Source organism: Cotesia glomerata, linkage group LG1, assembly GCF_020080835.1.
Source record: "Cotesia glomerata isolate CgM1 linkage group LG1, MPM_Cglom_v2.3, whole genome shotgun sequence".
Lineage (NCBI taxonomy): Eukaryota > Metazoa > Arthropoda > Insecta > Hymenoptera > Braconidae > Cotesia > Cotesia glomerata.
Window position 1 is genome coordinate 2,997,977 of NC_058158.1, and position 143,103 is coordinate 3,141,079.

General features: G+C 29.2%; 16 protein-coding genes across 29 annotated transcripts; 10 read left to right on the forward strand and 6 right to left on the reverse strand.

Annotated features, from left to right (window-relative positions):
• Window positions 1–17,793: 17,793 nt before the first annotated feature.
• On the reverse strand, window positions 17,794–19,416 carry LOC123261574 (splicing factor U2af 38 kDa subunit-like). Its single transcript, XM_044723241.1, has 5 exons — window positions 19,230–19,416; window positions 19,052–19,139; window positions 18,867–18,933; window positions 18,302–18,590; window positions 17,794–18,180 (listed from the first exon to the last, which is right to left on the reverse strand). The coding sequence occupies exons 1-5, from the start codon at window positions 19,271–19,273 to the stop codon at window positions 17,940–17,942; spliced, it is 729 nt and encodes a 242-aa protein (XP_044579176.1). The 5' UTR covers window positions 19,274–19,416; the 3' UTR covers window positions 17,794–17,939.
• Window positions 19,417–22,749: 3,333 nt separating this feature from the next.
• On the forward strand, window positions 22,750–34,279 carry LOC123261586 (EF-hand domain-containing protein D2 homolog). The gene is made up of 4 exons (XM_044723268.1): window positions 22,750–23,409; window positions 33,491–33,638; window positions 33,925–34,059; window positions 34,136–34,279. The coding sequence occupies exons 1-4, from the start codon at window positions 23,240–23,242 to the stop codon at window positions 34,268–34,270; spliced, it is 588 nt and encodes a 195-aa protein (XP_044579203.1). The 5' UTR covers window positions 22,750–23,239; the 3' UTR covers window positions 34,271–34,279.
• A 4,042-nt stretch (window positions 34,280–38,321) lies between these two features.
• LOC123261510 (arginyl-tRNA--protein transferase 1) lies at window positions 38,322–42,212 on the forward strand. The gene is made up of 8 exons (XM_044723133.1): window positions 38,322–38,646; window positions 38,744–38,870; window positions 39,487–39,638; window positions 39,775–40,262; window positions 40,339–40,494; window positions 40,627–40,799; window positions 41,641–41,911; window positions 42,005–42,212. Exons 1-8 carry the CDS (start codon window positions 38,544–38,546, stop codon window positions 42,158–42,160), a joined length of 1,626 nt encoding a protein of 541 aa, XP_044579068.1. The 5' UTR covers window positions 38,322–38,543; the 3' UTR covers window positions 42,161–42,212.
• A 315-nt stretch (window positions 42,213–42,527) lies between these two features.
• On the reverse strand, window positions 42,528–46,377 carry LOC123261497 (sialin-like). Of its 2 annotated transcripts, none has more exons than XM_044723111.1 (5): window positions 46,207–46,377; window positions 44,496–45,381; window positions 43,477–43,796; window positions 43,135–43,379; window positions 42,528–42,862 (listed from the first exon to the last, which is right to left on the reverse strand). In XM_044723111.1, exons 1-5 carry the CDS (start codon window positions 46,238–46,240, stop codon window positions 42,674–42,676), a joined length of 1,674 nt encoding a protein of 557 aa, XP_044579046.1. In that variant the 5' UTR covers window positions 46,241–46,377; the 3' UTR covers window positions 42,528–42,673. The 2 variants fall into 2 exon arrangements, with proteins under 2 accessions (XP_044579046.1, XP_044579053.1); XM_044723118.1 differs by lacking the exon at window positions 46,207–46,377 and adding an exon at window positions 45,552–45,585.
• An 11,926-nt stretch (window positions 46,378–58,303) lies between these two features.
• On the forward strand, window positions 58,304–61,902 carry LOC123261539 (26S proteasome regulatory subunit 8). Its single transcript, XM_044723193.1, has 4 exons — window positions 58,304–58,450; window positions 58,597–58,741; window positions 60,600–61,513; window positions 61,637–61,902. The coding sequence occupies exons 1-4, from the start codon at window positions 58,433–58,435 to the stop codon at window positions 61,775–61,777; spliced, it is 1,218 nt and encodes a 405-aa protein (XP_044579128.1). The 5' UTR covers window positions 58,304–58,432; the 3' UTR covers window positions 61,778–61,902.
• Window positions 61,903–62,928: 1,026 nt separating this feature from the next.
• Window positions 62,929–65,857, forward strand: LOC123261580 (YEATS domain-containing protein 4). Its single transcript, XM_044723255.1, has 4 exons — window positions 62,929–63,163; window positions 63,634–63,915; window positions 65,142–65,322; window positions 65,407–65,857. The coding sequence occupies exons 1-4, from the start codon at window positions 63,098–63,100 to the stop codon at window positions 65,574–65,576; spliced, it is 699 nt and encodes a 232-aa protein (XP_044579190.1). The 5' UTR covers window positions 62,929–63,097; the 3' UTR covers window positions 65,577–65,857.
• A 52-nt stretch (window positions 65,858–65,909) lies between these two features.
• LOC123261547 (solute carrier family 25 member 35-like) lies at window positions 65,910–68,741 on the forward strand. Of its 3 annotated transcripts, XM_044723209.1 has the most exons (6): window positions 65,910–66,098; window positions 66,690–67,071; window positions 67,141–67,362; window positions 67,483–67,597; window positions 67,676–67,873; window positions 68,614–68,741. In XM_044723209.1, exons 1-6 carry the CDS (start codon window positions 66,073–66,075, stop codon window positions 68,619–68,621), a joined length of 951 nt encoding a protein of 316 aa, XP_044579144.1. In that variant the 5' UTR covers window positions 65,910–66,072; the 3' UTR covers window positions 68,622–68,741. The 3 variants fall into 3 exon arrangements, with proteins under 3 accessions (XP_044579144.1, XP_044579140.1, XP_044579152.1); XM_044723205.1 differs by lacking the exon at window positions 68,614–68,741 and having other exon boundaries at window positions 67,676–68,019; XM_044723217.1 differs by lacking the exons at window positions 65,910–66,098; window positions 68,614–68,741 and adding an exon at window positions 66,196–66,311 and having other exon boundaries at window positions 67,676–68,019.
• Window positions 68,418–70,824, forward strand: LOC123261566 (solute carrier family 25 member 35-like). Its single transcript, XM_044723231.1, has 4 exons — window positions 68,418–68,995; window positions 70,085–70,306; window positions 70,384–70,498; window positions 70,580–70,824. Exons 1-4 carry the CDS (start codon window positions 68,651–68,653, stop codon window positions 70,771–70,773), a joined length of 876 nt encoding a protein of 291 aa, XP_044579166.1. The 5' UTR covers window positions 68,418–68,650; the 3' UTR covers window positions 70,774–70,824.
• On the reverse strand, window positions 70,527–94,562 carry LOC123261515 (solute carrier family 2, facilitated glucose transporter member 3-like). 5 transcript variants are annotated; one of them, XM_044723155.1, is made up of 9 exons: window positions 94,484–94,562; window positions 76,070–76,178; window positions 75,929–76,005; window positions 74,873–74,998; window positions 74,526–74,799; window positions 72,703–72,993; window positions 72,218–72,624; window positions 71,014–71,285; window positions 70,527–70,939 (listed from the first exon to the last, which is right to left on the reverse strand). In XM_044723155.1, exons 2-9 carry the CDS (start codon window positions 76,074–76,076, stop codon window positions 70,846–70,848), a joined length of 1,548 nt encoding a protein of 515 aa, XP_044579090.1. In that variant the 5' UTR covers window positions 76,077–76,178; window positions 94,484–94,562; the 3' UTR covers window positions 70,527–70,845. The 5 variants fall into 5 exon arrangements, with proteins under 5 accessions (XP_044579090.1, XP_044579117.1, XP_044579108.1 ...); XM_044723182.1 differs by lacking the exon at window positions 94,484–94,562 and adding an exon at window positions 76,245–76,647 and having other exon boundaries at window positions 75,929–75,999; XM_044723173.1 differs by lacking the exon at window positions 94,484–94,562 and adding an exon at window positions 76,272–76,645.
• LOC123261603 (acyl-CoA-binding protein homolog) lies at window positions 78,238–98,323 on the reverse strand. 3 transcript variants are annotated; one of them, XM_044723306.1, is made up of 4 exons: window positions 79,907–80,174; window positions 79,655–79,679; window positions 79,258–79,372; window positions 78,238–78,546 (listed from the first exon to the last, which is right to left on the reverse strand). In XM_044723306.1, the coding sequence occupies exons 2-4, from the start codon at window positions 79,667–79,669 to the stop codon at window positions 78,413–78,415; spliced, it is 264 nt and encodes an 87-aa protein (XP_044579241.1). In that variant the 5' UTR covers window positions 79,670–79,679; window positions 79,907–80,174; the 3' UTR covers window positions 78,238–78,412. The 3 variants fall into 3 exon arrangements, with proteins under 3 accessions (XP_044579241.1, XP_044579234.1, XP_044579228.1); XM_044723299.1 differs by lacking the exons at window positions 79,655–79,679; window positions 79,907–80,174 and adding an exon at window positions 98,205–98,323; XM_044723293.1 differs by having other exon boundaries at window positions 79,258–79,384; window positions 79,655–80,179.
• On the forward strand, window positions 83,547–86,930 carry LOC123261625 (acyl-CoA-binding protein homolog). Its single transcript, XM_044723325.1, has 3 exons — window positions 83,547–83,710; window positions 83,993–84,107; window positions 86,741–86,930. The coding sequence occupies exons 1-3, from the start codon at window positions 83,696–83,698 to the stop codon at window positions 86,872–86,874; spliced, it is 264 nt and encodes an 87-aa protein (XP_044579260.1). The 5' UTR covers window positions 83,547–83,695; the 3' UTR covers window positions 86,875–86,930.
• Window positions 96,941–98,580, reverse strand: LOC123261618 (acyl-CoA-binding protein homolog). The gene is made up of 3 exons (XM_044723318.1): window positions 98,205–98,580; window positions 97,806–97,920; window positions 96,941–97,094 (listed from the first exon to the last, which is right to left on the reverse strand). The coding sequence occupies exons 1-3, from the start codon at window positions 98,217–98,219 to the stop codon at window positions 96,961–96,963; spliced, it is 264 nt and encodes an 87-aa protein (XP_044579253.1). The 5' UTR covers window positions 98,220–98,580; the 3' UTR covers window positions 96,941–96,960.
• A 1,639-nt stretch (window positions 98,581–100,219) lies between these two features.
• Window positions 100,220–111,841, forward strand: LOC123261466. 3 transcript variants are annotated; one of them, XM_044723063.1, is made up of 11 exons: window positions 100,220–100,360; window positions 100,452–100,598; window positions 100,802–101,224; window positions 102,313–103,254; window positions 103,484–103,986; window positions 105,015–105,169; window positions 107,347–107,913; window positions 108,192–108,389; window positions 109,329–110,151; window positions 111,073–111,389; window positions 111,501–111,841. In XM_044723063.1, exons 3-11 carry the CDS (start codon window positions 100,877–100,879, stop codon window positions 111,716–111,718), a joined length of 4,071 nt encoding a protein of 1,356 aa, XP_044578998.1. In that variant the 5' UTR covers window positions 100,220–100,360; window positions 100,452–100,598; window positions 100,802–100,876; the 3' UTR covers window positions 111,719–111,841. The 3 variants fall into 3 exon arrangements, with proteins under 3 accessions (XP_044578998.1, XP_044579005.1, XP_044579012.1); XM_044723070.1 differs by having other exon boundaries at window positions 100,452–101,224; XM_044723077.1 differs by lacking the exon at window positions 107,347–107,913 and having other exon boundaries at window positions 100,452–101,224.
• On the forward strand, window positions 106,064–107,178 carry LOC123261593. Its single transcript, XM_044723280.1, has 2 exons — window positions 106,064–106,449; window positions 106,667–107,178. The coding sequence occupies exons 1-2, from the start codon at window positions 106,404–106,406 to the stop codon at window positions 107,017–107,019; spliced, it is 399 nt and encodes a 132-aa protein (XP_044579215.1). The 5' UTR covers window positions 106,064–106,403; the 3' UTR covers window positions 107,020–107,178.
• A 294-nt stretch (window positions 111,842–112,135) lies between the features above and the next one.
• On the reverse strand, window positions 112,136–114,379 carry LOC123275417 (transmembrane emp24 domain-containing protein 5). Of its 3 annotated transcripts, none has more exons than XM_044743524.1 (5): window positions 114,228–114,379; window positions 113,657–114,135; window positions 112,982–113,178; window positions 112,829–112,895; window positions 112,136–112,543 (listed from the first exon to the last, which is right to left on the reverse strand). In XM_044743524.1, exons 2-5 carry the CDS (start codon window positions 113,843–113,845, stop codon window positions 112,313–112,315), a joined length of 684 nt encoding a protein of 227 aa, XP_044599459.1. In that variant the 5' UTR covers window positions 113,846–114,135; window positions 114,228–114,379; the 3' UTR covers window positions 112,136–112,312. The 3 variants fall into 3 exon arrangements, with proteins under 3 accessions (XP_044599459.1, XP_044599461.1, XP_044599460.1); XM_044743526.1 differs by having other exon boundaries at window positions 114,219–114,365; XM_044743525.1 differs by lacking the exon at window positions 114,228–114,379 and having other exon boundaries at window positions 113,657–114,212.
• A 19,240-nt stretch (window positions 114,380–133,619) lies between these two features.
• LOC123275416 (transcription factor Sp5-like) lies at window positions 133,620–135,640 on the forward strand. Its single transcript, XM_044743523.1, has 2 exons — window positions 133,620–134,069; window positions 134,570–135,640. The coding sequence occupies exons 1-2, from the start codon at window positions 133,977–133,979 to the stop codon at window positions 135,473–135,475; spliced, it is 999 nt and encodes a 332-aa protein (XP_044599458.1). The 5' UTR covers window positions 133,620–133,976; the 3' UTR covers window positions 135,476–135,640.
• Window positions 135,641–143,103: the final 7,463 nt, after the last annotated feature.

A 143,103-nucleotide genomic window follows, 5' to 3' on the forward strand; every position in this document is an offset into this window, starting at 1 on the left:
TGTGATCTCATGCTGCAGTAATGGAAGCGAAGGTAGTGCCGGCATGAAGTGTCGCACTGAGATGATATTACTAATTTTGCGAGCTAGTTTCGGATATACCTCCGAGGTATGTCCACAGCTAATCTCGCTTGGGGTCATGGGAACGTGAGCAGACTCTGGATAATCCTGTTCATGCGATAATATGTGAAGCGAGTATGAATATCGAATACGTGGGTTACGAAGCAACTTACAAATATAGTGATACTTGTGCCAGTTCAAAAACTCTACAGTGTATATTTGTCTATATAAATGTATTTTTACCACAGAACTCCCGATCGTTTTTTATCCAGTTAAACAACAAAGTTCCAATAATCATCTGTTTTTCATGCTCTGGCAAATAGAATAATGCTTAATCGATAAAAAAAATTACCCATCACAGAATTTGTTCATTTATTTACTGGCGCAGATTCTATTCTGGTGATGTCCAAAAAAGTTTACTGTGAATTTAAATAAACGGAATAATTAAATAAACTTTTACTCATGCAAGAACTTTAATAAATACTATTGACATCATATGAAAAAGCATGTGAAAAGTACAAAACTCGAGAAATTCAAAATGATATTCTCTTTTTCAGTTCATATTTAAAAAAATATAATAAATTTATAAATTTTTAAAATGAAATTGTAAATTCACGTCTTTTCGGATGAAAATAAAATTTCAAATTGGTTAAAAAATATCTACAAGCTCAGATAAATAAATCTGTAAATGTAAAAAATTTTCTTTTAAATTTTTCTATCACGAGTGTTTTTCTGAGCTGATTAAAATTTAGCGTCTCAGATTATTCTGAGTGAAAAATATATTTTTAAAAATGAAAAACTTGAGATTTTCATATCCACTTAGAAGCTTTGCTAACACCTTGCAGCAAAGCAATATATGTTGCCTTATAAAAGGTTTCGACACTCTTACCTTCTACAAAGTAAGAGTATAAGGAACCACTTGGTTTTTTTGCTTGTCCGGAAAACTGACATTACCGTATACTCGGTTATGCTCCACTTTACTGTGAACCTATTTCTTAAAAAGGAGAGATTATATATATATTACATATACATATATAGAGAGGATTTACTAGAAAATGCACCAGGTGTAACAGTAGTATATAATAGTAAGGGTAAAGCACGTGCTTTAAAAGCTTGTCGTTTATAATAATATCCTCGCGAAATTAAAAACAATCATTTTATTAATTTTACAAGATTGCAACTAAATGCTCATTAACGAATGCTTTTAATTTAATCAACATAATAATACTTTTTACATTAACTTGAATTAAAAATAAATGAATATAATTCTTGGAGAAATTCCCTGAGAAAATTCCTTGAACTGAAGAAGCTGTCACAAGAAAAGTACATTATAACGCTGCGATTTTGTCATTACCTTCAAAGTACTTTCATTAAAAGACCGAAGCGGCGAAAAGATGTAAGCACATTTGTTGTTTTATCCTAGTGATACTTTATCAGAGGAAAAGAACGAGTGGTTGAGTCGATATGAGTAAAAAGACGGTATGGAGTGGAGGCGGTAGATAGATGGATACACACCGACGAGTATCACACAAAAGTACATAATAGCTCACAGACACTCGTTCCTAAAAAGAAACCGCAGGACAATGACGAAGAAACAAGTGGCTGGAGAAAAGCGGATGCGTCGCCTCAGGAGTCTATGGACCAAAGTTCAACGAACTTACATATGAGTAGCAATGGATCTAATGAGTTTCGCGTGCACCTCTCTCATTCCTTTTCTTTCATCTTTTCCTCTTCTCGACTCCTCGATTTTTTTCGAGTCCTTTTATTCCTACAACATAGATAAAGCTAACGCTGTATAGAGACTAGACCATACTGTAATATTGTTCCCCTTCATGTGTGCCTATGTATGTGTATGAGCTTGCATTTTCTTCTTCTGTTCCTGCGACCAACGTACCAATGTGTCCAACTACTTTCAATGGAAGAACAAAATAAAAAGTAAAAAAATTCATGAAGTGAAAGAAACAGTAACCAGAGTACTTTGTTACAATAGTGAACATATAAAACATAGCCATAAAAATTTTACAATGCTTTAATACACGAATTGTTTAAAGTATCGTTTTTTTTAACCATATCTACCAGTTAAATATATATTAATTATTTTATTTCAACATATTTTACCAAAGACAGATATTAAATATATTTTTATATTATCTCTCACGTAGAATTCATGAAAAAAAATTCTTTCATGCGTAATACTGAAATAAAATATAGTCGTTTTTATTTTTTGCAATTAAATTTAAAAAGTCGGCAAAGATTTTCTCCCACAGTGCGACTAGTGATCACAGTCATGACCTCTCGACCGCGGTCAAACGCAAACATCGCAATGAGTTTTTTCATTAAACTTTCTGCAATCCTTCTGTTATATTTGTATGGTTGTATAAATGTATAGTGTCTGAGTGTGTATATATGTATGTGCGTGTGTGTTTTGATGGGTAAGTAAATGTACGTGTACACGTAATAAGTACGTATAGTAGATACAGCAGTCGTATTTATAGTTGGCGTAATGTGTTTCGTAAGAAGGACTAGTACAGGCAACACTAGGATGTGTTTTGCTGCGTCAACAGCCCGCTGGCAAAACTGAGGTCAGGATGAAGCGGACAAAGACCCAACGATGAATAAGACAGAGGATATAATATGAGACAGACTAAGAGATCAAAAGACAGCAAGATGTTACCTCGCGAGTCAAGTTTAAGCGCGAGAGGGATGACAACTGCAACATACCTCGAGCACGTTCATGACCACAAGAAACCTGCTGGTACCGTATAGACGATATAGTACAGAGTATAGTGCATTGTAGTGAAGCTGGAACTAGAGAGTTAGTAAGCTCTTCTATCTCGCTACGACCGAGCTTCATGTTGCCTAAACACACTCGAATCCGCATATGTGCGATGCTTACGACTTACGGCTTACAACTTACGACGCTACGGTACCTGATGCAACATGTATTTGCTTTTGCGGCACACGTGTGCTTCTCTTATGTATATACGCCGTAAAGAACTCGCGAGTATCGTCTGGCGGGATATGCGCACGTAATTACTTTTAATTAGACTTTTATGATGAAAATGGGTTTGTTTACAAAAGTTTTGAATTCTTGGTGTGATGTTTTGTTTTTTAAGAAAGATGATAGATGGAAGTTTATTTTTGACAATATATTTTAATCAATGTTCAGTATGGGATAGATTATTTATTTTAATTGTTTACCCGAGTTGAAAAAATTAACTTAAATGAACTAAAACAATTTATTTAAGCTCATCTAAGTTCATTTTTTCGACTCTGATAATTTTCCAGAAAAATAATAATTAGCAAAAAATTATTTTCAATTTTTTTTTATTGGTAATTGCCAATTACTAATTGGTAAAATCGAATTTATAATTTTTCAAAAAAAAACTTTTGAATGAACCTGAACTGATACGGTAAAAAGTGTGAATTTACTATATTAGGTCATTAAATAACACGAATTCTTTTTTATTTAATATTGAATCTAAGTCTTTCGAAAGTTTTTGAATCTTTTTTTCCAAACCACATTAAATAATATGAGAAAATGATTCATTTTCACTGGAAATTTGATTTATGAGTTTACCCATCATGGAAATCTGTTTCTTTCGATCCGAAAAAGTCAAATAAATAAATATTAAATCGTTAAAGTAAGCCATTTCTTTTCGCCTTTTTTTGATTAATTAAAATTTTATTTTAATTAATAAGATGAAGGATAAAAAAATTATTGCTATTGAAATTAAACAATAGAATATTTTACAACTTTAAAAAAAATGATAGCAAGTCGGAGCTTTAAAAGTTTTATCATGAATAGATAAAAAATTTTAATGAACATCCCATTCATTAATAATCAACAGTATATCTCTATATCTGCAATTATATTTTATTACTTTAATTTGAAATTATCTCAATGAAAAGGGTATAAAATCAATGAAGGATGAAGAATATAATTTTGATGCAATTACGAGGAAAAAAAAGAGAAAAAAATCAATTAATATAAAAGCTATCGATTGAAACACGATACTAATACATTCGAGTCTCGTACAAAAGAAATAGCTGCCCTAGGCAATGGACCGAAGGGATGAGCAATCCCGAGATGTTTCCAGTCATGAATAACACACTAGCAGTTGAATTTTGTCCACTTGTTCGAGTTCGAGTGTATTGTTTTTTTGCTCGGTTTTATTCACGCGGTCAAACAGTTACATATATTGTGTTCATTGTTTCGTTTTAGTTTTATCTATATTTTTATCTATATCGCGGCACTTGTGCGTAGGCACGTGCGCATATTGATTGAAAAGACCACCGGACGTTGGTTAACCAAGCTTCCGCACCGAATCCAGATTCTGCATCCACTAGTACCCGTTATTCGCAGCTGCACTACCAGTTAGCTTTATTCTCTCGTCGACAAAAAAAAAAGAACTAAATTCAAACGATATAAAAACATTTATCTAAGAATTAAAAAAATTTAGAGCCTGTGAAACACAGGGTGTAGTTTACACACATTTATGTGTTTGCATGGATTACGCCGATAGGAGGCGTGTTTTAAAACGACAGGTGAATTTCCGAACGGATAATACCCTACAATAGCTGTAACCTGGCGTTAAGTACCCAGGCCCAGGTGCATACAAGAAATACATCTAAGCAAAAGAAAATAAAAGAAAATTTAATCAACTAGAATATAATATATTCCAACTATTAAAATGAGATTTATTTACTAAATTGTTATTTTTTTTTTTTAATTTTCTAAAGATACACATCCCTCAAAAAATTATTGCGAGGATAATGCTTTTAAATATTTTTAGTTAAAATTTTTTATTAAATTTTCATTTGTATAAATGATAGTAATTTTTATATTCTCAATATTTCAAATTTTAGCTTCAAACAATTTTTCATAATCTAAAAAAGTGACTTTTATATATCAACAGGTATTATCTACACAATTAATATCTTTATACCTAAATGCTTTTTACCCATTAAGACTTGTCATTACTCATGCTCACGACCCCTTAATATTGTCACATTAATCAATAATAAAACAGAAGAATAGATCCCGCATAATACTTTATTTATCCGTCGTAATTCAATTAAATTCCCAATAAAAAAGTTTGTCAATTGAAATCCATTTTATAACCGGGTTTTATGAAGAATATTTCAATCGAGAAATAGCTCTTGAGTTGTTAAATCTCTTTAGGAGTTACGTCTGCATCTCTACATCTATAAATCTACTAGAGAAGAGTGTGCATAGCCCTCGATCTTAACGGTTAAATAATAATTCAAAAAGCTGAACGTCAATCGCCGACGTTTTAACGTTTAACTACTCTAGTAGACACGCAACGCGATGTGATAAAACCCCTCGTAGACTTGCACCCCGATTCGCCGAGCATATCACAGCGGCTGGGAGCGACAGTGATATCGCATCGGAAAATCACCAGCACAGAGAGCCGAGAAGAGTAAGAGACAGAGACAGAAGTTATAATAGGAGCAGAGGAGAAAACAGCCAGTAGGGTTTCAAAAGATCGCACTGGCAATTGAGTTAGAAACGTTGTTATACTACCGGCGTTTCATCTCTCAAGGGAGCACAATGAAGCTCTGTGCTACATACACAATACACCAGCACAGGAGATAGGAAAGCCTACCCCTGCCAATTCTCGCTGGTAACTCAGCTCAGTGCGTAATTTCGCACGAGAATAACGTTACACACCAACTGCCTATCGATATATAATACATAACGCCAGTACAAGTAAATGCTGGATGCTGGATGGGAGGCAAAACTACTCCAACTCATCTTTTTTCCCTCCTTTTAACCCGCATTCTCTGCTCCACACTTCAGTTATGTACCATGTACTCTACATATACATCACTACTCAAACTCAAGGCCTTTGTATGCCTCTTTATTGCTTGTTCCTTCTGACTACCGGCATTTCAAACTCCCGGAAATTCTATATAACAGAACGTTAATGACTCTTGTAAGAAATAAAACCCAACGAGTTTTTTGTTTATTAAAAATTGATTGCGTGTAACTGAAATTTATAATTGCTCTTTTCTGTTACTTTTTATTGACTCTTCAAAATTGGTGAGATAATAGTTCTTTTCAACTTTAAATAATTAATTCAGTATGAAGTAATATTGAATTGCAAAATTTTTGTTTTATTTAATTTGTAATTAAATTTTTATGCTTTAAAAACACGCAATCGCTAATGTAAATTAAAACTTAATGGTTTAGATCATAATTATAAAAGTTCATATACGCTGATAAAAAAATTGATTCAAGGAGAAAAATTTTAGATCAAGAGCATAATTTTGAGGGGTTTAATCATCTTGATTTAGGCATAAAAATTCTTAAATTAAGAAATTAAGTGTTTGATTCTAATAAATTTTACTTTATTCAAAAATTTTTCGGCTCAACCTAAGGTGATCAAACTCGTCAACGATAAATAAAAAATCAAATTTTCTACAAAAAGGATATCCTATTCTACACAGTAAAAAATTTTTCGTCAAATTCAACACAAAAATTTGTGTTGATAACTTTTTTTACACAATCTGTGTTGAATCAACACTCTATTGTGTTGATTTAACATACTAAAATGTTAAATTCTATACAAACATTTTTACACTTTACACAATGACGAAAAATTTTTTACTGTGTATTTTATCTAAAATTTAAATTATAAAAATCCTTAAATTTATTAAAAATTCCACACCAAATTATGTGAACAGTAAATGTAAAAAAATGTAATGTAATGTAAAAAATTTTTCCCATTAATTAAATTTTATTCCATAAAAAATTCTATGAATTTTACTTCATCCCACACATCCCGGATCTTTCAATCAAATATTCATTTAAAAATTTTTTGTCACATTGAATATTAACGAACAAATAATGGAAGTAAATAATATAAGAATAGCCACGAAATTATAATGACAAACGGTCCAGTGATATTTGTTCTGGTTGTAGGGCATAGTACGTCATCCAAACAGTGGTAACAACAAAACAACATCAACAACAAAGAAAACAACAAGGAGACAGAAACACCAGCAGCATTACAACAATGTTTGGTAGTACATCTAGCCAATGACTTGGACGATAGTCGTTGAATACCCGCAGGCCAATGTCGGTGGATTTTGGCCAAAGTTTCCGGCACTTAGGCACCACGTATAACGCTACCAGGCGCATCACTGGGGAGCAACACGTTGCACCAAACTTCCTCTATTTATCAAGGTTTACTAAAACGCGAGCATGAGTCTACATCGTTATAGTTCTATACAACTCTGTGTATATTTGAATGTAGGACGGTACATAGAAATACACATCAGTAGTTTGTTTAGAGAATAGTATAAATATCTATATTTAATAGTAAGCAGACGTTTAATTAGCCGACACATTTGGTAAAAAAATTACGCAGAATATATTGTAAGTTTTTTCTGAGTAATTTTTGACTCGCGTTCGAATAAATCGGGTGGTTTTTGATCCACATTATTTGTTTGTTCGGTTTTGTTGGACCTTTTAGTATAAATTCACAAATAACCAAAGGACAATAATGAATCTAAATAAATCGTAGATAAGCGGATTAGCAGACACGTGAGAAGAGAAAAAGGATGAATAGTCGACTGGCAAATAGGAACACGTGACGGTAGCATATTCTTCCCCTGACCTCTGCTCGCTTGACTCAATATTTTTATTTTAGATTCACTTTTTATTTTACATCCACTACACACACGCTTCCCTGTTGTCGTATGTAGATATAGGGAACAGACATAGAAAGTATTACGTGTTTTATTTTCCCGAACTTTCTATGTGCTATGCACAAATAGTCCCGAGCAATTCAGTGACTTCTGTTGGCGACACTGCTGCAAGCGTTCAACCGTGTGCTAAAAAACTTATGGATTGTTTTTTTTTCCAATAAAACCCTTAAAAAGTTAAATTAAATACAACAAAAGAATCACGATAGACTTTTTATGGATCACAAATTTCATTTAAATTTACAGAGTACAAATATAAATGTCGATAAAATCAATTATACGGAGTATGCTCCCTAAAAATGTTCCGAATAGGGGAACGAATTATTTTAATTAAGTAATTCTTAATTAAATTCGCATAAACTTGATGATTTAAAAAAATTTTTTTTAATCGAAATACTATAAAATTAAAATTCGTGTTTATTGATAAAAAATGCGTTATTATTTTTAGTGTTGTTATGTTATAAATAAATTTCGACAGCATATAACACAATAATTTGCCTTTTCGACAGACCTCCGTAAATCAGAATTTTGTTTTCCCCAAGGATACATCGTCATATCATCAAGGGAATAAATTTATTTTTTGCTCAATTCGAAACAATGAATTCGTCGCAGTTGGAAAAATTAAATTAAATTCTCATCACTGGCAAAAGCATCAGATTTTATTTATTCCACAATAGTATAGTACTTATATAAAATAACTTTGTTTCACTTATCAAGACAAAGGGATTAGGATTTCCAAATCACTGATCAGGACGTCAGTTAGGGGATATACTTGTTTATGATGAGACGAGGGATATAATTCCTTACGGGAGGACGGTTTCAAATAAGCTTCATTTCATCCCAATGACGGCTTAATGTCTGTTTGTTTCGTACTTTATAACTCGTAAGCTTTCTGGGAATGTTATTTCATTTTTTTAGGGTTCAATTCTTCCTCACACCCTCACTCATAATCATAATCATGATATAACAATGTTTTGTTTCACTTTACCATTGTCGACATTGTTGATAAAATTTATACAGCATACATGTATAATTTTGTTAATATTGTTGGTTTAACTTTTCTGACCACGGAATAAATCCAACTTTATGTGTCACAAACAAAACATTAATTTATTCGTAAAATTCTGGTGAGAATAATTCAAAATAAAATATACTACAAAATCACTGTGAAAGTATGTGTAAGTAATAATAGTAACCACAACAATTTAATAATTCCTTAACAAAACTAACAGTAAAACTAACAATGGAATTGTAAACGGTGAATTATAATTCGAGCTAGCAGACACATGCGTACATTAGCGAGTGAAATCATTTAATTAAACGGTATTTCATTTTACCAAGACTGAATTATTTTCAACAATTCGTAACTGTATAAATTTAAATATATTTTACAAGGATATATTTATATTTTGTAATATAAATTACAAGGATTTATTTAAGTTTAAAAAATTTTTTTAAATTTAATCATCTTAAAAATGGTTTGTCAAATGATATGAACAAGTAAATATTTACAAGCACTTGTATCAATAAGTCATTGAATAGAGATTTTTTTTTCCACAGGAATTATTTTAAAACTATAATTTAAAATTTAACAAATCATAAAACTTTATAAATTGCATTTCTATGTCGATAAAATGTCTCACAATAGTTTTAATAAATCTGATTTATAAATTATAGATAAATCCTTCTATTGATTCGATCGTTAATTTTTCTATCAATTGAATGCACTTAATACAAAAATATACGAATAATTCCTTGTAAGGTGGTCTATGTCGAAGAATGAGTCGAATGGAATTTTATTAAAAAAGTTGCTTAAAAAAAGTAAAATTTCATAATTGAAAAAAGGAGACGGAAAAGGAGTAGAGAGAAGAGAGAATAATGGAGAAGCGTAGGTTGGAGGAAAATGAAAAATAAAAGAAAAAGAATGTAAAGGAAGAATAGAGATTTTCAAAAAGTACAGCGACATTTCAATAAACCGCGAGACTCATGGCCCACTTTCTTCTTCTATTCTCGTTTCTACCAACCTCATTATTCTCCTTTAACAATCCCACTCTCAATTTTCCTATTCCATTTTCTATTTCAGTCTGAACGTCAGGATTATCAACGTTAAAGTTGGAATGCACAAGGATATCGGGCCGATGCCTCGGGTTATAAAACACACTTTTCGACTTTTGAACAAAGCTCTTTCGTATTATATCTGTACTATGCAATATAATTTTATATATAGCTATATAATTATAATACCGAGTTTTTCGTTTCGAATTAAATGAATTGGACAGTAGTACGGAGAGTGAATAATGAAAGAAAATAATAAAAAAGTTTAGGCGATAGTTATAGCTTTAAGCAATGGGCCTTAGAGAAAAGATTCACCGCGTATGACACGAACCAGCCCTACCCCTCGAGATTTATATTATAATTTCCAATGACGACAATAGACTTTCTGAGAAAAGGCATTAAGAGTTATAACGCTATACAGGAGCTATTTAAATGAAATATGATGAAAAAGTACCGCCTTAAATATACCACTTACCCACCACTACATTTTTTACATCTTTATTATTATTTTCAATGACGCTCTGATAAATATATTTTCTCAGGCATTTTTAATTCTTTTAAAGATTATTCTTCTTTACTTTTTAAATATTTTCAATAAGTTTACTTTCCGTTGTTTTATTTCATCTTTACTTTTTAAATTCGTTTAATTTTTAGACTATTTCATTGTTTTTTTAAGGAAGTCGTATAAAACACATTTAATACTACCTGTCTCATCATTCGACTGGCCAATTACAAAACTCAGTAAAAACCGTTAAATTTCTGGGTATTTTTACATTTTATGATGTCTTTTTTATACTCGTTTTACAATGCCTTTACCTCTCTTTATAGAGGGATTAATATGGAGCAATAAAAAAATTTTTTTCATTCAAGTTATACGGAGCAGATGATCAAAAGAAAATTTCTGATTGACAAATTGTTTTCGTGTTTTTTCATTATAAATTTAATGATTTTTTTCAATTATTACTTCTATATTTTTTTACAAAGGAACTTGAAATTGAAAGAAAAAAAAAAAACAATTTTTTAGTAGAAAGTTTCAGATACACAGAAAAAAATATATTTGACCCAAGAAAATTTTAAGGAAGACCGAAATTGTTTTGGAGCAGGAAGAAATTTTTTTTGACTTTAGAAAATTTTACTTCATCCGAGATAAATTTTTTTCTTTCCAAATATTTTCTTGTCATTCAGCGTCTTTAAGCTTTTCAAATACGTAAAAAATAAGTTTTAAGTTATAAACAATAAAGTTCTTTTTTGATTTAAAACTCGACTATAAAATAAACTAAGATTTCAAAAGCAAAAATTGTAAAAGATAACATAAAATTTAAATGTCTCATATGTTAGAATTGATATAAATAGCGTAGTTATATAACGTTAAAAGTTTTGTGACCAACAAAGGTCATTGACTTTAGAAAATTTACGACATAAAAAATTCTTTTCATATAAAAATAAATTTTTATGTAAAAGAGTGAAGTTCTCTTTTATACAAACTAAGCCCTCCATTAATACCACCACCAATACATATAAATATACTGTATACACCTATATATATGTCCAGAGTAGAAAAGTAGCCTTTGTTGGGTTATTTGTGCAGAGTGCGTGTATCTGTGGTTCATAAAAAGGGTTTCAAAGTCACAACTCTTCTTTTTCTCTTCTCGAGCTTTTGTCCAAACTTTTTATCTATTATCATTGCAACAAAAAATAATCCTCACTCTTAGATACAGGGAGTATATTATTATGATTATTATTATTATTTATATACATACAGGTGATAAATAACTATTTACAGAATTAGTCATTGTGAAGAGCACAAAGGAAAATTATTTAACGACATAACACACGGTAAACAAACAATTCAATTTCTATTCATGAAAGAAGAAGAAGAAGAAGAAGACGGATAATTAAAATTGAACGATGATAACACGTATAACAGCCGTAAACTTCCATTGATTTCGTTAATAATACACGTCTGAGGTAATCAGTCTAATAGCTATTACGTATACGTGTCTAGTACAGAGAATTAATTACATATCAAGTCAGAGTGGCAGTGTGAAACGTCAAAGGCATAGAATTTGAAAGATAATCCTTTCTATAGACGTAGACCGTGATGACAGTCTATGATCACAGTGATTCACCTGTGCTGTGTAGTGCCAAGTAGGAAGTCACTCTCCGCCGCCTTCGTCATGCTTCCTTGGATGAGGGGTTACACGATATTCTAAACATACTAAAATGTATAAGGTTCATACAAAACAGTTGAACAACGTTAACCTCCCAGTAAATAGCTTTAATGTGAGTTGAATTAAATAAAGGATGTGCTGAAGCACCTGCCAACGGTCGTGTAAGACTTTTTGGTACCAACATATCCGTTTGACCGTTGACGACACGCTCTTATGCACTTGAAAACCGTTCCCTTTATATTTTAAAGAACCTCGAGGACTTATTCTTGGAAATAACTTATACTTTTCAAATGTTAATTCATTTTTTTTTTTTTTTTTATATCTGTGCCAGACAGTTGATCCAATATTTTGGATATTTTAAATGACATGTATTCGCGATAAATATAAGTCTCGACATTTGACACTTCGATATCCAAGTTTTAAGATGCCGTAACCCACATTCATAAATTTTACAGTGGACGGTAAAAACGGTTCATTTTTTAACATTATTTAAATAGGATTTAACGGATGAAAATATTTATTTAAGAATAGTTAATAAACTATTTGACCTCTAAATTTTTTATATAAAGTACATCATATTGTTATAATTCCCTTTTTCAAAAAAAAAAATCAAATTTTATGGATTATGACTTATGACACTTTAGAACGTGGATATTAACTTGCTACATATTTAGTTTACATTTCGCGGGTTCGAATCATAAATTTTTTATTTCTAACTAACTAAATAGTGTGAATAATTTAAAATGCATTTTTTTTCATTCAGTGAAATTGATAAAAAACAATAACCTTTTTGAAAATGTTTGCATTCGAGTCAATTGTTAATATAAATGCTGAAACCAGCAAAGTCCTGAATATTTTTTGGCTTTATTTAACAAATCAATGAGTACTAAAAAATTCAAACGTATATTTTTTTTTATTTTAAATTAATAAGAATACAAGGTACGCATAAAAAAAAGGAAAATTTCAAATTATTGTTGATTTCAGTATCATAACAATAAATATTATATTATCAGTTGATTTATTGATTGCAATGACTAACTTTTTGAAAATTGAATTTACATTGAATTATATTAATATAAATATAAATAGTAATAAAATTATTAATAAAATACTTTTCTCGTACAGTTAAGAAACGTTATTTGTAATTTAATAACATTATGCAACTTATATAATTGAATTATCTTTTAGTAGATTTTGCAAGTAAATCGTCAGAGTGTTAGTTATAAATAAGTAATGTGTTAGTGCGAGAAAATCTCAGTAGCTTTTCGAGAATTATCTCTAATGGATAATTACCGAGCAATAAACGAACATTGAACCGACCATCAATTAAATAATTTAGAACGTTTAATTGGTTTTGGTTATAAATATCTTCACACTAAAATTCAGGAGTTCAAGTAAATCTGTGATGAATCTCTTGTTTCAGGAATAAAACCTGACGAATAATTTATAGCGAAAATTGGTGTATGCGAATTTCGAGAGAATACCAATGCAGCGTATATTAAGTATGATTGCAGTGTAGGTGCAGTATAATGCAAAGTTAAGTGATAAGCACGAATATAAAGTGAAATAGTAAGACGAAGTAGGTTGAAAGAAGCACTTGAGTCGAGTCAGCATCACCTGTGGCCCTTTGCTGTTGTTTAGCTAATGCTTGACTTCCGCCTCGCTACATCATTTACCACCTAACAAGACTTGAACTCGTCTTAAAAGTTACTTACTCATATCATTAAGATCTTCAGTGCATCAGCGTTTTCAGGTCAATTATCTCTAATTTTACTTCTCTATTTTAAATATTACTTGAAATTTTCTACAAAATTTTTTTTCGCAGTGACTTGAAAAATTTATAAAAAACTTTGTCAAGAAGAAAATTTTCCTTGTTAATTCCTTATAATTTTAATTTGAAACTAAAATGATTTTAATCACATAATAGAAGATGAAGTCTTCAGCAAATACATGTCCAAAATTTTTTTACAATGAATTAAAATATGTCAAGTACAATTTCATTGCTGTGAATGAAAATCTATGTTTCAATTAAAACTGCTATTTTTCCCGACATATGATCGACTGAAGAAATATAGATATCAAAATTATCCTTGCAATTCATCGTAGTTTTTCATTATATGCTAGAAAAGAATCGATTTGTAACATGAAGTATTTGACGTACACTCCAATTGCCTTGGGACTCGTGTTCGTTTCATTTTAAAGCATTTGATTCTAGAAATGTTGAATTGCATAGCATGCATGCAACCTTCATTGTGAGTGAATTGAAAATAATGATAAAAAATATCTACTTGATTTCTCAACAACGATATACACAACGAGTATAAAGAAAAAATAAATTAAACAAACGAAAAAATATAAAAAAAAAACATTCACCATGTCTACTCGGTAATACGTCAGTATTTTAAATTGAAATAAGCGATAGCTTTCAATGAAAAAGGTAAACAACAAAACAAAATCACGAACACAAAAAAAACGCTGTTTTTTATTGCAAATTTACATCTAAATTAAAATTTTTCATTTTAATTTAAAATCCGTGGGAATCCGCATGAAGGTTAAACAAAAACTAGCGAGTAGAATAAAAACCTATTTTAATAAAAACATGAAAAATTATTTCTTAAGAAGATTATTATTAATTGCACGAGACTGTAGAGTGTAAGTTTTAATAAAAAGTAAAAAGATAAAAAGTATCATCATAATCGTTGAATTAAAAGTTTAAATTTTAAATAATAGTCGATCCTCTCGAGAACTTTATAAGAGACTCTCGACGAGGTGAGAAGCTGACGGTTTAATTTCTGAAAAAAAGTAGACCTTAGATTCCTGATTAAATGATTAAATACGCCCTAAAGCTACGGCATTAAATTCTTCGTTATTCATTCGCAAAGTCCATTGTTCACTTGGCGATACTCTGCCGTCATAGTTTATCGTTAATTTTATTTTCTTTATGACCTATTTTTCCACGCCCTTCTTTCCCCAATAAACCCAAGTGCTTTTTTCTTCCATTATAATACAATACAAAGCTATCAAATATTTTCAACTCATTATACTGCCTCCTCAACTTTGCATTTCATTTCGATTAAATTATCAAACTTTTTCCATTGATACAACAGATTAAAAAAATCACATCTTATTTATAATTTAATAAATATGAATGTTAAAATTAAAATCAGGTCGTTATTATTCATTTAACATCATCTGGTCTAAAACTTAATGCTTTATTTCTGGCTGAATTTGAAATGCACTTAAAAATACACCGATAAAAACTTTAATTTATCGAAGTAAAATTTTACCATTATTCAAAAATAATTTTCGCTTCAAAATGAACATCCGTTAAATTAAATCAGTCCTAAAATTAAAATTTTTCAATATTTCAACTCGTAGCTTGAGAAAATGAGACTGTAACATATTAAATTGAATGACGTAAAACGGATGATTTATTCAATATTAATAAGCTTTTTATAATATATCAGTAAAAATACCTTCAGTGCAAGAGAACTGTTTCTAATAAATAATTCAACATGACATTACGGTTAATTAATATTCATTTCTATAAATTTATTTTTTAAATATTTTCAAAAATATTAATGAATTTTATTAAATCAAACTGAATCCTATCAGCGTACATGCGTGACCTCAAAAAATATTTTGATTGAGCTATAAAACAATAAAATTGAATAATTAAAAAAAAAACATTCTCGATCCCTCGCGCTCGTTAATTAATTAAATTTGATGCAATTGTGGAATGTCGATTTATAACTACCACTCCACCTGTCAATGAGGGTTGTGGTTTTGGAAGCAAGTCGTGCGAGACAGCGGTCAGTCAGTTTGGATTTTTTACGTCTCACTGCACTAATAAACAACGAATTTGTATATAAACTGTCAATTAAACATTTACTTACTGGATACAATCTCGCATCAAGATTAAAAGATAATTAGATATTTGATTGAATAAAACCGTTTTTCTAAATATAATAAAATAAAAATAAGTAGCCTACAGACTAAGCTCTATCGGCCGACATCTATGTATACATCATCGACCAGTACAATTTTGTAGATGATAGATAAGACAAAAAGTAAAAGATTCAGTTTGAATTTGACAAACAAAGTTATTTTCAAAAGGTGAAAAAACATCTGGATTTATGACAACCTGGACTTGTTTTCTTCGCACGTAATCTGGCAAAGTACCGAAGTATATATATATCAGCATCGCTTTTGGGTGGGGAAAAAAGGCGAGAGATAATTTAACAGTGATTCGCGGTATCGCCATGCACTCGACGAAAAAGTAACGGCAGGTGTTTTAGTCCAGTAGCAGCTGCAATCACGGCCACCATCTGCTGCTGAAAGATACTCTAATGTTCCATTGGCGAATCTTATATATACTATATGCACTAGTAGTATTTTACTGTCATGGAAGTCCTCAATTATATATAATTTGAAAACACGTGCTCATTTTTTCTTTAAATTTTTATTTACGATTGTTATTATCGCAAATTATTCATTGGTAATAAGGCGCCTTTATTTATGTAATGTCTTTTTTAATAATAGAGAAGGTAAGTAAATAATTATGTTATGTAAGTTTAAATTTTAAAAGAACAATTAAGTCTTAATTTCAGTAAAAATAAAGAATCAATAATTTGAATTGTTTAAATGCTTCATGAAAAATACAAAGTAAACTTTATTTAACCGAAAACCAGAGCAAAAAAAAATGGAGATTAAATAATCATTTATTTTTAAAGTATTTTCTTGAAACTAAAAAAATTATTGCAACCTTGAGACAATGATCGATATCGAAATAAACTTTGATGAAATAAAAAAAATTAGGACAGCCTTTAATACTAATTACAAATTCATCAAATATAAATGATATATAATCCTCTGATGTTTCTGCACATCGGCAGTTTTAATAGCTTGGAAATTAAATATTCAAATGATAATTCTGAATTTCTAAAATTTGATAACATTACTGCTATCAATACAAAATTGAATGCGATGCTAACCTACATTTGAAAATGAATCCGGGGGAATAAATAATGAAACTTTGAAATAATGAGCTTTGTTCAGAATATTTTATGTGCACAGAAAAAAAATTTTTTTTGAATCAAGTATATAATTTTGAAGAACTTAATATTTTTGATTTGAGAAGAAAAATTCTTGATTTGAGGAAATTTTCCTTAATTCAAGAATTTTTCGTCTTGATTCAAGACAATTACCCTCTTCAAAATTATATTCTTGGTTAAAGAATTTTTCTCTTGAATCAAGTTAATTTTTTTTTTCAGTGTGGGTGATATTTGACTAATTATTGTTTTCTAGTGTAATGGTAGACAATTAATAATTAAGCGTCATAATAATTCTACGGAAAGTTTAGTCAACTTTTTTGTTTTTTTTACTGAAAAAATAAAAAATTACAGAGACGTTTGAAAAGTCACGATGCGGCTACAAGTTTGGTGAACCTTTCAAAAGACCAAGGGGCGCCACCGTGTGTTCACATAATTTATTATGCACGTTTACGTCACGCTTTATTACCAACAGAAGTGAAATGTTTCGTCTTATCGATGAAGGGTCTAACAAGACTTCTCGAAAAAATGTCTACATTATCTATGCTTGTGGCCATGAATTTAGAGATTTCTGTAAAATAATGAATACCTACGATGAAAATTTACGAAAAATTTTTGATTTTGGAAAGTAAATAATTAAAAATATTGCACCGAGCTTCTTCAATCAATAATAAACTATTATTTTATTAAATAAGTATGTGTTTCTAATATTTTTATTAATATAATTATTAATAATCAGGTATTACAATAATTATGATATAATCCATCACAATAAAAAGAAAAAAAATATTTTTATCAGTACACAATTAATCCCAATTATAAATCTATGCATCTATACAATTGAAAAAAATCATCAAACCAATTATTGAGCTTAATATCTCCCAGAACGTCCATCTCTGCTCTTTTCATCCCTGCCTCCTTTGCGTCTTTCCTTCGATCGTGATCGTCGCTCTCGCGATCGTGACCTCCGTTTTCGCTCCCGACCTCGCGATTTTGAACGTGATCGCGATCGACCTTTTCCACCTTTCCTGCGACTGTATAAGTATCGTCTCAGTTCTCGTGAAATCGGTTTCAAGTGCATGAAATTGCAGAACCCTGACCTGGTGCATTCGCTAAAATGAGAACAATTATCTTAAAAATCCATAACAAAATTTGATTTAATTTTGTTTACAGGTATAAAATATTTATAACGCTATTTTTACAAATTTATAAACAAAGGAAATAGTATAATACCCCATTTCATATTGACGGCAGCAGGCCTCTCGAAAATCAGTAACTGGAGATAATTCTGCGTAAACGGGTCGGCCTCCAAACCACCGGTTGTTTAAATTACTTACAGCTTTTTCAGCATCCTCTTCACGCCGGAATTTAATATAAACATTACCAACCAAATGATCACCCAGATTATCACATACATTCATTTCTTCGATTTCTCCATACTTATCTTCGCACTCGACAAATACATCCTCGAAAAAATTATCATAATGCTCTTGCATTTCTTCATCACTCACGTTGGCAACCACTAAAATGATTATTATGGATGATTATAAACTTTTCTTTGAATTTTTTATACTCAAATCTTCAATCAAATTTTTTAATGATGAATTGTTATTTTAATTAAGTTATTTAAATTTAATTCATCAATTTTTTAATTTTCAAACATTTAATGAATATTTACTCAAAATAGAAGAATTTGATTTTTTCAATCAAAGTGTTCATTAAATCAATTGTTAATTTAAGATATTTTCAAAAATCAGAAGTAAATTTGTACCTTACTCGAAAATATTAAAATACTTACAATGAGATCCATCGGCACTTTTTGCTGAATTTTGTGGATTAACATAAAGATTTTGGAGCAAACATGTCTAAATAAAAAAAAAAAAATTTCTTTTAAATGGATTTCAGCTGAAATGATCAAAATCTAAATGATCTAGATCATAATAAGTAAAAAATTGTTAAAAATTTTCTAATTTTCAATTTTACCTGACTGAATGTCGGCTTATTGTGAATACGTGAACACCTATCGCCGTGACGGCAAGCTCCGATTTTGAAGTAAAAGGAACAGTTAACTCTGAAATATTAAGAGAGTTATTAAAAAAAAAATACACACACCCTCATCAATTAGTATAAAAAATAGAATTCATAACAAATGTACACTTACTTATCTTTTTCGGTACCGAAAATTGAGGCGAGATACTCAGCCATAATTAAAGGCCTTCTCCCACACTCACACTCGTTTGGATTTAGAGAACTTATAAATAAACATTAAAAAACGTCCAAGAATAATGCATACAAATAAATTAGCACTGCGCCGAGACGCCAAAATGTCTATTCCAACGTACTGATGTTTTTTTTTTTCAACCAGAAATGACAATAATACGCCGAAAAATACCCTAGATTCCGAGAAATCGCTTCCAGGAGCTGAAACAGACTCTCAGATGGCGCTGGCAACTCAAAACAAGCCATCGACAAACTTCTTTATCAACCAACTTGGTATCGAGCGCAATATGAGACAATTTCAAATGAAAAATGTAATGCAGGTAAATACGTATGTGTAATGTGTACATATGTTATCTTGCACTGAGTACATTGATTTACACTTTAACTTGCAGCACGTTGTGATGACTCATCACTAAAGCGAATCTGTATTATGACAGCGTGTACACGCTACTGCATGATGTAACTCACAATTTTCATTTAGCGGGCTTATAAGTGGGGTTGCTCACGAGAAAAACGTTTGAATCATGATTACGGACGATTGTTATTGATAAAAATTGTATCTAGGGTGGTCGTATATGCTCTACATGACTCATTTAATCGATTTTTTTTATTTGCATACTAAATATTTTATTTTCTAGCCAGTTGTATATTCTTCTGATCAATAAAACAAAAAATTGACCCTAATTAAATTTTTATAGAAAAAAATTATAAGGAACTTGGATTTATTTTTTTATTCATTCTAATAAAAAAATCGATAAAAAATATTTACAATATGATTAAATAATTTAGAACCACATAAAAAAATCACATATGCGTAAAAAATTAATTTATAATAATTTTGTACGGTAAAAAATGATTTTTTTAATATTTTATGAAAGTTCAATCTTTAAAAATGATCAATTAATTTTTGAGAGCTGTTATTAATACTAAAAAAAAATTCAAATTAAGTGAATAATATAAATTTTCCTCTCAAAGAATGAAAAGACTGTATAAAAAATTATTTAGTAAAACACAGTTGATAAAACAAGAACATTGGCCGATAAAATGTAAATTTATCGTTCGTCAAAAGCTGACTAATATAAACCTCATGTGTCAAGAGTAATAGAGATTTTTTTATCAATTATCGCACTTTCGTCCTCTGTATCATACGTGCGTATATAATGCTTGAAGTTATATTTAGAGAATAAAAACACAAAGTAATATAAGAGTAAACACAATTATACATTTGCATAGTAACAGAATGATTCAACACGCTTGGTATTGTGACGAGAGTAACTAATTACCACTACAGTTAAGTGTAACTAATTATTTCGACTGCTCACGAGCGTACAATTTTCCACGCATACTCCGCGTAGTGTGCATTTATGGTTATTTATATTTACAATTGCATTCATGAATCAAATTGCCAAGAGATTTGTTTTAGAATAACAACGCAACTGTTAAGGATGGTCGCGTGGCCCGATTTGTCATTTAACGAAACAAACTAAACCGCGGAAATGTAATTATTTAAAGTTGAGACATAAATGTAAACGTTGTTTTCGCAAATGTATAATGAAAAGTAATTGTAGTTACAATAACAATAGTATTGGATAGTCGTAAAGAGAAACGTCGTGTGCCGGAAGATAATAAAAAGTTTGTTTTCACACGATAATACTTCAATTAGAAAATTTATCATTTTTTATTTCTTCGAAATTTAGTTATATTAATTAAATAATTTGATTAAGGTCAGAATACAAAATTCTAGTGATTTTTTTCTTGTCAAAGTCCGGCGTGATTATTTTTATAAAATAAAGTGACTCACTTAATATAATTTATTGTTATGTATAAGTTGATTTTAACAAATATTATTTTTTTAGGTCAAATTTTCTAATAACAGATATTTAATTTTTGAGATGAATGTAAATATAAAAATCGACGATGAATATACGGGCAAGATAAAAATAACGCTACCAAATTTTGTAATTGAATCAGTGGGTTCTTTAATTGATTACATCGTATAAATTTAGACTTTATTCAGAGATTCAAAAGCGTCAGTAAATAATACAAATGTATCGTTATAATTTATAATAGTAATTTAAATAAATACGAGTTGAATAACTTTAACCTCCTAAGTCAACATATAAGTTTTGAGAAGATTCCAAATTCATAAATAAAAAAAATAAAAAAAATTTTTAAGTCTTAAATTATCAAATTTAATTGAAAAAGTTCAAATTTCTTAAAACTGAATTATTATTACTATTCGAATATTTAGTCACACGAATAATCCAGCACACTTATTGTGTCACGATTATCGTAACATACGGTTACTTTATACTTGGTTACTACTATTCCACGAACATTTTGTCGCGGTAATTTTGACCGCATATGACTAATCGCGGCACCGTTTCATTTTAACTATAACAATGGTTCTTTAAAATTTAATTTTTTAATTTTTTTCATAGCTTTTTATAACCTGTAATATATTATCTAAGGTATAATGTATAATCATAAGACATTAGCAGTACAAATAAAAATCAAGAACAAAGCGTATAATTTCAGCTGATGTTTTTTGATAAGAGCATCATTAATGCACTGATAAAAAAATTAAGTTAATTCAAAGGCTATATTCTTGAACTAAAAACACAATTTGAAATAGTTTGATAATATTTAATCAAGTATACTTGATTTTTACTATAGTAAAAATCTTACATCAAGTGAAATTTATTTGAATTAAGAACAATTTCGTAGTTTAAGAATTTTTTCACTTGATTCAAGATAATCAAACTCTTCAAAATTATGTTTTTAGTTCAAGAATTCAGTCCTTGAATTAACTTAATTTTTTATCAACCTAACAATTCAAAATTTATGTATTAATATTTAAATTGTTTTAAAAATTTGATAAATAAAATCCTTTTTTAAGGCAAAAAAAAAAATTTTTTATTTTTGCCTGACTACTGCACAGTAAAAAATTTTTCGTCATTGCGTAAAGTGTAAAAATGTTTGTGTAGAATTTAACATTTAAGTGTGTAGAATTTAATATTTTAGTATGTTGATTCAACACAAATTGTGTAAAAAAAGTCATCAATACAAATTTTTGTGTTAAATTTGACGAAAAATTTTTGAATGTGTGACTTCCATAAATCTTTTTTTTTATCTCAATTTCCAAACCATTTTTTCATCAATTTTAACTCTATATTATAAATGTTCATAGCAACGTCTTGATTAACATTACAATTTTGTGCAATTGTGCACCATATATTATAACAAATATGAGTTGAAACCTTTTGAAAGAAAAAGAATAATTATTTTTCCCAAATATTGTTATTAAAATAAATCACAATAGAGATGAGAAAAAAATTAATAATAATAAACAACAATAAAGTATGATAAATAAATAAATAGGCAGCTGATCCCGAAGAAGGCGCAGGCGCTCCCTTGGGCCGGGAAATTGCGAGCTGGGGAGGTCAGCGTTCAAGCGCCAGCTGAGAGCTGAGCAGTCTATTAGTCCACGCGCGATCGTTGCAGTGTGAGCACGTAAACTTGTGTCAACAGACTGCACACACAAACCATAAATCACAACAAACAAACAAAAATAAAGCTTATCAGTACCTAAAAATAATTGAAGCAAACAAGCACCAAGAAAAAATAAATCGCAGTCAATAAATTATTTAAACAAAAATAAATTTATTTCGCTGATTAAAGTTCTCACCGCACAGAGATTGCGGTTGTAAAAAATTGCAGGAGGTCAAGAGGAGTGACAATCGATATAAAGGTCCCCTGACTCGTTTGAAGGTCACGGATTTATTAGAATCTGCGCTCCAGACTGCTGAGAATTCACGGGCGACCTTGAGAGCCTGGCCCAGGACCAGGACGAGAGGAGGAGAGGGTGTCAGCCGAGATTAAGATAAAGGAGCTGGACTCTTGAATTCGGTAGAGCCGAATCGCGATAAAAGGGACGATTAAATTATTATAATGCCGGCAGACGCGGAGCTCAGCAATATCCTTAGCAGAAGGCAAAGAATTAACGAGGACTTAGAAGAAGGAAAAGAAGTTAAAAAACAGTACAAATTTGTCAACGTATACACCGAATTCCATGAGTTATCACGCCGAGAGATAAAGCAGTACGAGCAGACCTTCAATAGGTATGTTTACATTTTATAATATTTTGTTAACTGTTGCCTAATACTAGATATTTTGTTGATAAAAAACACCCATTGTGTGAACCAATGTCAGGTAAATCAAACATAAAAAAAACTACGTAATAAACATTCATGGAATTTGAGAGAAAAAAATCTTGAATCAAAAAAATAATTTTTTAAGAGTTTTTTACAGTCTTCAATTAAATAGTAAAAATTTACTGAAATTATTAAAAATTTTTTTAGTTCAAGATTTTCTCATGAAATTTGTTATCAGCGTTGTGTCATTAATTTTTTAAAATTTGTGTTCGAGCAAAGTGAAATTTTTGATAGTATATTTAATGGAGATTTATCATTGTATACATATGCAGTGTTAATGTTTTGAAACAACTTGTCACAACACTGATTAAAAACGATTCAGAAGATTAAATTTCCATCTAAAAAATATTCCATAATAATTTTTTTCCCTAATAGTTTAACTAGTAATTTTCAATTTAAGTAACAAGTAAAGAAAAACACTTAATTTTTTACTGGGAAATTTTCTTCAACTATTATTTATTATGGTCAGTAATTTATTATTAAATAATAAATTACTTGAAATAGTAGAGTAGTATTTATTCCATCTTGAGCCAACAATTGTGAACACGAAATTAGTAGTTGAATTTTTTTTTGTATGTATTACGGTTGAAATATCTATCGATAGCTTCCGTACAGTACAAAGATCTGTGCAGGTGTTGTAGATCGAAGGTCGACTATTGCTTTGTATACTGTTCCATTTAACCCGCTGACTTATTATTGTCTTGGAATTGTTGTAGGTATACTTTATTCTTAGCAATTTCTTTGAAACATTCAATTATTGTTCAGCTTCCGGACACGTTTCTGCAGATGTAATGCATTACGCTCTCTCTTTCTTTCCCGCACTACCTCAATAATAAAATTCAATTTTTTTTTATAATTTATAAATGTGCCTCGACAGATATAATGAACCAAAAGCCTCTAATGCTTACAAATAGGTGATTATAAATTCTCGAATTAGTTAATCCACGTTAATATTTGTACAGCACATTCCCAGCTTTACCAAGTGTCGGATTAATTTGTTTGCGGTCTATATTTAAATTAACTTACATATACCGAACATCAAAATTAATAAAACTGCTTACAAAAATTTAAAACCCGCTTATAAAATAAATTTAATTTAAATAAAATATTAAATGTTAATTTTTTTTTAAGAATATTATTATTATTGTAGTTTAAATTATTGATTTAAGAATGAAAGCAAATAAATTTAATTGAATAAGGATAAAAGATGAGAAGAAACATGTCACGCGAGTTTTTCGTATACTTTCTCTCAATTTGACAAGATAAAAGACACTTAAATATACATGACAGTGTGTAGTGTATCTGTTACCGGACCCAATTCAACCGATACAATTATTTATAAATAAATCCTGATCCCCTCGTAACTTTTATTTAGCATTTGCTCTTTACTCTGCTGTCTGCCTTGCCTACTGTACTCCAATTCGTCGAAAGCTCGTTTACGAAAAATGATATGTTTATAGCTTCATTCCAACGCATGAATATATACGTTCAAGTCTATAAACTCTTGTCTATTCAGTTCTTTTGCTAATTAAAGTTTACATTTAATATCACCCTAAACTTTCTACAATAACTAACCGCTCTTGTAATGTATACACGATTGTTCCCCGGATAGTTATTGCTATTATGTTTATACTACATGCAGTTATATTTATTCAAATTGCTAGCCTTATAATAAAACCATAACTCTTTTATTGTAACCGTTATAAAATTTATTAGATTTGAATTATTTTTACAAAGCATTCCATTTTATTTAAGTTATTCAATTGGAACATCTCGATTTATATAATACGTATTATCTGTGGATTAACTGTCAGATCTTTTATCTTTTATTTATTTTTTTATTCAACTATATCAGATTTACTGTTGTGCCCGATAACTTTGCTTAAAATTGGCTGATTTAATTATAGAGATTCCATCAATATCGATTAGTTGTTCGTGTTAATAAAATATCTTTCATAATTAATATTTCTCCCTGAAGATAAAGCGCGATGGTATCTTTCAAGATTTATAAAATTTTATCTCTCACGTCGCAATGATCAGTCACTTTAAATCTAAAAAAAATACGAATTTCAGATGTCAAATTTATGTCAAACGGTATTAATAAAAAAGTAAATCCAATTTCAAATATTCTCAACATAAAATCTGCATACTAAATTCCCTGGGCGGTCAATAACCTGGACTTCTAGAAATACTTTACCCCGATGACTCAGAAATATTTATATAATTCATCTAATTTTCATTTCATTTCATAACAGTGCCAGTAACTTTAATCAATACTGCAAAATAGTCCAAACTGTGTCCGTTCAAATGTTTAGTAACTAAAAATAACTACGTTAGAAAGATTGTAAACGTCATCTTATAATTCTGAAAAATCGCAGGAAACACCTGGCTAAAAATTTAGTATTGTGCTCCCAAATTCCTAAAAATATACCTGACCGACAAAAATCTTGTGGATCATTGTTGTCTGCGTCAAATGAAAGTTTTACTTCTGAAGATTGAAGATTTTAAAATGTCCTTGGTAAAAATAATCACCAAAGAAATTTTTAGTGTTTTCTCCTCAACTTCAACTTCAAAAGGCATAGTATGGATGTATTCTGTACTCGTACAAAACTCAAAATAATTTTATTATCTCCAATAAACGTGAGTGCGTGACATTTGATATCGCAATACAAGTTGAGTAGCTGCATTAGCATTTATAAGTTGCGTACAATAAAAATTATTATAGATCATTATTACTCTTGGAAATGTGACACATTTAAGATTCATAACATAAAACTATCATATGACAGATTAACACCGTCATAGTTGTCTTTCTGCACTCACATAGTAATCTACAACCAAACACTCTGTTCGTATCTGAACATCCGAAGACTCGGTTGTGTCTTGCGTCAAGCTTGCATACAATAATAGCGCTAAAACTTAGTACGCATGTGGGTACTCAGTCCGCTCAGCTCTACTCATCTAGACAACTAAGCGCACATTATTATTATTTCCACTTATTCTTATAAGTAAAAACCTGTTGTCGTTAATCCTTTCTCAAGTACACCCACACGGAAAAAAAACTTTCCGTATATCTTATATCGCGTTAATTTTCGCTATTCTTGTTTTCACGGTCGCTAATCAATGGCTAGTTAACATCAATTATCATTTTATTTTAATTAAAATCGTCATCCATAACAATTATTATTATACTGTAAAAAATCGAAAATGAACTAGGCGTAATTTTTTACTCCGCTCACTCGGAGTCTCGGAGTAAAGAAATAAAACTCTCCACATACAGAGTATAGCTGGAGTTCTTTTTTTAGCGTAGTAATTTCGAAGTAAATATGGAATTTTTACATTAAAATAAATTTTGATTAGTTGAAACAAATTTCATATACCAAATTACTAATATATACTACAAACATTTTATCTGAAGTTGGAGTTTGTAAATATTATTTTTCCAAAAAATTTAATTTTTGGAAAATTGAACCAAATTTTTATAAAAATTATTTTTTAAGTCTTGTTGATAAATTCTAACGTAAAAAGTAAAAAAAAAAAAATTATTATTATTATTATTATTATAAAGAGAATTTTTTACTTATAAAAATTTTTTCATTTTTATTTAATGAAAAAAGAGAACTAACTCCGCAGAATTTATTTTATCAATAATATAAATAAATGCCTACTCTGAGTTCATTTCACTCCAGACGAATTGAATCAATTAAAAATTATCCACTTCGAAAATTTTTTATCGTGAATTATTATTATTGTCATCAATAAAAATTTTTAGTATTTTTTTCGCCAGCAAAGAATTTAATCAAGTGAATCAACAAACCCGGACGATGTTAAACCGCGACAAACTAGATAACGATTAGTGACAACTGTTTGTGTTAACAAGATCTATAACTCGACTGACTGGCTCCCTGACCTCGGAGACCCACGAACCGGGCGCTTAACTTCCTGGTCCCGTTTAATTAAAACGCTGCAATCAGGTTGTTCCCCTTGTTTGCCCTGATTTTTCGACATGACGTCTGACTTCCCTTCTCATCGAATCACACCTAAATAGTGTATTAAACAATAACTATCATTGTCATTGATACGGGTAATAAAAAAATTATCCTTCTCACTTTAAACAATCAAACTATGTATATCACATTATACTTGTAATACCCAGAACGATAGTGATATCAATCTCAATTTCGATGTTAATTAATTATTCTCAGCGTGAGTCTACTCCGTTATAAGACCGATTTATGCACTTTGAATTGTAAATAGCATTTAAAAATTTAATTTAGTGCTGATCTATTTTTGAGCTACGAATAAATAGAGTAAAGTTTCAAATACAAGACATAAGTAAACAAATAAAAATGATTAAAAATTGCGTAATTAATTTACAAATTAAAAATTTTTATAAACATATTTATTTATTTTTTGTTGTCAAAATAGAACTGTCATAACTGATCTGCTCTCTCGTAAATATTTTCGATGCAAGAAAGTATTAAAATAATTCCGGTTATTTTGGAAGTGCATTAAAATTAAAATAGTATCATATTTACCTACGCGAAGCTCTCCTGCCGTGAGCTCACGGAAATTTTAAACCACGTAAATAGCACATACATCTCTTCCTACTGTATGTAATAATACCCGCTCTAAATTTGGTCATCTAGAATAAACTCGGTCGCAATTAATAAATAAAAAAGCTCTATATTATTTTTACACCGGCGATAATGTGTAATGTGTGACAATCAATTTTAATCGATGTAATGAATTTACTCGTCATATTCATATGACACTACCGATAATGGTTTTAATAACTAATGGCATCGCAACATCAAGAAAAAGAAAAACAATTAAAACCCATTATACCAGGTGTTAATGAATAATTCCTATAAGTACACTGAAGTAATTAAATTAAAAAATGATAAATTGTTGCAATGACTTTCCTCGCATTCATAAACATGAAGTAACTCTCGTTTTTGCTTTCTATTCATGAGTTTTGTCGGATACAGAACAGAGTAACGTGAATTAAATGCTAACGACAAATAAAATGAAAGTACACCCGTATGGATTTAAAATATATTATCTCGTCATGTCGACGGAAATCGGGAATATACATAGACGTCCATCGCATGTACTCACTTAATCAATCGAGAAATTGACGAGAGATAACGTTGAAATTAAGAAACCGGAAAAAATCCAAACTTACACATTATTTCCATTTACACTAACGGGATAAATAAAACCTGTAATGTGAGATTGCATCCACTTTTGCCTACTATTTGCTGTCATTTTTGAGAAATCCAATAAGTAGTACACTTTAACGGAGAGAATTTATTTGGGAGCGATAAGTCGGATTTATTAAAACTTTATTTACTAAGGAATAAAATATTCACTGTTATTTTTTCTAATAAACAATTTCTTAACTATTAAAAAATCCTATTAGTCGAAGTAAGATCTGTCAGTGAAAACAAAACATTTAAAATAATGATAAAATAATTATAGTAATAAAACTAAGTGCCCCAATTTGCATAAAAAATTTTTAAAATAAAAATATCATTTAAGGGCTTTGTGGTCTTCGTAGTGATGAGTTAGAGCCATAAATTCGACAATAAATATGACTTTATACCTTTATATAATGGACTTTTTACGATTGTATGACCATAATTGTCAATCCGAAGGACAAAATGTAATTGCCAATAAAAGAAAAATTCCATCGTTTTATTATTAAAACTTTTTTCTTGAGATTTTCTCTTCCCACTGTTGTAATTGCCCTCATGTTTATGTACACTAATATATGTAGATAATATATAATTTGCATTGAGTTTGTGTCTGTATGTAAAAAATAAAAACAACTTGATTCTTTCTCTACTTTCTTGGGTGTAGGTGAGATCACATTCGCTTAATATGTGTATACATTTTATGTCTATTGTCTTCCGGGGATATCACGTACTCATATTTCCATTTTTAGACACTCGATTCTTATTCTGTACGCTCTAGCCATTAGCGATTTATAGACTCGCGTGCTCCATAAACTAATTAAAAACTCCGGGCAATGGTTTCATTCAAAAGTTGGAAAAGTAAAAAAAACTACAGTAAACTATTGTTCAATTTTAATGAAATATCCGAAATCAATGATTCAATTTATTTATATTTATATTTTGCAGTAAAACAAAAAGTATAGAGTAGATTCGCAGTTTACGTTCTTTTATATAGTACGGAAATAGCTAACTGATTAAATGAAACACTTGAGTGCAATATTGAATAATTTATACTCTAAATAATATATATTACAACCCATAGTAGAGTGTTTGCATTATTAAACCAACACGTTAGATGATTATAAATTAGTCAGCACTCGAGTGATAAATTTGTAATTTTAAATAAACGGCAGTTTTTTTTTTTTTTTTTTTTTTCAAATTGCCACATAATAATAACGGAAGTAATTGAATGTTTTCACTTTTATTGTAGTGAAATTTTTATACTCAACAATATGATGATGTTGATCATCTTATTACACGCAATTGATAATCGAAAGTTTAATTATGAAAGTCATCTAATAAGATCTTGCATCTTGATCTGATTTTTTATTATATAGATCCTTTAATTATATTGTGATGCATAGAACTGTGTTCAATTTTTGGAAATCATACCGGAAAAATTTAATTCAATTACCAAAATTGGAAGTCAGTTTTCATTTTTAATCATTTATTTCTTGGAAAATTAAAATATAGAAAAAGGCAAATGATAAATCTTCTCAGAGAAGATAGATTAATAATTTTGAGGATATGTAGGCAATAGAAAATACTCAACTGGTTGTCGAGAAAAATTATAAAAATTTTTTCAGAGTTTGCTTAACCAATTTATCGGGAAATTTAGTTTTTTTTTTCAAAACTTAAGGTGAAATTTTTTTTTTATATAACTTGAAATTCAACGCTTAATTTTTTAAACTTTAAATAATTTCTTCCTTTTTCGTCCTTGTAAATTTTATAAATATAATGAGAATATTGTCTAAATAATTAAAAATTATAATGTAAAAAATTAAAATTAGTGATAATTGACAAATTTTTTATTCTTTTCAATTATAAAAAAAAAGTTAGCTAAATTGTTTATAAGTTATTAGATTTTTTTTCAAAAAAAAAAACGTCTGCATTAGAATCTTACGATACATAAGAAGTTTACCAACAAACCAACGTCACCGAGAGTTCACCTTGACCGAGTTCTGAGAGCATCAACATTAAATCTATATAATCTGCTCGGGATTCTCTCTCATTGCAGATCTTTCTTTGCGATCAATACAAAATACTCCGTATTCACGCAAGCGTGATTAGCAATTCCAATAAACAATAAAAGCGTATTTTTGTTACAATCGAAAATAAAAATATTTACATTTTACCAGATAAAATCAGCCCACATTTACTGTAATATAAAACTAGTCCAGACGACAAAGTCAATATTGCGTGATTGTTTATCAGTATTAATACAAGCGTATCTGTAATTATTGCTCTACTTTACATATTCAGATAAAAACATGCAACAAATTATTTATGGAAAAATAAACATACTGTTTAAAGGACATTAACGAAATAATTTTAGGATAAGGTTAATTAAAAAACAGTTCCCGTTAAATTATTTCCTGTGTATGCAATGCAAGAAGAAAAATTAAAGGAAAATCAATGCACGCGATGGTATTTCAAGGCTTCCAAGGCTTATCGATTCCCTTCTCGCCATTCAGCTAATATGTGTGCCGAGACCTTTTATTTACCACGTTCACCGTGATGCACTTTGTTTATTATTATCTTAATAACCTTTCGAATTAAATTCCTTTTTACGTTCGAACAAAAAAACTGAATGAATAAAAAGAGGATCATCGTAAAATTTATACTATTATATGTTATCTCAGTGTTTAACACAACTGAGCATGATAAGATAAATAAATATTTTACCTATCTATACAATGATTGTAGATTTTCTACCGATATATACCTCGCTAGATTCTCGTAAAGTTGTAATAAAAAATTTAATATTTTCTTGATGGAAAGATCTGGTACAAAACTTAATGCACTTGAATAAACAGAACAAATGCTAAAAAAGTTTAAAAATCTTTAAAATAAAAGATCGAAATAAATTGAAAAAATTACTCAAGACACTATTAAAAAAAATTGACTAATATGATCGAACGGATATTCAATAGGGTCTTACTTTTCATAGATAAGAATGTAATGAAAAGAAATAGGTCGATCAATACACTTGTTCAAATTTAATTGTGATTACATCTCTACAGAACAATTAACGTTAAAATTTTTTCAATTAAATTTTTTCTGTGATTTTCTTCAAGTCTGCGGTGACGAAATATTAGAAAGAAAAAAATCTCTAGGTCAATTTTATCAAATAATATGCAATGAGTAATTTATTTATAAAAACAAAAATTGTTTGATGCTATCAACATCATCGGGAAGTTGAATGAAATAAAAGATTTCTACTAATAAAAATATTTACTCAGTAGGTGTCGAGTCCGGAAAAAAAACATATAACTCAACAGCTGCACTCGCGCTACATAACACGTGGGACCAACTTTTCCTGCAGTATTATTGATCACTTACAAATTATATGTATATATTTATATACACGTTACTTATAGCTGATATGACTGCCTACGTTTTACGTACCCATTACATCGGCTGGTTCTGTTCCTCGGTCAAGTTTATTCTAAATTCATTTAAAATGCAACTTTACTTAATTGATGTCATTTCATCACAAATAAAATTTTTTTTGAATTTTCAAATTTTTGAATTAAATTTAAAAATTTTAGAATAATAATAATGAAAGACTAGCATTGCAAAAATGCATTAGATAATAACTACATCGCATACTAAAGTTATAGAAGGCGTGGGTTAAGAGATGATGTGAGAAAAACAAAAAATTTGTCTACGTCTGCAAACAGGATTTATGATGCAGCGCATGTTTTAAATTTTTTACATACTCGCGAGGAATAATAAGACGTAATAAAAAGCGGTATACAAATATATCATTAATCGCGAGTGGTACCAGGAATTGATCCTCGAGGCAGTTGTCGTAAAACTCGTAATTAAATTTCAATTATACATGTTAATCAGAACAAGAATATGTATGTTTAAATAAATGTATTAAATTAATATTTGATTGTAGAAATTAAAAAAAAGCTAAAAAAGTAAATGAAGGAATTTATAAATAAATAAATGCTGCATGTATTTATATTATTTATATAAATCCAGCAAGATAAAGTGGCTTTAAAATTGCTGGCGAAGGTAACTGGTTTTGTGCAAAACACGTAAGCGGAATATTAAACAGTTCAAGTACTTGGCTATTACTGATGTAGCGTGAGTTACCTCAAAAGCAGTACAATTATTTTCGCGAGCTATCGGTGTCCCGCAGGTCATGGATAAATATTCTAAAATACCCTCTATTATTTTCATTATCGTAATGTTTGTTGGTTTAATTTTAAAATTCTTGAAGATCTAATCCATTTTAAAGATTTCATCCTTTATCTGAATCTTATTATGTCTCTCAATGATTAATTTTTTTCTTTAAAAATAAAACCTAATCAATTTTAACTTCGCGTTATTATGTAATTAAACAGTACGATTATGGATAAAAAAATATAGATCACATTTCTAGTGACAACTACGTAACATTTTTTGCAAGTACGCGAAACGTTTCGAAACTTGAGACCTGGAACCTTTTACAGAAATCACTGGTCTGAGATATATTTACTTTGTACTCTGTACTTCGCATTATTGAACTCTTTCGTCATTACATTACATTAACTATCGGTTTATTTCACGTGTGATTGCTTCGGACTACTTTACAATAAAATTGTCAATCAATTTCTTTCACGACAATCTGTTACGTCATTTATCATTATTGTTTAATTTACTCCGTGTATTATACTGAGACTTTCTAATCTATAATAGGAGATTCGTTTTTGTAGTTTTTTTGTTACTAATAGAATTTTTATTTTTTTTTCTAGATTTGACGATGGACGTGATGGATTTCTGGATTTATCTGAGCTGAAAAGAATGATGGAGGTGTTGGGAGCACCTCAAACTCATCTGGGACTTAAAGCGATGATCAAAGAAGTTGATGAAGACGATGATGGTCGTATTTCTTTCCGCGAAGTAAGTGTTAATTTTTTTTAACTTTTATTTTAAAAATTTCTAATTATTAATTTAATGTTTATTTTTTTATAATAATATTTAATATTTTGATAAATATTTAATAATTTAATTTAAATACAAAAAAATTATTACAATCGAAATTTTTATGTTTTTCATTTAAATTTACGAAATTTTATCAATAAGGAAATAAATTCTGCAATTTAATCACCGGTATTTTTTATAATTTCTGAATCATTTTTAAAGTGGAAAAAAATTATTTTTAAATTAACCAATATTTTTTTTTTAGTTTTTACTGATCTATCGCAAAGCACGTGCCGGAGAATTGGAACAAGATTCTGGACTTGGTCAATTAGCTCGACTTACTGAAGTAAATGTCGATGAAGTCGGAGTAACTGGTGCTAAAAATTTCTTCGAAGCAAAGGTAATATTTCGCTATTGAAATAATGAAACTTAATAACAAATTCACTCTTGAGTGATTAATTTTTTATTTTTTATAGATCGAGGAATTGCGAAAGTCAAGCAAGTTCGAAAACGAAATACGAATGGAGCAAGAGGAAAGAAAACGCGAAGAAGAAGATAAAGCAATGAGACGTGCGCAATTTCGTCAGAAGGCTGCTATTTTTAATAACTAATTTTTTAGTTTAAAAACTACCATAATTTACGATAATATATCAATTTACATGGTAAATATTTAAATCCTCGTTGAATTATTTGGAGAATTTAATCATCGTTATCGTAAATTTACTCGCAAGAAATATAAAAATGTATTATATTGGTCTTTATAGCTTTTAAGATAAATTTTTAATGTATTTTTATAGTAGCGTTTAATTTGTAAATTTTCTCAATGCTACAAGATTTATTAACGCATGTCTATTATATGATTAATTTTTTACTTGTATTATTTATATTATTTTTTCTTTTAAGGCAATTTTAAGATTTTTAGTTACTTTAAAGGAAATTTTTTCAGTTAAGTTTTGTATTTAAAGGTTGTACGCTTTGTGTAATTAATTTGCAATCTCATTTCATTAATGTACCTAATAAGAGTAATAAGTGTTCGAATCATATATTTTATTGTAAATGTCTAAGCATCGTGATAAGAAATATACAAATATATATTAACACATAATGTGTAAAATTGTTGTTCTAATAAAAAAAATATATTTGAAAACATAATATTAGTTTCTTACTTACCAGTGATGATCATCGGTTTGCTGTAGCGCTGCTGTAGAGCATCAAGTAGTTGATGACTTATTATTTTATTATTAATATCACTAATCACTATTTTGACACTAATTACTAATCAATAAGCACTATAACAATACTCACTATTAAAACTTACTACTTATTAATTGTTACTACTGTTATTAAAACTTCATCTTAACTTTTATCACGGCTATCATGATTCAGTTTTAGTTTTTAATTTTTTTTGTTCAAAATTATAAAATAAATTTCTATCTGTCACTGATGTATTTTAAATGTTTACAATGCATAATAATAATTAAGAGTGCCGAAAACACCATGATCGTAAAAATAGATGTGATAATTTTATTATGATTTTTTACTATTAAATTATATAAAATAAAAAAATATTATTCATTTAGAAAAAAAAAGAATATATGAAAAAATGTTCTTAATATTCATCACAAAATTATGTTAAAGTAAATTACGATACAAGTAATTCATGATTTTTTATTTTTATGAGTAACTATTTATACTTTAAACAATTTTGATTAATCCATCGATTTAAAAAAAGGGCCTTAATGAAATAAGCCTTATATTCACGAGGAATGAATTGAAAGATCTAATATTCACGTGACGAGGATTTTTTTTAAGTATCCGTTATTTTTTATGATTGAAAATCTAATATTGTTAAATTTCTCCGAATGAAAATTTTGATTTTTAATAAACAATAAATATTTAGTATGAAAAAACTAAAACCATCATTATTTAATTGCAAGTTCTATATAACATATGATCATATTTTTCCTGATATTTATTTACAAACAAAACGAAAAGACTTTCAGATTTACGCTGAGTTTTATATCAAAAAATTATTTTTATCATTAAAAAATGAAAATTATTTTAGCATATATTTAATCATTTTCAGAATTTTATAACAAATAAATTATGGCAAAAAAAAATTGACATGTAGAAATCTTAAAAAATAAAAAATGCTATTTTTTAAAAATAATTTTTTGTTAAATACAATTCAAAAATTGTTAAGTGATAACTTTAATGTCATGATTAAAAATATGAAGTCTGTTAAATGAATCGATATCTGACTTTTGAATCATAATAAACAATGACTAATACTGTACGATAAATATATATTTATACTATACATACATATAGGTCATGTTAATCAGCAATTTATACTCGAAATATCTAATTAATTACTGACTACTTGAATAGTCATCCGATTAATCGAAATAATAAAGAATTTCATTAATATTGACAATAAAATCAAGAATTAAATATAATACTAAAGTTAGCCTAGAGGTTGGTAATAGCCTAGTCGGCACGGTGCTTCTAATAACGTAAGCCTTTTTTATGAAAATCAAGTTTCTTTTTTAGGCTAACTAGTATAAATCATGTATTAACACTTTATGTATTTAACACAATAAGAATAAGAAAAACTATATTATTTACTTCACTATGTACAGCCCCTGAGGCTTATCAGGTATTAAGAAATATCATTTATGTTATCCTCTATGAGAGCCCGTATGGGCCAGGTAGACAATTTATTTTAAGTAACAGGTCTTACGTTTATACCTGTGAATTATGTTTATATCTATGTATCAATGATTTAAATAAATAAACGCTTGAATAAAAAAAAAAAAATAAAAAAAAAAAGTCGGCTCGGTGCCCGCTTTTCGAAAGAGTGGGACCCGGGTTCGATCCCGGCATGCACCAATATTTTTCAGTAATTATATTTAAAAACATGTGCGTTACATTGCCAGCCTCTGGAAGTGGCAGAGATACCCGGGCGGCACACGCCTGACTTGGGCGATCACCCATTTAAGCAACAACTTGAATGGGTGACCACTCTAGTCGGCGTTGGCTATCGCGAGGGATCTCTGCACACTAGGAGAAGGGCCTAGTGCTCCAGTGGTCGATAAAGAAGAGTTTCTTATCAATCACTGTAGACTTAACCCAACTCCGACTGTACTAACATGGGTTTTCTCGGTTTTCTCTGTGGTTTTCCCATGTTACTGTTCCAATAGCCGAGTGGTGAGGATCAGGGTGAATACGGTACAGAAGGCACAAATCGGTCCACAGCCGCAATGATAAGGCAGTAACCCTGTTTAAAATTTCCAATAGGATCCCATCAAAAGCGACAAAAGCCACTTAGAAACCCATAAATTTTATTGGTTTTTAAGTGGCTTTTGTCGCTTTTGATGGGATCTTACTGGAGATTTTCAACAGGGAACTAAGCAAACGATAAGGCTTAGGAGTGTAAAGGGGCGTTATCACGCCTATACACTAGAAAATCTGTAACTAACTACTAGAGTTAGCCGACGATTTTAATTTTTTGATTTTTTTTTTGATAATTAAATTAGAATAAAAAAATATTTTTTTAAAATTGCACTTACAGTTTTTAAAGTTTTTTACACGTGAAATTTTTGTTCTATTTTTTTTAATCATTTTTTCAATAAAAAAAAATTCTAAAAAATTTTTAAATGTCGGCTAACTTAACTTTCATAAATTAAATACATATTTACCAACTAGTCTAGAATTTTCGCAAGCTGAAAATAAAAATTTTTTATTGAAGACATCGGACATTTTTTACGGATAAAAATATATAATTTATACATCAAAATGATACTCGACTGCTAAAGATTGCTTTTAAATATATATTTTCATTAATTATGACAATTTAATAATGAAAATCATTTAAAATACATCTGTGACACCCGCGCAGCTTGGTACTATCGACTCCACTGACGCCATTTTATGCGCCGACTCCCGCTTGAATTTCGGCAAACTTCGAACTTTAACGGAACAAGATCTGAAGATATCCCGCGTAGTTTAAATAAATAATTTTTTTTCTTAAGTTAAAAATTTATTTTTTGCTTAAAAATAATTGAATTTTTAATTGCAATTACTAATTTTGTTGTAAAAATAAGAAAATTAAAAAGTTATTCTTGTAATTAGAATAAACTTACTGCGCCATATTTTACTTTGAATGATTGAGGGTCATTTTTTATGTTTTTATGAACTTAATGCGTGTTATTGATGAAAAATATAAAAAATAATGTACTCATAATTGTAAAAATTTCTGTTTTCCAATTTTATAGCTACTTATTAATTATTTAAAAACACATAAATTATGTAATAAAATAAGTCAAAGGCATTTACAATCAGCGTCGTCATTAACCAGACACGCGCTTACAAAAATTTTTTACCGATAGTTGGTAAGACTGTTATCTAAAATAATTTTTATTTATTCCACATAAATATGTAGTTAACTGATTACAATTATTAATGAAATTCTCAGTGAACAACTAAATTGTTATTGTTTCTAAAAAAATTTAGACAAAAAAAAAGTTTGGTTAAAAAACGTAAAATAGAAAGTTTAAAGTTAAAATCTAGTAATTAAATTTTTCCCTAGGGAAAATGGCGTCATTGTGTCTTTTTTTATAATAATAACAATAACAACCGTAATAAATAAAGAAAAAAAATAAAATAAGAAATTCTACTGTTTCATATTGTCTGCAGTGTGCGATATAAACGTGTGTGTGTATTAATTAATTGTTTTCCATGATTAGACCGTTTTTTAAATGACAAATACAATAATATATTGATGTTGTACGTCTGGTCATTCTATTTTAAAAAATTATAAGAAATATTTATTTAAGTTAATAATTATACTGATAAATAAAAAAAAATTATTCTATAAATACTATGGCAGTAAATATGTTTAGCGTTGTTGATTATTATTTTACTGATGTATCTCGTAAATATTCATGTGGTTATTGTAAAAAACGCAATTCTTATAAACGACATGGTAATTAACCAATTATGAATTTTATATTCTTAAAAGAATTATTATTTATTTATTTATTTTTTTTTTTTTTATTAAAATATGTTACTTTCATTTTTAGGTATGTGGGCACATTCACTGACAGTTCAAGATTATCAATCGTTAATAGACAGAGGCTGGAGAAGAAGTGGTTGTTATTGTTACAAGCCACTAAACGATGAAACATGCTGTCCTATGTATACTATTAAGTAATTATTTCAGATTTTAATTAATTATATTAATAAGACATCTAACGATTTTTTTTATGATACTGAAATTAGCAGACATTTGAAAATTTTTTGAATTTTTATAATCAATCAATTATTAAAAAAAACATATTTTTTAAAATTCGCACTAATAATTTTTTGAAGTTTCTACAAGTGAATTTATTTTACTAAATTTTTTTCATTGTAATATAGTTGTTATAAAAATCTAAAAAATTGTTAGATGTCTTTTGTTAAATTCAGGTTCATTTTTTTTATCATTTTTAACAACTGAATAATTATACGAAAAAATACGTACAAAAAAATGGAAACAATTTTTCTAAAAATACTTTTTTTAGCATTAAATAAAAAAAAAATTAAATTGTCAAATGTCCAACTTTTTGATTTCTGAAAAAATGAATTTAAGAATGCGATTTTATTTGAACAATTAATTAATTCCATTATTCATAAAAGATTGGCATTTTTTTTTAAATAAATTTCCAATTTGTTCTTTGTGGATAAAAAAGTTTAAAAAGTGAAACACGTGTATATTTAATAGAATAATTATCGATGAATCTTTAAGGCACTTTTAAGTAATATCACGTTATTTATTCAATTACAGATGTGAAGCATTAAATTTTATTGTCACAAAATCACAAAAAAAAATAATAAAACGTGTAACAAAATTTTTGAAAGAAGGAAAAAAAGACGAAGATTACAATGAAAAAAGAAGTAAAAGAACTAAAATTCATCATAATAATCTCAATGATATAGGTAAGTGGTTATTGGTAAATTAATAGCAATTAACCTTGTTTAATAGATATAATAATTTATATTAGACATGAAGCATTAGTTCTAAAAACTATTCTTATCTTAACTGATAATTGTTTTTTAATATAAATTTTTCTAGATATCTGTAATATAATGGAGCCAGATTACGCCGAGCATGCGACGAGAAATAAATTAGATATTTTAGAAGGAGAAAAAATGTCTGTAGATGTTGATTGTGGTACTAAACGTGATTCTTGTACTCAAAGCTCGGACCATAATGATCATGTCAATAGTCATCAACAAGTAAACAATGAAATTGATAATACTCAATGGCAACCTGTGACAATGGTTCAAGATACTCATGAGTCTGTTAATAGTCTAGCAAATTCCTCGTGTAGTAAAAGTGATAAAGTAAATACTAAAGAGCCAGCAGCGAGTAATTCAGACAGTGACTTGCCTAGAAAGGCTAAATTAATTAGGATTGAAAGAGCGAGAAGCCGGCTACTAGCGAAAGGCAAGACTTTGGAAGAGATTGAATCTTATTATAAGAAAAAAAAAGATAAAAATAAAACTAAAACTATCGACGAGTTATTAAATAATATTTCCGATGGTGTTAATGAGTTACAAGTAATTTATTTTTATTTATATTTTGCTCCGTTTATTTGTAAGAATATTTTATTAAAAATATTATTTATTTTTTAAGGTGAAATTAGTACGAGTGTCATCAGAAGAATTTATGGATACTTTGGATCAAAGTGTAGAATTATTTAAAAAGTATCAAATTGCTGTACATAATGATGAGGAGGACGAATGTGATAAACAGTCATTCCTTAATTTTTTAGGGAAAACTCCTTTAAAAGTAATTATTTTATCATTTATCAATCGTATTTTATATATTTTTGGCTTGGAATATTTTTAAAAAACTGAAAATTAGTAAAACTAATTTTCATTGCATACAGATACAACTATTAATGTTTAATTAATTTTATAGCACTGGAATCCTGAATCTGGACCACCACTGGGATACGGTTCATTTCACCAACAATATTGGCTTAATAATAATTTAATGGCCGTAGGAGTTATTGATATATTACCATCATGTGTGTCAAGTGTTTATTTTTTCTATGATCCTGAATATTCATTTCTTTCACTCGGTACTTACAGGTGATTATTTAAGATAAAATTCATTTTTTTTTCTCTCAACCCATTAGATATTTTTTTTAAATTAAATAATTTTCTTTTTTTTTTTTAAATCTATGTTATTAAGAGAATAAGAAAAATTTTGTTTCCAGAATAGTCATATGATAAAATCGGTTTTTTAGTGAAATTTAGTGTCATTGCAAAAGTCTTGACTTTAATTTCAAGGTTTCATTTCATTCTCACCGATAGTCAATTTATTATGATAAGTACTTAGGCTGCATTCGAAAATGCTCTATTTCTAGATACATAATTAAGAAATGACCTTGTATTTCGTGAACTATTGACATTTTTAAAGATATAAGCTCATCCCGATGTTACACTCATCGAGACCTTTCATTTGAGTACCCACATCAATTTTTCATATATTTATATATATTATATATATGTATATATGAAAAATATATCAAAATGCATGTGGGTACTCAAATGAAAGGTCTCGATGAGTGTAACATCAAAATGAGTTTATATCTTTAAAAACGTCAATATTTAAGAAAGTACAGTGCAATATAACAAAAGTCATTATTTAATAAAGTAAAATTTTATTTATTTATAGTTCACAAGCAACAGCAGTCACATAGTGACTGCAAGGTTGCTAGTTATAAATTATTAAATAAAAATTACTTTTTTATTTTTTAACATCAGTCAATAATTTTTGAAGGATTTATTGCCTTGAATCATTAATTTCATTGTATTATTTTTATCGTTCTACTTTTTTAAAAAAATCAGCAATTATTACCGAGGTTACGCAACTTCATAAACTGTAATTTTAATGATCCATAAAATCAATAACAAATAATTGTTACAGCTCTCTAATGGAAGTACGATTAGTAAGAGAATTAAATAAAACAGCTCCCGACTTGAAATATTATTATATGGGTTACTACATCCACACAATTCCAAAAATGCGTTACAAAGCTAAAATGCGTCCCTCGAAATTACTCTGCCCGGAAACGTACTCGTGGTTTAACATTGAAAAGTGCATACCTAAATTAAATGAAACCAAATACTCAAGACTTAATGATGATTTGGATGCACTTGACGAAGACGGTGTAATTAATAACGACGCTTTAATGCAGGTATGGTTTAATTATTTAATTTTTTCTAATCAAATTAAATCTCTAAACATCATAATTTAATAAAAATAATAACTACCAATTTATCAATAACAGGTACGAGTTTATTATCGCGGAAAAATGACATATAGAAATGTACAGGGAATAAGACGAATGTTTGGCGATAAAAAGGATGACAGCAATGAAGTTAAAGAATATGCGGAGTTAGTTGGTAAAATATGTGCTCACAATATGTATTTAGTACGATCTTAATTAATATAATTATTTACTCAAGTATCCTGATTTAACAACTTGCTTTTTATGCATCAAAAAAAAAAATAAAGATTTTGAAGATACAATTATAAAAAACAACAAATATACTTGAGCATAAATCATTATCTGTAAATTATTAGATTATAATTAGCGTAATAAGTGTCCTTCGTAATAATACTCCAAGAGTTTTTGTTACAGATTGGGTATTATTATATATCTAGCTATATAATTGTATAACGCTAATATGCTATGTGTTATATAATGAGAAAACTATCATCCTATACTTCCTGTCGTACTGTTGGATTTAAAAAAAATACAAAAATATTATCCGCGCATGAAACCATTGACAATGCACAGTACACGCCAATTATAAACTTATTTTTTATCGTAATTTATTAAATTTGCAAAATAATTAAATTATTTAGTCGCATTATATATCACATACAATATCTTATTATTTTTTTTTTGTATATAATTATTGTCATTTAGTTGCTAAGTATCCTTAAAAAGTATTCAAGTTTTTGTGGTTGCTGTTGACTCTTCCTGATTAGAACTTGTAGGATTAGGTCTATGAGGATTATTTGATCGTACTTCGTTCCAACTTTGAACTTGTCCACTTCCACCAATGATAAATATTACCATGCATGTAATACAAACAATTGCTCCTATCCAAAATAGTATTTGCCACTTTTCGATTGGATGCTATTTTAAAAATATTCATTGTAATTATTAGAAGTGTTTTTAAATTGATAATTAAGTCAATTTTAATGATAGCATGTAGTGTGATATCTGCGACACGGATATTAGTTACCTATGAAGTTACGCGCTATAATTATTTAATCACATACTGACAGACACGAAAGGTAGTAGGCAGATTTAATTAAATTGTTGAGATTTTATAACTTGCATGATAAAGTTGCAATAGATGAGATTTAAACTGATAAATGATTTTTTAAATATTAATAAATAATTACCCCCCACTTGCCAGCCACTTCTTCGACAATCGGAGAAATCATGATTCCCGATAAGGAGCCAACTGTGTTCATAATACCATAAAGAAAACCAGCGTAATTAGGTGACAAGTCTTGATTGTTTGATAAGTTTGAAATTGACGCTGCGCCGTTGAATCCTAATGCTAGTACTAGAAAGACGTTTGCCCAAACCATCGAGCATCCGAGGTAGCCGACTATTATGAGACAAACTCCCGGCAGAAAATGAGCTAAAAAATTAAACATTATCAATTTATGATTGCTCTTACTGTAAAAAAATTCTATTTATTAATTGAAAATAAAATAAATAATTTTATTAATATTTACAAAATACTGTTGCGCACTTCCGCAATGCCGTAACAGATAGCTTGTCTTTCCGTTTAATCGTGTCGCCAATCCAACCAAACACGAAAGCGAATAAAACTCTACTTGCCCAGGGTAAACCTGAGACGACTCCTCCTTTGGTTAATTTGAACCCCAGAGCTTTTGTTTGATACAACATCATGCCGTTTTGATAGAAAAATAGTAAAAAGACGTTTCCGAAATGGCAGAGGACCAAGCAAATAAAAGGAATTGATTTTAGTATTTTTAATATCGGCGTGTTGCTAAAAGACGGTTTTTCTAAGTTGACCGAAACTGATAGCGATCTATAAAAAATTTTTATTATTATAAAAAAATTAATTTATATTGAAAAAAGAACCTCAACTTGATAGAAAATTCTGCTTGGAGTATAAAATCAAAAACGATACACTGATAGAAGGATTTATTTGTTTCAAAAAATATTTGTTCACAGTTAACAAATCATTTATTAAAGATCACTTTTTAGTATTAAGCAAATATCTCTTAGTATTTAAAATGATTTGTTTGTATTTAATAAATCTGATATTTAATTATTAAATATTAATAAATCTTTTTAAATACTAAGAAATATTTGTTAAGGACTGAAAAGTGGTCTCTAATAAATGATTTGTTAAATTTTAACAAATATTTTTATATTTTATAAAAAAATTAATTTTGTTATTTTATCAAGAATGTGGACTTAAAATTTTCACAATTTAACAATTTCCCATCAATATTTCGACGTTCTAATTAGCAAATTGTCTAACTCAATTTTAGAGAATCTTCTATTTATACGAAAAAAACAATTAGTTCAAAATTTATTATCACTTTAAAAAAGCATTTAATATTATTATCTAATAGAGATATAATATTTAGGTTTGAATCATTCAAATAATTTATAATTGGATTATTGCTACATCAAAAAGTTAAAAAATCACCCTTTAAAAAATAAGAAGTTAGACAAATTGCTAATTAGACCGTCGATTTCCAAAATATAAAAAACTCACTGTACAATAAATTGTTTCTCCTTTTCACTGATATAAGGATGCTCTTCCGGCGAATCATAGGCTAAAAACCACCAAAAAACAATCCAGACCATCATCGACAACGCCGGAATATACCAACCTGACTCCCAGTTTATTTTCTCCGCGATTCCCGAAATAATACCGAACAAAAATATCGAGCCAAAAGTTCCACCCTGGAGTGTCCAAACAAACCTCCCTTTTTCGTCAGGCGGTGACCATTTTGCCACCAGAGTATGGCACGCCGGAAAAGTAACACCTCCAGTCAAGCCGATAATTACCCGTGACAAAAGCAAAGCTATCCATGACAATTGGGCGAGTATCGGCGTGGCCAACGATACGAAACTTGCAAGAATCGAGGACCAGAGAACGGCTCTTCGCGGGCCGAATTTCTGAGCGAGAACCCCCCCAAGAAAATTACCCGGAACATTGCCCCAAGCATATGCAGATATTAATTGCCCCCGTATAAATGGCGTCCATTCGAAAGGCGCGTTTGAGAACAGGTGGAACCCCGTCGTTCTTTTTGACTTTCGCGTGTCTAGTATCAGCGCATCCGTGTAATTGTAATACGTATTATCATTGTCATCTGATAATAATACCGCATCCGTCGTATTTATTTTCCGAGGTAAAAACACGTGAGTGAAGTTTCCATTTTTATTAAAATCTTCAGAAGAATCTTCGCTGTCAATAAAAACAGATCTTCGCGATTTTGAAGTCTCCTGCTCCGCACACGCTCCATTTGATGATTGCTGATCTTCAAGAGTTTTTATCATTGGCACTGCGAGGATACTCATCTGTAATCGACACATATAGCTCGTCCAGCAGCATGTGAACATCATTATGCATATTACCACGCGTGTTGGTATCCATTCTGTAATTTGTAATTTTTTTATGAGGACTTAATTTTTTTTTTAAGTATTTAATATAAAAATTATTTAAAATAAATTGTCATTTAAAACTAAAACAATCGATATTAGTTTTTAATTATATTAATAAAAATGTCAATATTATTTATTTAAATTGACGTGAAAAATTACTCACTCAACCATTTCAAATTCATGACAATTGTCACTAATTTTTTTTACTGCTATATTATGACTAGTTTTTTTGACGATACAAGTGAGATTTGATAGTTTCATTTGAAATTATTTTTAAGTAAATATATTAAAAACAAAGAAACAATAAATGTTTATTACTATGCCAACTAAATTTAAAAAATCGAATTTTTTAATTTTTTAAATTGTTAATTTTTTTTTTTTTTAGTATTTTTTATGCGATAATGAATTACATAATGCGATCGGTTAGCAGAAAAATAGTAATAAATGAACGATAATTCTATTAGTAACTCGACATTTATTATTACGGAAATTTAAGACTTTTAACTATAAACCGCAGGTTAGACATTTGTTGATATTTAATGAAATTGTAGTAAATATTGTTGCCACGTAAAAAAATAGTATTTTATATTTTTTGTCGAGAAAAATAATTAATTTTTTTTTTTTTTTATTAATATTAGCGAATTATAAAAAATATAAAAAGGATTAAAATCGTCAATTAGAATTGTGGAAAATTAATCATGCTATCATTTACGATCTGGGAATTGATGCTATCATTTACGGGAATTGATTAATGAGACAAATCATGATTAATTTAAAATAATGAAGTTTTAAAATGATTAAATATTTGCTAAACTCACGTGACTTAAATTTATTCAAAAATACTTTGTACATTACTAACAAGTCTGCTAAAATAATTTTTGAATAAATTATTAAAATAATAAAACAAACATTTAATTGTCAAAGCGACGTTTTAAATCCAGTAAACCCGCGGTGTGTTAATTCTGATGATCGAAAGTGAACTGAGGTGCAATTACATCCGTTAGCGTCTGTGCATGCTTGATAACCGGTGGATGTCATTGGAGGGAAATATTTACAATATTGCGGAAAACTTTTAATCCTCAAAATATGATTGAAAATAATTTGAAAGGATTAAAAATTTTTTATCGTGGCGAATATTTTTTAATCTTAAAATGTGATTAAAAATTATTTGAAAATTGTATGTTAACTTAATAAATATATTCATTTATGGTAAATTTACTTGTAATAAACAATAATTTAACAAAAGAATCCGCAATTAAATTATTTGATTTTCATTAACACAGATATTTTATTTTCGCTGGAGAACTTATATAATTTTAAAAATTAGTTTATTTAGGTGGATACTAGTCATAATTAAAATTTATTGCCAAACATTTATCCGAATTTCCACGCTAAAATGTTGCATAAAATGATGCGTGAATAATTATCAAGGTTTGTTAGTATTTTAAAATTATTTGTTTGCTTACATAACTCAATAAAAATTCACCAACAGTTATTCATCGACTGAAGAGGTGTAATAAAAATAAAAATTCATTTATTATTTATTATACGTTTCAAAATATTTATTTTTCTCTTATTTACAACAAATTTTTATTAGAGTAAACTTTTAATCTCGGTATCGAACATAATTTAAAACTATAATGCCCAATTATTTTTGTTATTAACTCGTCAAAATTTATATGCGTTAGCCTTGGCAACAGAGTATTAGATTTCCAAAAAATCTATACAGGGGCAGGGGGGGGGGGCAAAATGGGGGCCCCTTAAGAAAAAAATGTTGATATCCTTAGTGTTTTTTTCTGGTTTTATTTTTTTTAGTCCCTTGCCAAGTATTTGACCTCAATTTGCTCTGTTCACTAAAAAAAAAAAAATTGAAAATGTGGGGCGAAATGGGCCACCTTCAGAAAATTTTTATAATATGAGTTTCTCAGCTCGTTTTACTCTTTTTGGCTTTTTACTGAGTTTATGGTATTAATTTTTTTGCGTATATCGAAATTAAAAAATTGAGAAAAGTGGGGTAAAACGGGCCCCCCAAAAAACTCAATATGTTTCTTACTTGTTTTATATTTTGAATTTTTTTATTATGTATTCAGTATAAAAAATTAGGATAACAGTAGACCCTAAAAGCCATCCCTGCAACTTCCCGCTAACTCCATACCTAAGCGCTCCACATTTCACGCCAAAAGCAATAATAAATCAGGTAAAAAATATCGGAGTAATTTAAAAAAAACGCGTTTTTTGAATTATTCCGACAACGGTATCTCTCAAACTAATCAACCAATTTCAATCGCGTTAACGGCGATCAACGTGGGTTTCCAAGCTTAAAAACCGATCAGTTTTTAGAATCGATTGGTCAAGCCAATAAAAATGTATCACAAAAAAAAACAATTTTTTAGAATTTTTTTGACAACGATATCTCACAAATGAATTAACCGATTTAAAAAAAATTAAAGATATTCTACACAGTCTTTCTAGAACAAAAAGATTATTTATCACTAACCAAACAATCGGACGTGAAATTTCAAAGACGTGTTAAAAAAATACTTTTTTTAATTTTTTAAAATTATATATCTCTCGAACCATTGAACCGATTTTGGCGTTATTGGCGGCGATTAAAGTGATTTTTTTAAGTTCTAAAAATCATCTCGTTGAATCAAAAACGATCCAGGAATAAATGTCGGAGTTATGTAAGAAAAAAAAAAACTTTTTCCCAAATATTTTGTTCACGATACCTCACAAACGAATCGACTGATTTTGATCGCGTTGACGGCGATCGACGCAGTTTTTTAAGCTTAAGAGCTGATTAGTTTTGGAAAACGATTGATTCAGCAGATTAAAATTTATTTAAAAAAAAATCATTTTCTGAAAATTTTATTTTTGAGATTACTCAAAATCTATTGGCCCGAATTACCTTAAATAGTATAAAATATCTAGGGGCAAAGAAACTCTTTCGATTGCTGTCAATCCCGTTTGAATCAGTCGAGCCGTTTAAAAGTTATGAGAGGTTTACGTTCATACACACAAACACACACACACCATCGCAAAAATAGTCAGGGAAGCTTCTGTAAAATAAATAGTTTATTAACAAAAAATATAGTATATAATGCTGTTATTCAAAACGCGACATAGTTCGTACTTTACCTAATATAATTCAAAAATTCTAGAACGCGTTTAACTGAAAAATATTCTTTGGTTTTTAAAGTCTAATCAGCCCATTATACCTCCCAAACATTTCGAGAGTTGAAAATGTTGAGGGCCCATTTTGCCCCCAAATATTTTTGGATATTGAAAATATTAGGGGGCCCATTTTTCCCCTAGGGGCCCATTTTGCCCCCTCCCCCTTCCCCTACATAGAATGAAAATGCAAATAAGAAAAAAATATGCAGTTAAATTTTAAGGACAAAAATCAATTGTTCTACATCCAGGGTATTTAAATGATGAGGATCTTCTTCATTATTTACTTTAAGTTGACGATTATTTAAATTGCCAATGAGAATAGGATTAATATTGGAATTTTCCGACTTTACTACAATAAAATCCTCTGCAAATACTCAGACTGTGTAGAAAGTTGTTTTTTACTTAAAGACTTAGATCTTCTTGCAAAAAATATCTTACAGTTATTTGTGCTGTAGAAAAGTATTCGTAATTATAAGTTGCGATCAAAAGATGAAGTAACAATCACAGTCACTAAATGGGATTGGGTGAACAGTAAATAGCTCGGACCTAGCACTATGTAGTACTTGAAATTACCAAGGTTAAAAAAATTGAACATAAATCAGAAATAGTTGAATAATACACTGTAAAAAATCGGGAGTGAATTTCACTCCCATTTCACTCTCATCACTCGGAGTTCCAGAGTGAAGTAATTAATCACTCCGCGTAGGGAGTGAATCAATTAAAATCATTCACTCTTCATTCACTCCGCGTTCACTCTGCAAGTTTTTACAGTGTAGTACACAGTAAAAAATTTTTCGTCAAATTTAACACAAAAATTTGTGTTGATGACTTTTTTTACACAATTTGTGTTGAATCAACACTCTATTGTGTTAAATCAACATACTAAAATGTTAAATTCTACACACTTAAATGTTAAATCCTACACAAACATTTTTACACTTTACGCAATGACGAAAATTTTTTTACTGTGTACTCGTGTATCTACAGATTTGGTAGAATCTGGCGCCAAGTTCCGTTCAATCTCCCTTTAAATCTTGTAGCTTTAAAAATGTCAATAATTAAAAAATCACATTGTATTTTGTCCACTTATGATATTTTTAAAGATATAAGCTCATTCTGATGTTATACTCATCGAGACCTTTCATTTGAATACCCACACAAATTTTTTATATATTTTATATATTTCACTAACATCAGTAATATCATATATATAAAATATATGAAAAATTCATGAGCGTATTCAAATAAAAGGTCTCGGTGAGCGTAACGTCAGGATGAACTTATAAATAAAAAAATATCAATACACTGTAAATCCAAGTGTTTTAACAAAACACATAAAGTGTTTTTTTCCTATCTTGAAGCATTGTAGTCACTTTTAAAACACTTCGATTTACAGTGTAATTAGGAAATTACATTGTATTTTGTTCACAAATGATATTTTTAACAATATAAGCTCATCCTGATGTTATACTATTTGAGACCTTTCATTTGAAAAATTTATATGAAAAATTATGAAGCGATGATGAAGTAATTGCGATGACTTGACATTCTCTGTACTATAAGCTTCAATTCTTATATTACAAGTCACACCAAGTAATCGGGATCACTTTTAATTAATTTTGATAACTTAATTTATATGTTATGAAGTGATGATTAAACATTTACAATTACTTAGTACAGGAAGTACTGTATATTTATTTTACACATATTACAACTCGTACTAAGTAACTGCGAATGAAATTACTGAGTATCAATGAATGTTGCTGAAAATAAAATTGTCAATGCGATGAAAAAGTAATCGCGACTACTCAGTACTAACGCTGTACTATATACTTCAATCTGTATAGTACAAGCCGTACCGAGTAATTGGGATTACAATTGAATAGTGTTAATAGATGATGCTAAAAATGAAATGATAAAAAGCAAATATATAGCGATTTACTTATTTATATAATTATATTTTAAACTATATGACATATGAGGCATAGTAAGTTATTGTAATTGATGTAGTTAAATGATATTGAAGATTAAAATCATGAAGAAATAACCATGTTTACTCAGTAATGGGTGTACTTTATTTTGTTTTAATACAGTACGACCCTTACCAAGGAACTACGATTGCAAGCCTTGAGTACCAATAAATTACGCTGAAAGATTATGAAGCGATGATGAAATCACCATAATAACTTGGTCACACCAAGTTATTGGGATCACTTTTAATTAATTTTGATAACTTAATTTATATGTTATGGAGTGATGATTAAACACTTACAATTACTTAGTACAGGAAGTAGGGGAGCAAAATGGGCCCCTAGAGGCAAAATGGGCCCCTAACATTTTTAACTCTCGAAGTGTTTGGGAGGTATAATGGGCTGATTAGACTTTAAAAACCAAAGAATATTTTTCAGTTAAACGTGTTCTAGAATTTTTTAATTATAGAAAAAATTATATAGGTAAAGTACGAACAAGGTCGCGAGTTAAATAACAGCATTATTTACTATATTTTTTGTTAAAAAACTATTTATTTTACAGAAGCTTCCCTGACTATTTTTGCGATGGTGTGTGTGTGTGTGTGTGTGTGTGTGTGTGTGTGTGTGTGTGTGTGTGTGTGTGTGTGTGTGTGTGTGTATGAACGTAAACCTCTCATAACTTTTAAACGGCTCGACTGATTCAAACGGGATTGACAGCAATCGAAAGAATTTCTTTGCCCCTAAATATTTTATAATATTTAAGGTAATTCGGGCCAATAGATTTTGAGTAATCTCGAAAATAAAATTTTTAGAAAATGTTTTTTTTTTTTTGAATAAATTTTAATCTGCTGAATCAATCGTTTTCCAAAACTCATCAGCTCTTAAGCTTAAAAAACTGCCTCGATTGCTGTCAACGTGATCAAAATAGGTCGATTCGTTTGTGAGGTATCGTGAACAAAATATTTGGGAAAAAGTGTTTTTTTTTTTCTTACATAACTCCGACATTTATTCCTGGATCGTTTTTGATTCAACGAGATGATTTTTAGAGCTTAAAAAATCACTTCAATCTCCGCCAATAACGTCAAAATCGGTTGAATGGTTCAAGAGATATTTAATTTTAAAAAATTAAAAAAAGTATTTTTTTAACATATCTTTGAAATTTCACGTCCGATTGTTTGGTTAGTGATAAATAATCTTTTTTTTCTAGAAAGACTGCATAGAATGCCTTTAATTTTTTTTTAAATCGGTTAATTCATTTGTGAGATATCGTCAAAAAAATTCTAAAAAATTGTTTTTTTTTTTGTGATACATTTTTATTGGCTTCACTACACCAATCGATTCAAAAAACTGATCTCGGCTTTTAAGCTTAGAAACCCGCGTTGATCGCCGTTAACGCGACTGAAATTGATTGATTAGTTTGAGAGATACCGTTGTCGGAATAATTCAAAAAACGCGTTTTTTTTTTAATTACTCCGACATTTTTTACCTGATTTATATTGCTTTTGGCGAGAAATGTGGAGCGCTTAGGTATGGAGTTAGCGGAAAGTTGCAGGGATGGCTTTTTAGGGTCTATTGTTATCCTAATTTTTTATACTGAATACATAATAAAAAAAATTCAAAATATAAAACAAGTAAGAAACATATTGAGTTTTTTGGGGGGCCCGTTTTACCCCACTTTTCTCAATTTTTTAATTTCGATATACACAAAAAAAATTAATACCATAAACTCAGTAAAAGGCAAAAAAAGTAAAACAAGCTGAAAAACTCATATCATAAAAATTTTCTGAAGGTGGCCCATTTTGCCCCACATTTTCAATTTTTCATTTTTAATGAATAGAGCAATTTGAGGTCAAATACTTGGCAAGGGACTAAAAAAAAGTAAAACCAGAGAAAAACACTAAGGATATCAACATTTTTTTCTTAAGGGGTTCATTTTGCCCCCCCCCCCTCCTTCCCCTACTGTGTGTTAATTTTATACATAGTACAACTCGTACTAAGTAACTGCGAATGAAATTATTGAGTATCAATGAATTTAGCTGAAAATGAAATTGTCAATGCGATGGAAAAACAACGATAACTACTCAGTAACGCAGTAGTATATACTTCAATCTGTATAGTACAAGTCGTACCGAGTAATTGGCATTACAATTGATTAATGTGAGTAGATGATACTGAAAATAAAATTATAAATAGCACATGTAGTGACTTATTATTAGGCTGAAGTATATTTAATAAATTATACAACAAAATACGTCATAGTAAGTAATTATAATTGCTCCGTCAAATCAAATGTAAACTATAGATTGAAGCGATAAAGAAGCAACCATGGTTACTCAATACTAAAAGTACTAAAAGTAGATTATTTTTTATATAGTACGGTTCTTACCAAGTAATCAGAATTAAAATTTAAAATATAATAATTAGTGCTTGAAATATGGAATTATCAATATTACATACTATGTTATGAATTATCTAGTCCAATCCATACAAGGTTATTGCGCTCATGTTTTATTTAGATATTTTGAAGTGATAAACCAGCAATCCTGGTTACTCAGTACCAGAAGTACTATGTTTAATTTTCCACACGGTACGACTGATGCCAAGTAATTGCGATTGTGATTGTTAAAAATTAATGAATGCACACTATACTGAATAATCGAGACAATTGATAAATTTCAATAGATGGCACTAAAGATACTTATTTTAAGTGATTAAAAGCAAAAATTAAGCGATGAGATTTTGAAGCGATGAAGAAGTCACCCCTGTTACTCAGCACTAGGTGTACTTATTTTTATTTAAATATAGTACGACCTGTGCCAAGTAACTGAGATGACTTTTTAAAATTTTTTTTGGCGCTGAAAAGTATTAAATTGATAAAATACAATGTATTGATCATAGGATGTTGAAGCGGTAATAAAGCAACTGCAAATACTCAGTGATGCCTTACTATATATACTTCAATCCGTATAGTACAAGCTATACCAAGTAATCGGAGTTTGAAGACTATTGAAGCAATGAAAATGCAATCGTAACTACTGAGTACGTGATGTACTGTATTTGAATCTAAATAACGTACAACCAGTACCTAGTTCTTAAGATTGCGATTGTCAAGATTAATTAATGCTGCTGAAGCTATCATGGTTACTTAAGAGAAGATTCAAAATATTTTATCTGAGTAATTATTAAATTAATTTCAATTAAAATTACTTTTACCAATATTAAAATCTCATTAATAAAATTCAATTTGAAAATTAATTTTTAAAAAATCAGTAACTTTTAAATATAAAATTAAATTACGAGATTTCTTTAGTGGATATATTTTTTATCTCTTAGTAAGTAATTAATTAAACCATTTTAAAAATATCAATGAATGCTTATGAATATTTTAAGTCGATGAAAAAGTTATCCCGATCACTCAGTATCAGAAATACTAAATTTCCATCGATATATAGTACAACTTGTACTGAGTAACTAAAATAACTATTATTACAATGTTATTTTGTTAATGAATGATGTCAAAAATATTGAAGCGATGAAAAATTAATGACTTCCCAGAATATGATTTACTTACATTTACTACGACCTAATGCCGTTATCGGTATTACTATGATTGATTAAAAATTATTAATACTAAATAATGATGAAGATCTGAATGATGCTGAAATTTCTGAAGCGATGATCAAGTAACCGCAAACACACAGTTACAATGTAGTATCATACTTTTATCGATATAGTACTACCAGTAACTGGTGACTGAAGTTACAAATGTTTTAAATTATTAATTAAAATTCACATGCTTAATGTTATTTGCGAAAAGATGCAATTTATTTATAATTATTATTATTATTAAATAGTGATGAAGCAGCAATCACGATGGCACGTTATGCTGAGTACTATGATATTATCAGCATAGTACAGAGATATCGTGCGATTGGAATTACAATTGTCTATAATTTTTGACCGATGCTGAAATTTATGAAGCGATTCATGAGCAACCACAAACACACAATAATTATTTCTAAAAAAAATAAATCAATGTGATTACTCAAATATTCTTTAAATAGTTGTTAATTTTAATTCCAAATAAAATTTTAAATATTTATAAAAAAATTTTAATTCTAAAAAAATGTTGAATAAAATTAAATTTTTTGATTAATTTTTTTGATTAAAAATTAAAAAAAAAATTGATTGATTTGAAAATTTTTACTCAAAAATAAGTAAAGAATTTGTTTAAATCGTGATATTAGTAATTTAATATTAAAAAATTAAATAACTTAAAACTTTAACTAAATTTACAATAAATATAAAATTATGTAAAAATCAACTAGACTTGAAAAATATATTGCGAAAAATAAAATAAAAATTTAGATTCAAAATTAAATAATCGAACAATAAAAAATATTTTTTAATTTATTTGAAAGTTATACTCTTACTCAATGATGACTGGTTGACTCGCTGCTGAGTGAACACTGATTCTAGGACTCGACTATTAAATATGAAATTATAACAAGTATAAACACAAGAGCAAGTTAAAAAAAATTACTGTCGACTAACAAAATTTTAAGGGCTCAGAAAAATTTTAATCTCAGAAAAACTGCTTCCACAACGCAGGAAGCCCGGTATTTAAGGGCTCGTCTGTGAAAATTTGCAAGGGTAGGGGTAAACTTGGGCCTGAGGACTAAAATGCTGAAATTTTGTCGCAAAAATGAAATTTCAATGGGGAAGAGGGGAATAAAAGACTCTGATTGGACGAAAAAAGTAGCTTGATCCTTAATAAAGAGGGATTTAGATAAGGCTATAGAGAAGGGATGACGAGTCATTTTGAAGGACCTTCTACTAAAGGACCTAACGAGATATAGCAAAAGCGTATGCTAAATTTTGGTGCCTGAAGGTAATTAAGCAATGAGACTGTTAATAAGGCCTCGGTATGTAAACGTATGTCTATTATTTTGAAAAACTACCGATGCCGTACTATGATTTCAATACAATAGTTATTTTAGTCTGTCTAGACTTGTAATTGAAAATAAATCCTTCCAGGAATTTTGCTTCGAAATACTTAACGTGGACAATTGTATTTTACAATGAGATATTCTTTTATTACTTTTCAAATTAATTGAAAAATATTTTACATTTTTAATAATACTAAAATCAGCAGACATTTAAAAACTAAAATGATTAAAATTTATTTACCATTTTTTTATACAATCTATCAAATGAAATTATCATTTAAGCTCCTCAATAGTTTTTTTTTTATCTTTAAATTTTGAAACTTTTCTGATTGAAAAAAATTTTAACCAATTTACGTCAAAAATTAATAACGATTGTATAGTACAATATATAGCAATAAATATAATTAAATAAATAAATAAAAATACAAACTTTTTTTTTCTCTAGAAGAATACAGTAATGGCGTCTCTTCAAATTGCTGATCACCGGAGTAACCCGCCGACATTTTTTTTATTTTTATTATTAACTTTAATTACACTAATAGAATTTATTTGTAAAAATTATTGAACGATTTACAATAAACGTTAGTATATTTTATACTTAATTGTTTTATTTAATTTGATTACTCCATGAATTATCTTTCATGTCAAAGATTATCAATGCGCTCTAATTTATAGAAATAATTACCAATAATTTTTCAGTTAATTTAAAATATATTTGTTCCTTAGAAAAAAAAAAAAAATTGTTAAATTTAATATTGAGGAATGAAAAATAAATTTTCGATCATTTTATCGAGTTAGACAAAAAATTCATTATCATTCAATTAATTATTATTCTTGTAAATTCTGCTATACCGATATTTTGTCAACCAATCATGTCTTTAGCGTATAAAATTTAAAATTATAAACTAAATATTCATTATATAAGATATTCAAAAAATAAAAGTCTATAAACAATTTTTAACTTCCCGCTAAGAAAATTGAAAATTTTCAAAAATCGGGAAGTTATTGGTTTTACCCCGTTTTTCGAAAATCCTGACTATTCCCGCGAGGGTGTCACTATGTCTGTATGTATGTATGTAAGTGTGTATCCGTGTGTGTGTGTGTGTGTGTGTGTGTGTGTGTGTGTGTGTGTGTGTGTGTGTGTGTGTGTGTGTGTGTGTGTGTGTGTGTGTGTGTGTGTGTGTGTGTGTGTGTGTGTGTGTGTGTGTGTGTGTGTGTAAGTATGTAAACCTCTTATAACTTTTGAACAGTTGAACCGATTTCATCGCGGTTGGTGCCATTCGAAAGGGCTTCGACAAACTTAGATTACCTGTTAATTTGAACCGATTCGGACCGATAGATTTTGAGAAATTTGGAGAAATCTAAAAAAGTAGGAAAAAATTTTTTCTGAAGTGATTTTTGGGATAACTTTTAAACGGCTCGACCGATCGATTCCAAAACTAATCAGCTCTCAACCTTGAAAAACCACGTCGATCGCCGCCAATCCGGTCAAAATCGGTTGATTCGTTCGAGAGATATCGTGAACGAAAGAAACCGAAAAAAGTGTTTTTTCAGTTACTCCGAAATTTCTAGTTTGACCAATTGAAACTTAGAAATTTTTCATAAGGCTTCAAAAACTACGTAGAATGCCGCCAACTGCGTAAAAATCGGTTCATTTATTAAAAAGTTATTGTGGTTTGAACATTCAAAAATAGTGTTCTATGAAACTTCTATCAGACGTTTGAGCTCAAAGAGCTCAAAAGCATAGAAAAGGTATTTTTTGAGCTCGGAGAGCTTAAAACAACACACAGATTGTACTTTTGAGCTCGAAGAGCTAGCTAATTAACGGAATTAGCGGGAAGTTGCATAATATAATATAACGTTAAAAATATTTGATTAATTAACTCCAGGTATTTGATATACTTTTTTGCATCTAAAAAACTTCGTCAAATGCCGTCAAGAAAGTTAGTTTTGGGCTCAAAAATTCACCTGAAGTTTAAGGGATGCACAGAACAAAAAAATTTCTTGAATCAAATATATAATTTTGAAGAACTTAATCTTTTTGATTTGAGTAGAAAAATTCTTGAACTAATAAATTTTTCTTGATTTAAGGAAATTTTACTTGATCCAAGAATTTTTCGTCTTGATTTAAGACAATTACCCTCTTAAAAATTATTTTCTTGGTTTAAGAATTTTTCTCTCGAATTAAGTTAATTTTTTTTTCACTGTAGCCTTCAGGGTCAACCGATTTCCAGTTTTTTTTTTTTTTTCTATTTTTATGTCATAAATTTAATTTTTCAATGCTCAAAATTATAATAATAAGTATCCATGTAATTTTAATTCATTTAGAATGTGGATAAAAAAATTTTATTAAAACTTGAAGAAAGATGAGGGAAATTTTGTTGATTATTTAAAACTTGTTAAATTTATCAACGATTTTGTCGATAGCTTCTCGAAATGAGAAATTTTAATTTTAATTTTTTATTTATTTCGATTTTATAAATAAATTAAAATTTTTATAATTTATTTGACGATGACAAAAGTAAATGATACTAAAATTAGCCGACTCAATTAAATTACAAGTAAAAAAATACTTAAAAAAAAATTGCACGTACAATTTTTAAAATCTTCCAAATGTGAAATTTTTTCTTTTAATTGTTTTTTAATAATTTTTTCAATAAAATAAATTATAAAAATTTTCAAATGTCGGCTAATTTAATCTTCATCAAGATTAAAACAAAAATTACAAAATATCAAGGCTATTCTCATAGATCAAGAGTATTTGAATTTAAATGACATCTAGGGATGAGTATACGAACTAAAAATGCTAGTGATGACTAGCATTTTCAGTAAATATGCAGATAACTTCATTCATCTGTTGGTCCGGGATCTGTTAAATGAATAATTAGTATATTGACTTTATTAGACTAAAATAATAATTATAAACAACAAGTCAACAAAAAAGCAACAAAATGACGCTCCTAAACAAGGTAATTTTAATTTAATTTTTTGTAATTTTACTTATTTATTTAATATGTGTAATTCATTAGTTTGGTTATATTTCTGTCTGTCATTCTGATTTTATTTTTTTTTTATCGGTATTTAACTATTATTTATAAAAATTTTGATGTTTTAGATGGAGGTCGATAATAAATTTAATAATGGTGAAGGATTTAAACAATATTATATCACAAAAATTGAAGAATTACAGCTGATTGTTTCGGAGAAAAGTCAAAATTTACGGCGATTACAAGCTCAGCGTAATGAACTCAATGCCAAGGGTAATTTTTTATTTTTACTATTTTTTATTTTATTAATAACTAATATTTAAAATTTTTATTCTGATATATATATAATATCATTTAAATCGTAAATATTAAAATGTCTATATGACATATTCATTCTTGATATGATTAATTTTATGAAAGAGTAGTTGCCATCAGTGTTATAAATATTAACCGACTAAAAATAAAAATATTTATTTGGTTTTTTTTTAAATATATATGCATAGTATGTGAATTATTTTTGTAAACATTAATATTTTTTTTAATTTAAAATCAGATTAAAAAAAATTTTTTTTAATTTTGTAAACACTAGAAATGTTATAATTAGAATTGTATTTTATTTAGTTTTTTGCAATATTTATTTGTTTGTTTTATTATTATTAATTACATTTCTTTCATAAAAATTTTGTTGTAAATTTTTATAGCAGTATTACATGCTAAGCATAACTTGTAGACAAAAAAATAAACTTTAGTTAATAAATAGAAAAACGAAATATTTTAATTATAAAAAGATAGCGATCAATAATTTAAAGTAACTATTTTTATTTTAGTTATAAAGTTTTAATAATAAGCCATTAATTAATTAAGTACCATAGCCAATCAAAACACTGAACTTTATGGACATAAGGAACTTTTTTAGAATTTTATAATCATGAAATTACTATGAAAAAAATTTAATTACAAAATTCCACATGTGAAAATTAAAAAAAATTATTAGTGGAAATTTAGCAAAGCTTTTTTTTCATTGCAATTAATTTGTTGTAAAAATTAAAAAAAATTGAGAGTTGTCAGATAACTTCGGTAATTATTTACAAGTGGAGTCAACCCCATTTTGGGCCATAACTATAGGTGAAAAATTAACATATAAAAATTTTTTTTTGATTCTGCTTGTTTTTACGGTGGATTTATGATAAAAAATGTCGTGAAAGGAAAAAATAATGATTTCGATATCTTTTTTTCTTTTAAAAGTTGGAAAAAATATTGGCTTTCACATTTTTGGATAAAATTTATATTTTATCTTTTTTTGATAAAAAAACGAACAATTTAAATCAAAACTTAAATACTATAACTAAATTTCCAAACATGAACTTTTGTTTACTTAGTATTGTTCTATAAAACTTTTCGGTTAACTCGATTAAGATTAATATTAAAACTACTTATTTAGAAAAGACTATTTCATTAGATGGTACAATTTTTTTTACTTAGAATGATGATATACCGTTTTTTTTTACTGATTCTTCGGTTTACGATTTAGTACCTTTTTCATGAAAAAATAGCATCTATCGGCGATTCTCGACATGTCAACTTTTAAGTTAATAAAAATATAATTGTTTTGATTTATAATTGAAAAAACTTACAAAAATCAATTACTGTATCATTTAATAATTATAATATGCGCATATTACTCATAATAAATTTCCGGATTTTATATTATAACAATTCGAAAAGTCTGTTCAAGTACTGGTCCCATTTTTATAAGTGTTCAAGTACTGGGTACTTTACCTTACTATTATGAAAACTGTATTGGCAATAACTTCCTCAGTATTTATCGTACTTTTGTACGTAGAATAATGAATTTGTTTAGTTTATATAGATTAATCTAGTTTTAAGACTCTACTTAATTGTTAATACTGTAAATATTGTATTTTGTTATATTTGCCATTTAGCTGTTGTGCCTTGGGATAAATTAATAAATCTAATCTAATTTAAACAAAAAAAAAATTTCTATGGCCAAACATAGGGCAAAATGGGGTGACCCCACTTGTAAATAATCACCATAACGTCATTATCGTTGATCAATCACTAATATTAATTTTATTTAAAGTTATTATTGACAATATTTTTACTATTACAGTCCGTATGTTACGTGAAGAGTTACAACTCCTCCAAGAGCAAGGATCTTACGTCGGAGAGGTCGTTAAACCAATGGACAAGAAAAAAGTCCTCGTGAAAGTCCACCCCGAGGGAAAATTCGTAGTCGACTTGGACAAAAACATTGACATTAACGACGTAACGCCAAATTCACGTGTAGCATTGAGAAATGAAAGCTACACGCTGCACAAAATTCTTCCTAATAAAGTTGATCCATTGGTATCGTTGATGATGGTTGAAAAAGTTCCTGACTCAACTTACGAGATGGTTGGTGGTCTAGATAAGCAGATCAAGGAAATAAAGGAAGTGATCGAGTTGCCGGTCAAGCATCCAGAGCTGTTTGACGCCCTTGGAATCGCCCAACCTAAAGGAGTGCTTTTGTACGGACCACCTGGAACTGGTAAGACCCTTCTGGCCCGAGCAGTCGCTCATCACACCGAATGTACCTTCATCCGTGTATCTGGTTCCGAATTGGTGCAGAAGTTCATTGGAGAAGGTTCGCGTATGGTACGTGAGTTGTTTGTGATGGCTCGGGAACACGCACCTTCAATTATATTCATGGACGAAATCGACTCCATTGGTAGCTCGCGTATTGAATCAGGATCTGGGGGTGACAGCGAAGTACAGCGTACTATGTTAGAATTATTGAATCAGCTTGATGGTTTTGAAGCTACTAAAAATATAAAAGTCATTATGGCTACCAACCGTATTGATATTCTCGACCCCGCGTTACTTCGTCCTGGAAGAATTGACCGTAAAATTGAGTTCCCTCCACCAAATGAAGAAGCTAGGCTTGATATTTTGAAAATTCATTCACGGAAAATGAATTTGACCCGTGGAATTAATTTAAGAAAAATTGCCGAACTTATGCCTGGCGCTTCTGGAGCTGAAGTCAAGGTAATTTTATTTTATTTATTGTCAAGATTGTTATTTTAAATAATTAATAAATTTATTAAATATTAAAATTATAAATAATATTGTAAATTATAAATTTATTAAAATCATTAAATTTTTTTTCAGGGAGTTTGTACTGAAGCAGGAATGTACGCACTTCGTGAACGCCGAGTTCATGTTACTCAAGAAGATTTCGAAATGGCAGTCGCAAAGGTCATGCAGAAAGATTCTGAAAAGAATATGTCCATTAAAAAATTGTGGAAATAATTTGCTTTGTAACTCTTTATTATTTTTATTACAATACTTGAATTATTAATTAGTAATCTTTTTTTTTTTCTAAACTAATTATAACTACTGATATAATAAAAAATTTAAAATAATATTTATAAGTACATTTTACCAGTGTATTTATTTATTATTTTCTGATCTTTAATGTAATTAATTATTAAACTTTTCATATAATCATAACTGGAACTTAAAATTAATACTTCAACTGATAAGTATATATAATAAATTTTTTTAGCCTGAAATCTTTTTCAGATTCAAATTACATAACAGATAATTTAAAGTAAAGAAAGTTACTCGTAAGTTGAATATGAGGTAGAATTATACAAGAAATTTTTAGAGATTCAACATTTTGAACCCCGGAAAATTTAAAAAAAAAGTCCCTATCTTCAAAATTATCGAGTGACCAGCCATTATTGTTCGATTTAATTCAGTATCTATCTTATATATTTTTTACTGTAATAATAATAATAATGATGGATGAATATTATTAAAATTAAATATCATTTTTTTGAAAAGTTAAAAAAAAATTCTACTATACATTACGCAAATTTTGAATCAAAACAAAAGATATGATTGCATTAAATAAATTCAAACTAAAATACGTCTCGGGTAAGGAATTAAAAATTCTGAACCTTTGTTATTACAATGATACTTAAGTTAGCTGGCAACTGTAAATTATTTTAATTTTTATAACAAATCAATTTTAATAAAAAAAAAATTCTTTTAAAAAGTTTTTCTAATAACTTTTTTTTTATTTTTAAATAAGGAATTTTTTCATAATTATTTCATTGCTATAAAATTCTAAAAAGTTATTAATATCTGTCAACTTCAGCGTCATTTACTACAATGTATCTTCAATTTTAACAAGTGAAAAAAATGAGATTTTTGATAAAAGTTAAATTAACACATTTGAATCTCTGGTAACTTTTTTGGCGCTTAAGATAGGTGAGCTGTGCGCATGCGTGGATTAGTGAAAATTACCATAAAACTGAAGTTAGCTGATAGCTGTCAATTTTTTTAATTTTTATAATAAATCAATCATAATAAAAAAATTTTTCACTAATAATTTTTTTTAAATTTTTACTCGTGGAATTTTTTTCATAAATTCTTTATTTATAATTATTCAATTGTTATAAAATTATAAAAAAATTTATATCTGTCAACTTCAGATCATAAAGTGACCATTTTTCTTTGTGCCTCGTATCCCGTACCATCGGTCGAATAGTTACTGTCAATAACAAACAATTTTTTATTTTTATTATTAAGTAGTAATGAGTTCAATTAAATAACATTTAATCAATGTTCAAAGTAATGGCAGTTGCTACCACCAACGAATTCGGCCCAGATTCTGGTGGTCGTGTAAAGGTAATTTTCTTAACCTCTATTTACAGTACTGAATTCAATATACATCTAAAAGTTTTTTCTGATTTTTTCAACAATTAAATTATAATGAAAGAAATTTTTTTCTAAAATTCCACACCTAAAATGTTTATAAATATTTTTCTTACCTAGGGCAGGAAAATAAGAAATGTCTCAGATTACATGTAATTGTTGACCGAGGCGAAGCCGAGGTCGACAAACATGTGATCTGAGGCTTTCTTATTTCCTGCCCGTGGTGAGAATACTATTTTCTCTTCGACGGAGGCGGAAAGCGGCATTTTCATTTAGCGCAGCGGGCGGAAAATTGACGCTTTCCGCCCGGAAAGGAGAAAAATATTTTTGCAATAATTGATTTGTCATAAAAATTAAAAAAATTATTAGATGTCTGCTAACTTTAGCATTGTTCTCCATTTAGTGTTATTAATTTCTAAATAATTATTTGTTGAACATTTTAGGGCGTAACAATTGTCAAACCATTGGTATATGGAAATGTAGCAAGGTTTTTTGGTAAAAAACGTGAAGAAGATGGTCATACTCATCAGTGGACCGTGTATGTAAAACCATACAATAACGAGGATATGTCGGCGTATGTCAAAAAAGTACACTTTAAACTCCATGAGAGTTACAATAATCAAAATAGAATTGTTACAAAACCTCCGTATGAAGTTACTGAAACTGGTTGGGGAGAATTTGAAATAGTTATTAAAATTTATTTCAATGATCCTAATGAAAGACCGGTAAGTTTATGCAATCTTGCAAAAATTGAGCGTTTAAGGGGAGAAATATGTGTAGAAAGACATTTTCATGCTAATTTTTTATTTATTTTTTAAAGTATGAAAATTAATGTTATTTATTGAAACTATCAGGTTATTTTATACATATATTGCGACGTTCTAATTAGCAAATTGTCTAACTCCATTTTATAAAATCTTCCATTTGTACGAAGAAACAATTAGTTCAAAATTTATTATCACTCTAAAAAGCGATTTAATATTTAGTAGAGGTATAATATTTTGGTTTGGATCATTAAAATTATTTATAATTAGACTATTGTTACATCCAAATGTTAAAAAATCACCCTCTAAAAAAAAAGAAGTTAGACCAATTGCTAATTAGACCGTCGATTTATATTTTTCCATATTTTACGACAACATAACTTAAAAAGTAGCGGAGATATCAGCTGATACACATCGTAGGTTGTTTCTGACTTAGCAGTTGGTGTGCACTCATAAATATATCTATAATTTATTTATTTTATTTATTTGAAATAAATTTCTCATCGAACATAGCTTACAGCAATATTATATGGTATGACTAGTTAATTGCACATAAATTCATAGATTCAAGTCAATTTAAAGAAAACAATTGTAAGATTATATTGTACATACATCACTTTAGCTTAGAATAATAGGTTCAATTCAGATCTGAGATCTGAAGGTTGCTGGACTCAAGTTATAATAAAAACAACAAAAAACTACGTGTGTTATGGACAAATAAACAGAATTACGGACTTAGTTAATTATCACTGTGCTGAGTTAGATTACTTCAGTGGTTCACTCTCCACCTTTGCATCTAATGTAAAAAACTTATTACTACTCCATTAGTCTATAAATCTGTGCAATAATTTCTTATCTTTATATTTTTTCTAGTTCATGCACAAAAATGATACTATCTAATCAGTTAATTATTTAAACTTGTAAAAACCTTATATGTATATAGCCGATCGGCGTTTATTCTATTTGAAATAAATAAATAAATTAATTAACAAAATAATCATAATAAATAATTACGATTATAATACATTCAAATATATCTATAAAATAACCTGATAGTTTCAATAAATAATATTAATTTTTTATAGATTAAAAAAATCAATGAAAACTGCCTTCTACACGAATTTCCTACCTTAATTTCTGATTGAGATTTTTTTTTTACTAGTATTAATTTGAACATTTTTTTTTAGGTCACTATTTATCACATATTAAAGCTATTTCAATCACCACCAGAAGCACAGAATGGTAAAAAAAATTTAGTGTCTGAATTTTATGAAGAAATAGTATTTCAAGATCCCACACAGCTGATGCAACATCTGCTCAGTACTACAAGGCCGATGACCCATGGACCATGGAAACATGAAACTGATTGTAATTATCACTCAGTTTTAGTTATTGTTTTATTAATTCAAATGCTGAAGTAATCAATTGTGATTTTTTTCTTGATAATTTTAGTTGAAGCTAAAAAACAGAGCACATTGAAAGCTATTGCTGAGGCACGTAATAAAATTCGTCAAGAGGTTATTGAGTATAAGGAAAAATTGACACTGGCTAAAGAAACAATAGCGCAATTTAAAGATGAGATTGCCGCCGTATCGAAAGCTCCTTTATCGGGAGCTCACTAAAAATGACTGATAAAATAAATAATACAACTAATTTTTTATAAAAATTTATATTTTTAAGTATTTAATTAATTAATTATAAATATTGTTTATTAAAAAATGGAAACAACAGCGATATAATCTCAAATATTTTTCCTCAATTATTATCTTTCTCCTCCCTCTTAAATTTATGCTAATAATACGTGTAATACATTCGAGAATTCAATTTTAACTTGCAGTTGCGAACTATACGCATTTCAGTATTTGGCCTATATTTATAAACTAATAAAATATATCTTACAGAATTTGTTAATTTATTCTTAAAATGATCTTCACGTAATATATTTTATTATTATTATTATTTGATTGGTGATGTCGATAAAAATAAATTGAGAGGAGAAAATAATAATAACAAAAAAAATCTTGTACGTCATCACAATAAATACATATTTTATTCAGTTGTCAACATCTGCAGGCTACACACGTGGTTTATTAATTTATACAATAACAACTGAGTAAAATGACAGAGAGAATAAAAAATAAGCCGTAAGTAGTACAGTTACTTTTTTTTTTATAATTTATTATTGAATTTGAAATTTAAAATCGGTAATTAGCTAGGTATTTTGTTTACTTACTTCGCTCATAATAGAATATAGACACAAACGAGTATTAAGCGTAATATTACGCAATCATCATGTGATGATGGAAATTTCATTGATGTTTTTCTCTTAAGTGCAATGTCATTCGCGGGAATAAAAAGTAAATTTAAATATAAAAATTATAATAATAAAGTTAGCCGACGTTTTTAATTTTTTAATTTATTTTCATTTATTAAATAAGAGGTAAAAAATATTTTTTTTAAATTGCATATTTTAAATATTTTTTTAAATGGCTAACTTAATTTTCATATAAAAATTACATTTACTGAAATTTGACAATTTTATTAATTTCTTTTTTTGAAAAAATTATTAAAAAAAAAATTAAAGGAAAAAATTTCATATGTAGGATTTGAAAAATTATGCGTGCAATTTTTTTTAACTATTTTTTTACTTGTAATTTAATTGATGGAAAAAGTAAAATATTTTTAAACGTCGGCTAATTATAGTATCATAATTAAATTGTATATATATTTTTCAGACTTGGTGCAGAATTTGTCTTGGGAGCGGCGTCAGCAGTCGGGGCTGGAATTTTCACCAACCCGATAGATGTAATTAAAATAAGACTTCAACTTCAAGGAGAGTTAGAAGCCCGAGGATCTTATAAAAAGTATTACAAAAACACCTTTCATGCCGGATACATGATAGTAAAGCACGAAGGGATTCGAGGATTGCAGTCAGGAATAGCTTCAGCTCTGGCGTTTCAAGTTGTCCTCAATGGCATTAGATTAGGGTCGTACAAAATATCGCGTACTTATGGAATCACTGTAAACGAGGATGGACAGACGGATATCGTGAGCACCGCGTTAGTCAGTGGATTAGCAGGGTGCGTTGGTGCCGTTTTAGGAAGTCCATTTTACTTGGTAAGTTATTATTTAGTGATATGAAACTGCAATTAATACTACAAAAACTAACTATTTATTGTATTGTAGGTAAAGACACAGATACAAGCTCAGACAGCTGAAACGTCAATAGCTGTTGGGTTTCAACACGGTCATGCAAGTGAATGGTCAGCGTTTCAGTCACTTTGGAGAGAAGCTGGATTAGCTGGACTTTATCAACGATGGTACGCAAATATTCCTCGGGTATTTGTTGGATCTGCTACTCAGTTAACAGCATTTAGTTTAGTTGGGGATTGGCTCAAAACTTTTAGTGTGAGTTTATATTAAAAGCTCCTATTTGTAATTTGTAGTCTGGAAAAAAAACATAAAATAATAATAATAATAATAATAATTATTATTATTATTATTATTATTATAATAATAAATTTTCAGATATTTAATGGACATCCTTTGATGTTAACATTTTGCTCAGCAGTTATTGGCGGTAGTTCGGTTGCACTGACAATGCAACCTTTTGATGTAGTCGCTACGAGACTTTATAATCAAGGTAATGATTTAACAAATAATTTTTTTTATTTAATTTTTTTCTGCTTATAGTTATATACAATGTTTATTTACATTACAGGTTCCGATTCTAAAGGACAAGGAATATTGTATAAAAATTTTTTAGATGCAATAATTAAAATAAGTCGCACTGAAGGATTATATGGATTATATAAAGGAACGTTTCCTACGTGGATGAGGATTGCTCCACATACTGTCTTGTGTTTATGTTTTTATGAACATCTAGAGAGGTTTTATGATGAGCTAATCGCTAAAAAAAGTATACCTTTACTCACTGAAAAACTTTAGTTTACTATAAATCTTTAGTTTTATTCAGGGATTAAATTATTTATAATATTTAATAATAGAAATAGAAAAGAGTATTTAATAATTAATTTATTTATTTCAATTTACCAGTAAAAGTAACTAATTTGACAATAAATAATTTAAGAAAAATAATTTCAAGCAATGATAATAATATTAATATTTTTTTTTATAAATAATAAGTGATTTTATCATTTGAGTTAGGGTAGAGTTAAATCACATGCGTAATCACTATTTATATTTCGGCTCAAGTTTTATTATTTGTTTTAAAGTTTATTTAGCAAATATAAATATATAATTTATCATTGATGGAATAATTTAAAAAATTACAACAATAAAAAATGTTTCATTGTAATTTTATTATAAAATAACGATTGTAAGCTTTCTCAATTAATTTAATTTAATATACTGAGTATAAAAAAAAATGTTTAGTTGATTTAGTTATTTTAAAATGTCTAAAAATACAAAAGAAATAAAGAAACCGTAAGTATTATAAATTTTAGTGTTTTATTTTACAAATTTTACTGTAAAATTTTTATTTACATTGTGTAATTATATCAATTGGATCATACAGTGAAATAGTTACATGCAACACGTATGTAAATACAGATAAAAAGTGCAATTGCATAAATCGCATGCGCTTGGCGGGAATTTTCAATAAGTGCTTAAATAATTATACTAATTATTTTGTTGCAGAGTACTAGTGGAATATTTAATCGGAGCGACGGCTGCGATGGGCGCAGGAATATTCACGAATCCGATCGACGTGATTAAAGTGCGGCTTCAAATGCAGGGTGAATTGTTACGCCAAGGAACATATATACCGCTTTACAAAAGTACATTTCACGCAGCTTATGTGATAGCTTCACACGAAGGAATCGCTGGATTGCAATCAGGAATCCGATCGGCGTTGGCATTTCAAGCTGTACTTAATGGAATTAAAGTGGGAGTCTATAAATCGGCTCGCTCTCGTGGAATTACTGTTGATGAAAATGGACAAACAATAGTATCGAGAACAATATTGATATCCGGAATATCTGGATGCTTTGCATCCGTTTTGGGGAGTCCTTTTTACATGGTAACTCTTGTCAGTTTTTAATAATCTTAAACTAGCAACCTTGCAGTCACTATGTGACTGCCGTGACTTGTAAACTATAAATAAATAAAATTTTGCTTTATTAAATAATGACTTTTGTTAAATTGCACTGTACTTTTTTAACTATTGACGTTTTTAAAGATATAAGCTCATCCCGATGTTACACTCATCAAGAGCTTTCATTTGAGTACCCACGTGCATTTTTATATATTTTTCATATATACATATATATTATAACATATATAAATATATAAAAAATTGATGTGGGTACTCAAATGAAAGGTCTCGATGGGTGTAATGTCGGGGTGAGCTTATATCTTTAAAAATGTCAATAGTTTACAAGATACAAAGTCATTTTTTAATTATGTATCTTGAGAACTATTGATATTTTTAGAGATATAAGCTCATTCCGATGTTACACTCATCAAGAGCTTTCATTTTAGTACCCACATGCATTTTTATATATTTTTCATATATACATATATATATAATATATATAAATATATGAAAAAATGATGTGGGTACTCAAATGAAAGCTCTTGATGAGTGTAACATTGGGATGAGCTTATATTTATAAAAATATCAATAGTTCACGAGATACAAAGTCATTTCTTAATTTTTAACATTTTTTAAGATATAAACTCATTTTGATGTTACGCTCATCGAGACCTTTCATTTGAGTACCTACATGCATTTTGATATATTTTTCATATATATAAATATATGAAAAAATTATGTGGGTACTTAAATGAAGGTCTTGATAATTGTAACATCGGGATGAGCTTATATCTTTAAAAATGTCAATAGTTCACGAGATACAAGGTCATTTCTTAATAATGTATCTAGAGATAGAGCATTATCGAATGCAGCCTAAATACTTGTCATTATAAATTGACTATTGATAAGAATGATATGAAACCATGATCAGGCACAACTCTAGGTCAAGACTTTTCCAACGATACCAAATTTAACCATAAAAACTCATTTTATCATATAAATACTCTGGCCACAAAATTTTTCTTATTCTCTTAATAATATAGAAGATTAAAAAAAAATTTTTTTGCGGTTTAGGTAAAAACACAAATGCAGTCACAATCTGCTGAGAAATCAATTACAGCGGGCTATCAACATCAACATACGAGTGAATGGGCAGCTTATAAAAGTCATTGGCAAAAAGCTGGAATTTCTGGATTGTACAGGCAGTGTTTTGTCAACACTCCCAGGATATTTAACAGTGCTGCAATTCAGTTGACGACTCTAAGTATTGTTGGCGACTGGTTAAAGCCTATTAAAGTAACTTCAACCATTAGTTATTTTTAAAAATAAATAAAACATTAATATTAATCTTAATGAGTAATTTATAATGGAAGACTTTCAGTGAAAATCCAGTATTACTGACATTTTGCTCAGCTCTTGTTAGTGGAACTTGTGTCGCTATTTTTATGCAACCCTTCGACGTTATATCGATACGACTATACAATCAGGGTAATGTGAAAATTTTTTTATTTTCCCGTAACCAACTTGTAGTTTTTTATTTATTATATAAAACATGATATTTTTATTTAGGCACAGATTCCAGCGGAAAAGGCCTCTTGTATCGCAGCTATTTCGATGCATATTACAAAATATTTAAAATAGAAGGCTTTTTTGGCTTGTACAAAGGAGTATTTTCCACCTGGATGAGGATAGGTCCTCATACCGTTTTGTGCTTCTGTTTTTACGAACAATTAGAACGTATTTATTGTCTTGTAGTGAAGTAAAAAAATACGGTAATAAAAGCTTTTATAAAAATTTGTCATGATTAATAATTATGAATAAAAATTCATTTTTGGCTAAGAATTTAATGTTGACTGTCGGCGGAGTCCTCTACTCAACTGTGCCTTGATATCCAGTGTACTTACTCCGCGAGTTTCGGGTAAATAAAATCTGTAATAAAATTTAATTAATATTAGTGTAAATAAAAATTAAAAGTTTTTAAAATAAAATGTGGAATTATATACTTGACAAAAAGAGCGACGGCAATTATACAAAAGACAAATATTAAATAAGTTGGTGATCCTAAGGCCGTTGCGATAGTTGGAAATAATAATCCAACAATAAAATTACCACCCCAATTACAAATACTGCCGACAGCCATTGCAGTTGGACGAGGTGATACGTCGAATAATTCCGAGCCAATAAAGTAAGGAATCGGTCCCATTCCGATTCCGTATGTAAGTACGTAAATTTGGACGGATATTATACATACCCAAGGTATAAAAGCAGCTTTATCCTGTAAGTAATAAAATTTATTAATTTATTTTTTAACTGACTAAGATTTAATTATAATTTTTGATGTAGAATTTTTGATAATTATTTACAAGTGGGATCAACCCATGCTGGGCCATGTTATTATTATTTTTTTTTTTAATTGTTCGTTTTTTTGATGTTTAAAAAAAAATATATCAAAAATATCAAAAAAATATAAAATAGAAATTTTATCCAAAAACATGAAAGCCAATTTTTTTTTCCAACTTTTAAAGTCAAAAAAGATATTTATTTTTTTTTATTATAAAAATTGCGCCGTAAAAACAAGCAGAATAAAAAAAATTAAAAAATGTTAATTTTTCATCTAGTTATGGCCCAAAATGGGGTTGACCCCATTTGTAGATAATAACCATTTATTTTTTAACTGACTAAAATTTAATTATAATTTTTTATGTAGAATTTTTGGTAATTATCTACAAGTGGGGTCAACTCATGCTCCGCCACTTTTTTTTTTTTTTCCTTGAGAAAATTGATCAATTTTTTTTTTTTTAATTATTTGTTTTTTTTTTTTTATGTATTTTTCAAAAAAAAAATATACATCAAAAAATATAAAATAGAAATTTTATCCAAAAACATGGAAGCCAAATTTTTTTCCAACTTTTAAAGGCAAAAAAGCTATCGAAATCTTTATTTTTCTCTTTTACGACATTTTTTATTATAAATGCGCTATAAAAACAAGCAGAAAAAAAAATTAAAAAATGTTAATTTTTCACTTAATTATGGCCCACTTATAAATAATAACCATTTATTTTTTAACTGACTAAGATTTAATTATAATTTTTTATGCAGAATTTTTTTGTTAAAATTTTTTCATAATGATTTAGTTATTATAAAAATAAAAAAATATTAAAATATGTCGATTAATTTCAGTGTCATATAATCTCCGTTAATACTTACAATAGTAGCTAATCCAATAAACAAAACAATAAGGCATATTGCGCTAGCATAAGAACTTATTAAAAATAATGTTCTTCTGCCAAAAGAAGACATGAGACGAACAGATATCACAGCCATAAAAATATTAATAATCCCTGTCCCAAGGACTGCTAACTGGCTGGCAGTATCACTCACTTTAGCAGCCTTGAATATGTCTTGCGAATAATAAAAAATAGCGTTGATACCGCTCAATTGTTGTCCAAGTTGTACTGATGCTACTAAAAGTAATGGCAGTCTAACAGACGGATCTCTGATAATACGGCTAAAAGACCAGGCATCCAAAGTTGTACGCAATGCAGCTTCTTTTTCAAGCGTCTGTATCTCCTTGTACAGGAGACTAGCGTCGACACTGCGAAATCGCGCGAGTTCTGAAAGACTAACAAATTATAGCTTGTTCGAGGATTGTATTTAATTGACCGAATAAATTTTTTAAATAAATTACTGACCACGAGTTGCTTTTTCTTTTTCTTGTTTTATGATATATAAGTACTTTGGACTTTCCGGTAAAATATACAGAGACAACAAAGATATGATACAAAGTGGTGCAAAAGAAGCAAGCATTATATGCCACGATTCTTTGGTACCGAGGACGCTGTCTAAGCCGGCAACTTGTCCCAAAAATACTCCTACGGTTATTCCTAATTGACATAATACACCAACGGCTCCGCGCTGAGACAATGATGCTATTTCGATCATATAGATTGGTACTAATGTCGTGGCCATGCCTCCAGAAAACCCTATAAGTAAAAATTCATTGATTTTATTTGTTTTTAGTAGATTTCATAGAAATCTAACTATTGCATTGGTTCTCATGACGGAACTTTTGCAAAATTTTGATATATTTCGACTCAGTTCATCAAACTGATTCAGAAAACAAAAATTTTTCGATCGTAAAGCACTCTCTGATGCTTCGCATCATGAGTCGTGCAATACATAAAGTTCAAAAGTTTGTTTACGTATGTATTTATATATATGCAATCTTTATTTTGGATCGTATTTCAATATTTTTTCTTGTAGAATTATTATGACTTTAAATTAAGTTATTTGTTTGTATTAAATAATCTATTTGGATTTTATAACATTTGAAATTAAATCTAATTGTAAACCTTTAATTAGTTAAGTAATCTTGTAACCTATGTAAACCAATGTAATTTAAATATTGATGGCTTTGAGGGAGCTTAGGTTCCAGAGCCAAATAAATTTTTTATCTATCTATCTATCTACATGGGATATAACATGAATTGTCAGGACGATAGTGCCTACAATTAGCAATTGATCTCCACCAAACTAAACATTCTACAGATAAATACCGAAGTCACCCTGATAGCCACCTTACCTATAACTTACTGTCAATCTACGTCCGCAATTTGAAGCAAACTTGAGGGAAAGAGTTGGCAAAGCAAGCGATTACCTATTATTACCTATTACTTATTAATTTCAAATCAAAACTTGCTGTATAAGTATTTCAATCAAATTGTACACTGAAAAAAAATTAACTTGATTCGAGAGGAAAATTCTTAAAGCAACAAAATAATTTTGAAGAGGGCAATTGTCTTGAATCAAGACAAAAAATTCTTGAATCAAGTAAAATTTACTTAAACCAAGTAAAATTTTTTAGCTTAAGAATTTTTTTACTCAAATCAAGAAGATGAAGTTCTTCAAAATTATATACTTGATTCAAAAACATTTTTTTTTCTGTGTCGTAAAGTTGAAAGGAAATTTAACTACAAGTTTGATTGTTAACTTGTATTCAAGTTGCGGCCGTAGATTTCCATCAATTTGCTTACAACTGTTGTTGAGTGAAGAATTACCGCTGATTTGATGTTAAGTTAACCGTAATTGCTAGAAGTCAACTACTTTCTGAGAAAGCGCTGGCTATCAGGGCAAGTTCAAAGATGAGCTTAATCGGTCAAGTAATTTAGAAATGCTAGGATTTTAAAATTTTAAAAATCATAAAAATTCATATTTCTTCACTTTCTTACTCGAATAACTTTTCAATGAGATAACTTATTGAATTTATGTAAATTGCATCTGAAAGCTCTTTAAATAAGCTTCAATTTTAGTACCATATCATATGTGCAGTCTCAAAATTATGTCCTATTCCGCTATGCCAATTATGAAATTTGCTGTTGCACTGGTTTTTTTTTGTATTCAACCCTATTAGTTTTTTTTTTTTTTTTTTTTTCTATTTATTATGAAATCTACTTCCATTTCGATTGCCGAATGGCCTTTTTCATCATTTATAATTGAATATTTTTATTAAACTTACCGACAAGAAGTCTTCCAAGTACAATAACTTCAACGGAATTGAGTGTAGGTGTGAGCAAAAAACACCCAGCACCAAGAATACCAAAAATATTTCCCACTGCGAGAGCATATCGTCTTCCATACTTATCAGCAATTACACTCGCAATAAGTGACCCAATAACACCACCAATTAAAAATATTGACACTACTACTGACCACGTGAATCTTAGCCATCCATCTGTCAGATTTATGTCAAACCTTTTTTCAATACTTTCATTACAAAATTCTTTTATAATCTAAATAAATGAAAAATTTCAAGTTATTTTTGTTTAATTAGACTGATCAAGAAAAAAAAATTTTAATACTTACAGGCGCGGGATTATTTACGACTCCTATATTAAATCCTGCTGGAACTGCTGATCCAAGACAAGCAACTGCTCCTCCTAGCATCAGCAGAGGAGTCCATTTACTTATTTCTGGACCATCGTCTTCTTTCTAAAGATAAATTTAAAAACAGATTTGTTTTTTTTTTTTATATTACTGTATGCAGTTGTTATATATTATATAGTGAATTGATGATTAGAATATTGCATTGTACGTAAAAGTACAATTTTTAAAAGTTCGAAATTCAAGTAATGTCAATAGAATAAAATTTAAAAATAAATTCGTGCAAAAGATTTTAGGTAATTTACCATGATACTGAAATTGAAAGACATTTGACAATTAAAAAAAATTTTTTAATTAATAAATTACAGCAAGAAAAAGTGCAATTTTTTAAAAATAATTTTCTAGACCTAGTTTATTATTCAAAAAAAGTCAAAAATTTATCAAGTGTCTGCTAATTATCAAAATTAAATTAGACATCTAAAATCTTTTTTTTTTTTTATTGAAAAAATTAAAAAAAAATTTGACATCTAGAAGATTTGAAAAATTATACGTGCAACTTTTTAGAAGTATTTTTTTTCTTGAAATTAAATTGTTAAAAAAAATCATAAATTTTTAAACGCCTTGAAAGTTAAAGTAGTCGACATTTGAAAATATTTAGAATTTTTTTATTGAAAAAAATTAAAAAAAAAAAAAATTGACTTGTAGAAAATTTAAAAAATTCTAAGTGCAATTTTTAAAAAATATTTTTTTTTCTCATAATTTTTATAGATTCAAAAAATCAAAAAATGTCATGTCTGCTAATTTCAGTATCATTAAATGAAAATTAATTTAAGTAGCAGTTACTAGATTATTTTTAGAATTTTTTAAACGAATAAATTATGGTAAAAAAATGGAAATTAGAAATTAAAAAAAATTAAAAATACAATTTTTTGATAAATAAAATTAAAAAATAGTCAAGTAACTGCTAACTTTAATGTCATCATCATTAAAGGTCGTCTAATTTTAGTATTATCTGGTAATTTCAATGTTTTAATTTACCTCGTCAACAAGCTCTTGTTTTGGAATGAAAGTTGGTGATTTTGGTTTTGGAAGGCACAAGTTCATTGCTTCTGTATCTAAAAATAAGTAAATAAATTTATTTATCATAAAATTAAAAAAAAATCTGAATAAAATTCTTACCTGTCATGGTTATTGCTTACTAATATATACAGAGGGTATAGAGCATAGGTATATAATGTATAACCTACTGTTTACAAGGAACTTTTCTAACGGATTGAAATACTTTTTACTGAAATGATAATTATTACAAAACTTAATAAATATTTATAAAATGACATAGAAAATTATCACACACATGGAAAGATGTTATTAAATCACAGACTAAAGGCTATCTTGATTTCAATAAATGATGACTTTTGACTTGGTTAATTTTTTTACTCCATTATATTTTATACACAGTAATTTTCTTTTTCGGATAATTCGGGACTATTCTCGGCGTTAATTTTTAGTAAAAACTGTAAATTTTTTTTATCTTGTGTGTTGTAACGTCTAGCAATTAAAAAAGTAATTAAATAGCTCTTATCTATTTCTGACAACTCTCTTTGTTTGATACAAAATTTACAAGCAACGATTATACGTCATGTTTTATGCATGTTCGATTAGATATTTATATGAATAATTATTTGTACAGAAAGTATATTTTTAAATTGAATCACATAAAAATAAACACATGTATGTAAATGGATTGGATAAAAACAATAATAATATTTTGCGCTGTTCGATTCGCGGCAAAATGCAACACTAATTGCAAGAAAAGAGAGTTGCACTCATTATTATCGACGATTCAAAATATAATTAGATAAAATAAAGAAGAGGTATTGTTTTCATGTTTATCCTATGTACTTGTAAATTACAGTTGTACTGAAGATAAATTTATTTTGTAATTTAGATAATGTATATATAATAATAATGATATTAAAGTCAGCAGTCACTTGACCATTTTTTTGAATTTTTTTTTAACAAACAAATTTGTTCGAAAAAACTATTTTCAAAAAATTATTAAAATTAATTTACCATGACATTAAAGTTAGCAGTCGCTTGACAATTTTTTAATTTTTTTTAATAAATAAATTTGCTCCGAAAAATTATTTCTGAAAAATTGGATTTTTTATTTTTTTAATTTTCTAAATGTCAATTTTTTTTCTCATTTTCTTCGACATAATTTATTTGTTAAAAAAATGCTTAAAATTATAAAATATCTGGTAAATTAATGTTCATTAATTTACCAGATATTTAATCATTTTAAGAATTTTTTTTAATAATAAAAATGTGACAAGCAAAAATTAGAGAAAAAATTGGCATGTAAAAATTTTAAAACATAAAAAATGCAATTTTTTTTAAAATTATTTTTCAAAATAAGTTTGTTTGTTAAAAAAAAATTAAAAAATTATCAAAACTGCTAACGTTAATGTCATCAAAAAATTGCATTTTTAATTTTTTTTCCTAATTTTTTTTGCAACAATTTATTTATCACCAAAATTTTTAAAATTATTAAATATCTGCTAAATTAATTTTCATATAATAATAATAATAATGACAAGTGTATACATAAACGTAGATAAAAGTAGCTACCAAAAGAAGAAATAAATAAATATCTTCAGTTTCGTTTATTTTGATGTCATTTTACTCTAATTAAAACAATTATTATCAATTCATATCTCATCAGAAGCTAAGAAAAAAATTTCCTGAGTTCAGTTTGATCGACGTTGAAAATAATTGAACTCATATCTATTAAAGCAATTAATTTTTTCTTCTCGTGAATTATCATTTAAATGGATTTTTTTATCAGTAATTTATAATTTAAATGCTCATATTTATTATTCAGCCATAATATACTAAATGCATGCTTATTAAACGTGAGAAATTTTTCCTGTAATTAATAATTACATGAATGGTTGATTCAATTTATAGTTATTAATAATTATTATCGAGGATACTTCTAGATTTATTAAAGTATATAGATAAAAATCGCTGATAGTAGTGTACTGATATAATATTGCTGATAAACGGAGCTTAAAATTCATTAAAAAAATTTTATAAAAAAATATTGAAATAATTTTAAAAAACTATTTGCTTAACATCTGCGTTCAGAGTTTACTGCAATTTTTTATCGTGAAAATCAAACAATCTGCTATTAAAAAAATATTTGAAATTCACTTACGTGTTTTTTCTTCATTGGCAAATATTTGAGTTTAAATTATTCAAATATTTAGTACAAAATTTCGCAAATTAAACAAATTGTGTCATGAATATATTTAATAATAAAAGTCTGAGTAAATTTTTAATATTTAAACAATTTTTTATTTATAACATCAGATAATTTTTCAATAATTTTACAAAAAAGTTTAGATTCATTATAAATTATAAAGAATGAGAAAATTACTCAGATTTTGCTAAAAGAATTTAAATGAAATATAATAAGTATGACGTATACATCAAGATGTAAAGTAAAAGTAAAATAATTTATTTATGTGTTGCGAGGAATCCCATTGCATAAGCGATGTATGATTTTTTAGCTTCATCCTTTAAAATTCCTTTTTTACCATTCCATCGATCCCATTTAGCTTTGCCTTTCAAGTCGAGCATTCCTGAACGATCTGGACAAGTTATTAATTATTATTTATTAATCTATATTATTAAGAGAATAAGCAAAATTTTGTGGCCAGTGTATTTATACAATAAAATGGGTTTTTATGGTTGAATTTGGTATCATTAGAAAGGTCTTGATCTAGAGTTGTGTCTTTTAAAGGTTTCATATTATTCTTATCAATAATCAATTTATGATGATAAGTATTTAGGCTGCATTTGAAAATGCTCTGTCTCTAGATACATAATTAAGGAATGACCTTGTATCTCGTGAACTATTGACATTTTTTAAGATATAAGCTCATCCCGATGTGACACTCATCAAAAGCTTTCATTTCAGTATCCACATCATTTTTTCATATATTTATATATATTATATATATGTATATATGAAAAATATATAAAAATGCATGTGAGTATTCAAATGAAAGCTTTTGATGAGTGTAATATCGGGACGTGCTTATATCTTTAAGAACGTCAATAGTTAAAAAAAGTACAGTGCAATTTAACAAGTCATTATTTAATAAAGCAAAATTTTATTTATGCATATTGTGACTGCAAGATTGCTAGTTTATTAATAATTAATTATCATGTATATAAATTTATGTAAACATCAACTTTACTATATTTATTATTAGAAGTATTCATTTAAAAATATAAAACGAGTTTATCACAAAGTTAATTTCATACATAATTTATAAATCGCATGATTTTTAGCTCACCAGTATTAACGTCACCAACCGTAGCCTGCTTAAAAAGTGCGTACAATTCTAACAACTCATCGTCTGATGGTCGTTTGGTTAAAGATTTAATATCTTCAGCAGCTTGTTCAAATTTCTGTAAATAAATCTAAAAAAAAAAAAAATTAAAAATTAGAGCAAAACAAACAACTTCACTTTTTTCTTTGTTTAAGAAATGTGTAATAAACGTAAACAGGCTCGATTATTATGAAAATAAAGTAATATTAAATAATCCGATAACTTTTGTTTTAAAAAAAGCAACGAAATATGTAAGATTGCTGTACCATGATAAAAATTGTTAACATATTGCAATGAAAATAAATGATTAAATTGCATAATTTAAATATAAATTTTTTCATAAATCGTAAACAAGGAATACCTGATCTAGCGACATTTTCCGTTAGTTCTATTATAAATAAGTGGATTAATTATTCGTGTTTGAGTTAAGTTTATTTATTATAACAGTAATACAATTAATATTAAGTAAGTAACCGACAATTCGACGTGCACGTGGGAATAGCTAGTAAGGCCCTTGATAGACAGAACTATATATACTAGACGACGGGTAGAGTGCAAGCGTGCGCACAGTGCACACTGACGACAGCGTAGGCATTGCTAAATATCCAACAAGTTCAATATCCTAAGGAATAAAATTAAATATATTAAAAATTTGATATGCTTTTTGACAGACAAGTGCAGAGCAGATTCTTTTTGGCTGACTTCGCGGTAATAACTGTTGAGTTTTATGCAATCAAGTAGCAAGTAAACTTTACTGGTACGCTTAGCGAGCACCCAGTGTCAAAGTCCTACTAAATCCAAGTAATAAAACAAACTGATTAAACAGAAACGAAGGCATCAGAATTATAATACACCAATCAAGTATTGAGTCAAAGGTGCGAGTCTAATTAAGTCATCCACAGATTCGGTAGAATCTGGCGCCAAGTTCCGTTCAATCAAGCCAGACTACCGACTGTGTTTACTGTAAGCAGAACGGTATTTCGAGGTTGCAAAATTTTATTTAATTATATGGTTCTCCTTTTTCCAATGATATATTATAAAAGTAATTTATAACTTTATTTCACTGATATTAATTAATTATAATCGATTATAACACTTAATTCACTTAAAATTATTAAATTTTATCAGCACAAACTACAGTAAGCCCAGAAATTTCGATCCTGATTTTTTTTCGATGGGGAATATCAGTGCCACAGACTAGATAAAATAAAAATCCGAACAAAAACAGTTTCACTGTAAAAAAGTCGCACCAAGTCCACGTTCATAAAACTATTAGGAAAAAAAATTTTTTTTTTTTTTACAAAAAGATACAAAATAAAAAAATTAAAAAATCCGAGTAACCGATATGATTGTTTATGATTTTCGGAAATTAAAAAAAATTTTATTGTAAATTTAAAAATTAAAAAAAAATTTTAGAACGTATTTAGTGTGCGCGGTTGCAAAATATTTTACTTTTAATGAAATTCGTAAAATCTATTTACTAGGACTTTAAAAAAATTGAAATACACAATGACGCACACCAAGTACGTTCTAAAAGTCTTTTTTAATATTTAAATTTACAAAAAAATTTTTTTTAATTTCCGAAAATCATAAACAATCATATCGGTTACTCGGATTTTTTAATTTTTTTATTTTGTATCTTTTTGTAAAGAAAAAAAAAATTTTTTTTCCTAATAGTCTTATGAACGTGGACTTGGTGCGACTTTTTTACAGTGAAACTGTTTTTGTTCGGATTTTAGTATTTTTTGTAATTATAATGAAAATTTACAATTGATAACAACTTAAATCTCGTGTTGACTGCATTTTTTACTGCAAACTATCCCCTTAAAGCTACAGTTTATGTAGATGTAATTCCAGTGCACCCTGGCGGCCATAGATGCAAGCTATGAATCACTTTTTACTGTAGTTGCGTGTCTATAGGAAGGATTACTACACATTTTTATTTTATCTAGTCTGTGGCGCTGATATTCCCCATCGAAAAAAAGTCAGGATCGAAATTTCTGGGCTTACTATAGTTTGTGCTGATAAAATTTAATAATTTTAAGTGAATTAAGTGTTATAATTGATTATAATTAATTAATATCAGTAAAATAAAGTATAAATTACTTTTATAATATATTATTTTGGAAAAAGGAGAACCATATAATTAAATCAAATTTTGCAACCTCGAAATACCGTTCTGCTTACAGTAAACACAGTCGGTAGTCTGGCGCTCCGTTTACAACGGATTTGAACGGAACTTGGCGCCAGATTCTACCGAATCTGTGGATGTGTAGTAATCCTTCCTATAGTCACGCAACTACAGTAAAAAAAAGTGATTTATAGCTTGCATCTATGGCAACCAGGGTGCACTGGAATTATTTTTATATAAACTGTAGCTTCAACGAGATCCAAGGGGACAGTTTTCAAGTTGAAATTTTAAAAATTATTTATAAAAAAACGATCAACGAACAAACAATAAATTTGATCGAACAATCACGAACAAACGAATTAGCAAAAAAAAAATTTTTAAAATAAATTTTCTCCCGCCAACTTAAGAGAGTTGTTTATTAAGCTCTTAGCTGGACTGAGCTTAGACAAGTATACCTTGCATTGTTTTCTTATAGATATTCTTTAGAGAGAATGTAGTCACTTTTAGTTTTTGATACAAGATCTGCTAAGATCTGTCAAGAACTATTTTCTTCTAATTAAATTTTATTTATTAACAACAGTCAATACCTATAAAAGAGCCAAAATTGTTTGGGATTGCTTTCATCATAATAGTCAGCTGATCAAGGTCTAAGTAGTTCTGTTCGAGAAGTGTACAGATATAGGTACAGATTTTATAAGACGATATTCTTTACATAATTAATACTTATATTAATTATGAGTTTGACGAATTGTGTTATTGACTAACAACAATATGATAATAACAATAAATAATAATTATAATAATAATAATAATAACGACAATTCCAACAGTAACAATCAAGATAATACTGAAAATAATCATTATAGTAACAATAAATTGATGATGAAAATAATAGTAATATTAATAGTTAATATTATCGTCCATAGTTATCATAAATAAATTTTTTTATCTCAGGAATGTGGACAAGATAGGATCATAATAACAAATTACATTATTATTTCGGCAGAAATAATAATGTAATTTGTTATTATGATCCTATCTTGTCCACATTCCTGAGATAAAAAAATTTATTTAGTAATATTAATATCCACAGATTCGGTAGAATCTGGCGCCAAGTTCCGTTCAAAACCGTTGTAAACGGAGCGCCAGACTACCGACTGTGTTTACTGTAAGCAGAACGGTTTTTTGAGGCTGCGAAATTTTATTTAATTCTACGGTACTTTTTTTTATTCAATTTGTTTATCATAACAGTAATTCATAATTTACTTCACCGTATTAATTAATTATATTCACTTATAACAATTTATTTACTTGAAATTATTAAATTTTATCAGCACATACTATAGCTCGCTCACAAATTTCGATCCTGACTTTTTTTTTATGGAGAAAGGTCAGCGCCACAGACTAGATAAAATAAAAATGTGTAGTAATCCTCCTATAGATAAGCAACTACAGTTAAAAAAAGTAATTCACAGCTTACATTTACGGCCGCCAGAGTGCACTGGAATTACATCTACATAAACTGTAGCTTCAAGGGGATAGTTTGCAGTAAAAAATGCAGTCAACACGAGATTTAAGTTGGTACCGATTGTAAATTTTCATTATAATTACAAAAAATACTAAAATCCGAACAAAAACAGTTTCACTGTAAAAAAAGTCGCGCCAAGTCCACGTTCATAAGACTATTAGGAAAAAAAAATTTTTTTTTTTCTTTAAAAAAAGATACAAAATTAAAAAATCCAAGTAACCGATATGATTGTTTTTGATTTTCGGAAATTAAAAAAAATTTTATTGTAAATTTAAAAATTAAAAAAAAAATTTTAGAACGTACTTGGTGTGCGTCATTGTCTATTTCAATTTTTTTAAAGTCCTAGTAAATAGATTTTACGAATTTCATTAAAAGTAAAATATTTTGTAACCACGCACACTAAATACGTTCTAAAATTTTTTTTTTAATTTTTAAATTTACAATAAAATTTTTTTTAATTTCCGAAAATCAAAAACAATCATATCGGTTACTTGGATTTTTTAATTTTTTTATTTTGTATCTTTTTTTAAAGAAAAAAAAAAATTTTTTTTTCCTAATAGTCTTATGAACGTGGACTTGGCGCGACTTTTTTACAGTGAAACTGTTTTTGTTCGGATTTATCATTACGTGCACGTCGAATTGTCGGTTACTTACTTAATATTAATTGTATTACTGTTATTATAAATAAACTTAACTCAAACACGAATAATTAATCCACTTATTTATAATAGAACTAACGGAAAATGTCGCTAGATCAGGTATTCCTTGTTTACGATTTATGAAAAAATTTATATTTAAATTATGTAATTTAATCATTTATTTTCATTGCAATATGTTAACAATTTTTATCATGGTACAGCAATCTTACATATTTCGTTGCTTTTTTTAAAACAAAAGTAATCGGATTATTTAATATTACTTTATTTTCATAATAATCGAGCCCGTTTACGTTTATTATACATTTCTTAAACAAAGAAAAAAGTGAAGTTGTTTGTTTTGCTCTAATTTTTAATTTTTTTTTTTTTTTACTTTATTTACAGGAATTTGAACAAGCTGCTGAATATCTTAAATCTTTAACCAAACGACCATCAAAAGATGAGTTCTTAGAATTGTACGCACTTTTTAAGCAGGCTACGATTGGTGACGTTAATACTGGTGAGCTAATAAATAATAATTTAAAAAAACTAAAAACACGCTTTTTATAGAAAACCAAACTAAAAAATAGAAAATAAATTTAAATTAAGAATAGTGTTAAAAATTTCAATAAATATAAATTAATAATAGTGTAAATAAAAAAAATGTATTTTATTTTAAAAAAAGCGTGAGGTGCATGGTGTCAATAGTTATAAATATTTTATTGACAGATATGAGTAGAGTGATTATCATTTTGATAATATCTTAAAAAGCACCCCACGCTTTTTTTAAAATAAAATACATTTTTTTTATTTACACTGTTATTAATTTATATTTATTGAAATTTTTAACACTATTCTTAATTTAAATTTATTTTTTATTTTTTAGTTTGGTTTTTTATAAAAAGCGTGTTTTTAGTTTTTTTAAACTATTATTTATTTTTTACTTTTTAGTTTGGTTTATTTATAAAAGCGTGATTTATTATTTTTTTTTAAACTATTATTTGTTGATTATCAAAAATATTCAGGCGCGCAAATTACCCACGGAGAGTTACATACTGACATACTGACATACAAGTGAAGCTAATAAAAAATAAAGCGTGTAATAATTATTTATAAATATTATAAATACGGGGAATCAGAGTTCGATTTCGGAGAGCGAGCCTGAGAAACGGCTACCAGAACCAAGGAAGGCCGCAGGCGCGCAGATTACCCACGGAGAGTTACTGACATACTGACAAACTGACATACAAGTGAAGCTAATATAAAGCGTGTAAAAATCATGCGATTTATAAATTATGTATGAAATTAACTTTGTGATAAACTCGTTTTATATTTTTAAATGAATACTTCTAATAATATATATAGTAAAGTTGATTTTTACATAAATTTATATATATGTTAATTAATTATTAATAAACTAGCAATCTTGGAGTAACAATATGGATAAATAAAATTTTGCTTTATTAAATAATGACTTGTTAAATTGCACTGTACTTTTTTTAACTATTGACGTTCTTAAAGATATGAGCACGTCCCGATATTACACTCATCAAGAGCTTTCATTTGAGTACCCACATGCATTTTTATATATTTTATATATATACATATATTATTATTATTATGAGTTTTACTTGTATACCGTTTTCTGGTTTTTACAAGGCTATAATTGTCTCAGCTTCTCCGCATACAGTCTTTTTCAACTCTTTATTATCAACATATGCTCCGCTCTATATTATCAACACAATCTTTCAACTCTTTTATTATCAACATGTTCTCCGCTCTTTTTATAATCAACATATTCTCCACTTTTTATTATCAACATGTTCTCCGCTTTTCATAATCAACATATCATTTCGCACATAATTCTATTCTCAATGCGGCTGTGGACCGACTTGTGCTTTCTGTACTGTATTTAACCTATTCCTCACCCCTTTTTATCGGTTGTTGGAATAGTGGCGATGGGGAAACCACAGAGAAAACCCATGCCAGTACAGTCGGCTACCGGAGCGATCTCCGACGGTTGGTGTTGGAACTATTCGAACAACCGTCGGAGCTCGAACCCTCGCCTCACGACATGATGCACGAACGAACTAACGGGATAATGACTTAGTCCGTTCGGCTATCATGCCGCTTTTTATATACATATATATAACCAATGAAAAAATGATTTGGATACTGAAATGAAAGGTCTTGATGAGTGTAACATCGGGATGAGCTTATATCTTTGTAAAATGCTGAAAGAGCGGAAAAGCGGTGATTAGGTTTGGGTCTGGATATCTCAATTAAAACGCGTAAATTATTATCAAAATTAACACTAAGAATTTATTTACAATAAATACACTTAATATTTAATATATTCAATTGCGGATTGTTTCAATAAAAGCGGATTTAAAAAATACAGCGTGGTTAACGAAAGCGAAGCTGGTTGACACGTGGTTGAACACTCTGCCGGCACTGAAAAAAGCGGTGAAAATAGTGCACAAATAACACAATTTATCTGTAAAAAACTAAAGTGAATTATTAGCGGTTAATTTAAGCAATTTAAATTATAAAAATAGCGAAATGCGGTTAATTAACAATAAGCGAAAGCAAAGCGGAATTAATGGCGACTTGTTACAACTAAAAGCCTGGAAGCGAAAGATAATAATAATAGTTCGTCTTCTTCCTCGTTGACTTGGGGAAGAAGGCTATTGCGCATGTCTAGCGGGAGCGATCAGCCAAGAAAGCGGTCGATCCATGGCGTGATCGAGAGGCTGATTTTCCATTGGCGGTTCGATTTTGCGGGAACTAGCGGTGGAAAGGTGCGTCTCTTGAATTTGGGAGTCCCCCAGGAGCAAGTTAATCGCTACTGGGCCTTGTTCACCGAACAATCTTAAAAAATGTCAATAGTTCACGAGATACAAGGTCATTCCTTAATTATGCATATAGAGACAGAGCATTTTCGAATGCAGCCTAAATACTTATCATCATAAATTGATTATTGATAAGAATAATATGAAACCTTTAAAAGACACAACTCTAGGTCAAGACCTTTCTAATGATACCAAATTCAACCATAAAAACCCATTTTATTGTATAAATACACTGGCCACAAAATTTTGCCTATTCTCTTAATAATATAGATTAATAAATAATAATTAATAACTTGTCCAGATTGTCCAGCATTGTTCGACTTGAAAGGCCAAGCTAAATGGAGTCGATGGAATAGTAAAAAAGGAATTTCAAAGGATAAAGCTAAAGAATCATACATCGCTTATACAATGGGATTGCTTGCAACATATAAATAAATTATCCACAGATTCGGTAGAATCTGGCGCCAAGTTCCGTTCAATCAAGCCAGACTACCGACTGTGTTTACTGTAAGCAGAACGGTATTTCGAAGTTGCAAAATTTTATTTAATTATATGGTTCTCCTTTTTCCAATGATATATTATAAAAGTAATTTATAACTTTATTTTACTGATATTAATTAATTATAATCAATTATAACACTTAATTCACTTAAAATTATTAAATTTTATCTGCAATTTTCTGCCGAAATAATAATGTAATTTGTTATTATGATCCTATCTTGTCCACATTCCTGAGATAAAAAAATTTATTTAGTAATATTAATATTTATCATTATTATTATTACTATTGTTATTGTTATTAAATTATTGAGCATTAAAGTATTAAATTTGAATTTACAATTATCTTAACTACAAAAAATCTTAAAATTTTCTTAAAATTTATGTGAAATTAAAAGCTTCCAATTGATAATTTAGTTTATCAATATAAACCAAAGAGTATATACGGCTTATTTATATAAAATTTTATCTACAGATTCGGTAGAATCTGGCGCCAAGTTCCGTTCAAAAATCCCGTTGCAAACGGAGCGCCAGACTACCTAATGTGTTTACTGTAAGCAGAACGGTTTTTTGAGGTTGCGAAATTTAATAATTAATTCTACGGTACTTTTTTTCACTAATTTGTTTATTATAACAGTAATTCATAATTTATTTTACCGTATTAATTAATTTATATTCACTTATAACAATTTATTTACTTGAAATTATTAAATTCTATCAGCACATACTATAGCGCGCTCACATTTTTCGATCCTGACTTTTTTTTTATGTAAAAAGTGACATGCCACAGACTAGATAAAATAAAAATGTGTAGTAATCCTCTTATAGATACGCAACTACAGTTAAAAAAAGTAATTCACAGCTTACATTTACGGCCGCCAGGGCGCACTGGAATTATAGCTACATAAACTGTAGCTTTAAGGGGATAGTTTGCGGTAAAAAATGCAGCCAACGCGAGATTTAAGTTAGTACTGTAGAAAAGTAAACTCCAATCTTATAGGTGCTCACACACATGTTAATGAACTAAGGTAGATTGCTTGCAGTTATCCTTTTATTTTTTACTTTGTTTATTTACTTTGAGCTCTCTGTAAGAAATTATTGTATATAATTCTATATAATAAACTAACGATGTGACTAAGGTACAGCAAACAAACAATACGACTCCGTACACAAACAGCACCGTATGTATACGGAGTGCTACAAATCCCGGGAAATTCAAATTTTATACGTAATACACCCTTGTAGAGCGGCACATGTACGAAGTCGTACACATACTACAGAATAAATGAAGTAATAATAATAATAACAACAACAATAATAATAATAATAATAATAATAATAATAAATTGAAATAATAATAATAATAATTTACATCGTACATTAGAGCTGACGAACCGATTCCAGACTGGCTCGTGGAAGGGCGAACCGTACTGATACCAAAAAAAGGTGACTTGTCTGACCCAAAGAATTACAGGCCTATCACCTGTTTGAATGCGGTTTATAAAATTTTTACAAAAATTTTAAACAACCGTATTTTGCATGAGATAGAACCTGTATGGCAACAGATATATGAACAGCGTGGCAGCAAAAGAGGCCTGTCAGGTTGCAAAGAGAACTTGATAGTTGATCGATGTGTCACACAAGATGCGATCTACTATCAACGCAACCTGTCAATGGCCTGGATCGACTATCGCAAGGCATTTGACTCAACTTCTCATGAGTTGATTTTATATCTCCTCAAATGCCTGGGGGTCAATCCTGAAATAGTGGAATGCATTCGGCGTACAATGCAGCTCTGGCGAACGCGTTTTCACATTGGAAGTGGAAACGCATTGCACATAACCGGAGTTGTAGAGTACAAACGAGGGGTCTTCCAAGGTGATTCCTTGAGCCCTCTGCTGTTTTGCATCTCACTGCTGCCTATATCTGTTGCTCTCCGTAAAACTCGTGGGTACTCTGTGGGGCCTCCGGGTGATCGAAAATACTCGATTACCCATCTGCTTTATATGGATGACCTGAAGCTGTATAGTGCTGATGAAGATCATCTACAGGCGGCCCTTAACATCGTAGCAGAGTACACGCGGGATGCCGGAATGTCTTTTGGGTTGGACAAGTGTGCGGTCGTACATCTGGCGAGGGGTAAGTGCTCTGTTACGGGTGATGATGTCGAGTTGGTAGATGGGAGCGTTTTAAGACAATTAGACGCCGGAGAGTTGTATAGATATCTAGGAATGGAAGAGCACCGCATGCATGCGGTCTCCGAAGTCCAAGCAGCTCTCCGTAGCGAGTATGTTAGGAGACTCCGGAAAATTTGGTCCTCCGAACTTTCCGGCAAAAATAAAGTCTCCGCTACTAACACGCTCGCTGTCCCAGTCTTACTATACTCTTTCGGTGTCTTAAAATGGGCCCAAAAGGATCTGCGAGATCTCGACATCAGAACCCGTAAGACTATCAACATGAACCGGAGCATGCACCCCAATTCATCAGTCGCCAGATTATACCTCTCCCGGTCGATCGGTGGGAGAGTTTTGCAGAGCTTGGAGCGGCTTCACGATCGTTTAGTCCTGGGTTTAACACACGAAGTTGTCAATTGCACTGCAGATGAGGATGACTTTCTTATGCAAATTGTTCATAAACATGAGAATGCGCATAAGGGGTCGTTCTTATATAAGGCAGCAATATATGCGGCAAGAACCCTTGGTCTTGGAGAAATAAACGCTCTTATGGAACTCCGAAAGGAGGAATTCAAGAGCGCCATCAGGAACGCCGAGGAAAAACTACTCCTAGGCAAACTGATGGACAAGTCTATGCACAGCGTGTTCTTCAAACACGTGCGTGATCATGGCTTGTCCACCCAGCTGACGTTTTCCTTCTTAAAGTCAGCTGGCCTGATGTCCGAGACTGAAGGGTTCATATTTGCTTGCCAAGATGGTGTCATTAACACTCTAGAGTACCGTAGCAAGGTGCTCCAGGTGCAGCTCCCGGACACGACCTGCAGGGCGTGTAAACAACATCCGGAGACGCTTATGCACATTTTGTCAGCATGTCCTGTGCTGGCGAGAGGTGCATACATCCAGCGTCACAATGCTGCCCTGAGAGTACTGTACTACTATCTTCGTCACCGCTACGGTATTGACGTGACACCGGTGCTGCCTTATCTGCCAGGAGATATTCCCCAGGTTGTTGAGAATGACAGTTGCAAAATTTATTGGAACATGCCGTTTGCAACAACTCGGCGGATAGATCACAACAAACCTGATATTGTGCTCTTCGACAAGGCTACTCGTGACATTTATGTCATTGAGTTCTCGGCCCCGGCTGAATACAACATCTCAGCCAAAGAAGAGCACAAAAGACAGATATATCAGGATCTCCTGTTTGAAATTGGCAAACTTTACCCAGGTTACCGTGTCAAGCTCGTCGTCCTGATTGTTGGCGTCCTCGGAGGGATGAAACAGTCTTTTGTATCCTCACTTGCCAGAGTTCCAGCTTGCTCATCAAAAGCTGAATTCTTGGCGGTCAGGATGCAGAAGGCTGTCATACTAGGTTCCCTCCGTCTACTTAGGAAAATGACTTTGGCCTGCTGTGATCACTAACCGCCTTGTTGTGCGGAGTGGTACAGCAGTAATGGATGGAGCTCAGGCTGGGCCCTCGGAGAATCGGACTCCGGGGACAACCCCCCTGAGCATTTAATAACATAATAATAATAAATTGATAAATATAATAGCAACGATATTTATAATAATAATAATAATAATAATAATTATTATTATTATTATTATTATTATCATTTTTAAATTATTGAGTATTGAGGATTAGATTTAAATTTGTAATTATCTCAATTACAAAAAAATGTAAAAATTCATGTAAAATTAAAGTTTCAATTGATAATTTAGTTTGTTAATCTAAGCCAAAGAGTATTTGCGGCTTATTTATATAAAATTTTATTGATGCTGCTAGATATTGTACGATAAGTGATACTTTAATTGATTTATATTGAAACTTTATAAACATTCAATTTCTGCGGGAAAAATACAAACTTTGAATTGAAAATTTTTTTAATAACAAATAATGTTAAAATTTTTTTTTAATATAAAATCCCTAGAATTAATTATTAAATAACTTTCCATATGTATTTTTCTAAATATATTTTCTTTTAATTCAATTGCATTTATTACCTAGAGTCAATACTTAAAAGAGCTAGAATTGTTTGATTTTGCTTTCTCGGAAAAGTCAGCTGATCAAGATCTGAGTAATTCTGTTCGAGCAATGTACAGATACTACAAACGTCTTGATGATTGTTGCCTGTAGGTGGCACTACTTGTTAATTAAGCGAAGTTTAAAACGATGATATTTCTTACAAAATACAAATATTATTTATAAGTTTACGAATTGTGATATTTACTAACAACAATATAATATTGACACTAAATAATAATTATAATAACGACAATATTAACAATGACAATAAGGATAATACTAAAAATATTTATAATGGTAAAAATAAATTGATAATATGGTTTATCATTATTATCATTGATATTGTTTTTTAATTATTAAGTATTAAAGTATTAAATTCAAATTTACAACTATCACAACTACAAAAATGTAAAAAATTTTTCAAAATATATGTGAAATTAAAAGCTTACAACTGATCATTTAGTTTATCAATTTGAGTTAAAAAGTATTCGCGGCTTATTGATATAAAATTTTATCAATGCTGCTAGATATTGTACGAAAAGTGATACTTTAAATGATTTATATTGAAACTTTATAAACATTCAATTTCCGCGGGAAAAATACAAACTTTGAATTGAAAATTTTTTTAATAACAAATAATGTTAAAAATTTTCTTTAATATAAAATCCCTAGAATTAATTAGTGAATAACTTTCCATATGTATTTTTCTAAATATATTTTCTTCTAATTCAATTGCATTTATTAACTAGAGTCAATACTTAAAAGAGCTAGAATTTTTTGATTTTGCTTTCTTCGGAAAAGTCAGCCGATCAAGATCTGAGCAATTCTGTTCGAGCAATGTACAGATACTACAACGTCTTGATGATTGTTGCCTGTAGGTGGCACTACTTGTTAATTGAGCGAAGTTTGAAACGATGATATTCCTTACATAATACGAATATTATTTATAAGTTTACTAATTGTGTTATTTACTAACAACAATACGATAATGACACTAAATAATAATTAAAATAATAATAATTATAATAACGACAATATTAACAATGACAATAAGGATAATACTGAAAATATTTATAATGGTAAAAATAAATTGATAATACTATTTATCATTATTATCATTGATATTGTTTTTAAATTATTAGGTATTAAAGTATTAAATTTAAATTCACGACTATCACAACTACAAAAATGTAAAAATTTTTTTTTAATTTATGTGCTTACAATTGATAATTTAGTGTATCAATCTAAGCTAAAGAGTATTCGCGGCTTATTTATATAAAATCCGAACAAAAACAGTTTCACTGTAAAAAAAATCGCGCCAAGTCCACGTTCATAAGACTATTAAGAAATAGTATATTACACACCTGTGGCAAGAAAATGAGAAATGTCTCCAGAACACATATATGTTGCCCGAGGCGAAGCCGAGGTCGACATATATGTGATCTGAGATATTTATTTTCCTGCCATAGGTTTGTATACTATTTTCTGTCCGACAGAGGCGGAAAGCGGTAATTTCGTTTAGCGCAGCGGGCCGAAAGTTGCCACTTTCCGCCTGGAGGCTGAAAAAAGATTTTTATTTCTTTACAAAAAGATATAAAATAAAAAATTAAAAAATCCAAGTAACCGATATGGTTGTATATGATTTTTGGACATTAAAAAAAAATTTGTTGTAAATTTAAAAATTAAAAGAAACAATTTTGGAACGTATTTAGTGTACGTGGTTACGAAATATTTCACTTTTTATGAAATTCCTAAAATCTATCTACTAGGACTTTTAAAAAAAATTGAAGTACACAATGACGCACACCAAGTACGTTCCAAAATTGTTCCTTTTAATTTTTAAATTTACAACAAAATTTTTTTTAATGTCCAAAAATCATATACAACCATATCGGTTACTTGGATTTTTTAATTTTTTATTTTATATCTTTTTGTAAAGAAATAAAAATTTTTTTTCTTAATAGTCTTATGAACGTGGACTTGGCGCGATTTTTTTACAGTGAAACTATTTTTGTTCGGATTTTAGTATTTTTTGTAATTATAATAAAAATTTGCAATTGGTTCCAACTTAAATCTCAAGTTGGCTGCATTTTTTATAGCAAACTATCCCCTTGAAGCTACAGTTTATGTAAAAATAATTGCAGCGCACCCTGGCGGGTGTAGATGCAAGCTGTGAAATTTATTTTTTTAACTGTAGTTTCCCATCTATTGGACTATTACCATGCATTCTCAAATTACTTAGTCTGTGGCATGTCACTTTTTACATCGAAAAAAAGTCAGGATCGAAATTTTTGAGCTTGCTATAGTTTGTGCTGATAAAATTTAACAATTTCAAGTAGATTAATTGTTATAATTGAATATAATTAATTGATATCAGTAAAATAAAGTATGAATTACTGTTATAATATAAAATTTAGGAACAAGAAGTACCGTAGAATTAAATAAAATTTTGCAACCTCGAAATACCGTTCTGCTTACAGTAAACACACTCGGTAGTCTGGCGCTCCGTTTACAACGGATTTGAACGGAACTTGGCGCCAGTTTCTACCGAATCTGTGGATTTTATTAATGTTGCTAGATATTGTACGAAAAGTGATACTTTAATCCTTTAAACGATTTATATTGAAACTTTATAAACATTCAGTTTCCGCGGGAAAAATACAACTTTTGATTTGAAAATTTTTAAATATAATTTTTAAAAAATAATTTTCTAGACCTAGTTTATTATTCAAAAAAAGTCAAAAAATTATCAAGTGTCTGCTAATTATCAAAATTAAATTAGACATCTAAAATCTTTTTTTTTTTTATTGAAAAAATTAAAAAAAAATTTGACATCTAGAAGATTTGAAAAATTATACGTGCAACTTTTTAGAAGTATTTTTTTTCTTGAAATTAAATTGTTAAAAAAAATCATAAATTTTTAAACGCCTTGAAAGTTAAAGTAGTCGACATTTGAAAATATTTAGAATTTTTTTATTGAAAAAAATTAAAAAAAAAAAAAATTGACTTGTAGAAAATTTAAAAAATTCTAAGTGCAATTTTTAAAAAATATTTTTTTTTCTCATAATTTTTATAGATTCAAAAAATCAAAAAATGTCATGTCTGCTAATTTCAGTATCATTAAATGAAAATTAATTTAAGTAGCAGTTACTAGATTATTTTTAGAATTTTTTAAACGAATAAATTATGGTAAAAAAATGGAAATTAGAAATTAAAAAAAATTAAAAATACAATTTTTTGATAAATAAAATTAAAAAATAGTCAAGTAACTGCTAACTTTAATGTCATCATCATTAAAGGTCGTCTAATTTTAGTATTATCTGGTAATTTCAATGTTTTAATTTACCTCGTCAACAAGCTCTTGTTTTGGAATGAAAGTTGGTGATTTTGGTTTTGGAAGGCACAAGTTCATTGCTTCTGTATCTAAAAATAAGTAAATAAATTTATTTATCATAAAATTAAAAAAAAATCTGAATAAAATTCTTACCTGTCATGGTTATTGCTTACTAATATATACAGAGGGTATAGAGCATAGGTATATAATGTATAACCTACTGTTTACAAGGAACCTTTCTAACGGATTGAAATACTTTTTACTGAAATAATAATTATTACAAAACTTAATAAATATTTATAAAATGACATAGAAAATTATCACACACATGGAAAGATGTTATTAAATCACAGACTAAAGGCTATCTTGATTTCAACAAATGATGACTTTTGACTTGGTTAATTTTTTTACTCCATTATATTTTATACACAGTAATTTTCTTTTTCAGATAATTCGGAACTATTCTCGGCGTTAATTTTTAGTAAAAACTGTAAATTTTTTTTATCTTGTGTGTTGTAACGTCTAGCAATTAAAAAAGTAATTAAATAGCTCTTATCTATTTCTGACAACTCTCTTTGTTTGATACAAAATTTACAAGCAACGATTATACGTCATGTTTTATGCATGTTCGATTAGATATTTATATGAATAATTATTTGTACAGAAAGTATATTTTTAAATTGAATCACATAAAAATAAACACATGTATGTAAATGGATTGGATAAAAACAATAATAATATTTTGCGCTGTTCGATTCGCGGCAAAATGCAACACTAATTGCAAGAAAAGAGAGTTGCACTCATTATTATCGACGATTCAAAATATAATTAGATAAAATAAAGAAGAGGTATTGTTTTCATGTTTATCCTATGTACTTGTAAATTACAGTTGTACTGAAGATAAATTTATTTTGTAATTTAGATAATGTATATATAATAATAATGATATTAAAGTCAGCAGTCACTTGACCATTTTTGAATTTTTTTTTAACAAACAAATTTGTTCGAAAAAACTATTTTCAAAAAATTATTAAAATTAATTTACCATGACATTAAAGTTAGCAGTCGCTTGACAATTTTTTAATTTTTTTTAATAAATAAATTTGCTCCGAAAAATTATTTCTGAAAAATTGGATTTTTTATTTTTTTAATTTTCTAAATGTCAATTTTTTTTCTCATTTTCTTCGACATAATTTATTTGTTAAAAAAATGCTTAAAATTATAAAATATCTGGTAAATTAATGTTCATTAATTTACCAGATATTTAATCATTTTAAGAATTTTTTTTAATAATAAAAATGTGACAAGCAAAAATTAGAGAAAAAATTGGCATGTAAAAATTTTAAAACATAAAAAATGCAATTTTTTAAAATTATTTTTCAAAATAAGTTTGTTTGTTAAAAAAATTAAAAATTATCAAAACTGCTAACGTTAATGTCATCAAAAAATTGCATTTTTAATTTTTTTTCCTAATTTTTTTTGCAACAATTTATTTATCACCAAAATTTTTAAAATTATTAAATATCTGCTAAATTAATTTTCATATAATAATAATAATAATGACAAGTGTATACATAAACGTAGATAAAAGTAGCTACCAAAAGAAGAAATAAATAAATATCTTCAGTTTCGTTTATTTTGATGTCATTTTACTCTAATTAAAACAATTATTATCAATTCATATCTCATCAGAAGCTAAGAAAAAAATTTCCTGAGTTCAGTTTGATCGACGTTGAAAATAATTGAACTCATATCTATTAAAGCAATTAATTTTTTCTTCTCGTGAATTATCATTTAAATGGATTTTTTTATCAGTAATTTATAATTTAAATGCTCATATTTATTATTCAGCCATAATATACTAAATGCATGCTTATTAAACGTGAGAAATTTTTCCTGTAATTAATAATTACATGAATGGTTGATTCAATTTATAGTTATTAATAAGTATTATCGAGGATACTTCTAGATTTATTAAAGTATATAGATAAAAATCGCTGATAGTAGTGTACTGATATAATATTGCTGATAAACGGAGCTTAAAATTCATTAAAAAAATTTTATAAAAAAATATTGAAATAATTTTAAAAAACTATTTGCTTAACATCTGCGTTCAGAGTTTACTGCAATTTTTTATCGTGAAAATCAAACAATCTGCTATTAAAAAAATATTTGAAATTCACTTACGTGTTTTTTCTTCATTGGCAAATATTTGAGTTTAAATTATTCAAATATTTAGTACAAAATTTCGCAAATTAAACAAATTGTGTCATGAATATATTTAATTATAAAAGTCTGAGTAAATTTTTAATATTTAAACAATTTTTTATTTATAACATTAGATAATTTTTCAATAATTTTACAAGAAAGTTTAGATTCATTATAAATTATAAAGAATGAGAAAATTACTCAGATTTTGCTAAAAGAATTTAAATGAAATATAATAAGTATGACGTATACATCAAGATGTAAAGTAAAAGTAAAATAATTTATTTATATGTTGCGAGCAATCCCATTACATAAGCGATGTATGATTTTTTAGCTTCATCCTTTGAAATTCCTTTTTTACCATTCCATCGATCCCATTTAGCTTTGCCTTTCAAGTCGAGCATTCCTGGACGACCTGGACAAGTTATTAATTATTATTTATTAATCTATATTATTAAGAGAATAAGAAAAATTTTGTGGCCAGAGTATTTATATGATAAAATGAGTTTTTATGGTTAAATTTGGTATCGTTGGAAAAGTCTTGACCTAGAGTTGTGCCTGATCATGGTTTCATATCATTCTTATCAATAGTCAATTTATAATGACAAGTATTTAGGCTGCATTCGATAATGCTCTGTCTCTAGATACATAATTAAGGAATGACCTTGTATCTCGTGAACTATTGACATTTTTTAAGATATAAGCTCATCCCGATGTTACACTCATCAAAAGCTTTCATTTCAGTATCCACATCATTTTTTCATATATTTATATATATTATATATATGTATATATGAAAAATATATAAAAATGCATGTGGGTACTCAAATGAAAGCTTTTGATGAGTGTAATATCGGGACGTGCTTATATCTTTAAGAACGTCAATAGTTAAAAAAAGTACAGTGCAATTTAACAAGTCATTATTTAATAAAGCAAAATTTTATTTATGCATATTGTGACTGCAAGATTGCTAGTTTATTAATAATTAATTATCATATATATAAATTTATGTAAACATCAACTTTACTATATATATTATTAGAAGTATTCATTTAAAAATATAAAACGAGTTTATCACAAAGTTAATTTCATACATAATTTATAAATCGCATGATTTTTAGCTCACCAGTATTAACGTCACCAACCGTAGCCTGCTTAAAAAGTGCGTACAATTCTAACAACTCATCGTCTGATGGTCGTTTGGTTAAAGATTTAACATCTTCAGCAGCTTGTTCAAATTCCTGTAAATAAATTAAAAAAAAAAAAAAAAATTAAAAATTAGAGCAAAACAAACAACTTCACTTTTTTCTTTGTTTAAGAAATGTATAATAAACGTAAACAGGCTCGATTATTATGAAAATAAAGTAATATTAAATAATCCGATAACTTTTGTTTTAAAAAAAGCAACGAATTATGTAAGATTGCTGTACCATGATAAAAATTGTTAACATATTGCAATGAAAATAAATGATTAAATTGCATAATTTAAATATAAATTTTTTCATAAATCGTAAACAAGGAATACCTGATCTAGCGACATTTTCCGTTAGTTCAATATCCCAAGGAATAAAATTAAATATATTAAAAATTTGATATGCTTTTTGACAGACAAGTGCAGAGCAGGATTCTTCTTCGCTGACTTCGCGGTAATAACTGTTGAGTTTTATGCAATCAAGTAGCAAGTAAACTTTACTGGTACGCTTAGCGAGCACCCAGTGTCAAAGTCCTACTAAATCCAAGTAATATAAAACAAACTGATTAAACAGAAACGAAGGCATCAGAATTATAATACACCAATCAAGTATTGAGTCAAAGGTGCGAGTCTAATTTAGTCATTACCAGTAATCAGAAATGCTATTTTCTTATTCTATATTTATTAATCAAAACAAAACATCGTAATCATCATCTCTTCTGTAAAAAAATAAATATTTCATCACCTGACTCACAAGTTGAGCCCTAATCAAAATATTTAATATAAAAAAAATATAAAGAAATCAAGAAAAAAATTCTTACTGACAATTAAGTATATAATATATACGTGCGTTACATGTGTAATAAAAAAATTGCGGTCAAAAATCCGGGAGTTAAATGAGGCCAATGTACAGAACGGCCACATCATTGGAATCTCCGTTGATACCTCCGGTCATCAGCAATCAGGTACCACCTGCGAGGCTGAGACTGAAACATTCTTTGAGATGACTCAGTCTCTTTCAACTTCCTTTCAACGTTTTTTAAGAAACAGTATCCGCATGTATACATAACTCCAATATCTCCAATACCGATCCTCAATACCATTACCATTTTTATCATTTAGTTCTAAACAGCTAGGCTTATAAGTCTACTATTATATCATGATACTAAAGTTAGCCGACGTTTTTAATTTTTTGATTTTTTTTTAATAATTAAATTAGAACAAAAAAGGATTTTTAAAAAATTGCACTTACAGTTTTTAAAGTTTATTTCAAATGAAATTTTTTTTTTTATTTTTTTGTAATTTTAATGTAAAAAAATCTTAAAAATTTTTTTTTATTGAAAAAATGATCAAAAAAATTTTTTTTTAAATTTTCACTTGTAAAATACTTTAAAAACTGTAAGTGCAATTTTTTAAAAATCCTTTTGTTCTAATTGAATTATTAAAAAAAAAAATAAAAAAAATTAAAATCGTCGGCTAACTTTATTATTATTAATTTTCATTATTATATCTCCAACTCCAACGCTATCAGTGCCTGTAAGCTTAATTAAAGGAATTTAATAGAGTACAGTAGCAGATATCGGTTTGGTAATATTAAACAGACCATCAATCATCACTATTATACAGCAAATAGCTGTGCTATATTATATTGACTGTTGACAGTGGGTTTTATCGAGTGTCGCAAGTCTCAAGTTAAGTGAAACAAAAACAAAAGCAACAAGTTAAAAAATACGGCCCTGAAATATGTGACCGAGATAGACCGAAGGTTGCCGATCCCCCCGCGAAGATTGTATCAAGCATTTGCGGTACTGGTCTGCTGCTGCCTTGACAACGTCTTTCATCTTTCCACTCCATTGAAGGATTTGAAGGGGCTCTAGGCTTGGAACTGTGGCTCTAAAAAATTTCTGCCTGCCAGTTTAAGTTGAGTTTAGGTTACAATTACTGACCAATCGTGCTTGACTGTTACTTATATATATTATGTCTGTAACTTAAAACTGTCAGTATTGTTTTTGAGTTCAAAGTTTGAGTACGATTTTTTTTTTTTTAACATTTAAATATTTTTGTTTATACTTACGTATTATTTTTTTAAACCGTTTTGTTTTAGGTTTGAGTTTGGAATAAGGATATATAAATATGTACATACTTTTATAGATGTTTGTAAATATGTGGAAGAATAAACAACAGTAAAAAGTAAGCTTAGCTCTATTTACTCTAAGCAAATAAAAATATACGGCGATATATATTTATGTTTTTATATATTACGATTGTTGTATTCTGTTGGCGCGCATTCCTTATAATGTTATTGTTATTATGTACGTATACAAGTTACAAGTTGTAAAATGGTCTTTCTACAGAACACGACGTTCACACACGTGTCTGGTGTCAGTCGGTACCAAGAGACGATTCGCAACGCTCGATTTATTTGCTCGCATTTCTCCCCAGTATAAATATAAATATAATAATAATTTTCACTTGCTCAACAAACTCTGGTACTTATTAATTATAATTACAATAATTAATCCTAATTATTTTATTTAAATGAACTATTATTTATTAATCTTTGGCAATTATATTTTACAGGAATTTGTTGTTAAAGTTACTGAAGAGAAATGTGATGTGATTAAAATTAAAATTTAAAATGGAGCGCGCGAATATTAGTTCAAATTAAAATGCCGGTTATTTTCAACGGTGGTGGTTAATTGACAGATTTATTGTGCTTAATCAATGGTATTTATACTTCCTAATCAAAAATGTTTTTTATTTTTTTTATTTCTAATTAACTACTCAGAAGTAAGTGAGTAATAAATGATAGTGCTGATGGTGAAAAAAAATATGAGTTGAAACGGAAATACATTTTTTGTTATCAAGTGAATAATATGTGGTAAAAATTTTATCCGTCATTTATTAACTATTGTTGTTATTATTTTTAGTTTAAATGCTTGATTGAGTGGATGACGTTGGAGTTAAGAATTTAAATATTTAAAAAGCAAAAACTTTGTGAGGTTATGCAGCTTCAACGGACACCTAGCGTTGCCAATTCAGATAATAATAATCATTATGATAAATTGTTATTAAATAATATTGCGTGCAAGACAATGGGAAGTAGGACGATTAATTCAACGGTATTGCATAATCGGAGTTTTCTTCATGGTGATACTGTCGTTGTCAGTGATGATAAGCATAATAACAAAAATACAATTGACAGTTTAGCTCTGAGGAGAGCCAGCTTACCACTCCAGTTGGTGCCAAATGATATTGTTTGCATTGATAATAATACTGATTTTATAAGTGATGACAATGATTCTTCTGTTTATGATTCCTCAACTTCAATTGTTTCCCAACTGGATTCAAAGGTTTGTATTTTTTTAATTTTTTTAGTAAATTATTTATTTTTTAGAGTCACCAATGATCGGTCACTTTTATCTATTGATAATTTTATTTTTTTTACGATAATTGATAAGAGAAAACATTTAAAAAATGATAGGGAGTTTTTTTTTATGATAATATAAACATAAAAACATCAAACACACGGTTAATTTTTATTAAAAAAAAAAAATTTCTTTTGTGATAATGAAAATTAATTTAGCAGATTTTTTATAATTTTAAGAATTTTTTTAACAAATAAATTATATCAAAGAAATTGAAAATTAAATAAATAAAAAATGCAATTTTTTAGAAATAATTTTTCGGAACAAATTTATTTATTAAAAAAAATTAAAAAATGTTCAAGCGACTGCTAATTTTAATGTTATTTTACGGAATTAAAAATTTTTTTAATTAAATTTTTTAAATAAAATTTTTTCAATAAAATGTTTTTGTCCTACCTATAAACGTTAAAAGTGTTAATAAAAAGATTACAATTGTCGAATACTTGGTAAATTCAGTTATCAATTTTTTAATGTGTTAAACGTGTATTTTTTAAACTTTAATAGCTCCAGGAATTTCCTGATAAGTTTTTATCAATAAATAAATTAAATTTACTTTAGAAATAAAAATATACCGTTCGCTGATATTTAAAATACAAAAGTTAAATTTGTAATCAGTTAGCGTAATATGGAAAATTATAATTGGAAATAAAACTTTCACTGTTTATTTTATTTAACTTTATACTTGACAATCATTCAAGGTTTTCATTTGTCGCGATTGAGTATTCAGAAGACTTAAGACCGGATCCAATGGTGTATGTTAAAATGTCAACAATTATTCATTGCATATAATTGAGCAAAATATTGTTATTATAAATGATCATTGTTTTTTTTTTTGCAATGCCTTAATTTTGTTTTAATAGCATGTTAATAAGTGTGCTAAAACAATTTTATAATTATATACTCGGTTAATTATTTGTATACTTAATTCAATGTCAGTTATTAATTATGATTACAATTATGAGTTTAATATTGTATATTATATAATAAACATAAACTCTTTGTGTCTGTTTTAGGAGTTGGAAAGTACAAAGGACAATGATGTAGAAGAAAGAATCTCAACCGAGTCTGTCGAGTCTGCAGTTGATACTAATACGAATAAAGCGGACATTGACTTTAAAGATGATGTACATTACAAGGATGGTGATGATTCGTGGGAAAATAAGACTGAGACAAAGCTAGACCATAAATTTACAATAACACGCCCAAAAAGATACTGCCCATCGTCGAAATTTGGATCCAACAGTAGTAAAAAAAGATTCATTGTTAAACCAAGATGGATTTTTACTCGAACTGTTTTACACTATGTGCCTAAACATAAACGTACTAGGAAATTAATAAATAATATATTGCCCATAAGTAAATACAAAGATACAAACAAGGATAATAATAAAAGTATTAATAAACAAAACAATAATAATAATAAATACAATTGGCCAAAACGTAATGTGTCATTACCATCAAATTTTGTTCACGTAGCAGGTGTGAGAAGATGGTCTTGGTTAGAAAATGTTGATGATAATTCAATGCAAATTATTAATCACAAAGAGAAATGTGCGACTCTAACGTTGATAAACGATAAAAGAAAGAATAGTCTTATAAAAATGGGTGATGACGATGAATTTATTTGTAAGAGAAGTTCATCGGCGGAAACTCTAGTTGGTGAAAATATTAAGGAACCTGATACGAATTTTAATAAAAGACAAACAACGGTATCCATCATTGGGAGTTCTAGGAGAAATTCTGACGAACATCTCGCCAAAACAAATAACGAATCAGCTGTTTATTCGTCGAAACTTCAAGCAAATACTAGTTTCTTATGGAGTCGCATTGCTAAATGTTCTGGTAATGATAATAATAATATGAAACTGGAAAAACTTGAAAGAGTTGAGCTGTGTAATTATGATGATGACGATGATGAGTATGACGATGTCGGATCACCTTCACCGTATGTTCTTGTAAGTTATTAATCATTTATTACTTTATTAAAAATTATTGATTATTTATAGATGGAAAGCTGAAGAACAAAACTGACCTTTTTATTTTTTTATTATTCTAACAATTGTCTTTATTTCAGTAATTAATCTAAGATAAATTTTTAAACAGTTACTTATATTCGTATAAATAGAATTTATAATAATCTATAGAATTGATGAAAATTAATTGTTATATATTATATTTTATCAGGATGACACGTACGACGATGTGGGCGTACCAGAATTACGTGTAAATGGATCAGTGAATAATGAAGACGAACAAGTTTATGATGATGTTATGCTTGTACGTGATCCTTTGCCAGCTAAAGTACCCACAATTGAAAAAGAAAATAGTGGTAGTAGTTGTAGTAGTAGTGGTAGTGGTAATGAGCATGACAAGAATGCCGATAAAGTTTCAGCGAATAAAACGCAAGTCGTAACGGGAAGAAATTTTAAAGAAATTGAAAAAGAAGAATATGAAGAAGAACATGATTTGATATACATGAGAAATGATTATTCAACAGTTGATGAGGATGCTGATGATGAGGTTACTGTTTACGATGATGTAGGTGTTGTTTTATGTGAATCTCGCGTTAATAGTATTTATGCTGGCTCCATCAACATTAGTCAACTAGATCCGTCGAAAGAATCTGAGTGGGAGGATTTGGATGAAAATTCATCTATAAACGGATTGTCTAAAAATCTACGAGCGCTGTAAGTTCATTTTTTTTTATTAATAAAATTGTTTTATTGCAACAAAAATAAATTTTATTGATTGGCTATTTTTTTTTTAAATTAAATAAAAAAAAAATATGTTTATTAGAATTTCGATGAGAAACTCTACACAGAAAAAAAGGTTTTACTTGAGCCAAGAAAATAATTTTCTTTCTAATTATTTTCTTGAGCGAAAAAAAAAATTTTTTTTTACACAAGAAATTTCACTTATTCCAACAAAATGAATTCTCTTGCTTTAAGAAATACGTAACTTGATCCAAGAAAATTTATTTAAGTCGAGAAAATCTTGTTGTTTTGAGAAAATTCAGCCTCTTGCTCCAAAAAATTTAGTTCTTGATAGAAGTAAATTTTCTTGTCTTGAGAAAATTTCTCTCTTGCTCCTAAAAATTAAATATAAAGATAGAAGTAAATTTTCATTAATATTTTTATTGATTAAATCAATAAAAATCAAATATTCAAAAGAAAAATTTTCTCAAGGTGAGAAAATTTTTTTCTCAGCTGAAGTAGATGGCGCTGCTTCCCTAAAGTATCTAAAAATCTTGATCAAATATAAAAATTTATTGTATCAAGTATTTATGATAATTTGAATTAAGAAAAAATTACTTCCACCAAGAATAGAATTTCAAGAAAAATTTTTACTTAGGCCAACACAACTTCGGTCTTCCTTCAGGCACCCGAAAATTTTCTTGAGCCAAAAATTTTGTTCTTCAGCCAAGAAATTTTTTTTTCTGTGTACACACAAAAAACAAATTTTTTGCGCCAAGAAAATTTTAAGTAAAACGAAAGTTATTTTGGAGCAAGAAAAAATTTTCTTGGATCAAAAAACATTAATTTTATTCAAGAAATTTTCAACCTTTCTTAATATTTTCTTGAGTCAATAAAATTTATACTCTAATTAAGAATTTTTTTTTCTGTGTAAAGTTCTCCCAAGATTTTGCTATAATAACGCAGAAAATATGATAATAATCATGTAAGAATAATTATTAATTATTTATGTTAATTTACAGATTAAGAAATGCATCTGATAATCAAAATGCGTGGAGCAATAAAAAGAAATCGGGACAAAGACGTACGCGGAAAGTGCGTCGTCAAAGATCGAAAGCATCGCGAAAGAATTCAGCACGCTCGACCAACCGAGTGTCTCGACCGTCCACTGTCTCTGGTAAGTATGTATCGTAAAATATGTATTTTGACTTTAAACTGTAAGTACGTATGATAGATGCTTATATATGCACATGCAGTTGGGAGCCGGAATAAAAAAGAAAGGATTTAGGTTTGATATAACCACCTGAAATATGTGCTCGAGTGCATCACGTTAAACTGTATATCTAAGTGAATAAGTATATATATATATATATATATATATATATATATATATATATATATACCTAATTATTTATTATGAAAACTACAACTATTTTCTTGTTTCATATTACGGAAGCATATTTTTCTTTGAGAACAACAACTGTTTTATGAGCATGTAATAATTGTTCTTAACGTGATCACACGGTAACTTTTATAAAGTAAAAGTTTTCTTCGTTAATATATTGTTATTAATACAATATATTTTTTTATATTGTTACTGTAATTATCATTGTTTTTAAATGAATAAGTAGTATAATAAAAAAATATTTAAATAAATAAGTAATAAATGTAACGAGATATTGTTAAAATTTCACATTAGTTTTGTAATCAATCGTTTAATTTAATCGGCTGAATAATTTTTATAAAATATAAACTTATTTGAGTGATTATTTCTCTTACGATTGCGCAACAACGATTTACCGTTGAGTTTAAAAAATTCATTGTTGAGTGAAAAAAGTGAATTTGTTGAAGATGAGATCACGTTTTGGTAGTGCATTTATCGGTCATTACTGTTCGATTCGATTGTGAATTGAATACTAATAAACTTGAGGAGGAGAAATTTCAATGGGAATTTATAAAAGTAAGAGGAAATAAATTTAAATAAGAAATTGGTAAATAGAAAAAAAAAGTTATTTTAATATAATTTATTTAAATCAGTGGGAATATTATTTATTAATTTAATATACATAGTGTTTGAATAAAAATAAGCAGCACAAGATAAGAAGAGATAATTAAAGGAAGATGGAGGAAACTTGGAGCTGGATATGTAGTATGGAGTATGGAGAATACAAGAGTGACTGGCTGGAAGTACTAGCAAGGTGAAAGCGCATATTGCGTGTTGGTATATCCAATGTTCTCACTCTCAGTCACGGGCGAGCCGGCAACGGCACCCGCACGTATTTAATTCTCTTCTTTACATACAAATAATAACAATTAAGTTACACTGAAAGTAATTACAATATTAATGACACGGATAATTTAAATAATTTTATTTATTTGAATTTTAAAACAAGTGATTGTAAATAATCAGGATGAGATCAGGCTTGAAAACATTGTCACGACGTCCTAATACGCAAGGTAACTATTAGTAGCTACGTCATATATTATTTTTTAGTATCGTGACTAATAAGAAGGTCATTACTAAACAATCTGTATTTAATTATTGTTAAATAATTTAAAATATTGCGAAATAATTTTTTATATTAATTTAAATATGGAGTATGACGTTGGTAACATATTTACATTGAGACACATTAAAAGAGAGATTTTTATTGACCTTGGGAATGATTTTAAGTGGCTGTCAGCCTTGGTACGGGATCGGTTCTCATCGTTGGACCAACAGCGAGTGGGGAAGATACAAATCCACAGACGTGGAGGGATTGTGGACCAACTAACCTCAAGGATGTCAACCATCTGAAATGTACCACTCTAGATCAACTAAACTCAACGACAACTTGTACTTCATCTTCTACCACTACAACTACTAATTCTAAGGGGACAAACAACGCACAAGGATTGGTCCAGCTTAGAACTGTTGAGAGCGAAGATGGAGATGAAGCACTCGTGGACATCCAGGAGACATCCTGCTACGTTCTTGAAGGTTTCTTCGAAGGAGATTCTTCTGCGAGTAGAATAGAAAAATCATAATAATTAAATTCATTTTTTTTAAATTTTTTTTTACCAGTAGTTAATTACTATTAGTAATCAGTCACAAGCAACATTACTGCTTATTAATTAAATTTTATAAAACCTTTACTTAATTTTTATTCAATAATACATAAAAATTTTAACTCTGCAATGTAAAGGTCCTTATTATTAAATAAAATATTATTATTATAATGTCTCTTTGATTAAAAAAAACAGCAATCATAAATGCCTAATTTATTATTAAGTTTATCAATTTTTTTTTAGTATTAATTTTCATTTATTATTTTAAAGATAACAACATTAAAGATAAAATTAATTTATCAACAGATACGGGCTCAGACGATTCAAACTACGAGACACTGTATTCATTTGAGCCGTATGAGTCTAATCAAGTGGATCCAATTAATAGTGGAAGTCAATTATTTAATTCATCAGACGATAAAAGTAATAAAAATTTAACTGTCGACTTAACTGATGAATCGACGAGAGAACGAATTAATTTGGGTGCTCCACTAAGACCGGTACCACCGCCGCCAAGAGAATCTAGTCTCACTGGGACATTTGGGAAACGTATGAAGATGTTGAAACGTACCTGGAGTATTACTAAAGGAAGCTTAGGACGAATGAGAAGAAGAACTTCTGGTTCCACGGAAACAGACTCAAATACGGATGACTTTAATACCAAATCGAGTCAAGTGTTTAACTTCAAAAAACATTTTCAACGTTCCAGTGCGGCAATGTCAACATTTTATCTCGATAACGATAATGCTACAAGTGTCAGAAATAATAACAATAATAATAATAATAGTGCGAGTACCAGTACTAGTTGTGATGATATTTATGAAAATAGCAATTGGATCAATGCTAATTACTCAAAACGTGATGGAAATGCGGGTGAGAGTTTTAATTGAATGTTACTCTGTTTTAGTTTTTATTATTTAAATATAAATATTCCTTTCTAATTTTTATCTGATAAATTTATATATGGGTAAACTTATTAATAAAATTGTTAACTTTGGCCGTATATGAATTTATGCGACAGAGAAAGTAATGATAAACTATTTTCACTTTTAAATGCTTAATTATTTCTATAGTTTTTCATAGTATACATCATTGTAATCGTAATTGATAATATGATAATAATAATTAATAATAAATTTTGTTTTGTTTAGTTGATGACTACAATATATTATCGGAAGAACCGCTGTATCAATTTTATGCGGCTTCGACATTCCGTGGTGCTTTTCAGTCAGATTCAGACAGTTATGGTGATGCTGAAGATTCATTGCCGTCAGCTTCCGAACTGGGTAAACCTGGTTGTAGGACTCTTTGGTGTCAAACGCCTCAAGTTATTAAAAGTGGTTTACTAGGTGAGATTAGTATGTTATTTATATACAAATTTTGAAAAAAAAAATTTTTATTTTTTATTTATCAGTTAGACTTACAATCGTGGACATTAATTTAAGTATGATTTTAAGTTTACTGGAAAATAGCCATTTGTAAACTCGAACGTTTATAAATTATAAATTTGAAAATTAGTTGATAATGTCATTTGTAAAATTAGTTGCAAATAAAAAATGATTTTAGCGAAATGGAAATTTCACCAAATATAAATTCAGTCATTTATAAAATAGCGAAAAACAAAAATTTGTGGCTATGTGAACTTAGCGAATTCTTACTGCAGAAACTTATAAAATTAGCCGATTGTAAACTTTGTGAATTGTAAAATTAGCCCTTTCTAAATCTCTCGTAATTCTTGAATGGATCGACGGATCAAAAAACGATTTGAGGCATCTAAAAGGACTTTTTGTTTTTCGCTATTTTATAAATCACTGAATTTAGGGTAAAAGTACCGTTTGTGGCCACTGTATCGTTTATGGCCATTTATTGTTTAAATAAACGATAGAAATTAATTTATATTAACAAACCATCAGAAATTCAATTTGTTTTAATATAAATTTCTTAAAACTCAACAAAAATATGGTTATAATATTATAATTTTTTATAAATTAATTCAAATGTTAACTGGCCAAAAACGGTACTTATACCCTATGTTTGGTCAAATTTCCATTTCGCTAATTTCATTAATATCATTTTTTATTAGCGACTAATTTTACAAATGATGTTATCAACTGATTTCCAAATTTAGAGTTAATAAACGTTCTAGTTTACAAACGGCTATTTTCCAGTAATATTAAAAACATACTTCAATTGATGACCATGATTGTACAATAATTACTATAAATTAAAATGTTTGTTTTAAAGTTAAGTATAAAAAGTAAAAAATATCTCAATCATTAAAATTTCAGAGCAACTAACAAGTGATGAAAAAAAATTACAAGAAGCCAAATTTGAAATAATAACTTCTGAAGCATCATATTTAAATTCTTTGCGAGTATTAGTTAATGAGTTTCTGATAAACCATGAGCTGGTCTACGAAGCACTATCAGCAACAGACCGTGAAAAATTGTTTGGCAGTGTACCGAGTGTTTTGATAGCATCGGAAAGACTTTTAGCGGAATTAGAGAGTGTGTGGCGTGCTGATCCGATGTTAAAAGGTCTACCGGAAGTGTTACTTAAACACGCAGAACGTTGCTCCAAAATATACACGGACTATTGCTCAAATCAAGTGAGCATTGACTTGACGTTGAAAGAACTTCGTTCTAAGAAATCATCAAAATTCGTAGAAACCGTTACTCGAATAGAGTCCCATCCAGCTTGTCAGAGTCTGTCGCTTCACTCATTCCTGATGTTACCGATGCAACGAGTCACAAGACTGCCATTACTCGCTGATGCGGTGCTGTCGAAACTGTCGACGGAGCATGAAGAACGGCTCGATTGGGAAAAAGTTCTGTCTGTACTCGGGCGAGTCGTTACCGAGTGTAATGAAGGTGCAAGAGTCGCAGGAAGACAAATTGAAATGGCTTCACTGGCTAAAAAAATTGAGTACACGACTAAGGTACCGTCTATTGATTTGCGTGATAGGTATCTGGTACGAAGCGGCCCTGTTACACAGATACTCGCTAAACCTGGTACTGAGTATGTACTGACATTTAGAAAAAAATTTCACAAGACACCGCTTTATCTTTTGTTGTTAACAGATCATTTACTTATTGCTAAATTAAAGTCAAAGTGAGTTATTATTATTATTATTATTATTATTATTATTATTATTATTATTATTATTATATATTATTAAGAGAATAAGAAAAATTTTGTCTCCAGGATAGTCATATGATAAAATCGGTTTTTTTAAAGTAAAATTTAGTCTCATTGCAAAGATCTTGACTTGAATTTGTGCCTTTTCAAGGTTTCATATCATTCTCACTGATAGTTAATTTATTATGATAATTATTTAGGCAACATTCAAAAATGCTCTATCTCTAGATACACAAATAAGAAATGACCCTATATCTTGCGAATTATTGACATTTTTTAAAATATAAGCTCACCCCGATGTTACACTCATCGAGACCTCTCATTTGAGTACCCACATCAATTTTTCATATATTTATATACATTATATATATGTATATTTGAAAAATATATCAAAATGCATGTGGGTACTCAAATGAAAGGTCTCGATGAGTGTAACATCAAAATGAGTTTATATCTTAAAAAATGTCAATAATTAAGAAATGACCTTGTATCTCGTGAACTATTGACATTTTTAAAGATATAAGCTTATCCCAATGTTACACTCATCAAGACTTTTCATTTGAGTACCCACATGCATTTTAATGTATTTTTCATGTATATATGATATATATAAATATATGAAAAAATGATGTGGGTACTCAAATGAAAGGTCTCGATAAGTATAACATCGGGATGAGCTTATATCTTTAAAAACGTCAATATTTAAAAAAATACAGTGTAATTTAACAAAAGTCATTATTTAATAAAGCAAAATTTTATTTATTTGTAGTTCACAAGTTACGGCAGTCACATAGTGACTGCAAGGTTGTTAGTTATTATTATTATTATTTTTCACATTTTTAAGCTCATGATAATTTATTTTTTTTTTTCATTGATTTAAATATTTTATTTCAGTAATCAAGATGAAGTATATTCAGTGATTGATTCGTGTAAAAGAAGCCTTATTGCATTAGAAAAAGTTCCTGATGATTCGCCTTTCGCTGGACGACATGCGATGATTTTAACATTACTCGACAATTACTGCAGTCGGCATGTCGAATATATTTTGTCTTGTCAAAATTCTACTGAAAGAGAGAGATGGCTTGATGCAGTGTCACCGCCGAAACCAAATTTAGTTGGTGAAACTTTGTATGAAACATGGGATTGTCCACAAGTTATGGCTTTGTATTCTTACACTCCAGTACAACCCGATGAATTATCACTTCAACCAGGTGATTATTTTTTTTTTTTTTTGTATATTTTAAGTGATATTATATAATCTAAAACGATGATCATTGATAACTGAGATAAAAATGGTTGATATGTTTTTTCTTATAAAATAGGTGACGTGATAAACGTTCTCAGAAAGATGGCTGATGGGTGGAACCTCGGAGAAAAACTAGTAGGTGGTGAACAAGGCTGGTTTCCAGGTAATTATACTAAAGAAGTTGCTTCTGAGCATGTACGTGCTAAAAATCTGAGACAGAGACATCGACTTCTTGCACTCAGCGAGAGCCTTTTACAGCAGTACGCTAACCAATCGGTTTGTATCAATCGATAATGTGATATAATATTTTTTGTTGATTTATTCTAAATATTAAAATTAATTGTATAAATTTTTTAGAGGACTAACTGAAATTTTTTTATGTCAATTTTTGTTACTCCATTAAAATGGTGAAAAATATTTTTTAAAAATTTGTTTTGTATATATGATATATTAAATTGTAACATCTATTTTTGAATTTTATTGAAAATATTAATGTTATTTGATATTTTAAGTGTTGAATTACTTTTGTTTTTATTTTAATAAAATAATTATATAGAGAAAAATACATTGTATATAAAAATAGTTCCATGTACAGTCAAAGAATTTAAGTAGATTAGATTTTAATGGTTTGCAATAAAAAAAAATACATATATTGTATATATAATTTATAAATATATATATGAATTTTTTAAAAATATAGTATTGTAAGTAAGGAAAAATATAATTACTTAGAATGTATAAATATGTTATAACCATTCAGTCATTTTGTCTATGTATAAAATTAATAATCAAATGAGTATATAATTTGTTGAGATGAGAATAAGTGATCATGATTAGAGTAAGACAGTCGTACATACAAAAACAATAGTTAGTCTAGTAATATAAAAATTAAATGCGAATTTTCGATGAACCACTTGGTCGTTCTTGGAATAATTTTTTTACAAAATATACTTGTAATATCGTCGTTGCAATAATAACGATAACTTGTGCAACAGACCAATTTTGAACATACGAATTGTTATCTGTTAATAAATTTAAATCACGTGCTTCTCGACTTCTACTTATAGCTTGTGTGTGTAACATTTCATTAATATTTTTTTCAACATTAACAATCGTATTCTGTAATTAAAAACGAAATATTATTTTAACATAAATTTTTTATTTTTTTTGACTTTATAATTTAGTTTTTAAAAATTATTTTTTCATTGTCAATTGAAGTTTTTAAATTTAAAAGTAAAACTATAAATTAAAAAATAATTTTAAAGTCAATAACGAGCTATTGTTTTGTCAGATTAATTATTTATAACTTCAAATCCATATAATAAGATTGCGATGTATTAAACTAGATTATAAAGTCGATATAATTCTTTTTCAGATGAATTATTTAAATAAAAAAAAAATTACCGTAAAGTTCTCAACTGAGAGATTTAATTCTTCTAATTCTTTAGTAAATTTATCCCACTGGTCATACCTAAAAATTGAATAACAATTAATTGAATAACAAGTATAAGATAAGATAAGAATAAAATTTAAATCGATTATAAAAAATATATTTACCTGATAACAGTGATATATAAATTGACTAATTTGCCAGCAAAACGTGAAAATTGATTATCAACACACACACTGTAGTAACCACCAGTTCCTGATTGGTCTTGATAATCAGCACTAGCCCGCCATTGATAAGGAAGTACTATTTCACCTGCTTGATTTCTTACTGCAAATCCAGCCTTTCCATCACCGCCTCTCAGCACCTAGATAAAAATATTTTAATTATCATTTTTATTAATAATAAATTAAAATCTAATTAACCACTTGTGATATATAAAATAATATTATAGCAATATTAAAAAAAAAAAAAAATTATAACAATATAATAAAATTTTATCTGTGCATCCGGCAGATATTTTTTGGTTCGACGTTCGTCGCTTAAAAATAAACATATGGTGGGGTATTTAAACTCATGACGTGGCAATGGGAATAGCAAATACGTCAAACTATTGTTAAAAATACCATAAATATATATGATAGTGAAATTGAGAGACATGTGATAATTTTTAGAAATTTTTTAAAAGAAAAATTATAGCAAAGAAAATTTCTTTAAAAAATTCTATACTTAGAAGCTTTCAAAAATTATAAATGAAAATTTTTAAAAATGATTTTCTAGGCAAAGTTTGTTTCTCCTAATTTCAGTATCACAAATATATTAAAATAATAATAAATAAAATTAACCTGAAAACTGACGAAGAAAGTTGCTCCGGGATTTACATACTGGAAGTAACAATCCTCTTTCCCGGCATCTATGTGCACTTTGTAGTCCATCGCAACAGCAGGAAGAGTTTCATACCAAGGTCTTGAATCATCACAGCTCGCCAGGACAATAAATGTCCCGGCAATAAATAAATAACTCACTAAATTCATTGAAACTGGTGACTGTTTATTCGCTCATTGGTGAGCAGTTATGTTGAGTTGAGTTGATAAAATAAAATATTATAAAGTACACTGACATGTGATCCACACAGACAAAAAAAAGTGCTGTTAGACTGATGTCTAGTGTGCTGCGAGTTGGGTATCCACCATACCACCACAGCCGTTATTTAGATCTGGAGGTCCAGCCGGACAGCCGGAGAAAGTATTAAGCGTATTATTTCCTCCCTCCTTACCTTTCCTTTCCTCCGGTGCTTAAGACGGTAACCAAGCTCAAATGTACTCTGAAAATTTTATGCAAAATTATTTGGTTAATCTTTAGTACTTCTAGTGGTACGTCAAGCTTCATTGTCGACAATGTTATTACTATTATAACCTATTTTATTAAGCTGTCATCAAAACAACTCTATCGTTAATTGTTTGTTTGTTATTTATAATTTTTATTTATGTTAAAAATTCATTATTGATTGTAGTTATATAGTTGTGTTGTCAAGACAGGTTAAAAACAATACAGCAATACAAAGTACGCTATCTTTACTTGATACTATATATTATTTAATTCAATTAAATATTTTTATTATCTTAAGTGGTAAATTTTTATAGGCATTTATTTTATCAGCAACTGGTTGTAATTATTTAAAAAAATTTTTTTTTTACTTTATTTATAAAAATATATTGAAATAATTAATGATAATGAAGTGAGTTGACAGCTGTCATTTTTTTTATTTTATAAAAGGTCAATTACAATAAAAAAAAAAATGCTTCTAAAAATTTCCAATAAAATTTTTTTTTATTTTCACATGTAGAATTTTTTATTATAATAATTTAATTCTAAAAAAATTTCTTATACCTGTCAAATTTAGTTTCGTAATAATTACCTAGATTATTTCAAGTTAAAAAAATTAAAAACTATTTTTCTACATAATTTTGTGAATAAATTGGCAAAGTATTACAAAAATTTAATTAAATATAAAATATATTTTTTTCAGATGAATAATACTTAATTTTATTTAAAAATAACGAATTTTTTAAAATTGGCGAATCAGAATTAAGATTCAAAAATAGGGTGGTGGGGGTAATCGGAAGCAACGTCGGTTAGAACTAGACAACTTCATTCCTGTACAGGTGTACAGTCCATCGGCGCCAGCGATACAGTCCCGCGGAAATGTCTATTTTTTAGTATTTAATTTCTACATAATAATTAAAATGAGTAATTAAGGTACCGAGTAATTGTAACAAGAGATAATTTAATATAAAAATTTAATTGAGGTAAATATATATGAAGTAAAATAACATCTAGAACAAGTTTAAACCTGATGTATATCTATATACATACACAGAAAAAAAAATATTCTTGAATCAAGTATATATTTTTGAAGAGCTCAATATTCTTGGTTTGAGTAGAAAAATTCTTGATTTAAGAACATTTTTCTTGATTTAAGGAAATTTTACTTAACTCAAGAATTTTTCATCTGGATTTAAGACAATTACCCTCTTCAAAATTATATTCTTGGTTCAAGAATTTTTCTCTTGAATCAAGTTAATTTTTTTTTCTGTGTACACATAGCTAGCTTGTTGAATTTTTTTCAGCTTTGTCTACTGTAATTTAATTATTTATGATGTTTTGATTTTAGATATTGAATTCATAAAAGTGAAAATGGTGTGATTGAGTATATGTAAGTAAGTGTTTTTTGTATTCTGTGTTGTACTGCCATGAGAAAAAAGCTCGGGCAGTTGGGAGTTGGGAGTTGGCCATTTTGAAGGTCCGAAACCCCGCCAAATTCAAAATCCAACTACAAGAAAGTCGAGCAAATCCGTCAGCAGTATCATGGAGCGCTGCCGGTAAGTTAGAATTTATCTTTTTCAATTGATAAAATTTATTAACTGTTGGTTTTTATTTTATCTATTCATAATAACGTTTGTTGATGTGTTAAAGTTCTTTATATAAATTATTTGAATTCTAGGATTCAAATAATAAGTATTTAAGATTTATTTTTTCTTCATAAAATTAATTCTGTTAACAGGCGAGACCAGTGATTGCAGTTTCAATCGGCTTAGCGAAACGAATGGAAATTTTGAAAAAACGTTTTTAGAGATAATAGATAATTTAATACTATTTGTAAACTATTTCACCACAAAGCGTTTTTTTCAAAAATTTCATTCGTTTCGTGAAACCAATCGAAACTGCAATTGATCTGCTGTTGGGAGTGCGACAGAGATAGTTTCGTTGAACTCCGTGAGAGCAAAGCGAGAAAAAGATGGTCTCGCCTGTTAAAGGTAGTTGTAGCGTGATAGGCATTTCAACAGAAAATTATGAAATTTTTTATTGAAAGATAAATATATTAATAATTCACTACCAAAATTTCAGATCAATTGACCGCACCGTTTTTGAGTAATTAATTTTGAAATTGCATCTTTTACACGTAGAGGCATAGAGAGATGATAAAGTTAGTCTGAAACCTTTGGCCCACCCGCGGGGTAGGGAAGTTTTCATACTAACTTTACCATCTCTCTATACCTCTACTAAAGATACAATTTCGAAAATTAATTACTCAAAACGGTGCGGTCAATTGATCTGAAATTTGGTAGTGAATTATTAATATATTTATCTTTCAATAAAAAATTTCATAATTTTCTGTTGAAATGCCTATCACGCTACAACTACCTTAATCTAAATAATTATTTTTTTTTTTAATTTTTATTATATATATTTATTTTATTTGCAATATAGATATTTTTAATTTCTGTTCACTTTATGAATGCAATTAAAAAAATCAAATGGAAGAGATTGAGTTTTCATTATAATGAAATTTAATAATAGAAATCTTAATTGAAACATAGGAATTATATTGAAATTTCAAAAATATCCTAATATTTCATTTTAGTTGGAATTATGCCTCTCGAATTGGAAGAAATCATTCATTGAATTAAAATTCAAAGAACTATCAGAGCACATTAAAAATAAAATTTCAAAGCCAGAGTAATTTTCTATTGTCATTGATTACAGTAAAGCCGTATACAATTAGAACTGCAGTGAAGCTTCAGTGGACTGTATACATAGAATTAGAATATTAAATCAATGCTAGGATTGTTGGTTATTATCATAATTGCCATGTTGATATCAATAATTAGATAAAAAAAAACTTTTATTTTTTTTCAACGAATATCAATAAACTGGGATTTTATTGAGACAAAATTTTGAATTATTAATATACTGGAAAATTGTCCTTGTAATAATGATTGCGGGTGATAAATCAGAAACTGATTCGTCTAAAATATCCGTGTAAAAGCTAATAATGTTTCTATACTCTCAGAAAATACTGTTAATTTTTTGCTTTTAATCTTTTACCGCAAACGAACATTGTAGCCAAAGAAAATTTATATTGCAGTGATTCAAATTTCTATTCAGGTAGCTAAGTACTTTGACGAAAAGATAAAGTTAGGTTTTGTATTCACTGCTCCTAGCATGAGGTCATAGTATGTACGTAGAAAAATTTGATTTATTACCAGCCCTTTAGACCCCGAGACACTGACTTTTAAAAAGATTGGATTAAGATACTTAAGATTAAGAACAATTTGAGAAAATCCAATTTTCCAATGATTATTTTAGTTTTCTTGAGGAGTAAAGTTTAACTCTTTATCTCGTATCTTTAAGTTTAAATCAACGTGAATAAGAAGTTTTGTACACTTTCAATGATTAATTATTCTCATTTTTACAAATTTTTATTTTTCATTTTTTATAACAGACGAGACCATCTTTTTCTCGCTTTGCTCTCACGGAGTTCAACGAAACTATCTCTATCGCACTCCCAACAGCAGAGCAATTGCAGTTTCGATTGGTTTCACGAAACGAATAAAATTTTTGAAAAAAACGCTTTGTGGTGAAATAGTTTATTAAATTATCTATTATCTCTAAAAACGTTTTTTCAAAATTTCCATTCGTTTCGCTACACCGATTGAAACTGCAATCACTGGTCTCGCCTGATAAACAAATTATATTATTCGTCGTTTTTTTGGTAATTTTAATCATTAATAATTTTTATTCGATACACTGATGAAAAACTTAACTTGGCTCAAGAGCAAAAATCTTGAACCAAGAACACCATTTTGAATAAAACAAATTTCTTGAAGCAAGAAGAAAAATTCTTAAACCAAGAAAATTTTCTCGACTCAAGAACTTTTCCTCTTGGATCAAGAAATTCATTTTCTTCAAAATGGTGGTCTTGGTTCAAGGTTCTTGCTCTTGAGTCAAGTTAAATTGTTTATCAGTGTTTATTTATATTTATAATACGATTATTTACATTGAATATGTTTTAAATTTACACACAAAAAAAGTTTACTTGAATTAAAAAAAATTAGTAAAACGGTTCACCCTAAAGGCCATCCCTGCAACTTCCCGCTAATTCCATACCTGGGCGCTTAAAATTGTACTTATGACGTTTTTGAGATTCTTGAGCTCAAAATATAAGTTATGTGATATTTTGAGCTCGCCCAGCTCAAAGAGATAGTATTTCTAAGGATTTGAGCTCTTCGAGCTCAAAAGTCTGATAGAAGTTTCATAGAACACTACTTTTGGAATTTTCAAACCGCAATAACTTTTGAATAGATCAACCGATTTTCACGTGGTTGGCAGCATTCGACGTAGTTTTATCAGCCTCATAGAATATTTCCAGGTTTTAATTGATCCAACCAAAAATTTTGGAGTAATTTCGAAAAAACACTTTTTTCGGTTTTCTTTCGTTCACGATATCTCTCGAACGAATTAACCGATTTCGACCAGCTTGGTGGCGATCGACGTGGTTTCTTATTGTCTAAAGCTAATTAGTTTTTGGAATCGATCGGTAGAGACGTTTAAAAGTTATCCAAAAAAAAACCACATTTGAAAAAAATTTTTTTCTTAGTTTTTTTAAGATTTCTCAAAATCTACTGATCCGAATCGGTCCAAATTATACTCAAACTTTAAGTTTGGCCAAGCCCTTTCAAATGGCACCAACCACGATAAAATTGGATGAGCCGTTCAAAAGTTATAAGTGGTTCACATACTTTCACACACACACACACACACACACACACACACACACACACACACACACACACACACACACACACACACACACACACACACACACACACACACACACACACACATATATATATATATATATATATATATATATACAGACACCGTGACAACCTCACGAGAGTAGTCAGGGAAGCTTCCTATGACCTTCAAACGTCGAGATCTGATGAAAACTCGATTTTTGCAAAACGGGGTGAAAACAATAACTTTCCGATTTTCGAAAATCTTCGATTTTCTTAGCGGGAAGTTAAAAATCTTTTGGAAGATCTATATTGTTTTTTTGGTAAGAAAAAATTTTCTTGATATAATGGCTCAATATAACATCACTTAGAATTTTCATTTTTTGAAATATTTTCTATGACCAAGAAGATTAGTTCTGTAATAAGAAATTTCTTCTTTTTGTAAAACTTTTCCACCCATAAACTATTATTGGCTTAATAACAAAAATAAATAAATATTTTTATCATTAGCCCTCAGTAACAGGCCAGGAAGTTTTTTATTTATTTTAGCTGATACATATTAATAAAATAAATATCAAAGATGAAGATATATATGCATCAATACAATGCTAAATAGTAAAATAAGTTTGACTTTGTAAGAAATAAGGTTGACAAAAAAAATATTTTTCTTCGAAATTGATTCATGTATCTTTCGGCGAGCCCTTATGTTGAGCAAAGAGATCATTACTAATTTTTCAAACACATGGGCCCCACATAGGGGCATAAAGTTCTTTGAAGAGCGTACATATCTGTCGGTGAACTTGAACTGTAACGACTACCATCTATTTTACAAAATTGACTTCTATGTACCTAACCGTCAGCATCTTGTTGGTCTCTACAGGGGGCTAACTTTGATCGGACCGATGTCAATCTGCTGACCTTATATAGAGCAGACCTATAAATAGACTAGCTTCTGATGATTTTTCATACTTTTCAGAAAAAAAATATTCTATTGACTTTTGTAATATCGACTACTGTATATAAACTATAAAAACCGTGAAAGTAACAGATTATAAATTTATATTTACATCTCTACTATATCTATTATTTTTGTTTCTCTACCAAGAATCACCGTGTCGATGAACCTGAGTGCGCGTAATAAATCTGGTTGTAAATTTTTTTTCTATTTTCCCAAAAATAATAACGCTCGTAAACAAACTTGAAACTCAAATAAATAAAGTCAGGTGAGATTTTTTACGAGCTTTTCCATGATCTCCATTTGCTATGGGTCGTTTACGATGCGGGAGGCCCAAGTTGTCTTACACGGAAAAAAATTTCTGGGAAAATTTACTATACAACTATTGTAAAGCTGGACCATACTTTTATTACTATTAATTTTCAAATATTTTAGAAGAAAATTTACTATTTATTCATGAAATTTTACAATTTACGATTAGAAAAAATACGATATTACTATTGTAAAAAGTAAGAATTAAAATTTCCAGTGCTGCCTCTGTATCTTTCCAATAGAACTATAACAAATTTTACAATAGTTAAATTGGAATGTTTTTCAATTAGTGTGAGCGATGGCCGTGCACGGCGCTAGACTCCGAGTTTATGTAAATGTTAAAGGGCATTGGTACTGGTTTGTCTCGGATAGCGTAGAGGGAGAGTTTCTGGCTGCTAACAAAGAGTTCTGGGTTCGATTCCCGGATACAGTCAACGCTCTTTGTATTTGACTCGCCCGTACAGGACCATTCTCTGTATTTGACTCGTCCTTGTCCATAAGAGCTGTGTAAAATCGTCAAATACAGAGGAAGAATGTGGTCAAATACAGAGAGGTCCAATACAGAGAGCGTCGACTGTAGGACGGAAATTTCAATTTCTTTTTTCAGTTACTGTATGGGTACCAATTAGTCCAACCTCCTATCTCTCTCCCTCCCTAAAATTTCTTTTAAAAAAACCGACCGTCAATTTTTACAATAGTTTAATTGTAAAGTTTACAAACATATTGTATAATTTGCTCTATATTATTCGACTTTTTAACCCTAGACTGGTCACCCGTATAGCGTGACGCCGCATAACAACTACTCAACCTATAGAGACTCGCTATAGTGCGAGCGAGAAACTAAAAAAATGGTGACCAGTCTAGGGTTAAGATTCTTGCTAGGCTTGTTTGTTGGATAAAATTTACAATAGTAGATCGTAAAAATTACTAAATGAGAAGTATAGTCCACCGTTACTATTTAATTTAATAAAAATTACGATAGTGAAATAGTAAAAATTCCTTCAATTTTCTTTCCGTGTAGATGGTTTTATATAAGTTTCAAATTTGCCTCAGACACTTAAATTACTCGACTTTGTTCGGTTTATAGTAAAAAAAAAAGACTAACTGTGAACAACTGTCCCATACATGGAAAATGTAATAAATTAGTTTTCTTATTCTTCTCCTTTTTTTTTTTTTTTTAATTTACTATTTTATAAACTTAGACGTAATTTAAATAGACGTACACTTTCATTTTTGGTAACTTAATTTTTACGTTTATTTACGAAGAAGAGAAATTGGGGCATGAAGGCCTACTTTTGAAAATTCTTTAAATTTTTTTTTAAATTTTGTAATTCTTTTATTCTGTTTGTTTATTTTGATTTTATTGAATTTAAATAATTGACAGCTCAATATAAGATAGTATATTTCTTATAAAATTATTTTATTACTTGGATTATATTCTGAATTTTTTCTTTACAAAATTATCAAAGCACAAATGTCAAAAAAATTGTTTTCAAAGATCCAAGATGTCACAAAGTTTGACAGCTGATTTTTTCCTGAATTTTTTAGATAGACCGTTTCTAATTTTTTCATGAACTTACTTCTAAGGCATATACGATTGTAAATATTTTCACTTTTATGTTTGATTTTGCCTATTCTTAATAATTCGGAAAGTTCACGATAAATCCAATGATAAAATATAAAACAAAATTTAGACGATGGACGCGATGATGAAGATGATCTAGACACTTGTCCAGTTAAGAAAATCTAACGTCCATTTGACGTAGGATCAACTACGCTGTTGGAGTCAAGATGAACAAACGAGACCGTTGAAAGATAAAACCACACAATACAACACAGGCCTCGTAGTTCTCTTACCTTTCTCGGAAATGTTCAGTTGCGATGTCAAAAATTTTTACTTGTCAAAAATATAACTATTGTTATTTTGTAAACGTATACATATCCACATGCAAGTATAAACCAAACAGCAATTTTTATTTTTATATCTTCAGAAGAAATGTCTACTTTAACAAAATAAACAAACAAAATATTGGATTTTATTTTTCCAAAATTTTAACAATAATTTCATTTCCTTTACATTTGAATAACAAAAGTATTAATATTTTATTATATATCTACATTCATATTTATTGACAAAATTAAAAAGGTAGATTTTAAAATAATATTCCATGTCCATGCGAAGCTACTTAATCTTTCGCTAGCTTAATTATAAATATTCAAAAATTGTCTGTAAATTTATTAGAGTTGCCCAAAATTTCTGGCATACATATAATATCCACAAAAATTTTTTAATCGCAATATTTTATCATACGCAAGATGAAATTCGTGACGAGCGTAACAGATTCGTTAGTTTAATATCAAAAGGCTTTACGACCGTACCTGGAACTACTTGGGTCTCTCGCGGTTCGCCAACAAGCAATTATATCCACTTTAATTTTCCCGTCGACTTGACGTGGGACAGAAGAACTGTTTGATCAGTCCGACCTTGCTTGGTCGTTCTTCGAGGTCTTCGATCTTCCTCTATTCTATTCTATTTTTGTATACATATACGTACAAATATACATAAATATATAATATACGGAGATAAAACTATGCCAAACCAAAACTGAATAAATGTCGGTCAATTCCCGGAGCTTGATACACAAATCATTATCTTTTCGGCGTTAGACTTTTTGTTTTTATTTATATATTTATATTGCTTTTTTAAACGTTATGTATATATCTGTTTCAATCACTTTTTCTCCAGGAGTCCTTTCTTCACTAGTTAATCCGCTAGATCACACAAGCGCCACTTTTGTAACAAATTAGCTTAGGTCAACCTAATTAAAATAAAAGCCAATAATACTTTGAATTTACTTTTTTTTTTATTTCTATCGCGTATATTAACCATAATAATAATAATAACAATAAAAATTGTTATTATATATTTTGGTAGGCCTAGGTTCTGGGGTTTAATTAATTAGGAATATTCTTTATGGATTCTGGAAATATACACACTAACAAAAAACAAAATGAGAAACGATGAATTTAAAATAAAAATGTTGAGAATGTAATGTTGTTTTTTTTTCCAAAATTTAAAGAAAAAAATAGTAGGGATTAATCTCATTAGATGCGGTGTTTTCCGAACGCTGGGTTGCATTTTTTTCTCGGATACAGGATTAAGAAGTCACGGAGTAAGTTATTCCAGAAATGGATTTGCCAGTGGTTTTTCCAACTGAATAATTTGTTCTTTGCCGTATGTCTGGTAATCCAGTGGATAGTAAATATGAGAATATAATAGAATAACCAACGAGTCGAGGGTAGAAGATGCTATGAAAACTTGACTCCGTAAAGAATACACTTGAAAAACAAGATGCTTTTTTTATATTTCTATAAATTTTGACATAATCCGTAACATTTTTAAAAATGATCTTTATTAATGATGAGATGAGATTCCTTCTTTATTTTTTTTTCTTATACCTCAAAGTTGCTTTTGTTGAGTGTATCTTTTGTAGGAATTGCAAATATTTTTTCAGTAAGAAATAAAATACTAAGTATGCATGTATTGAGTTGTCTATTTTGAAATTAGACACTACTGAGGAATTTGTTTACATAGTTTGTATTTTTACTTTCAGAACTATTTTTGAGGTTCAAAATAAAATCTACTATTATGAATTTTTAATTTTATATTGAAAAATATATATAAAAAATTTTTTGATTATAAAGTCACGGATAAGTCTGTACATATATTTTGAAAATATTTGAGGAATTTAAAAGTCATTTAAAGAAATAATCCGTTTACCTGTAGACGAAGTGGAAAACAAACGGGTGAAGCTTGTAAAATATATATGTAGTTAAAGAATCTAAGACGTATACATTTAAAAGAAGATATATCGTTTAAACTTAAACAGTCAAAGAAAAGTATGTACTTTAAGGATTTAAACCGATTGGATTAGGATTTTTCTCATTTACATTTATAAATATGACTAGGATTAACATTTCCTGCAGACAAGATATTTTGAGAAATATGTATCTTATTATTGAACGAGTACCTACATTGGCAGTTTTGAAATTTTCAAAGTCCTGTCTGGCTTTCCTATAATTACCTAAATAAGTCTGTCTGCAATAAATTAACTTTTCTAATCTGCACATAATGGCCAACACTTATTTTAGGGTTAATTTCAATGACGATGTATTATTGATGTATTTTCTACTTTGTGCAAAATATTCAACTTTTTTGTCGTAGTAATGATAGTAATTGTCTCTAATTAACTTTTCAAACTAGGAATTTCCTACAGAGGTCTCCGGAGACATTTAACAATATTTGATACAAGTATTGGTATTTTTAAAATTTACACTTGATGAAATGAAATATAAAACAGAAAGAAGAGGGTTAAATTGAATAGAGACTTAGATTTTTTCTTCAAAAGTATTTTGTAAAATTTTCATGGGAAAAACAATCACGAATTTTCCCTGATAGTTTTAGGGTGAGGTTATACAAAAAAAAAGATATCTAATCGACACCAAAAACACCCTCAATGTATCATAATGCTTTTCCTAACACATTAAACCACATCATACATGGTCGCGCCGTATGACAGGGTGTCCTTTTTTGAGCGCACCATAATACAAGTCAGGTTACGTAATGGAGCCACATTACAATAAGACGGCTTTCTTTGATTCCGAGATTCTCACAGACTTATGAGCATACTAGCACCCCCGTTGCCTTTTTATTTCTCCCCAAGACGCAACAGGTCGCACTGTGACGACCAAACCGTCCGTCTATTTCATTTCTTTAGAGCTTTACACCAAGTTTTCTAACATAAGAGCCTTTCTTTTGGTTTTTTAGCTGTCTGGTGCGTCCATCTCGGCTCAAAAAATGATTTCTCACTTTGAAAATAAAAAACAAGTTTCAATCCACGCGCATCACGCAAATTTATGACTTTTTGAGTTAAATGATGGAGCTATTGATATCGATCTCACACCACCACTCTAACATACGATCAAATTTGTAATTGTATAACAACAATAGAAAAAAAAGGTCTTAGCATTTTTTTACTATTCTGTACACGAAAATTCATAAATCAGTTCTTTATATTCCCAAATTACTTTTTCATTTTTTTCAATATTTGTTAATAAAAATAATTATTATTACAGTACTTTTTATATACTTTATTTCCCTCTGATAAAAAGTTTAGTATCTTCTTCTGTTAATTTATAAACCAAAAATACAAAATATATTTATGTATAATGGTCTGAGGTAATTGAAACTGATGGATTGATTGATTTTTTGGAGTCTGACATCCCAAAATAATCTAGATCCTTTCTAATTAACGGAAAATGTTTGCTTTTTAAAAAGAAAACTTTCTCTATAATTAATGACTTTTTAAGAAAACTCGTGCGCGTGCCTCTTGTTTCAATTATTTTTTTCTTTTAAAGCAACGAAATCTAGTTTGTAAAGCAAAAATAAATAAGGCAGTAGGTCTATTATCCGTTTTCGGGCGTTGTTTTATTTTAAACATATTTTTTGCTCATTTTCTGACCATATAACTTTTTGATTAATGAATTTAAAGCCATTTCTATCAGCATGCCGGCACTTGGTTTGTTTAAGAATGGTTCCGGGCTGCCTACACAATTGTTAAGAGCAGGAGAATTTTCTCCGTGGTCATCATGATCGATTGCTATTTATAATGGGCTAGCGATCGAAGATCCATTCTTTTTTTTTGGTCTTCCGTCCCTATCGATCAATGTAAAAAATCAAACACCAACATTTCAACACACAATGCTCCGAAAGTTATTGTTTACATTTTAGATTTAATCTTAAACCGATTACAAACAATTTGGCAATAAATTTATTTATTTTATAAAAAAATGCATTGTTGTACATGCACTTTGGCTAAAAAAACTCGACTATACATATATCTCTATTCATCTAAAATCGTCTCAGATTTAATCTCGATTCTCTTACTACATCTAGTATAGTAATCCTGGTCTGTTCAACGAGGGCACATTCGGGCTAATCTTGTATTATTATAGACTTTGTCGTGTGAAAACTGCGCAAAGATCCTTGCTCCATTAGCTCTTAAGAAGTGCTCTTATTGTTGGAAACTTTTGTCAGGATCAGGATGATGCGTCGTCGTCTTGGTATCTTACCTTTGCTCTTTTTTTTTTTTTTTTTTTCTTATATTCTTACCTAGTCATCCTTCTCAGCGTTATTCGTAGGCGCGCTCTCGCTCTTGATGATGATCCAAAAACTTAACTCAAAACGAATCTTGATGCAGAAATACTAATCATTGCCCTTAGTCATGTACCGTCAGTGACGAAATTAAAATTAATTAGCTGCTAAAAAAATGATTTTATTCCAGCATCTGCTTCTTGAAGACTTTTTCGTCAAATAACGAATAAATTTTATTTAAATTAATTTTTAATAATAAAATTTGCCATTTCAAGTCGATGATAAATAAATTTTGTTTTAATATTTTATTTGAAAATAGAATCGAAGAACATAAAAATACTATAATATAATAACTTTTATTTATAAATCACACTCGAATTTACATTCAATTTAACAGCCTCAAGTATATATATAAAGGTAGCAAATTAAAAAAAATTATATATATATTTTATCGAGTCGATATATTTTAAAAATTATTCGTATACATAAAAACCTTTAAAAATCAACTTATTCTTTCTCCGTTTACTCATCGGCTGATATTTCCAGCAGACTATAAAACTTTCTGAGTTATGACCAACTTGGGTACCGTATGGCATTTTTTTATATTTTTTCTGTAAAGAAAATAGCCACTGGTGGCAGGCTCAGCCGCAATGAATTATATTTATATGCTCGTTCAGCGTTCCTTCAAAGAAAAGCCGAAAAAATATATAAACCACTGATTCAACACTGTCTTGTGGATATGTGAATCTTCTGAATTATAATATTCGAAATTCCAAAACTATGCTATCACTTATGCATAGTAAATTAATAGTAAATTTTAGAATAACTTATAAACAAAACGGTAGTACAACAACAAATAACACTACACTTCTTGGACTATTGACTTTAATCTCGTAGGGGATCTGTATCTGTATCTATATCTATGAGATAATCCTTCTGCAAACACCTACCTTCTCGGAAAATACACACACCTGACGGTTTTATCTCGGAAAAACATGTAATCGATTTTGGGAACAGGTCGATCTGTCTCTTGTATTCTCTCCACGTTGTCGTAGTGATATTATTGTCCTATATGTATACATATATCTAATATATAATACATACAGAAGCGTAGAAAGGAAAGAAAAAAATGAGGGGACTCCCTGACCTGAGCTGGCCCGCGATTCGCATCGCTCCAGCGCGTCTGAATGTCTTCGACAATAAGTCTCGTGGCCTCTAGAGAAATAGTTATGTACCAGAGTATAATATATCATGCATCGAATTCCCAACAGTTAGCATACAGATATGTGCATTGTCGTTGTCGTAGTTCACTGTATACTAGAGCATAGAGCACAGAGCAAAAGATTTACTTTGCCATTTTTGCTTTCATTTTTCTCTCTTAGAATAAGAATTCTATTCCACTTTGCTCCGATTGGTTTCACTCTGCAGGTTCCGCTCGGCACCCAGTTGTCAAATACTATTTCATCCATTAGGTCATTTGTTTCACCTCTTTGTTATTTTTTTACTTTAAAATTATGTGCTTGTATATTACAATGTAGTATATACCTATTCTACCTCTATCGTATCGGAGATTGTCGTTTACGATAAGCACACCGCAGAAAAGTTGCCGGTAATGTTTCTTTTCATCAAGTCCAACACTTAGTGCTTTGGTCAGATTTTTTGAGATAAGTAATTAGAATTCATTAATTTTCATTTATTTTCTAACGGCTTAAATTTAAAAAAAAAGCCCATTGTAATTCAACGAAAAAAAAAAAAATTGTGTGTTGCCTCAATAATTTACTCGATAAATTTTTTTTTTTTACTTGAGACATCATTTATCAAGTATTACAAAATTTTTTTCAATTTCAATAGAAATATTTTTTATTTACTTTAAAAGGAAACATCTTGAGAGAAAAAATTTATAAAGAGAAATTTAAACTTAAACTTTTTTTTTCTAAAGTTTAATTTATTATTGTGTTTTAAAATATTTTTAATCGTAAATTTATATAAAAAATGTATTGATTTGTAGTTTAAAAGATAAAAATAACTCGGTTGTTTTGTTTTTGTAAAATTTGTAAGTTTATCTTGTCCCATTATTAAAAAAAAAGTGCATAACATGATTATTGAAAAGATGATGGGTGTATTATTTACGGGGGTAGCAAATTGCCCTTTGCTGAGTCGCTAAGCAGCTTATTACCCAACAATACATTTAAAGGATACGGTAGCTGAAAAAGACCAAAGGATTGGATTGGGCTTGCTTTTCACCCTTTGCTAAAAGACAGCCGAGAATATTCAGCTCAACACTGTCACAAGATTTACAACACTACTAAACTACTAAACGTGCGTAAACCTAACGGAACTAAGTATCTGAGACACATGTATCTCAGCGGTACGTCCAGATCATCAACAGATGGATAAACCACCATACCGGGCTGGAGATTTTGGGCTAAGGCCAGTATTATTCATGTGTATATTTGTATATGTATATGTTTATACATATATACATACATATACTCTGTTTGGTTTATTGAATTGAATTGACCAGCAAACAAACTGAAGTAAAAATAACATATTCGTCCCAAGAGACTTAGAACAATCGCTTATGTGGTTGACTGAGTTTTGTTCTCTTGTATACAGATTCGGAGTAGAAAAAATGATCGATGGACCTTTTTTTTCTATGAAATGAAGCACGCGATCCCTTTCTCAATATTTTATAATGTATACTATGCAATATGATATTTGTAACAGAAAGTATTTCCGGATTTAATAATTGATTTCTTTACAAAGTAATTTTGGAGAAAATTATACAGAAAAAAAAAAATTAATTTCATTCAAGAGAAAAATTCTTGAATCAAGTGAAGTTTACTTAAACCAAAAAAAATTTCTCAGCTCAAAAATTTTTCAACATAAATTAAGTCGATAAAGCTCTTTAAAAAGATTTTCTTGGTTCTAAATTTTTTTTAAATCAAGTTAATTTTTTTTCAGTGTATATGATCGAATTATTAAAAATTAATTCTAAACAAAATATCGATTTATTATTTATTTCACGTAATATTTATTAAGGAATTAATTTTTTGAAATATTTGTAACTTTAAATATTTGTATTTAAGAAACTTATCATGATAAATATGTTATTAGTTTGAATATGCGATAAATAGAAGCACCAAGAAAAAACTTTTCTTGGAAATGTGTGATAATAAGATAACATGTGTGTACAATCTTGAAAAAAATAAACATGTACATAACCACGTTACACAAACTTAAAATGTCTTGATAAATTTTCAATTTAAGCTGCTGAACAAACAACCTCTCCATTTATCGTGTCAAAGCATACGTAGAAATCGAGTTTTTAGTTGGAAAAAAAAGATTTCATTTAAAAAAAAAAAAATATTTAAAAGCTTGAATGTCCGGTTACGCTCAATAATTTTGGTCATTTATAGCTTCGTGATTCTGAAAATGACACCCGATTGTTACACATGTTCTGAAAAAGCGGAACAGTTTTTTTACAGAGGTAAAAAGCGTGTGAAAAAAAAAATGGGAAAGCCAATAAGCAGTAGCTTGTGATCTGGATGGTTTTTTATTTGCTGGTGGTTCGGCATTTGTAAGACGAGTCAAAGTAATAATAGTAATAATAGACGCACATTTAACATCGGTAGCCAAAGCGTGTCATCACTTCTGTGTGTACCGATGATCATTTTACAGCCACTGTATAAACGAGTCACTTTGAAAAGTTGCGTCGTTTTTGGTTTGGCTTTAAGATTGCATATCAGGGCCCACTGTTGGTCTCGTGGTATTGTAAGATCACTCTCGCCCTTTGCTAGAGCAAACGGGCCTACTACTGTTCCGTTAATTTATGACATTTCGGGCATTGCTTTCCACACCTACACTGCTATACACCACCCTGCTGTAACTAGAAAAACCAAAAGACACTTGTGTCCGGTTTTAAGGACATTTGACTTTGATTTACTAGCGGACTTCCGAGTTCGGTGTTCTTGATGCTTTAAAAAAATAAAACGTTTATTTTATTATTATTATTATTATTATTATTATTATTCCCTCAGTTTGGAAATTAAAGCATTACTAATTTCTCAGATTCTCGTTATTGATTTTTAATTTTTTCAACACTTCCTCTCTTTTATTTTGAAATTTCATTCAGTTGTGTTCCTTTCATTAAAATTTAATTGTTCTTTATAATTATCTTTATTTTCCCATTATGACAGGAAATTTGTATAAAAACCTAAAAATTGTTTAATTTTTTTAGGGTTTCCATTATCCTTTGAATTATTTTTTTTTGGAAATTCTATAAATGTAAAACTATTAACCTTAATGCATTTGAATTTTGACTGAATTTTTTTTTACGCGTACTATGCGCTGTAAAATTTAAAAAATTTTTCCACCGTTTTACAAAAAATTTTTTTTTTTTAATAAATTTTTCGGTTATATGCATTTTTCTCGTTAGAACATCTCAAACGAAAAAAAAAAAATGAAAAATGAGACCAATTATTTTCCGTCGGTTTCCGGGACAAATTAAAATCCTGTAATATTTCTTGAGTGTTCAGGTCCAAGAAGAAACAATTTTTCAAAGAAACATTATTTGAAATTCTCTGATATTAATATTAACTAGCTGTTACCCGCCCGCTCTGCTGGGCGTTTATAGAATTGTATTTGTAGATTTAAACTTGAAATTTAATTGGAGTATTGTATTTACTTACAGAGATTCCGAATTTCATCGAATTGGCATTAACCTTCTATCCATGTGATCATTCTAGCTAATATTTATTGTAACTTTTAATGTGCAATTAATATACCATTCCCGTGGCTTTCTTCAAAAAATGAATAATAATTGACACGAAGAAAAAAATTTGAAATGAGCATTGAAAGTTTCAGTTAAAGTCATTGTAGGTGTTATAAGTGAAATTGAAATCTGCTTAGTTCAAAGTGCAGCGAATTTTGCTGTTAATTAAAATTTCCTCCGTAATAAAAACAATTCATCGGTGAGTGATCAGCAAAAATAAAATGTATGTTAATCTTTTAGTCCGTTGACTGAATAGCTACATGTAAAGTAAAATTTTGGAAACGTTATAATGACTTTTTAGCCGCTGCCAAAGAGACGATTGTTGTAAAAAAATATAATTATTAAGAAAGAAAAATATTTAAATCGGTTGACCTTGGAGGCCATCCCTGTGATTTCCTGTTTCTCTTAAGATTTTATCAAATTTTATATCTGTAAGAACAATATGAATTTTTTGACAATCATCACTCCCGCACTCCTTTGTAGGGGAGGAATTTCGGAAGATCCTATTCGAGATGATTACTACATAAAAACAAAAGGTTCCAACAAAAGTTCGAGGCCATAGAAACTATTGTTTAAAAATAAGAGATTTTCATTGTTAACGCACTCGCAATCCCTTTTGGATTGGAATTCGAGAAAATCCATTCTTAGCTTAACTTGACATTATACACAAAGATTCCCACCAAATTTGGAGTCTGTAGAAGTTATAATTTGTAAATTAAAATTGTAGATTTTAAGACCCAGCTCCGCAATCCCTATCAGGAGTTGAATTTGTTAAAGTCCATTTTGAGATGATCTCTTCATTAGAAATGAAATATTCCTACCAAATTTATAGTTTTTAGAAGCTATATTTTGGAAATTAAGATTTTTTATTGTGAACACTCACTCCCGCGATCCTCATTGGAGGTGATTCGTTGTAAAATCCGCTCTTAGATCATTTCTATATCACATATAGAAGACTCCTATTCAATTTAGAGCATGTAGGAGCTATATTTTGAAAACCAAAATTTTTATTTGTTAACACCCACTCCTCAATCCATATTTGGAGTAAGTTGTCATAAAATCTTAGATCATTTCTACCACACATATAGCAGATTCTTACTAAATTTGGAACCTATAAGAGCTATAGCTTGGAAATTGAAAATTTTCATTGTTAACACCCGACCCCGCAATTCATATTTGGCGTAGGTTGTCATTAAATCCGCGCTTAAATCATTTCTACCTCACATGTAGCAGATTGTTACCAAGTTTGAAGTTTATGGGAGCTATAGCTTGGAAATTAAAAATTTTGATTGTTAACACCCACCTCCGCTATCCCCTGTCGGGTGAGCTATCGTAAAATTCGTTCATAAATGATTTATACATCACTTAAAGAAAATTCCTACCAAATTTGGAGTCTGTAGAAGCTATAGTTTGAAACTTAAAAATTTTCATTGTTAATACCCACCCCCGCAATCCCGTGTGGGGTGAAATACCGTAAAATTCGTTCATAAATGATTTTTACATCACTTATAGAAAATTCCTACCAAATTTGGAGTCTGTAGGAGCTATAGTTGGAAAATTAAAAATTTTCATTGTTGATACCCACCCCCACAACCCCCTGTGGGGTGATCTATCGTAAAATTCATTCATATACTATTTCTACATTTCTGACAGAAGATTCCTACCAAATTTGGAGTCGATAGCAACTATAGTTTAAAAATGGGAATTTTTCATTGTTAACGCCCCCGCAAATCCCTTTGGGGGAGGAATTTCTTAAAAACCGTTCTTAGCTGACCTCTACATGCCAAAAGTAATATTCCTACGAAATTTCAAGTTTCTAGGTCTGATGGTTTCCGAGATATCGTGATAAGTGACTATATAGATAGGAATCTCTTATATTAATATAGATACAGTAAAACATGAAAATTTTATTAAATTTCTACCAAACTTACTCTATATAATGCTTTAAATTTGGAGATAACTTTTTATAAAAATTTTGAATCACACTTAATAAATTTTTAAAAATCTTTCAGCATATTTTCATTACTATTTCATAAAAATAATCTTTTAATAAGAGTGAGTCTAATGTGTTTGGCAAAATAAAATTTTATATGCCTTTTAAAATTAGAGATGCAATGAGATGCAAGAGCTCCAACAAAATCAATTTTGCGCATTTAGGAGAGAGGGAAACGCCTAAAACTTTACAATAGAATCTGACTACGAAGCATCAAGGGTAGGAAAATACTTTTTCCTATAGGTCTAGAGACCAATACACACAAATAGATATATGTATTGTGAGTGTAAGAGTAAGATAGATCCATACAGCAGAACTAAAAAGCATCTTCCCGCTCCTACACCATCAAACCTTTAAATTCTGTCTCTTTCTGTCATCCTTAAACCCGTAGGATTGGGGTTGATTTATGTTTTAGTGGTGGGGATAACGCATGCGCATCGGGTTGTCCCCTCTGGTTCATTGGATCCAAACAGGCCTACCCCCTCCTCAAGCGACCAAGAACTGGTCGTCATAGATATAGTCCTCCCTCTACATTCGTCCACATAGTTATTAAATCGGACGGAACACAGTCAAGTAGTAATTATCTGCAAGCGCCTGTGGCCGCTACTCGTCCCAACAACTCGGGAAAAATTTTTTTTTTTATTTACACTTTTTCGTTATTATTGCTAACAACGAAAAAGAAAGTTTATCGTACCACGTGTGTTTTCAAAACGTCCTTCGGCTTCCGTTGAAACGTCCTTGCGTTTAACTCTCAACGGGTCCAAGTTTAACAAGTGTTATTGTACATATATATGTATATATATTTATTTATATACATATATACTTATATTTAGTGGGTGTGTGGTAACAATAATTTGATTACCAACAGACACGAAGAATCATCAAGTGAATAATCAGATGTCAGGCGTTTTATCAAGCAAAAAAAGGACTACTTACAACAATCAAGAGGAAAAGTGTGAAGTGATGCCACCGAGCATGTATTATCCACAGGTACGATATAATCTATAGAATACAACAACAGTATACAATAATTTTACGGCAAATTATCACGGTGCTCGTGTGTGATTATAGTAATTTGACGGCGTAATATTACATTCGAAGCGTGAGGTTCTTGTGATAGTTATATGGAGTTGATAATACTTCAAGTATCTTCTTATAACGTGTTATATTTTTTTTCATTGCTTCAATAACCATTTTTTTTACAATCATTTCAAAAATTACTTTTTTTTTTCTTATTCATTTAATATATATTGGGAGTATATTTTTACTCATTTTTGTTTTTTACCAATTTTGTAACAATTCAAAACGAATTCATTAAATCGTAAATTGTAAAAAAAATTTAATTTAAAGAAAAAAGAGCAAAATTATTTCATAAAAAAAATTGATAAATTTTTTTTTTTCATTCAAAACTTTTGGTAATTTATCGGTCGAAAAAATTGAAAATAAAGTAAAATAATAAATTAATAAATAAATCTTAATTATAATTACAGAACATGTCAATGATGACACCAGTGACACCAATGACAGCTGGTATGTCAACTTCAATGTCAAGCTTCCACTCCTACCCCTCAACTAGCTACGACACACATCATTACCAGCATGAACCAATTCATGCAACCTATCAATCACCCAATCTCTGGAGTCCAGAGTATTATTCCGGATACAGCACATTTTCGGAGCCTACACCATCGACGTCGTACAATCTTCCATCCACTCTTGGTCCATCAACGTCAACAGCAGCGACACTTTGGCCGACGCATCAACCTGACTACTCAGCAGTACAACCGCAATTGACAGCAATGCAACCGATGCCTGCTTTCCGACAGTCTCCAACTTTATCAGAGTTGTCTCAAAATTCGTACGAGCAACTGAGTCCTCAGTACTGGTCCAGCGAAGAAGAGTCGAAGCGCAAGAAAAAGTTGACCAGATGCCAGTGTCCCAGTTGCATCCCCGATGGCAATTGCAAACTCGATAGCGATGGCAAGAAATTGCACACTTGCCACTACCCAGGTTGTCAAAAAAAATACGGAAAGACTTCGCATTTGAAAGCTCACCACCGCTGGCACACTGGAGAGCGCCCGTTCAAGTGCGATTGGTATGGATGTGGAAAATGCTTCACCCGGAGTGATGAGCTTCAGCGACACTTTAGGACTCACACCGGGGATAAACGTTTTTTTTGTCAACAGTGCCCCAAACGCTTTATGCGCAGTGATCACTTGAAGAAACACATTAAAACCCACGAGAATCAGAAGAAAAAAGCCAAGAAACAGAACAAGGAAAACAAGTCTTCTACCGTAACTCAAGAGGTTAGTCAGGAGCAGCCGATCATGGGAGCTGCTGCTGCTGCTGCTGCTGCTGCTGGAACAAATATTCCTGCTCAATATTACTATCAATAAATAAAATTGGACTGACTATAGAGAGGTAATGTACCTCATCATTATTGACTGATAAGAGGTACTGTGATAATTTGCCTTGGGTGTATATATAATTTCATATTAAAAATTATTTTTCACTAATTTTTGATATTTTAGATATTGTATAAATAAATTGTAAATATTATATATTATATAGTACCTAATTATAGAATTAAACAGTATATAAAGTAATTATTTTAAATAAGTCCATTGAGATTTGTTAATTAAAAAAGAAAATTACTTTAGATATAAATAAAAAAATTATAAAATTATATTTATTTTGCGTATAATAATTTATCAAATTTTTTTTTCTTAAGTATAAGTTTTCCTTTAGATTTTTTCATGTGCTGAATTGAAAAAAAAAATATACATCTTTGGGAACTTTTTTCTCATTTATAAATCTAACGAATCATCCCCTTGTATGTATAATATATCAGATTCATTTTGAAATATTCCTGTCACCCGATACATCCTCTTTTTTACATGTATTATTACCTTTAGGAGTATAAATGTGTGAGTATAGAGATAGTCGTATGTAAGTGTCCGCGGGGTTACAATAAAATAACTCAAGGGATAGTTCAAAAAGCAGTTCATGGGATAGATGCTGGTATTTTTTACCTGCAGGTGCCACGATTCTAACAAATCAGGAACATCATTTTTCTTTCATCTCTCGCTACCGGAGGAGTATATAATAATAGCCATCTTAATCTATTACATCAAAATTTAATCATTCCACTTTGAAAGCTTTCAAAAAATAAAATATTAAAAATCGCCTGGGTAATAACTGAAGAAAAAAAACTATTTTTTTTAAATTTGTATGCTCATTTTTTAGAGTTTTCTTCAACTTTAAACCAAAATTCTTTTATCTTATAAGCTTTTTCAATTTTTAAAAGTATTTTCTTGGTGCTTTAAACGATTTGTCACGGTGGTCAGGTCGAGGATTACGGGAAAGGTAAAGTAAAAAGAAAATCAACAGATTGAATAAAATTCGGGGGTTCCCAAGCGATGTCTGTACGATACTGGATACTGGGCAAGTTGTGAAGAGTAGTAAGCGAGTAATTCAACAGATGGCACCAAGGTGAATGGAAAAAGCCACGAGGGTGCTATTAAATGGGCGTTGCGCGTGGCCGAAGCTCCGGCAAAGATTCATGGCTGGCGCGTTTGCAGAGCAGAGACCCGCAAGAGAGACAGCAGAGTAGGCACACTGTAAAATGAATAAAATAAAGCAAAAAAGCATCGGACCGCGGAGTAAATTACAGGGAAAAATCCGGTAGACGAAGAGGCAAGCGGGAGAGTCCACCTGAGAGAGACCAGCACCACTACCTTGCGTTGCTGCGTGTACCAATAGATAGAGAAGTACATACAGTGATAGTTGTATTATGTTTGTACGTACATTCTGCATCGTATGTATATGTCTATATATAGAGTCGAGAAGAGTTGAGAGAGGATAAAGGTAAAGGACAAAGAAAACGGCTTGCAGAATCATGACAGAGTCGGTGTGCTGAAAGAGGGGCAAACAGAGGATGAGGAGGACGTACACACGAGTGAGGACGCAGTAAAAGAGGTGAATCACAAGCAGGAGGAAAAGGAAGAGGAGGAGGAGGAGGAGGTGGCGCCACGGTAATTCCAGAGTCGCGTTCAACCAAGTACGCGGAACCCGCGGAACGCAAAGTTAGTGTGCAAGAGATTCAAAGAGAGCGCTGGCCACTCGGTTACTCCCGACGTGAGTTTGCAATTCCGTGCGAAAGATTGCGGTGACAAAAACGAAATTATTATTTTCATTACTTCACACATGTTTTTTTTTTTTTTTTTTTTTTTTTCTTCAATTCAAATATCTTGGTCCTCTTTATTTGGAGAACGGTTGTCGCTTTTGCAGACGGCTTTGAGAGTTAATTCGCGAATTGCGTTCGCGGTTGAGTTTCAAGAAAATCTGATCGCACCTGCGTCGGTCGCGGGCTCTGCTCGAACTCCAAGCATACCGGGCTCGGCTTAAAGCACTCCACTCTGCTCGTACCGCTGTTAGCTGTTATGCTGCGCGCGATAGATTGCAACGTGCAATAAAAAAGCGTAAAAAGGAAGGAGAAAATAATCGGCGATTGCCCGTATGCGATGTGCTTGAGAGAGGAGCGAAGAGCACCTGGAGGAACTTTTAAACCTTCTGATACATAAGAGTGGGAGAGAGCAAGACCGTCCTCTCTCCTGGGCGCTCTCATCGCGCTCGTCGTCGATAAGTCTCTTTATATATCGAGTTCCACGTGCTCAGAGTCGCCTATTAATATCATATCAGTGTTATTTTATATCTATGTATAATACTTGTTTATTTATATATTTATTCACTCAATAGTCAGTAGCTTATATAATAAATATAATAATACCCGGCACTTGCTATTATTGTTATTACATATTCAATAATATTGTGTTATTACATTATTTAACGAGTCATTAATGTGTCGATATTATTTATAACTATTTATCAAGTATGTTTTACGATAAGTGTGATAATTTTTATTTGAATTTACAATAATATTTGTGGTTATATATTTATATTACTCGTGAAAAATTATTAGTCATTATTTAACAAATTGAATTACAATTATTTTTGATCACGTTGTTTAGCTTACTGTGGTAAAAAAAAAAAAAGTAATTTACTTTATTACAAAGTTGTTATTTTAAATAAATAAAAACGTATCCCGTCAAACTGGAGGCGGAAATTGGGGGCGGCGGAGGCCGCCGGGGTGTCAGTCCACCCTTAATCAGCATAAACGTGAGTTAACATAAATGTTAATTGATCAAATATATAATCATATATTTATTTTTAATTTGATATTTTGATGATTAAATTTATCTGTATACATACTAATAAATACATTGTTAGTTAATAATCGTAAATAACAACAATAATAGTATTTTTAACAGTCGATAGTAATTCATAGTCTGTTTATTAGAAAACGTATATAACACTGTGGAGAATGATTTCTTGGTTTCTCTTAACAATCTTCGCCGACGTGATCGTAAATTTACGCGGTTCTTCTGTGGATAACTTCTTACAGGTCTTTACTTGTGTTTACGTCGCATACATATACAATACATACATATGGCGTGTATTAGTTTGTTTGTGCAGTGTCGAGTCCTCGGTTAGGTGAAGCACAAGAGGGAAGACGAAATATTCTTACGAGTAGATCCATTTGAGCAAGAGCGACCTTTTGCGGTGTTTTAACCCTCTGAACTGTTTCTTCTTATATATGTATGGCTGAGATTTAAAAGTTTGTTCAAAGGTTCAGTTAAGAGTCGTATACATATAGCGCCTCTGCTAAAAGTCACACGCCGCCAATATAATAAACGTTACTATGTTAGAATGGTTATACGCCCCCTATACATCAAACATCCTTCACGGGTTTACCTGCTCGCGGACAGCGCCCCTTTCGCCTACTCTTATGTTTCTTTGCTCGGAATCAATGTTAATACAAATTGCAGATTAAACTATAGAACTAAAAACTAAAACCGTATATCTCGAGAAGATCTACACACCTAATTTGTCGTGTGACAAATTGGCTTACTCGTCGTGTTAAAAAAATTTTTTTATAAATAATGAATTTGTTTAACTGTTTTTAATGTTCAGTGATAGGTTGAGAGGCGTTGATTAATTTATAAGCTTATGTTTTTGGATGCGAGCAGAGTGCCGAAGATCGAGAGCATTCAAGTTTATATTTATTCGCCAGTCGGGTTCGGTTAGTCAGATGGGAAGGATTCAAAAAAGAAGTAAATAATAAATAAAAATCCAACTAAATAATATATTTTAAAAGAAAGATGCCAGGGTATTAGAAAGAACAGCCAACACGAGGTTAAGGTTTGACACACCCCCACACAAATCTAATTAATTTATATCTAAGTGAGGCGCCACGAGAGCCAAAGTTCAAAGTTTAAAAATAAAAAACAATACAGTTGATTGGCTTTTTAGACCGAAATTTTTTTTTTTTTTTTTAAATGTGTTATATAATTTACTTAGTATCGTAATTTATTGAAAAAAGTATATTATTGTACTTTTTTTTTTCTCTGGAACGAATAAACGAAACGAAAGTCTTGATCATTGCCGTCGGAAGGTGGATTTCAAGAGTTTTGTAAAGTTTACAATTGAAAAAAATTTTACGACAAGATGAAGAATATAAAAGAAATGTAATAAAATATTAAAAATTATATTTAAGAAACTTGACACAATTACCTCATCCTTTTAGGTCTCAACATCAAAAGCGTCGAATTACATGGGTTTTTTAGGGTTTCTATTGAAGGAGAAGACGTATCTGAATATGAAAAAAAAAATTGTATCTTCAATCAAATCTCAATTTTTTTGAAACATTCATTCGATATACTTTTCTTCCAGCTTCTTCAGAGAAAAAAAATTTATCCAATAATTGACTAGATTTTTTTCGGAAAAAGTAAAGCTTGTACATAAAATTTATTCAAGTAATCGTACACCTGTAAATAAAAAAGGAAGCTTCTAATATTTGTATACATTATCAAAGAACGACAACGATATCGCTATCGCCGAAGACGTCAACCCCCTGAGGCAGAAACTACCGGTAAGGAATCAGGGCACGCACCAGATGGAACCAATTCACCGTATTGCCGGCCAGTCTACGGCAAGCATTCGAGGGGACGTTACAGCTGTTACCGAATTATGCAACGCCGCTGAAATTGAGACATCATATTTTGAATACACATTTATATTTATAAAAAAATAGCCTAAAAGATTCATCAGAGATCATCAATAGCCAACCTGTTGCATTGAGTCATTATTATTTATAACTTTTGGTTAAACTAGTATCCAAGCGATAAATTAAATTAAAAAAAAAAATTTTAACATTCATTATTTTCTACTGAAAATTGACTAACAATACATATACACGAATCGAAAAATTAATTTGTTTAACAAATAATTTACACCGATTACCGGTCATTTAAATTCCAATTTTAAGTCCACAATTAGCTAGCATCATGGTATATGCTATAATATATTTAAATTTTCTGGCTCATTATGATAATTGTCGTTGTGATAAAGTGGAATCATTATCAGGGTCGCGGTGTGTGCCGTAGGTGAGCATATGCATGTGAGTTTTAGCCGATCTACTCGAGCAGAGAAGCGCTGCGTGACCAATATCTCATTACAAGTAAATACGCTTTGAACATACTCGAAAAAATAAACCGCCCTACCGAGCAAGGCCGCTTATATCCAACATTCATCGCTTGCTAACTGTGCGTTTAAGGCTTACTGTATAAATAATATTATATACACAGTGAACGACCGACAGGCAACTTAGTAGAGAGTATTCAACTTTTTACGTTCTTGGGAATCAGATTCGTGCAGTGGAAACAATGTAATGCAGGTGCAAACCCATCATAACCCTGTTGAGATGTAAAGACCCTTTAGCGAAGTATTTGCGAGACTAATAGCTGCATCACTCATTCAGAAAAATATCATTTACATGATAAAGTGGGTCGATAAATATATAATTAAATAATTTTTTTTCGTTGTAAAATTTCCTCAAATGCAGCGTTTAAGTTTCGTGAAATCGTTACTTTGTTGCAAACCAATAATTTATTATTTTTACAAAAATTTATTTTTGCTCGTGTATGAAGCCTTGCTTTCATGATTCCTTTTAAAAGCCGTAAATAATAAGAGTATGTTTTTATTTTTTCTAATGTGTCATCATCATGACGATCAAAAACGAAGAAATATTAGGAATGAACAATTTGGACAGTTTGATTACGATCTCGTTACGAGTTGAATGAATGTGATAAGGCACAAAATACCGAGATTTATGTATAAATGTGTACACATATACATATAGATGTATGAGATTATGAGGAAAAAAATAAAAAAGAATTAAAAGAAGCAGAAGAGAACTTTAGGAGTTGTTGATGCCTTAGGCGAAGACTGGAAGCCGTTTCGTAATGAAACCCGACGATCATTTTCTGCACGACTGCTTGGGAAATTAGATCACCCATCTCTCATCCCAGTAGCATTCAACTTGAAGAACTAACATCAATGTACACATGTATATAAATTTACACATGTGTGTATGAACGTGTTTCAGATGATACATAGACGTCCGCTCGGATCTCATGCAGGATGTTTGTAATTTTTTTATTGTACTTGTTCGCTATTTATACTTACAAACTAAATCTTTTTTCGTATCGTTTCGCTACCAATAATTTAGTAATTAGTGCCAATTGTATACGCGGAAGAGTGAGAATATGCTAAAAAAATCACCGATAAAGTTAGATCAAAGATGTTTATGCCTTGCCATAATTTTATTTTTTCCATAACTTGATCTAGTTTTAACCGTTATGATTATCTTCTCGTCTCCGTTATCACGGGAAGAATTTTTCTTTTTCATTCATTAATACGGATGATTTTTTGCTCCAGCTCCAAAAAAGTTGTGCGTACTTGTACACTTACTTAATGAAGCGACAAATTGACTTTGAGGCAATAGTAATTTATTGCATGCAATTATGTTTTTAGTTTATAATTTTTTAATCCTTTTAAATCTTTTAGCTTCAACAAAATAGTCTAGGATTAAAGGATATTCTTAGTAATAACTTTGTTATTCCTTAATCTTGAAAAATTACATCCGAACAATAGTCTTGCTGACTTTTCAGTAGATATTTAACTCCCTAATAGCTCCTCAGCTTCGAAATATTATTTTGTAATCCTTTTATTACAATTTTACCCCTATTGATGACAATTCAATTGTATTTAACTCTAACATTAGAATAAAAATACCGGATAAGACAAAAACTTTTTCGGAAACGAACAGTAAATGACCCTTTCTGTCTTAATGACTTAAAATATGTATTTAAAGTCAAATAAAAGGCTTGAAGTACTGTCGCTAGTCTGCAGTCTGGAGCTTGAAAAATTTCCCAGTACCTCCAGACACCGGTCTGGGCTTGAGTTATCCCTTCAGTTATGGTGTCTAGATACTTAAATTTTACGACGCTTGACACCTGAGAAAACGGTAACCTAGACTATACCTGTGTCCCAACGATAACCATGCACCTATCTAGCAAAAACTCTCGAGCACCATGCACCGAGTCAGAGATCAGTGAGAATTATTGAGAAATCATGACCGATTACTTTACTTATTTTTTTTCCCAGTAGACAGTGGATACAGTGTGGCGTATATCTTGCAAGAATTAACCCCCTCGACCTTTTTCAGCCTCCATAATTGACTTTCGAGTCTTTAAAACCAGACAAGCGTTGATTGAGTAATCCGATGAGCTTGTGAATATATATTGTGATTGTTTTGCGCCTGTCGTGTGCATGCTTACCACACACCTATTTTATTTATTTATTTATTTATTTACAAGCATATTTATGATACATTATAAATTCATCATCATCATCATCACACACTCGGATAAAAAAAGGGTACGGGTCACCAACAAAAAAAGTAAAAAAATGTTATCCAATTTCGGTGGATTCGGTGGGAACCGAGGATTTCGTCCATTAGCCCGTGTAACCTCATAGACCAAAAGAGTAACTTTTAAATTTTTTTGTCGAGGTTTCTTCTCCAGTCCTCAACTCATCATCTCCCTATTCCTATCCTGCAAAC

What these genes read in the sequence shown, in the direction of transcription:
- LOC123261574 (XM_044723241.1), bottom strand. Translation starts at nt 19,273, where the DNA reads ATGGCTGAGTATCTCGCCTCAATTTTCGGTACCGAAAAAGATAA. An exon ending in TTCGGTACCGAAAAAGATAA is followed by an intron (nt 19,140 to 19,229) that starts GTAAGTGTACAT and finishes TTAATATTTCAG; the next exon opens with AGTTAACTGTTCCTTTTACT. An exon ending in AAGTGCCGATGGATCTCATT is followed by an intron (nt 18,591 to 18,866) that starts GTAAGTATTTTA and finishes TAATCATTTTAG; the next exon opens with TGGTTGCCAACGTGAGTGAT.
- LOC123261586 (XM_044723268.1), top strand. Translation starts at nt 23,240, where the DNA reads ATGCCGGCAGACGCGGAGCTCAGCAATATCCTTAGCAGAAGGCAAAGA. An exon ending in TACGAGCAGACCTTCAATAG is followed by an intron (nt 23,410 to 33,490) that starts GTATGTTTACAT and finishes TTTTTTTTCTAG; the next exon opens with ATTTGACGATGGACGTGATG. An exon ending in AAAATTTCTTCGAAGCAAAG is followed by an intron (nt 34,060 to 34,135) that starts GTAATATTTCGC and finishes TATTTTTTATAG; the next exon opens with ATCGAGGAATTGCGAAAGTC.
- LOC123261510 (XM_044723133.1), top strand. Translation starts at nt 38,544, where the DNA reads ATGGCAGTAAATATGTTTAGCGTTGTTGATTATTATTTTACTGATGTA. An exon ending in TAATAATCTCAATGATATAG is followed by an intron (nt 39,639 to 39,774) that starts GTAAGTGGTTAT and finishes AAATTTTTCTAG; the next exon opens with ATATCTGTAATATAATGGAG. An exon ending in CTTTCACTCGGTACTTACAG is followed by an intron (nt 40,800 to 41,640) that starts GTGATTATTTAA and finishes TAATTGTTACAG; the next exon opens with CTCTCTAATGGAAGTACGAT.
- LOC123261497 (XM_044723111.1), bottom strand. Translation starts at nt 46,240, where the DNA reads ATGTACAAAGTATTTTTGAATAAATTTAAGTCAC. An exon ending in GAGAAACAATTTATTGTACA is followed by an intron (nt 43,797 to 44,495) that starts GTGAGTTTTTTA and finishes AATTTTTTATAG; the next exon opens with ATCGCTATCAGTTTCGGTCA. An exon ending in AAGTGGCTGGCAAGTGGGGG is followed by an intron (nt 42,863 to 43,134) that starts GTAATTATTTAT and finishes TTTTTAAAATAG; the next exon opens with CATCCAATCGAAAAGTGGCA.
- LOC123261539 (XM_044723193.1), top strand. An exon ending in TAATGAACTCAATGCCAAGG is followed by an intron (nt 58,742 to 60,599) that starts GTAATTTTTTAT and finishes TTACTATTACAG; the next exon opens with TCCGTATGTTACGTGAAGAG. An exon ending in CTTCTGGAGCTGAAGTCAAG is followed by an intron (nt 61,514 to 61,636) that starts GTAATTTTATTT and finishes ATTTTTTTTCAG; the next exon opens with GGAGTTTGTACTGAAGCAGG.
- LOC123261580 (XM_044723255.1), top strand. Translation starts at nt 63,098, where the DNA reads ATGTTCAAAGTAATGGCAGTTGCTACCACCAACGAATTCGGCCCAGAT. An exon ending in ATGATCCTAATGAAAGACCG is followed by an intron (nt 63,916 to 65,141) that starts GTAAGTTTATGC and finishes ATTTTTTTTTAG; the next exon opens with GTCACTATTTATCACATATT. An exon ending in ATGGAAACATGAAACTGATT is followed by an intron (nt 65,323 to 65,406) that starts GTAATTATCACT and finishes TGATAATTTTAG; the next exon opens with TTGAAGCTAAAAAACAGAGC.
- LOC123261547 (XM_044723205.1), top strand. Translation starts at nt 66,073, where the DNA reads ATGACAGAGAGAATAAAAAATAAGCC. An exon ending in TAGGAAGTCCATTTTACTTG is followed by an intron (nt 67,072 to 67,140) that starts GTAAGTTATTAT and finishes ATTGTATTGTAG; the next exon opens with GTAAAGACACAGATACAAGC. An exon ending in TACGAGACTTTATAATCAAG is followed by an intron (nt 67,598 to 67,675) that starts GTAATGATTTAA and finishes TTTACATTACAG; the next exon opens with GTTCCGATTCTAAAGGACAA.
- LOC123261566 (XM_044723231.1), top strand. Translation starts at nt 68,651, where the DNA reads ATGGGCGCAGGAATATTCACGAATCCGATCGACGTGATTAAAGTGCGG. An exon ending in ACTGGTTAAAGCCTATTAAA is followed by an intron (nt 70,307 to 70,383) that starts GTAACTTCAACC and finishes TTATAATGGAAG; the next exon opens with ACTTTCAGTGAAAATCCAGT. An exon ending in GATACGACTATACAATCAGG is followed by an intron (nt 70,499 to 70,579) that starts GTAATGTGAAAA and finishes ATTTTTATTTAG; the next exon opens with GCACAGATTCCAGCGGAAAA.
- LOC123261515 (XM_044723155.1), bottom strand. An exon ending in ACTTGGAAGACTTCTTGTCG is followed by an intron (nt 72,994 to 74,525) that starts GTAAGTTTAATA and finishes TTTTACTTATAG; the next exon opens with GGTTTTCTGGAGGCATGGCC. An exon ending in GCCGTCGCTCTTTTTGTCAA is followed by an intron (nt 70,940 to 71,013) that starts GTATATAATTCC and finishes ATTTTATTACAG; the next exon opens with ATTTTATTTACCCGAAACTC.
- LOC123261603 (XM_044723293.1), bottom strand. An exon ending in GGTTGGTGACGTTAATACTG is followed by an intron (nt 78,547 to 79,257) that starts GTGAGCTAAAAA and finishes TAACTTGTCCAG; the next exon opens with ATCGTTCAGGAATGCTCGAC.
- LOC123261625 (XM_044723325.1), top strand. An exon ending in GATTGGTGACGTTAATACTG is followed by an intron (nt 84,108 to 86,740) that starts GTGAGCTAATAA and finishes TAACTTGTCCAG; the next exon opens with ATTGTCCAGCATTGTTCGAC.
- LOC123261618 (XM_044723318.1), bottom strand. An exon ending in GGTTGGTGACGTTAATACTG is followed by an intron (nt 97,095 to 97,805) that starts GTGAGCTAAAAA and finishes TAACTTGTCCAG; the next exon opens with GTCGTCCAGGAATGCTCGAC.
- LOC123261466 (XM_044723070.1), top strand. Translation starts at nt 100,877, where the DNA reads ATGCAGCTTCAACGGACACCTAGCGTTGCCAATTCAGATAATAATAAT. An exon ending in TTTCCCAACTGGATTCAAAG is followed by an intron (nt 101,225 to 102,312) that starts GTTTGTATTTTT and finishes TGTCTGTTTTAG; the next exon opens with GAGTTGGAAAGTACAAAGGA. An exon ending in CACCTTCACCGTATGTTCTT is followed by an intron (nt 103,255 to 103,483) that starts GTAAGTTATTAA and finishes ATATTTTATCAG; the next exon opens with GATGACACGTACGACGATGT.
- LOC123261593 (XM_044723280.1), top strand. Translation starts at nt 106,404, where the DNA reads ATGAGATCAGGCTTGAAAACATTGTCACGACGTCCTAATACGCAAG. An exon ending in ACGACGTCCTAATACGCAAG is followed by an intron (nt 106,450 to 106,666) that starts GTAACTATTAGT and finishes AATGATTTTAAG; the next exon opens with TGGCTGTCAGCCTTGGTACG.
- LOC123275417 (XM_044743524.1), bottom strand. Translation starts at nt 113,845, where the DNA reads ATGAATTTAGTGAGTTATTTATTTATTGCCGGGACATTTATTGTCCTG. An exon ending in TTATATATCACTGTTATCAG is followed by an intron (nt 112,896 to 112,981) that starts GTAAATATATTT and finishes TTCAATTTTTAG; the next exon opens with GTATGACCAGTGGGATAAAT. An exon ending in TCTCAGTTGAGAACTTTACG is followed by an intron (nt 112,544 to 112,828) that starts GTAATTTTTTTT and finishes TTTTAATTACAG; the next exon opens with AATACGATTGTTAATGTTGA.
- LOC123275416 (XM_044743523.1), top strand. Translation starts at nt 133,977, where the DNA reads ATGTCAGGCGTTTTATCAAGCAAAAAAAGGACTACTTACAACAATCAA. An exon ending in CGAGCATGTATTATCCACAG is followed by an intron (nt 134,070 to 134,569) that starts GTACGATATAAT and finishes TTATAATTACAG; the next exon opens with AACATGTCAATGATGACACC.